The sequence below is a fragment of the Meriones unguiculatus genome, chromosome 2 (assembly GCF_030254825.1).
Source record: "Meriones unguiculatus strain TT.TT164.6M chromosome 2, Bangor_MerUng_6.1, whole genome shotgun sequence".
In the NCBI taxonomy this organism is placed as follows: Eukaryota; Metazoa; Chordata; class Mammalia; order Rodentia; family Muridae; genus Meriones; species Meriones unguiculatus.
Window position 1 is genome coordinate 49,463,090 of NC_083350.1, and position 144,179 is coordinate 49,607,268.

Consider the following 144,179-nt stretch of genomic DNA (forward strand, 5'->3'; position numbering starts at 1 on the left):
GAGGATGAGAGCACTGGCTGCTCTTCTACACACAGGCCATGAGTTCAATTTCCAGCACCCACATAGAGGCACACAACCATCTAGAGTGAGATCTGGTGCCCTCTTCTGGTGGGCAGGTGTACGTGCAGGCGGAAACCCTGAATACACAATAAATAATTATATCTTTTTTAAAAAAAAAAGAAAGGGACAAGACTCAGAAAAGGCAGAAAAAACTCAAACAGTAAACAAACGCTTCTTGATAATCAACAATCCATCTATGAAGCCCTGTCAGGGACATACTCCACCTGTTCACAAGCAGAGAGCAAGACACAGCCCAGATACCACCCTGCACTGACAAGGCCTTGGTCTCCTGATGGTATAGTCCTTCCGACAGCAACTCAGCAACACATGTCACGCACCACAGAACGTTCAGCTTTGCTAGGTTGGCGCACGCCTTTCATCCCAGCACTCGGGATGCAGAGGCAGGCGGATCTCTGAGTTTAAGGCCAGCCTGGTGTACAAAACAAGTCCAGGACAGTCAGGGCTACACAGAGAAAGCCTACCTTGAAAAACAAACAAACAAAGAATGTTCAGCCTTCGAGGCAGGTAGCCAATTCCTAGGAGTTTTCCTTAAGAATTCAGAAGAGAATCAAAAGAAAAATCTACAGAGAATCTCACAAAAATGCAAACTGTCCGGATGAAACCTACAAGAGTTAGGGCCGGCTAAGGAAATAATGCTTTATCCGCTCAGCATAGTAGTATTCAGTCTGTAACACTGAAAATATAAGGGCTTCATAAAAATATTTATAACGCATATAAAGTCAAACAAGAAAGCCTGAAATACCATCTGTGCTGATCCGTGCTATGAAGGAATACAAACGCCTAGGGGCAAAGATCTGAGGGAGATATTTAAAAATAAAAGCGCTTATTAAATTAAGGTGGTGTGGCTATAAGGCATATTTTTTCCTACGAAGATTTTCTTTACTATGCAATATATTTAATACATAGTTAACACAATATTGTTTCAATGGTTACATGCAAAGTGGGGGAAACAGTCCCAAAGTAACAAATGCCGAGTGCTTAGTAACCACGACAGCCTCATTTTTCTACATTCCTGTTTCACAGAACACGTGGTAAGAGAGCAGTATGGTGTGCTAGATGGAACGCAGGCGTGACTGGGACAGGATGTCAGAGCTGTGTGGCTCTGGGTAAGCTACGTGGTTTCTTCGTCTGAAATATAGAAGCATATCCATTTCCCAGAGGCCTTTGGAGTAACACAAAATGATGGACGGCAGGAGACCAACAAGTGATCAGGCTGGGGATTTAGGGTTTGCTTGCACACATCTATCTGGGCTGTCCTATCCCACTCCACTTTCTACGTGCACAGATCATCCATCCAAAGGAAACAGTGTGCTCCTCAAGGCTGCCTCCTCTGGGGTCAGCGGGGTAACAAACTGAACGTCCGGTGACGTGGACCATCAGGTGAATGTTGGATAGATAACCCTTTGGCTTGTTGTTAGGGCAAAGGAAGTAAAGATTGAAAAACGAGTGGCTGTTTGGAAAAAAGACTGAAGAGAGTGTGTCCCTTCATAGGCAGGGCTGAGGTGGAGAACCCCGGCATGAGAGTCCTGCCCCAAAGATTCTCCCCACCCATTCCGAAAGAACGAAGACCCCAAGTACCCGAGAAGGAAGGGAACCGTGTCTCACACCCCTCCTCTTCCTTTCTGTTTGGGTAGAACGCTCCAGGGGCCCTGCTGTTGCCTGACTCACAGATGCATGCACTCGGTGAACTTGCAAGAACGCACATGAAAGAACACACGTGTGGCCCTCTGGCTGGTTTCCAAAAAAGTTGGGTGATCTCAGGGGAAAGTGGAGGAAATGAAGTTTCCTTCAGAGAACCTCGACCCTTCAGTCAGACTCACTCTTCAGCCTCCTAAAGACAGGAGGCTCCCTGGCTCCGTCCTCGGAAAATTGGGAGTTTAGCTTGCCAGGAGGAACTGAATTTCAGGGCAGTAAGAGAGGGCCAGTCTTCTCTACAGATTCACGATTACAGCATAGAAGGCCCAATAATTAGGAGGTCACCTTTGCGATCCGGCAGGGGATAATAAAGACTCAAATGTTCTGCTATTGGTTAAATCTCATCTTTGGTGAAATGGAGTTTCACGTGGTGCCCAAGCATCTGCCCCTACGCTTGGGTTGATTGCAAGTAGGACAAACGACAAAAGGAATTTGACACTGGCTGCCTCTTCTTACTCTAGACATAGTCTGAACCGAAGGGACAAACAAGATATTCCTCCATGATGGGAGACTCCAGGAAGCGTGGGGTGTGACGATGCCAGAATGTAATTAAGCTGGCAACTCTCAACACCTGAAAGCAGGTGATGGCTAGGGAGGAGTCAAACATCGCTACCGGGAGAGACAGCCTGACCCATCCCGCAGGAGCAGGCAACCTGCCCGGTTTCCTTACAAGGCGGTGAGCAACTGATATCATAGGAGGGAAGGGGGCCAGGAGTGTTCTAGAATAAAAGTATCTCAGAAAACATAACCACCAGGCTCACTATCTGGGCCTGATTTGAACAAGCCAGCTGTATGCAGTATTTGGGGGACCCCTGAAGAAACGCAGATGTGGATTTGGTATCTAATGGCATCAAAGGCATTTCTACGTTGTGCTACAGCGCTGATGTACTGAGCACACCTTGCTTCAGGGAAATTGTACATTGCTTGTAACATACTTTAAGAGTTTGGCTTAAAAAAAAAAAAAGAGGTGTAGCTAACATGACCAAATAATGTTACCAATTCCAGTGGTATTTGTACAAATAAAATGTACAAAATGTACAAATGTGGCGCCTAAGGTACCCTGCAAAATAAGAGAAAATAAAAGAGAAGAGTGGCTCGCTATGCTGGCCCTGGACAGTCATCCTAACAGGAGCTGTCGTGGGGAGAGTCAGGATTCCCAGAACGCACATAAAGATGGCAGAAGAGAACTGGCTTCCAAAATCATCTGTCTTCTGTATTCCACACTCATGTCTGCATGCACACATTCACATAATATTTAATAAATTCATTAAGAGAGAGAAAGAAAGGAGACACTTTAAATTTTTTTCTTTTGGAGAGATGACTGAGTGGTTGAGAGCATTTTTCTGCACAACCTTGAGGACCCGAGTTCAGATCTTAGCACTGATGTGACTCGATGGAAGTGGTCCAGAGCGGGCCTGCACCCCCGGGTCTGTGGGGTGTGGAGATAGCAGAACTATCAATAGCAGGACAATCAATAGCAGGACTATCAATAGCAGGATAGCAGGACTATAGCTGTCAAGTGCTAGCTGTCACCTCACTGGGATAAAAAAAAAATCAAGCTTCAGGTTCGGGGGAGACTTTGTTTCAAGAAATAATGCAGAGTGACAGTGACACCTAATGCTCTCCTCTGGCCTGTGTCCTGGGTCTGTCTACACACACGTGTGCAAACACCAGATAAACACCAAAAATTAAAATCAAACAGAGGGGAGAGCAATTAGGGGAAGATAACCAACATTTATTTCTGTCTTACACACACGTGCAGGTGCACACACATGCCTTTGAGTGTTAAATCTCAAGGACTGGTTGAAATGTTATTAAAAAAGCACCAGTCAACCGATATTCTCTGCGTGAGATTTATCAGGAGGGTATGGAGGGAGGGGGGAGCAGGACATGGAGAGAGAGAGAGAGAGAGAGAGAGAGAGAGAGAGAGAGAGAGAGAGAGAGAGAAAAGGGAAGGGGTGCTGAGAAAGAGAGAGAGAGAGAAAGAGAGAGTGTAAGAGAGACCATGTGTCGGGGTTGGCCCTTTAAGGGGCAAGGTAACCACGCCTTCCAGGTGTGGCCACCTGGCTGACGACACATGATGACATCATAAGTTGCTAGGTAACCCAGGAGCGGGTTGTGTTCCAAAATACTAACACTGATCCCTTTGCTGGATTTCATTTTATTTTATTTTACTTATGTGTTCATATGTGCATCTGTGAGAGTGTATGTCACACTGTGTGGGTGTCCGTGAAGGCCAGAAGAGGGCAGTGGATCTTGGCCTGGAGCTGGAGGTACGGGCAGCTGTGAACCATGAAGAGAGTCCTGGAACTCAGGACCTCTGGAAGAGCAGCCAGTGCTCTCCAGCCCCAGTAAACGCTTTTAACCCCGAGCCATCTCTCTAGCCGCCCTTTCCTAGATTTCTATAGCATCTCGCAGAATGGAGATGGCGGGTTCTAGGAAGAGCCAGAATGGATATAAGACTGACTACTCTCGTCCTAAATAGGCAGGCATTCCATATTCTGAACACTTCCAAAAGCTAAGCCCTTCAGATCAGCAGAAACCAGATTTCTCTGTCTCTCTTTCAAGACAGGGTGTTTTTGTGTAACCTTGGCTGTCCTGGAGCTCACTGTGTAGACCAGGCTGGCCTCGAACTCAGAGATCCACCTGCCTCTGCCTCCCGAGTGGTGGGATTACAGGCGGGCGCCACCGTGACTGGCACTTGTTACCCACGTTTAAGATTAGAGGACTAGCCTCAGAGAGGGTAAATTACGGTCCAAAGGTGGCTCCGCTGATGGGTGACAGCTGTTGGACAAGTCCCCGTGAAGACAGAACTTCAGTCATTGAAAATGAAGTTTTCATCGCTGTGAGTTCGAGGCCAGCCTGGTCTACACAGTGAGTTCTAGTAACAGCCGAGGCTGCACAGAAAAACCCTGTAGAAAGAAAGAGAGAGAGAAAGAAAATGAAGTTTTTCTGCTTCTTGACTTGTCTTTGGGACTATAATCTTCAAAGCAGCTGTCACCCCCAACCTGGCCACGGGATTCAAGGCGAGCTGCTGGTCAGTTTCAAAGCACCGGTTACCACTGACCATAAACTCTGAATCCCGTAAGGCTTGTTGGGAGCCAGAGACCAAAACCACATTTCTGGCTTAAAAAATGCCCACCGCCCCCTTGTGAAAACACGAAGACAGAGGCCCTCACTCGAGGTGACATTCAAGCTGCAGACTGCAGTTTACCCGGCCTCTCCTAGGCTGCTGCAACAGCAGGCTCCTCCCCAACCCCTGACCACGACAGGCCGCAGCTCGGCTTAGGAGTTCCTGGACTGTGTCGGGAGATTCCGAGGGTGCGGTACGCAGAGACAGGCCCGTCCTGCGGTGGCCCGGTTTCTCGGCTGTCCGTCGCCCACCCAGATCACAGCTGAGTGGTGTGCGCTGGATTGCGCTCTCCAGGAATTGGCTGGGCCCCCCTGGTGTGACAGCCTTTGGAGATGGCGCCTGTGAGCAGGCGACACCTTCGTACATGAAAAAGAGGGAGCTCGGTCTTTCCCGGGGCGGGTACTCTCCGTTCCCGAGCAGGAAGGGGAGTCCTCGGCAAGGAAGCCAGCTGAACACCTTGACCTTCCCGGCCTCCGGAGCCGTGAGAAAATGACTTGTGTTGCCTAAGCCGCGCTGGCGAGGTGTGTGGCAACCGCCCGAGCGGGTAATAAAGCAGCGCAGGGCAGAGACGCTTTCCCACGCGAGCGAGCATCTGCGGATGCAGGCGCGGAGGAGACTGGGGGCAGCCCGTGGGCTCCCCGCCGCCGAGCGAGGGCTGGGCCGCTCCTCCCAGGCCTCCGTTTTCCCCCCAGCCTTCGACGGTCTCACCCTTGTCTCCCCTTCCCCTCCCCCCTCCCCCCAGTGCCCAAGCCTAGTCCAGGAGGGGAAGAAAAGGAAAGCGCTGGCGGGGGAGGCGGAGGCAGGGGCGGCGACGCCCGCTCCCCTCGCTCCCCTCGTCACTGTCCCAGGGCGAGCGAGGGCCTGGCGGGAGTCGCTCTCCAACGCGTCCCAACATGTGTTTCCAGTAACGCGGTTTGTGGCCGCTTTCTTGTTCTTATCGCTCCTGCCGTGACCTTTGCTGGTTACAGACTTACTGACTGGAGCCAGGTGGATTTGTTTGATTTCTGTTGATGTCATTAGGAAGAGGAAGTGCCAGAAGGGATTACCTCAAGTTTAAACCTATTTCCAGCAGAGTCCCCGGGCCTTTAATTACACATCTTGGGTCTGTTTGGTAAAGAAGTGGTCAAAGATGTGCTTTTTATCTCCCTCGGGATCTCCCGCGACTGGCAGCATTCCACGTGCGCCCGGCGAGCCTGGGGACTCCAGCCGGGCGGGCTGGGAGGAGGGGAGGCCCGTGGTGCTCAGAGCCGGGGAGCAGCCCTTTGAGAAAGCAGGGCTGGCCAGACCAGGACGTTTTGAGGCGGAGACAGTGGACACCTAAAGAGAACCCAGAACTTGGTTGGGGGTGTGGATGGAGGATGGGGTGGATTGGGGTTTAGGGGAAGGATATTGGTCAGCTACTGCCGAACCACAGGGATAAGTACAGTCAGAAAGCTAAATGTCAGCCAGGTCCCACAGCAAACGTCCCTCCCTCCTGACCCGTCTCCCTTCTTAATCATTTCTTCTTTCCTTGTACATTCATTTCCTGCCTTAGTACTAAAAAAGCAACCCAAGACTCATGGGTGGGCAATGGCCGGCCTTGGGATGGACCAAGAGATCCGAGCGGTGGAGCAGACGAATGCCATCTTCCGCTATCCAGGCGCCTGGCCAGAGAGATCTGACTACCAGCTGGTCCTCAAAACACCCTTCCCACTCTGATTTCTCCCAGTGCAAAGGGCCCATTCCCCATACTACATGTATCTTGTTGTTCTTTATTAAACTTGCCACGGAAGGCTAATATGTAAAGTGCGCATACAAACTGTTGTCATTTTGATGAGGAATGTGGCCCACAGACTCACATGCTTAACCTCTGACCCCGGGCTGGTGGTCTCTTCAGGAGGTTGCACGACTGCCAGGACTGTAGCCTAACTTGCTGAAAGAGATGCCGAGAGTGAGTCCTGGAGGTGACATCAGCTTCAGGTTCTGGCCTGGGGTCTATGCTTCCTGACCCTCCTATGAAGACGCCCTCCCCAGGATCCAGCAATTTCCCTAGGCTAGTCGCACAGCTAACGCACAAAGAGTCTTGTCTATTTTGGAACATTAATAGTAATAATAATAATAATTTTATCCTGTAGCCTCATTAGAGTACCTTAGGCAGGTCCTGAGAGACACAGGCACAGTCTCTCTCAGAAGAGGTGCCTCTGTGGGTTAACCCAGTCACTGGGGAGGGCTCTGGTATTGCCCCCCCCCACCTACTTCTGAGGCAGAGGGGTGCTGCCTGGGGTAGGTGGCCCCCATCGGTGCCGTAATATAGACACATAGCCTCGTGGTCTTGCACAGTTTCTCCAAGGCTAGTGCTAACACAGCACTGTCATGCTAGAGGCTGTTCTCACAGGGTAATGCCAACATTACCTGGGCGTAATACCCAACACAATGACGGCACACTACAGGATGTTCTCATGGTATTACAGTAACACACTGTTGGTGTGCTAAGAGATGTTCTCATCTCAGTTTTAGCACATCAGGAGCTACTTCGTGGGTACTATTTAGGATGAGGCTGAGTAAACGACCAATCTAATTGGGTAACTGAAATAGTAAGCTAATGGTATAACGACACACAAGCAGCACAGAACGCAGGAGACAGAGGCCTTTCCCCACTGTGTGCCAGCTAGGTAACTTAACCAGCACGCATGAAAACCCGAGAGTCTAGAGACGGCCTCACTTCAAGAGCTGTGAGTTTAGAACACGCAGGTTCAGAGATGGATATCGGAGCATATGCCTGCAATCTCAGCCCCAAGGAAGCTTCGGCAAAAAAGATCAAGAATTTGAGGCTGGACTCAGGCAAGACCCTGTCTCAAACCAAACCAAACCAAATGTACCAAAAAAGGTTCACATCCTATGCATATTCTTTCTCTTGTTCTGTGAACCAGAGAAGATCATCTCTGTCCCTCCGTGCAAGGTCTCGGGTACCCCGGGCTGGCTTCAAGCCATCTATACAGCTAAAGCTGACCTTCAACTCTGATCCTCCTGTCTCTGTCTTCCAAGTGCTGGGATTTCAGCTAACTTACAACTCTTTAGGCTTCAGCTTCTTCATCTGTACGATAAAACTTAAAATTTCTACCCCAGAGACTGTTGTGATAATTAGATGAGATCACGCTTAGGAGGTGATTGGCTGCCACTGACATATAGGAACCGCTCGGAAAGTAGGGGGCTCGAAGTGTAAAAACACTAATACTAAGAGCACTTGCTGCTCCTGCAGGGGACAGGGGTTCAGTTCCCATCATCCACACAGTAGTTCACAACCATCTGGAACTCCAGTTCTCTGGGATCCAATGCTCTGGTCTGATCTCTGCAAACTCCCGGCCTGTCTCAAGTGCACTTATGAGCAGGCAGGCAAACATCTACACACATAAAAATAAGGAAATATTAAAAAAATCTTTAAAAATAAATGCGAAGAACTCTTTTCTGTTTTAGGAAGTGTTTATTTTAAGAAATTAGTTTTGAGGACAGGTTTGGTGGCACACGTCTTTAATCCAAGTTCGAGGCCGGTCTGGTCCACAAAGCAAGTCCAGGACAGCCAAGGCTACACAGAGAAACCCTGTCTTGAAAAATAAAATGAAACAAAACAAAACAAAAGGTCACATAGTAAAGTGCTTGCAGGCATGAGGTCTGAGTTTGAGCCCCAAGGCCCAAGTGAACGGTGGCGCATACCTGTGACCGCCACTCTGGGGAGGGTGAGACAGGATTCCTCAGGCTTCCGCAGGCTTGTTGGCTGCCCAGTCTAGCCTGCTTGGTAGGCTCCAGGTTAGTGAGGAACACTGTCTCAAAACAAACACCTGGTGGGATTCAGGGCACTTCCAACCTGAGGATGCGCGCCTTTCAATACCTGCTTCCAGGTCAATACCTGGAACCCACAAAGGCGGAAGGAAAGAACCAGCTCTATAAACCTGTCCTGTGACCTCCATACATGGGCTGTAGCATCCAGTCCCCCTACACACATATATCATATACACCCATCATACACACACACATATACATACCTCACACACACATACACACACAATAATAAAAAATTAAAACTAAACAAAAAAACAGAACAAAATGGACGGCACTTAACGAATGGCTGGGAGTATAGAACACTTGCCTATCATGCTCAAGGGCCTGGGTTCGAGCACTGAGGTCACTGAAAGAAATAAGGCCCATGAAGAATGACATAGTGCCAAGAACATGCTGTTACCACGACAAGCTTTTGTGACCGCTGTTACATATTTACTAAAGGTTTAATGCTTTGCATGAAGCCATTCGACGCAACTTCCCAATCAACAGAGAAACTGCATCTCTCGGACACGAGAACTGCGCCCAACGAGGATCATCTGCGACCAATCCCGTCATACGATACAAGTGGCCTAGGAGGGACGACGCAGTTTCTGCCTCTACCACTCAACAAATGAGTACCTATCAAATTTATACTGTTTTGATGGGATTAAGTGTTGAAAAGTATTTGCTGCGGGGAGCTAGGCTTTGCTCGATTGGTGGTAGAGAATGCAAAATAATCCCTTTTCTACTAATCTTCGAGGATCAAATGAATATGCACATGAGTTTCTACACAAATACTCGATGGCATTACTGGAGGAGCAGTGCCTCACAGATTCTCATCCGGGCTGTAGGAATTTGGGAGAAAAAGAATGGCTTGATTAATCAGGACTAGCCTAATGACCACCTTCAGGACTGCAGGAATGAGGAAAGGGTGTGGGGTGTGAAACTGCACAGCCCTGAGAAGAAAATGAACGCCCTAGGTTTGAATAACAGGCTAAGGCTTTCACTGTCCTGTCTGTCCCTGGATTTGATGTTGGAGCTGGCTGGAGGGCTGCAAGGAGTGGTACTCTCTGCAGGGCACTGTAACCCACTTTACCTTCTTTTGATTTTTTTTTTAATATATGTCTTTGTGTGGATGTATGCATGTCTGTGCAGATGCCCACAGAGGCCAGAGACGCACCGGATCCCCCAAAACTGGAGTTACAGGCTGTGGGCCACAGGACATGGCTGCTGGGGATGGAAGAGCAGGTGCTCTCCTCAACTGCTCCATCTCTGCAGCCTCTGCCTGCATTATATTTCTCTAGAACTCCAGACAGCCCTGGAGCTGAGGGGCTGAGGATGCAGCTCAGCGGCCTCGGCACACAAAGTCCCGGGTTCGGTCCCCAGCATCTCACAAACCCCATGTGGTGCCACGTGCCTGTGCTCTGAGAACGCAGAAGGCAGAAGCAGGAGAATGGGAAGCTTGCCGTCATCCGAATGGTGAGCTGGAGGCCAGAGTCAGCTGCATGGGTCCCTGTCTCAGAAGAAAAATAAGTAAAGCCCAGAGAAAATATGTTAGCTCATGATAGGAACACAAAAGCGCAGGCAGGGCAAGCAAATGAACTGGGCTAAGAAAGGGGTGGCCAAAAATAAATAAATAAAATGGAATTTAAAAAAAGGAAGGGGTAGCCCTAGGCTAACTGACAGGCCCCTCCTGCCCCACCCAGCCTTTCCAGTGGGCAGTCACCTTCCTCTCTTTTGAAGCATTTGGCTTGATGAAGAACCTTGGCAGACTTCTAAACAGAGAAGCAAATTAGCGGATGATCATTATAGCCTGAAAAGGTGGAAAAGCTTCCAGCACCACCCAGTCCTAGTTACCTGTCTGCTACTGTCATAAAGTACCCCAGCAAAGCAGCAAGGGGCTTGTTTGGAGCTAGAGAGATGGCTCAGGGGTTAAGAGCACTTATTACTCTTGTACAGAACCTAGGTTCAGTTCCTAGCACCCACATAGTGGCTTACAACTTGAAACTCAGGTTCCAGGGGGTGTCTGATGCCCTCTTCTGGCTTGAGCAGGCACTGCAGGAACATGGTACATTTACATATATGCAGGCAAAACACTCATACACATAAAATAAAAATAAGTTGTTTTTTTTTTTTTCTTGGTTTTTCAAGACAGGGTTTCTTTGTGTAACAGAGCCTGGACTATCCTGGACTCATTTTTGTGGATCAGGTTGGCCTCGGACTCACAGAGATGCCCCTGCCTCTGTCCCCAAGTCCTGAGATTAAAAGTGTGTGCCACCACGCCCAGTGAGTAAGACCTTAAAAAAGCTCTCTCCTGCAAGAGCTGGTTGGCTCCCAGCAGCAACCAGCCCCCTGTAACTCTAGCTCCAGAGAATCTTCTGGCCCCATCACCTTTACTCACACGCATACACACACACAGACACACACATACAAAATCTTTTTTTTTTTTAATGTAGACTTTGGTCACTGCTAAAAGGGGATTATTCAATCTCATTTGTATCGTCTGTTTCTGAGGGGGATAAAAGCCCATACATGGAGAGGATGCCTCAGAGACTTGGAATTTGAAAATGGAGGCCATGTTTCTTGGCTTCTTTTCAGCTGTCTGATGTCACCCAAGAAGTGCTCCACAGAGCAGACGTGGATAAACTTTTGACCTCTGTCTGGCCCTGGTTCCTAAAACTTTTATGGGAAGGTCACTAATAAACTAAGTGTGTAAATGCTCCTCCATCCAGTTAAAAAAATAATGGCTACCGGTGCTTATACTACATGTATTCTGCAAAACATTTATTTACCTTTCCTTCTAATAAAATACACTCACTGATACATAAAAGACAGTAAAAGTATCCACAGCCTGCTATTAAACTTGATATGTTTTTACCGACAAGTTTTAATATACTGTTTTTGGATGGATTGGGCATTACTTGAAAACAAGCAGCCAATGAGGACGTGACTGAGATTAGTACCAAGGCACAAACTCAGTCATTTGTCCAAGTGTGATGTCTGTCCTGAGAGCTTCAGTGTCTCCATCTAAAGATCAGATTGCCTGTTAAAATGGCCAATATACTTCTAGCAATGAGTCACTTGTGTAAAAATGCCACCATAAAACACATTAGACTTTTGGGGGTTTTGTTTTGTTTTGTTTATTTAACTTTAAACTGCAGTCTGGTGAATTTAATTCGTCACGTTCTCACTAAAGTACTACCGGGGCAGCAAAGGAGAACCTCTAGTTAGGTATTCAACCTCCTTTTGGAGACAAAAGCATATGTAAAGAAAAGTCCTGAGTATATGAAGGACTTTTCAAAATCCCCACTCACGCCAGCTCTCTTTTACGGGGTCAGGGGGTCCTGCAATCAACTGGCAGTGCACGCTGATGGTCTGGATGACCACAGCAGGACAAAGAACATTAAGGTGTCGATCTCCCCCGCCCCATCCTTTTCTCGCTGCACCAGCCTTCATTGCCTAGGCTGCCGTCCTTGCCAGCAGCTCTATCTTGACCCATAGGGTAAGTATTCTAAAGGTAACATTAAGGAATGGCACACCAAGATAATTCCTTCAGGACCCACAAATGTTTGTCAAGAGCCTAAGATCTAGACAGTGATTTTCTTATGTAGGAGTTCGGGATAAAGGGCTGGTGAGAGGTGAGGTGGCTCAGTGCTTGTCCTGGAAACCTAATGGCTTGAGTTTCCCTGGATCCCAAGAAAGAAAGATAGAACCAAGTCCCTCAAGTTGTCCTCTGACTTCCATGTGTACCCATAATCACACATATACACTTCCTCCACAAAATGAATAAAGTCCTGGGCAGACTTAACCTTTCTGCATCACTGTTATTTTAAAAAAATTCTAATTTTTCAAAAAATTTCTAGGAAGTGATTTATTTACTTTTATGTAAAAAAGTTGCTATCAGATCCCCTGGAACTGGAATTACAGACAGCTTTGAGCTGCCACATGGGTGCTAGGAACTGAACTCTGGTCCTTTGGAAGAGCAGCTGGTGTTCTTAACCACTGAGCCATCTCTCCAGCTCCAAGTCACTGGACCTTTAAGGATGAAGCAGCCATAATAATAAGCTGACCCAGGGCAGTTTACCAGAAGCTTGATTCATTCGCTCCTCTCCCCCTTGAGAGATGACAGAGGATAGTACTCCCAGATGGGAGCACAGGCTGAGGGCAGCAGGCAGCACATCTGCCGGACTGGCTGTCCCATCTGTCACCGACAAGGGCGTACAAACCTCTAGGACGCTGAGGTCTTGCACGTGCTTCTGTCCCCTTATTCTTGAACCGTTCCGAACAGAGAAGTGTCTACCATGTTTCTGTTTTTATTTATTTCGTGTGAGCCCTCTGTATATGTGCAAATGAAGTGGGATGCTTCCTCCAGGGTGACTGGTGTAGCAATCAACAAGAGTGGGATGCATTGCCAAGGGTGATGGACCGGCTGTGGTCATCGGGCTCCTCCTCTTGGCTCTGGGAGACTGTCACACATAGAATTGGTTCTTAGTAGGGCCACAAACGCAAACCCAACTGCAAGCTGCATTCAGGCCAGGCTGCACTTATTTTTTCTCTTCTTTTTGAGACAGGGTCTCAGCTCTGGCTGTTCTTGAACTCGGAGATCAAGGTAGCACTTTTTTTTTTTTTTAAAGTAGAATTATTTATTATATATACAGTGTTCTCTCTGCACCACCAGATCTCATTATAAATGGTTATGAGCTACCATGTGGTTGCTGGGAATTGAACTCTGGACCTCTGGAAGAGCAACCAGTGCTTTTAACCTCTGAGCCATCTCTCCAGCCCAAGGTAGCACTTCTTAACACAAGGTAACATCTGGATTCTGCTTTTTCTAATGATGCTATGTCAGGAATCTTTCTATTCTCTCTCTCTCTCCAGCCAGCCACCCATCATCCATCCAACCATCCATCCTTCCATTAGGTTTTGTTCCATTTCTACCCACTGGGCTATATATCACTCTTCAGATGTGACATTTAATCTTCATTGTCACTTTGGCTGGATTTAGAATCACCTAGCAGACACTCTTTTGGCTATGCCTATGAGGCTGTTTCCAGAACAGATTTGTTCTGAATGAGGGTGGCAGGTACCCTGACAAGGGCTGGGTACTGGACTTGATACTAAAGGAAAAGGCAGACACTGATTCCCTTTTCCCGGCTTTCTGGCAGTGCCATAGACCAAGCTGCCACCACACCGTCCCTCCCTCCACGCTGCTGCCTCCTTTCTAAGCCCTGGGCCAAAGGAAATCCTCCTTTCTTCTGGTCTCAGCAATGATAAAGTTAACGAATACATCAGACAACTAAAGAAAGAAAATGAACTTTTTAGACCTCCAGGACACATCTCCTAAGATTTCAAGGAAAGCACTTTCTGTTTGGGTATCTATCAACACATGATCACTAACAGATGGGAAATATCTTTTTCATTTCCCACATAAAGGACGGGGCTTCTGCTTGTGTTCCCGAGTCATGGTCACCAGGCTTTCCAAATACTAAGTGCATCTCTACCACAATGCGGTCTCCCACCCATAAGTGATCTTAATCAGCTGCTTTTGGAGAAGGATGAACTGCATGCAAAGCAAGCTGGGTGGTGCAGATTTCCCAACTCCCACCCAGCTTCCAACCTGAGAGGTTGTCTGCCCCCGAGTGGACAGCCCACCTCCTTCACCACACGCTGCACTTAGGTTTAAGAGACTTACACTGACCTCGCAGAAGCCCGCGTTTGGTTCTTAGCACCGCCAGACAGCTCACAATTGCCTGTGACGGCAGCTCCAAGAGGGTCTCCACTCACCTACACATACCCACACAGAACAACACACACCATGCACACAGTTAAAAATAATAAAAAGTAGCTGCAATAGTGGCACACACCTTTAATCCCAGCACTCAGGAGGCAGAGGCAGGTGGACCTCTGAGTTCAAGGCCACTTTCAGGCCAGTAAATGGTGAGGCCATCTCAAAATCCAATAAATAAGAACAAATCTTAGAAGATTTACATTGTAGGTTTACTAGTGTCTTGTGTGTGTGTGTGTGTATGTGTGTGTGTACAAATGTGGATGCCAGAAGACGTTGTCAGGTGTCCTCTTCTGGGGCTCATTTTTTTTTTTTCCTTACCTAGTCTGAAAGCCAGGAAGCCCAACAATATATCCTTCAAGCTAGGGTTACAGGTATGTGCTAGACTCTAGACTCATTTTGTAGAGGCTGAACTCCAGAACTCATAGTTGTACAAACAAGTGGTCTTAACCTCTGAGCTATCTCTCCAGCCCTTGTTTTATACTTTAAGTAAAAATATGCATGTATGTATACATGTATGTATTTAGTATGTATGCATGTGTGCCTGCAGTTTACACACGTGTGTTCAGAACTCCATGGAGGTTAGAAGAGGACATCAGATGCCCTGGAATTAGAGTTACAATCAGTTGTGAGTTGCCATGTGGTTCCCGGTAATCAAACCCAGGTCCTCTGAAAGAACAACAGACTCATTTTGTTTTTCAAGACAGGGTTTCTCTGTGTAGTCTTGACTGTCCTGGAACTCACTCCGTAGACCAGGCTGGCCTCAAACTCGAGATCCACCTGCCTCTGCCTCCAGAGTGCTGGATAAAGGCTGGACCATCACCTCCAAGTTATAACATGTACTCTTGACAACTGAGCCATCTTTCCATTTCCCTTACTTTGTTTTTAAATAGTTTATTCCTACTTTTTCCCCCTTTGTGTATGTGTGCAGTGTGTGAGTGCTGGTATATGTATGCTATAGAATCCATGATATATGAAGGTCAGAGGACCCCCTCAGGTATTGGTTTTTGCCTTCTTTGAGTCAGGGTCTCTTGCTTTCCCACTGGCATGACAGGCTAACTGGACCTGGAGCGTGGAGGGAAGCTCCTGTGTTCACCCATCTCCCTATAGAAGCACTGGGGCTACAGATATTCACTATTGCATCTGACTTCATGAATCCCAAGGATCTGAACTCAGACCCTCAAGCTTGCACTCGCACAGTGAGTGCTAAACCCACTGAGCCACCTCTTTAGCCTAATGTCTTTTTTGCTGCTGGTGGGGAAGGTTAGTGGAGGTTAGTGGGTATGTACTGGATATAAGCCCAGGTCCCTGTGATTGCTAGGCTGACACTCTACACTCCCATTTTCACTACTCTGCCAACTGATAAATTAAGTCAGAAGACAATGCCTTTTCAAAAAAGATGAAAGCAAAACAGCCTTTTAAGTAAGATTCAAGATCAAATTAAACTGGAACCTCTGTGTAATACCCTTACCCTTCAAGTGGCAAATTGCGACAAGGAATACATAGGGGATTAAAATACTTTGTAGCAGAGCTGAGTGTGGTGGTACATGGTTTTACTCAGAGATAGGCCAATCTATGAGTTCAAGGCCAGGCTGGACTAAAAGGTGAGACTCTGCTTTAAAATATGAAACCAAACTGCTTCAAAATATGAAACTAAGCAAAAATAAAAAAATAAAAAAAAAACAAACAAACAAAAAAAAAAAAAACTAAACAAAAACAAAGACAGTGCTTAAAATCTTCTCAACAGGGAAAGCAGCCTGGAAAAGCAGCGCTTTCATAGCCATGAAGTCACTGGTGATACAAAGAGTGTGCTGTTTATAAAACAGCCTCCTGCTGGACTGGAGGTGAGGTTGGGTGTGATGGCAAATGCCTGTAATCTAAGTAAGGCAAAAGATTGCTGTTGAGTTTGAGGCTACATAGTAAACTCTAGCCAAGCAGGGGAAGAAGCAACCAAACAAGTATTGGCTGAAGAGGTAGCTCAGCAGTTAAAAGTACTTGCTGCTCAATCAAGAGGACCTGAGTTCAAATCCCAGCACCCACAATGAGCAGCTCACAATTGCTGGTACCTCCAGCTCCAAGGGATCCAATGCTTTCTTTTGATCCCCATGGGTACCCGCCCTTCCTAGCACACACATTTATAGGGACACACAGATGCACACATATATAAATTAATAATCAATCTTCCACAAAGAAAGAGGGTGATAAAATAGGCTCATGCAGGCATGGCGACACATGCCTTTAATCCCAGCACTTGGGAGGCAGAGACAGGCAGATCTCTGAGTCTGAGACTAGCCTGGTTAACAGAGTGAGCCCCAGGACAGCTAGGGAGGGCTACACAGAGAAACCCCGTCTCAAAAAACCAAAACATACACACACATACACACAGAGAGACCAGGTTCATAACCATCTTTTCTTCTTTTCCTCTCAACTTAAAAGTTCCTTTTCCCTCCAGGAATTCCTGGTGTTCTTCTCCCCTGGGCTTACAAACATTCAGGGCCTGCCTGCTGCAGAGTACTTGTTGGTGTTAAGGGAGAACTACTGTGCAACAGCACACAGGGGTACACTAAAACTGATTTAGTGGTTTCCTAAATGATCCTGTCAGCCCACCTTACTAACTGCAGTGGATGCACAGACTATCTAGGCTTCAAAATCAGGCAAAACAAAACTAAAAACATACTAAACATCTATGTAAATTTGCTTTACATTTTGCATCTTCTTACACCTTCATTATTTCCCAAATCATCTGTACCGAAAGGTAAACATCTTCCAACTAGCTAAAAATGGATCAGACACCAACAGAGGGAACAAATGATTAAGCTTCATCTTGCCAGCCCTATGTTTACTATTTTGGTTTTTTTGTTTTTGTTTCTTCCCTCAAGACAAGGTCTCACTATGTAGCTCTGGAGTTTACTACTTAATAATAAGTTTTATCAACGTCTTTTATTGCCACACTAAATAATCTAGAGCTCCCTAGAAAAATAAAATGATAATACAGAATTCTTTAAACACAAGCATGCCTACTTCAAATGGCAATGAGCCCTGTGGTCCCAAATAAAGCCCTGGCATCGATCCAAGCCAGTTTATTTCCAAACCTTCAGTAAGCAGTATTTCTTTTCCATCTTATTCCAAAATTACTTATCCCAAATCTCTACCCTTAATCCTATCTCACTCTATTCTGCAAGATGATTTAAATGATCTCTACTAAACTTTCTATATTTATTTGATTGTTTTCATTCAGAAATTTAGAACATAAAAGGTCACAAAAATTTCTCAAGTCTATTGCTGGTATAATCTAGTGGAGGGGGACTTCAGAAATTATAACCTTTAATTAAGAATACACAGCTGGGGCCTGAAGAGATGGCTCAGAGGTTAAGAGCACTGGCTGTTCTTCCAGAGATCCTGAGTTCAGTTCCCAACAAACACAAAGTGCTTTACAACCATCTATAATGAGATCTGGTGCCCTCTTCTGGTGTGCAGGTGTACATGCAGATAGAACATTGTATACATAATAGATAAATCTTAAAAAAAAAATACACAGCTAGGCATGGTGGTGAACATTTCTATGAGGATAGGGCAGGAGGACTGTGACTTCAAAGGCAGCCTGGGTTCTAGAAAAAAAGCCCCCACCCACCAAACAAAACAAGAATACACCATACTATAATAATCAATAACCCAGTTGCAATTACTGTCAATCTAGGCAGGGTGCAGTGATACTCACCTGTCATCCCAGCACTCAGGAGGCAGAGGCTTGAGGACTGATACAAGTTCAAGGTTTGTTTGGTTTACACAGTAAGTTTCAGGCCAGCCGAAGCTATATAGTAAAACTGAAATGGTCTCAAAAAACAAAACAAAGTAACTAAGTAAAATAACACAACGTATACACATACAAAACAAACAACTTATGTTTCTGTGTGTTGTATACTGACACCTTGAAAGACTTCCTGTGTTGTTCACAGACAGTAGACAAATGGGCACTTGTAAATTTGTTAACTATCACATGCTGGTGCTGTTTTAAAAGATAGTTTGACAACCTTGTGGCTTTTTTTCTTTATATTTTGTCTAAGTAGAATATGGGGAAAAAAATCAAATGGCTGATATAACCACCACTGGTCTAAATTTAACACAAGCAAACAGGAATAAAGACCTAAACAGAAATAAGGACCCTTTTGTCTCAAGTAGGACTTAAATCTTGGGCTGTGTTGAATGGAAGGAAGAGGCCAATGGTCCAAACAGGCTTTCTATTGTTGTGGTTACTGGATGTTTCATGGCAGCTTATAAAGGATCTCCATGCTCATCCTATTCTGGTCCATTGTCATTTGCAGAGGCAATTGATACTGAGTGGGATACGAAAGGGGAAACTTCTGCTCCTATTTGTAAATGTACAAAATAAATTGCAACCATAGTGTGTTGGCTAGTTTGACATTAATTTGACACAGGCTAGAGCTGGGAAGAAGAAACCTCAACTGAGAAGACGGCCCCTGGAGACTGTCTGGTGAGCAAGCCTGTAGTGCATTTTCCTGACTGATTAGAGATGAAGGAGGGCCTAGCTCACTGTAGGTGGTACCATACCTGGGGAGGTGGTCCTGGCAGCTGTAAGATAGCAAGTCACAGTGAGAAGCACTCCTCTGAGGCCTCTGCTCCAGTTCCTGCCAGCAGGTTCCTCCCTTGAGTTCCTGCCCTGACTTCTGCCTGCAGTGGATTGTGTTGTGGAACTCTAAACCGAAATAAGGTGATTTGTTTTTGTTTTGTTTATTTAAGACAGGGTTTCTCTGTGTAGGCCTGGATGTCCTGGAACTAGCTCTGACCAAGCTGGCCTTGAACTTAAAAGATTCACCTGCCTCTGCCTCCCGAGTGCTAGGATTAAAGGCATAACCACCACCACACCTGGCTTGGTTACAGTATTTTATTGCAGCAATAGACATAAGGTTTTAATTTTTAGAATATATTCTGGATTATTGTGTAAGATTAGAAAATGTTTTCACAACAAATGTAAAGTCCAAAATTAAACACTGATCTACAGTAAAAGGTGCTACACAGAGACATTTATTAATGTTCTATTGTATTTACAGTTTAATATAGCAACCAAAGTGAGCTAGCACTTGGGCAGCAAGCACATCATTCTACAGTTATAACAGTTGTAAAAGCAAGGAGTACAGAATGTTAGGGATCTTCTCAAAAGTTCCAAATTAATTCTTTGCTCCTGACCCTCTGTGATTCTAGCCACTCAGTTTACAGAATAACATTTAGTATTTAATCTGAATCTGTCTTTGCCTTTTCCATTTTATATGATGACAAACACCTTAAGAATTCCTTTGTACACAGAACTACAGAATGAAAAGGTAATTTCTGAATATAGACTATGTAAAATTAATACTTATTTACCAATTGAGAACATTGTTAACACTACGATGAGCTTTGCACTATGGTTTTGTTTCCTGGTGTTCACACAGTACAATTAAACGTATTTCTAGATTAATCTGAACAGGAAATATGGATTATGTGCAGAAATATAGTCATAACCAAAGTTTTGACTTTTGAGAAAACCCCTTTTCAAACAGCCAGCCTTAAACATAGCTTACACTAATCTGTAATTTCAAATCTGCTTTGAGATGGAGGATGAATAAAGCAAGATTGCCCCCTACTGACTACAGGGACATGGCTCATGCTATTTAAAATGACTACAAACAATATATAAGGCATTATTAATAATACATCACAGACTTGATTGCAAGAGCTTTTTCAAACGTTAACCACTAATGATTCGATGATTACAGAATTCTGCATTAACTATTAACATTTTACAGCTAGGAACAAATAGAGAGAAGTGATCTTTTTCAACAGTACTTTATTTTTAAAGCAGGTGACTGTGCTCCATTCTGGCGCTGATTCACTTCCTGCAGGTGCTCTCGCTTCTCGAGGGACTTCATCAGTGCAGGAAGGCCTCTGCCAGAAAACATCTGCCAAAGAAGGACACTGAACAGTCAAACTCTAGTTAGCCTGTTATTTTGGCTAAGAGCAGGGTGTAGTCAGTCACAGAAGATGTTTAGAGACATCTGTGGTGCATTTCAACATAGTATGACGATTACTATACACGGACAACATAGTAGCCAATAAACAGTCAATTTCTAGTTCTTAAACCAACCCCCCCCACACACACACACTATACATAATTGTGCTCTCTTTAAAGACTTCTTTTATTTGTATGGGTGTTCTGTCTGTGTGTATGTCTGTGCAGTACCCTCAAAAACTGTAAGAGAGCACTGGATCTTCTTCAACTAGAATTAAAGATGGTTGTGACCACCATGTGGGTGCTGGGAATTGAACCCAGGTCCTCTGAACCCAGCAAGTGCTCTTAACTACTAACCCAACTTTACAGTCCCCTAGTCCCAGTATGCTCCCTCTTGAAAAAATCAGATCAGGAGTTCCTCACTCTTCTCTCTTCTGTTCTAACAAAAGAACAAAATGGAAGTGGTGATTCTTCATTTTATACTTACTCTCATGAGGACAGCTTAAATAGGTCCATTTTCTAATATACCTACTGTTACCATTCACTTGACAATTCTGTCAGATCTCACCCAGGAAAAAAAATCTGATACCAATGATGTCACCCTCTATGTGAATTGTGGCAAAGTTAGAAAGTGAATGTAAACTCACCTGTCCTATCTCACAGATATGCTTTTGAAATCTTAAAAGAACCAAAGCATTTGGGAAGTATGTTTTTCAGAATATATGCAATTCCTAACCAACTTTTAAGAAGTAATATGACAGAATTGTAGAATTCTAAAATGGTGTCTGGCTGGACATGGCAGTACATGCCTTTAATCCCAGCACTCAGGAGGCAGAGGCAGGCAGATCTCTATGAGTTTGAGGACATCCTGGTCTACAAAGCAAGCCCAGGATAGCCAGGGCTATTACACAGAGAAACCCTGCCTTCAAAACCAACAACAAATAAAATAAAATAATGATCTCTGTGTTTATGTGTTTCCCTGTCTTCTTCTGCTTTAGGACTTGAACTCAGGTCATTGAATGCTTAAGCAGATGTGTGTGTGTGTCACTAAGCCACACTCCTGGGCCTGTACGGACATTACTGGTTTAGTTCTCATGGAAATAAAGTGGGGGGAAAACTTCAAGTAACTCTTTACTGTAATGTCAAAAGAAGAAGCGCTAAAGACACACACCACTTTAATAAATATAAGAAACTACTTGGAACCAAATATTAGGTTGACCACCAGATAGGCTCATATGTAAGCCTATATGTGTCCTTTTTTCCATCTCTCTAGATTCTGATAAAACCATATAAAACCTTGTTGTTTTCCCCTTAGGCTGTAAACATTTCAAAAGGCTGCTAACATGTAAAGAAGATTCAACAGTGGGGGAAATGAACTTACTCTTTTACAACTGTCAACATTTCCCACAACTCCAAATTCAGTTGTGTCTGGTAGACCAATGATATGATTGATACACCTGTCCTTTACACCAAGACAAAGTGACAGACAGGCTATGGCTCCCCATCAACACCACAGGGGACTGTCAGAACCGGAAAAGTGAGCAGAAGCAGAAGGGAAACGGAAGAACTGCTGCCACCTGGAGGCTGTTCTAAAGAGGCCTAACAAACCCAAGTCACTTCACCTTTATCAGTTTTGACTACAGATAAAAGCCAAAGTGTCAGTGACTGCTGAGTCAAATGCTGGTCTGCAGGACACAGCGGAGTACAAGTGTGTTGCCTGGCCATTTAGTTCACGCTGCTTTATAAACAGTTTTGTCAGGGTTCTCAAAGTCAAAACCTGACACTCAACAGTCATTTAAAAATCCTGCTGGATGAGCCAGACCAAAGAGGAAAGAGCAGAGCACCAGCATTCATGCTTGCTCCTCAAAGAGAAGTTGAGTGGCTGCCTCCTGTTGCGCTGTCTTCCCCAGCACTTTCCTCACACTGCTAACCACAGTAAGCCCTTTCCTCTGTAAGCTGCCTGTCAGGTGTTGTGACCCAGCTAAAGTAACCACTGCAGTGGTTTGGTAGCATGCCTGTGATCACAGTGGATTTCAGGCTTTGCAAGGAGTTCAAGGCCAGTCCAAGCTATCTATGTAGACAATGTCTTAAAAAGAACAAAGTTGCTGGATGGTGGTAGTACACAGCTTTATTCCAGAATTCAGGAGGCAGAGGGAGGCAGATCTCTGAGCTTGAGGCCAGCCTGGTCTGCAGAGTAAGTTTCAGGAAAGCCAAGGTTACATAGGAAAACCATGTCTTGAAAAAAACAGAACAAAACAAAAAAACAAAAAGAAAAGACAATGACTTTCCTTTACAATAAATAAACTGGAGCAACAGTAAATATACTGAGCATGTTGTGTGTGTATCTAATATATATGTGCAACAATAATAACAATTAGAAATAAGGTTATGAACTTGACAGAGTTGGAGATGCAGTAGCTGGAGGAGAAGGGGCATACAGTGCTCATGCATGAAATTCTCATTAAAAAAATAAATCAGCAAGCAATAAACCTTTCTCCTCCTAGTTGACAAGGAAGAGGGGTTAACATGGCTTTAAAAAAGGCTGTCAAATCCATCGTGCTTCACTGTGCAAGTGCCTTTGGAGTCTTCTAGCTACAGTAGAATCCTCACCTTCAGCAGCAGCAGCCCGCTCTTGCTTCCCTGCCAGCCCCAGGGTGTTGTATAAAAGCGCACTTTTCAGTGAAGGGAGGACATTATCCCTTTTGAGCAATAGAAAAAGCACATTTTCTTTCTTCTGCTTCCAGAGTCATACAATTAACACCACTGTACCCCTTCTGACTTTTTGTTATCAAGACAGAAAAAAGTTAATTAGGCTATTTAGTTAACTATGCACTTTTTCATTTGTTTTTGAGACATAGTCCAAGCTAGCCCTTAACTCACTAGCATATCTAACTTGGGCCTCAAACTCATCATCATGTCTCAGCCTTCCTGGTACAAAACTGTGGGCCACACCCTATCGGTGCACTGTTTTCTCCTCTAGAGTCTGAGCTGTAAAAGGGCATTTGTATACCTACAGAATATTACCATTTCCCTCTAAAAGATTCTCAGGAGTTAACTGGTAAAGGAAACAAAATTGTAAACACTGCTTTCAAATCCCAGTCCCTTCACCTTGTGGTCTAGGCTCCCTGGTCATATTCTGCATGACTTCATACCAACCAGCACACTGAGGCTCGGCAGAAAGCAAATAAATTTACTTATGTGCAGGTTCCTGAGGACCTCTGAAGCACACCACAGAAACCCCTCTCAAACCATCTCTGACCAGTTCCCACAGCACTGTCCTAAAAACTGGTGCTGCTATCATGGCCTGGAAGATTCATGACTTTCAATGTAGATCACTCAAAAATTTACCAAAATCTTTAGAAAAATAAAAGGTGTATAATGACATAATTCCTATCAAAATCCCTAACATAGCAGAATGGAGAGTTAGGCAGTCCCTGTCCTGGCTACTACTCGCTGTATGTCAGAAGATGAAGAAAGTGTGCAATGCCCTCACCTACCCAAATCTTCCCTGCTTCTCCCCTTTCCTCCCTTCCCTTTCCAATGGGGGATCAAATTTTGTGCACTGAACTATACCCCAAAGCCTGTCAAATATCCTTCTATATGAAAAATGAAGACAACAGACAGAGGGGTGATTTCCCTGGGAAATTCACAGCTACCCTCACATTCCTACAGGACAGTTTGTCTGCAAGGAGGACCCACAGCCACCCTGAAGTCGGAGCTGAGCTGCAGTCGGTCTCCGTTCTCCATTGCATCTCAGGAGACTGCAGTTCTCCCCCACACAGCTAACTTTCACAAGCTCAATTCTACCATCATTTAAGGTTTGTGGCAACTGCTGCACACAGCTACCACAAGGCCTTTTCTGGGCCTTCACCTGGACTGGCTGTTAAGTGGTGCTCAAGGTTATATTCTATCACACACAGCCCCAAAGCCAGAAGGGCAAAGAATTGAGTCCACAAAAGCATAGCCTGCCTTGTCAGGGCTCTCTGCTGTATTTAAGGTAGCTCACTCTTCAGGTAGCCATTGGTAAAAGATGGGAGTCAGCTACTGGGGAAAACTGTACGAATCAAATAGTTCAGGGCTTAGTTCTGTTCCAAGGAAAGGAAAGGTCCCTCTCCTCCCCTTGGATCTGAGCTTCTGCTCCACCAGAGTGGTAAAATCTTGGTAGAAAGCTGAAACAGGCAAAGGCAAGGTGGCAAAGGCCCAAGAATTAATTTTAAGAAATGGATGTCTTAGTGGGCTTGTCAGTAGCACAGCAAGAGGACCTGTTTCTAATGTAGCTGCTGATTCCCCTCAGGGCATTCTGTGGCTCTGTGAGAGTAGGGAAGAGAGAGAAGGCCTGATGAGCTCAACCTGGTCATCAATACCCTAACTGCCCCTCCCCCCATTATTACTGATACACTTGCCTGTATATTGCCAAAACAACTTTTTTCTTCCCCTTTGCCCTCAACAACTTTTGTAAACACCACTCCTCCAATAAAAATAGGGAAAAGACAAGAATTTTTTTATGCCCTCCTACAATGTATGTATCCCTATCCCAGCCTCACTCCAAACTGATTGGAACTCTGCAATGCTATCACATGATTACAACAGGAACACACACCACCCCCATACCTTTAATAAATAAAGAGAACTCTGGTCCTGGGGAGATTTGAGAAAGTTTCTGGCATCTTCCGAACTTTTGCATAATTGATAAATCCTCTGAGAAACAGGAGAAAGCCTAATTAAGAAAAGAAAAGTCAAGAATGAACTTGTAATTTATGCATTAAACCCCTTCCCCAGAACTTCTCCTTGTAACAGGAACATGTCATTTTCCTGCTGAAGCCTATTAACACAGGCAGTTTCCCCCAATATCTTCAAAGGACTTTTCTATTCAATTATCCACATCTCAACAGGAAGGCATAATCTCAAGTGTAAGTGCCTCTCTGAAGGAGCTAACTGGTCTCAAAAGGAAATGGAATGTAAAATGGGACCACACATTTACATCTGGAGGCCTCACTGGGAAGTCTATAGACTCTTCCTGCTGAGTTCCCAAATAACATCCACACAATTAACTCCAAAAGGAGAGATTACAAATGGTTTTGTTTTCTGAAATATGGTCTCAGTATACAGGCTGATCTCCAATCTTCTATGTGAGCAAGGTGTTCTGAACTCCTACTTTTTTTTTTTGCCTCCTCCTCCGGAGTTTTCTTCGATTACAGGCACACACCACCAAAATTTTGCTGTTGTCAAGCTTAATTCTGATCTTTTGTTATTTAATTTTCTGCCACCAGTACATAACGTTGTCCACTAGATGTCAGCACCCACTTGTGTAGAACTCCAGTTTTGTACTTTTGTTTTTTCCCAGAGACGGTTTCTCTTCCTAGTCCTTAGCTGTCCAGGAATTTGCTCGATAGAACAGCTGGCCTTGAACTCAGAGATCCACCTGTCTCTGCCTCCCAAGTGCCGGGATTAAAGGTGTTCAGCAATGCCCCGCCCAGTTTTCTACTCTTAAAGATGGTCTGACAGCAGCAAACTCACACATTCAGCCCTCAATGTGCCCCTCCAATGAAAACCCTCCTTCAGAGATGCTCTTCAATGCCATTACTGACACAAAGTAGCAATGCAATGCATAGAGTTCACTGCATCCAAGGCGGTGAGTTTTAACGGATTTACTGACTTGTACAACAATCACAATCTAATTTAGGCCTATCTGTCATCCCTCTCCTAACCGGTGGACCTTAGTAGTGGTTACTCATTCACCTGAGCCCTCCTCTTCTGTCCCAGCTCCAAGTAATCATTAACCTAGTTTGCTTTAAGGAGTTTTTAAATAAACTCAGTGGTAAAAAGTTCTTTTTTTAGTAAAAACCAAGAGTTATCAATGTTGAGACTAATGAGTATCATTCAGTTTGACACCAAAAGCACAGAAATATAGTATAGGCTAACCTTCACAAGCTGGTTCTCCTGAAATGGCAGCGCCATCATTGGAAAGGAGGGACTAGCAGCGCCATATGGGACTGTATTTGCTAGCTATTCCAAGTGCTGAGAAAAGCTTAAAATTTTAAGGTGTTTGTGTAAAGTATCTTGATTTTTAAATGCTGCCAACTAATTTAAAGCAACTTTAAGAATAACTAGGGTAAACTAGGCAGTGGTGGCATACACCCTTAATCCCAGCATTCAGGAGACACAGGCAGCCAGGTATCTCAGCTTCAGGACAGCCTGGTCTACAAAGTGAATTCCAGGACAGACAGGACTACTCAGAGAAACTCTGTTTCAAAAAACCGAAGTAACAACTGGGGTAAACAAACTGCTGGAGTTCACTAGCTGCAGGTCCGGAGCCACCAGCTTGGGTATGCTCTGCACAGATCCCTACAGACGTTCCCGAGACAGGAGGACAGGCTGCAAACACACATGAAATACAACACAGCAAAAAAGGCTCAACAATAAAATATCAATCCTTCTTCCAGGAAACACTGATACAGAAATCAGTCCATTAACTGTATTTAATTTATATTACAAACAAGCCAACTGAAAAAATGCCTACTATTTCTTTTTAAAAAAATTTAATTTTTATTTTGTGTGCATTAGTGTGAAGGTGTCAGATCCCTTGGAACTGGCATTACAGACAGTTGTGAATTGCTATGTGGGTGCTGGAAAATGCCTGGGTCCTTTCAAAGAGTACACGGTACCCTTAACCACTGAGCCATCTCTCCAGCCCCCGTTTCTCCTTTGATCCATCTGGACTTTGGTCTATCTTTCAGCCAGTGAGTGATCAGCTTTATTCTTCATCATCTTTCAAATGGTGCTAGGGATTAAGGCCAAGGACTGAGCATGCTAGGCAAGTGTCCTAGGCCACTGGGCTCAATACTCAACCCAGCTTTTCTCTCAGAGTCCATCTGAGAGAATAAACAAGGCGAACATTATTCCTCCTGAGCCATTCTCCTGCTACTCAGTTTTATTAAACTTGTGGAAATCAAGGGAGGGGGAAATTCACCCTTTCTCTTTCTGGAAACATTAGATTCCAGTAATCCAGAATAGATAATGCCCCAGTGCAGGAGGGAATGATGGCATGGATGACTTGCATTTTCTAAGATGCAGGGTCAGTAGTGCTTGGATCTATTGACTAAGAAAGGCAGGTCTCAACTCTCAAGCTCCTGCTGAGCTTAGGTGTTAGGCTGAGCTAGCCAGATTCAGGAAGAACAGTCCCACCAACAGCTTGGACAGAGGATACACGAAGGTGTGTAAAGCAGGAACTAAACATGGTGGTGCACACTAGGGAGGCAGAGGCAGGAGGATCAAGCAAGCTCAAGGACTTCCTGATCTACAGAGTGAGTTCTAGGCCAGCGACAGAGTACACAGCAAGACCCTGTCTCAAAAGGAAACAGAAAAGGAGACGGTCAAATTAGGGATCAGGCATGGTGGTGCACCTCTAGGATCCACTACTTGAAAGGAACAGGAAAGAAGATCAGTTCTAGGTCATCCTCAGCTACGTATCCGTGTAGGCCAGCCTGTAGACCAGCCTGGCCTACACTGGGACTTTGCTTTAAAAATAAAAATAAAAAATAAAGAGAGAGGAAAACAAACAAAACCAAAAAGAAAGAAGGCCAGGTGTAGCTGCACAAGCCTTTAATCCCAGCATTTGGGAGGCAAAGAGCCAGGGCCATACAGAGAAACCTCATCTCAAAACAAAAACAAAAACAAAACAACAACAACAAAAGCAAACAAATGAAAACAAAAAAAGAAAGGTCTAAACTAGGAAAAAAAAGTTTTTGGTGATAACCAAGAGTCACATCATGAGTGCTGACCTTTGCAGGCCAGAGTGATAATGTCACAGATGTCTAATGCCAATTATATTATCTTTCTTTTTAAAACTTTACTTTTAATTGTATGTTTTCTGTGTTGGGGTATGTGCAGGTGAGTACAGGCACTCTCATGGTTAGATATGGGTACTGGGAATCAAACTTGGGTCCCTTGCAAAAACACTCTGAACTTTTAACCACCGAACCATCCCTCAAACCTCATCTTCTTTGAAAGCTACTGGATAGCTCTGTCATTGCTTTGTAGACATGACAGCAATGATGAGGATAGCCTGTTATTATATCACACATATTTCCTTATAAATAACAAAGCCACCTTAAAATAATTCACCAATACTAATTTCCTTATTTTAATGATTAGAAAGAAAATAATGAAAATTATAATCTGAAGATTAATAGCCAGACTACCTTCATGTGTGCAAGCACGCACATGTGTGTATGTGTGTGTGTGTGTGTGTGTGTATATAGGGTGTGTTTTTTTTTTTTCTTTGTTTTTTCAAGACAGGGTTTCTTTGTGTAGTCTTGGCTGTCTGGAACTAGTTCTGTAGACCAGGCTGGCCTAGAACTCAGTGATGTGCCTCCCAACTGCTGGGATTAAAGAGGTGGGGGGTAGCTTCCACCACCAGGCCTAGCCATATAGTTTTAATCTGTCCTTTTACTACAAAGTTATGTGCATTGAGCTACATATAAATTTTCTGTGGTCTACTGACAGATCTAGCCAAAGATGGCTTACATACGTAATTAATTCAGCTGGTTAGAGTACATTTATAATCAACTTGGAGTTGAGTTTGCAAGCCCTCTGTGGCAGTAACTAGAAGTAGAAAAAAAAAATTCCACACTATAGTGTCACCAGTATGCCCAATGATCAGAATTAAATGGAGCAGGAAAAGCACTTCACAAACTGTTATATTAACATGCATGCTACTCTACTCTACTGCTGGAACTACCTGACCTTTAAGGAAGAAACACTTGAAAATGAGATTTTAAATTGTTGGTGAATACTATACAGTGAAATGAGGCTTTGCTAAAGTAATTTTAGCTGTCTAATTTACATTTGTTGGAGGTTGCTCTGATTCGTGTATATTGTTGCCTGGATACACCTATCCTTGTTATGTAAACCTACCTGACTGGTTGATTAAAAGGCCTATACCTTAGGCAGGGCAGATATGGGTAGGTATGGCTAAGGTTCCTAGGCTTTTGAGGACAGGAGAATCAAAAGAAAGAGACGGATAGAAAGAGAGGAGGAAGGAGGACACCATGATGGTTACATGGAGAAGGAACCATGTGGGCGAGGAGGAAGGACTCCAAGGATGACATGGATGGAGAAAACACCAAGATGAAAAATATAAGCAAGTATCTTGAGATTATGCTAGACCAGATGAGGATGGTAAGGGAGGATGGCACTGGATGGGGGCTGGGAGATGGATGGTGAGGGTACTGAGGTAGCAATATCTGCCGGGCTCAAGGTAAATAAGGCAATTATAAAATCTAACAGATGTCTTGTGTCATTATTTGTGATAGTGGGTTAGATAATAGCGCTGTGATATTCTTAGGGCTAATAATTAACACTATATAGCCCAATACTCTTTTTTATTTACAACAGACATTTTTTTAAAAATTTAAGGAAAAAAAATTTTAATTTCATTTTCTTATGTTAAAAGCACTTACCTAAAACCAAGAACACCCACCAGAGCCAGTACTGGCCATCAAAGTATCCAGGGAAATAGGTAGAAAACTGAAAGAAAGAAAGAAAAAAAGGCAAAGACTTTATTTCAGGCTAACAGAACAATTTCATATACTAATTTAGAGGCACACAAAACACAACTGTCACTTAGACCATTTATAGTATTTTTTAATCATTTATTTAATGAGCACGTTTTGCCTTATTATTGTATGTGCACCACATGAATGCTTGGTGCGTGAATGCTTCCAGTTAGGAAAAGAGTATCAGCTTCCCTTGGAATTAGCATTATAAATGGTTGTGAGCCACTGAATGGGTGCTGGGAATCAAACCCAGGTCCCCTGCAAAAGCAAATAGTAACCACTGAACCATCTCTAGCACCACAAAAAAAAAAATTGTAAAAATAAGATATATTCACTTTTAATTTGAAATTGTTTCAATAAATGCAAACCAGCTTCTTCAAATGGGGGGAAAAACCTTAACATTTTCTACTCTATTATGGACTCCTCATTTTGCAAATATACAAAAGAATGGGCTCTGCATGTATTCAGACACGGGTAGAGGGAGGGCAAAGGGGTGGAGTGGCTGGTATATAGCTCAGGATGGATTTAATTTTGCTCTTTCTGTTTCAGTCTCCCAAGTGCTGGAATAACACACTTGTGCCACCATACTCAGCTCTTGGTTTTGTTAGAAAACTTTAAAAAATCCCTAGCATGATAGTACATGACTCTAATCTGGCAATCCTCCACAATGTATTTCCCATCTCAATATGTTTCTAATTCTATTGTTTGCATTCAGTACTAGAGGCAATTGTTTGGCTGACATCACTGTCTCCATGCCAGCCAGGGCCCATTTGTTACTAACCTTGACTTCAGAACTTTGTATCATGTACTTCACAATAGGCCTGTACCTTTGCCAGGAATTGGCACAGCACACTGTTTTAGTAAGAACTGAAGGCCTCTTGAAAGAGAAAAAGAATACAGATGGCCCCCCCAAAAAAATGATTAACTGAGCTGAATGTGGTGGCACATGCCTTTAATCCCAGCACTCAAGAGTCAGAGGAAGGTGGATCTCTCCAGGCCAGCCTGGTCTACAAAGTGAGTTCCAGAAAAGCCAAGGCTATTACACAAAGTAACCCTGTCTCAAAAAACCAAATGAAAAGAAAAAGCCATTAACTTTATGATAGAACACAAGCAATATGCCTTCAGTAAAAATCATCTTTTGCATTTGAGTCTTTCCCCAGCCTTGCGCTAGGTAGGATGAAAAGAGTCTCTCAGGATGCTGGGTGGTGGTAGCCAGTCACAGCTCTCAGGCAGCCTCAAGATCACAGGGCAAAACAGCCGAGATTCTAGCATATTCTGACACTACACTATGCCATTCTGCAGGGTGAGTACTTTAAATCACGTGTAGTTCACAGTCGTCTGCGAAGTACTGTTGTGTTTCAGTATAATATCTAAACCACCAGCTTTTAAACCGGATGAGAGCGAGAACTATGGCAACAAGCTGAAGTTTCAGCTCTCCCTGTTGATGCTGAAGTGCTGATCTATGAACCTCTCTGGCAGGACTTATTTTGGTGGGGAATTAAAAACTTCATTTTTTTTCTGACTTGCTAAGCCATCCTGAGCTTGTTTTTTGTTAGATTCCAAGGATACTTAATAATGTAAGTTCAGTCTTTCTAATAGCTTATATTTTTGACCATTTAGTTAAAGATTTAGTGTTTAATAGATCTGTAACCAATTTTCCTGCGTAAAAGGTCTGAGAATTAAAATGCAGTATTTTCTCTTTGTCCATGGAAGACAGCTTTCAAGACCATCATGAATGCTTAAAATGACAACAGTTTCAAATCCTATACATATGTATATACAATTTTTCTGTACATATGAACCTTTAATAAAATTTGATTTATGAATTGCATACAATAAGTGTCACCTGAAATAACTAAAAATACAGTGAAAATTTATACAAACATGGTTCTTAAAAAAAAAAATCTTGATGCCATAAAGATCTGAGACACCTCAGGATGGGATTTTTTTCCCTCTTTCATTATTCTGTGAAAATTTTCACTGGAAAGAAGTGTGTAGCTTCTCTTTGCAAATGCAAACTGCCAGCATCACTCCTTTCACAATTTGGGACCGTGACCATTTAAAAAGGATTACAACCATAAGCACTGTGGTACCAAGATGATCTGAGAAGCAGAGGGCTCCTGAGCAAGGCAAGTTTTGAACAGGATGGCCTGAGAAATTTTACCGCTCTATATGGCAAGCCATTTAAAATGTATCAACTGGGGCCAAGAACGAGTGCATGCCTTTGATTCTAGCACTAGGGAGGTAGAGGAAGGTGAATCTCTGCGAGTTCAAAGCCAGCCTGGTCTAGACAGAAAGTTCTAGTCCAGCCAGGGCTAAATAGTGAGACACTGTCTCAAGTCAAAACAATGAAACAAACAAACAAATAACAACAAAAAACTTATCACCCATTTCTTTGTGAAAACTTCAGACTTTAACCAGAGGTAACAGACTGAGAAGCAGAGATGCTGGAGGCTCCAGTGCATACTTTTCTCTCCTTTCTTTCTATTCTGTGTGTGCGCGCAAGTGCACATCTTGACATGCATGTGGAAGTTGAGAAGCTCAGGTGTTGGTCCTAGCCTTCCACCCTGTTAAAAACAGGGTCTCTGCATGCCGCAGACAGACGCTAGTCGGCCTGTTTCCCTTCCAGATTCTTCTCTTTGCCTCTTTTCTCCCCACAGGAGCACTGGCAGCACAAAGCATGTACTACTTCGTCTGGCTTTTACATAGGTTTTTAGGAATCCAAAATCATGCTTTTGTGGCAAGGACTTTCCCACCAACCCATTTCCCCGGTTCCTAATATTTTATTTCTTAATAAAGTGACAATTAAAAATTTAAAAAGAAATGACAACTTCTCTTGGACTTGGGTCTTCAAGTCCATGGGTTCTGACTGTTTTTTCCGAAGTCAATGTTTTTAAATGAATATAAATGAGCTATCCAGGAAGAAACCACAATTATCTAATTTTCAAAGGATTTTGGGTTCCTAAAATAGTCAATGAATGCTTTAGAATTGCCTTGAAAAGCTACAATGGCCAAGTAACATCCATTAATTAATAATGGGTGTGCTGTTCATGTGTGAGGTGCATACATGATGCTCAGACACACACAGAAACCAGAGCAAGACATCAGGTGTCTTCCTCTATCACGCTTCACCTCACTAAAGCAGGTGCTTGCCTTTTTGACTAGACTGGCTGCTCAGCGATCTCTGGGATCTGCCATCTCTACTCTTCAATGCTGTGGTGATTCTAGACATGTGCAGTTACACCCACCTTTTTATGTGGGTACAGACTCAAACTGGGGTTCTCATGCTTGCCAGCAAGTGCTCCTATCCACTGAACCATCTCCCCAGGCACAGTATGCCAATTTATAACAATCTGGTTTTGTCTGCCAGGCTGACAATAGCAACAAACTCATCTGTTTGTACACAGGCTTTTCCTGTGTAACTCACTATGTAATTAGGCTGGCCTTGAACTCATAGAGAACCACCCATCTCTGCTGGGATTAGAAGTGTGGGACCGTACAGGTGGCAGCAAAGTACACTTTAAAAAAGTACTGAACCCAGTGGTAGGTAAGTCTGGTTCAAGGTCTAGGCCTTTTTGTTTTTTTGTGTTTTTTTTTTTTTTTTTGGACACGGTTTCTCTTGCCCCGGCTATCTTGAAACTAGTTATATAGACCAGGGTGTCTTCGAACTCAGAGATCTACCTGCATCCCTAGTACTGGGATTAAAGGCCTGTGCCACCACCTCAAGGCAACATTTAGGCTTTTAAAGTATACTTTGCATCATACCCTGAACATTCGGCAGCTCCATTAAGATCATCACTAAGACCTTGGCTCCCTCTTTGAAAGCATTTTTAAACAGTTGTGTGGCTTTGAACAAATTAAAGATAGCTGTTTTTGCTGTTGTTGTTGATTTTTTTAAGAACCTAGATGTTTTAGAATTACAATTATTTTATGCAGCTTCACCTGGGTAATCCCGTATCACTGAAGACATACAGTACTATAATTTTATCAAAGGAAATTCTCTAATGGAGCACTAGACATATTTCTGCATAAGCAGTCCTAGAAGTAAAATCTAGGGAAGGATACACAAAGTAATGAGGTTAAAATTACAAGAGAATTGACATGAATGCCTGCCTTTTCTGAGACAGCAAAGAGATACCCTTTGTATCAAAGAAACTCCAGGCTGTATACATCCATTAGCATATCGTAAACATCAAAACAACCTGTAAGATAGATCATCACCTTACAGATCTATACATGAAACATGAAGATAGGAACTGTGTGCAATAGATTTTAACTTGCTTTATCTTTGAACCAGAACAAAGACAAACCAAATTATTACTTTAAATATTAAAATATCAAAAAAATGAAAATATTCAAATATTTTCAAATACTGCTTCTCTTCACAATCTATGTTCTCTGCTATGCAACTTACCCTGACAATAAGAATCCACTTAATTAGAGAAAGACCAAATCCTGAGATGGCCCCATACCTTCCCGCAGCGGAGGTGGTCAGGCAAAAAGACAAGAAAAACCCAATCCAGTTGAAGAGGAATGCCACTGTAAGAGTGGAGGAAAAAGATAGGTTAGCCAAGGACAGAGTTCTTTGCAGCAGCCTCTGCTTACATGGCTTTCCCAAGGACACCAAGGGGCCTCCTCTTACCTATCTCTGCCTCCCCACAAGCATTTTTCAATCTCGTAAGAGAGAGACTTTGAGTCTGTTTTATCCTCTATATGTGCTGCTGTCTGTGCCAAACACCCTGTTCCTATCTTTGCTGCCATACAGACTAGTATTTAGTAAACTAAATGCTGTGGATATTACACTGGAGGCCCCAGGTTAATGTGATTTAAGTTATCATTCTGCTCTATGTCTTCTGACAGCTCATAGCATCACTTCTTTTGCACTGAGTTTTCTGTGTTTTTAATAGAGTAAATAAAATAGGTGCTCACTGGTAAGTGAGGTGCATAAAAACATAAATTAAGACAACACAAAGAAGAAAATCAGATTGACCTTGATCTATCAGAAAAATAGAAGTTTATAGAACAAAACCCATCAGATAAAGTTGCTACATTCCTACTGTGCTATCTGGGTATGAGCAGGCTTGATAGCAATGGGCCCTGGGGGCCTGGAAGGAAAGAATTGGTGTGTGTAAAAATGCAGCGCCCATAATCATACTTCCCATTGATGAATTCAGAGCATTTGGGTTTGTAGGAAGTGATTGCTGCGTATACACTTACTGAAAAAAGTTAACATAAAAATCCCATCATTTCCTATCCTCAGCTGGTCAGTATCATCAAAGTCATCTCGACTCACAAAATCTTCATCCTAAACAAAGGAAAAAGAATAAGGCACGGTCATAATGAATTATTTCTGGACAAAGGAATGACATCAGAAAAAACAAAACAAAACAAAACAAAAACACTAATAAATGGGGCTGGAGAGATGGCTCAGTGGTTAAGAGCACCGTCCGTACTTCTAAAGGACTGGGGTTCAATTCCCAGCACCCACATGGCAGCTCACAACTGCCTGCTCCAAAGAATCTGACTCCTTCACACTAATGCACATAAAATAAAGTTAAATAAATTAAAGAAAAAAAAGCACAATACAAGTGAATACAAGTATCTAGGAGTACATTTATTACTGGTTTAATCCAGAACTAAGCATTAAAGGCTCAGCAACTTGGAGCAAAAATGAATCATTTTAATATCCTAAGAGCTTTCAAAACTATTTATTTATAGAGTTATTATTCTTATTCTTAGTTATTATTTGTACTGTGGTTATTATTTGAACCTAGGTTCTCACCTCACAAATGTCAAGCAGGAACTACCATTAAGCTACATTTCTAGACCCATAGCAAATTATTTTAAGAAGATTCCTCAGCTGGGCATGGTGGCACATCTTTAACCCTAGCACTCACGAGGCAGAGGCAGGTAGAGTTCTGTGACTTTCAAGCCAGCATGGTCTACAGAGCAAGTTCTAGCTCCCCAAGGGATGTGTGGGACCCTACCTCAAACAAACAAAAAAAAATTAACTACACATATGATTTGAACTCTGAAGTACCAGCAACCCAGGGTCTGTTGGAGACCTGTAATATCAGGAGCTAGAACCCACTGAAGAGGCAACAGTGGCATCTCAAATGCTTCCAAGGGGCAAGGACAGAATGTTCATCCATGAAGAGCACATGGCTGTCCACTGCTCAGCAACATAAGCACTTGTTTGCACTGGAACACAGATCTGACAACTCCTTCCTTACTGACAGACAGGATCTGTCCATCCTAATCTGAAAAGACAATTATTATTACTATAGCCTAGAAGGAACATGATCCTGGCCAACACGAAGGTATGTGGCCAACCTTTTCAAATCATGTAGACGATGTACTGAGTGATATAAAAGTAACTTGGATACAACCTCAAAGTAAAACTGACCACACTTCTCCATAGTTCAATGAGCGCTCCTCAAATGAAAGGTCTTCAGGACAAATAAAACTTATTTTATAGCAGAAAGGTATGGGAAGATCCCTGTGGAGACTGGGACCTAGATGGGCATTGGCAGTGGTCACTTTCTTTTGTGATTTAACAAACTTCCTCTACTGTTGGAAATTTTTATGACATATCATTTGTTTTACACTTAAAAAAATTAGCAAATATCTAATATCCTGACTTAATATTAATAATGTGATGATTAATAACATGATGCAAATTTAAATTAGTCCTGTTTTAGTATTCATTTTGAATAACTACTCAAAGATAGACTCCAAAGATAACTTAAAGTGACTTCTGAGAGTACTGTCTGTATCTTTCATATTTCTTCATATCCTCTCCATGTCCTGGGACTCCTTCTATACACTGTTTCTAGGTTCTTGCTTTTTAAAATACCACTAGTCCTTTCACACTCTTGTTCAAAAATCTGAAGAATCTCCCTAAGCTATACACCAGCTGCAAATGTCTCAAGCTTACTGTTCCAAGGATGCGACAAATTACAGTTCTGGTCACATCTCCAAACTCCCTTTGCAAACTCCTTGCTCACACAAAACTAATCATTATATCCACAGAACTGCTCTGTCCCTGGTTGAACATATGTGTGTTCTGGGCTTTTCCCTCTATCAAAACCCTAGGTCATCTACAAACCCGGTATTCTACCTATGATCATCTAGTAAAAAGACAAAGTTCTTGATGTTCTTGCACAGCTCTTGTGCTGTATAGACTTAAGATAGAGTTTCTCTGGGTAGCCTTAGCTGTCCTAAGTTGTTTTGCAGACCATGCTGACCTCAAACTCACAGAGATGCAGCTGCTTCTGCCTCCCTGAGTGCTGGGATTACAGGTGTGTGCCAATGCCACCAGTTCTACTTGTCTACTTTTAAGTAGAGCTAGGGGTCCAAGGCTGCACAAGAGCAGGCATACTATAGAAGGTGTGCTGCCTGCTGCTGCCACTTGCTGAGTGTCTACTTACTCTTGATTCCTTCCTTCCAGCATCCCATGAATCCCAGGCTGGTTATGAACTCAGTATGCAGCTGAGGATGACCTTGAACTTCTAATCTTCCTGCTTCCACCTCCTGAGTGGTGGGATTACAGGCATGTGCCACCATATTTAGTGTATGCTGTGCTGGGGATCAAGCCCAGGGCTCTGTACATGCTAGGCAAGCACCCTACCAACTGAGCTATATACTCCTACTCCTATCTGCATCAATCTTAAATCTCTCTCCCATCTTCAGCAGGCTAGAAGGGATCTGAACCTACAGATGGCACACAAATGGTATAACCTGGAATGCTGGAGACACAAAGTTTACATGGATGGCGCTAGGTCTCATGAATTCAATGATGTCATTTGTATTTCCTCTCTCCATAGGCATCCCTAACAGTTATGAGCTAATACCAAAATATTAAGTGTGTGTGCAAATCAAAGCAAAGCCCGTGTATTACCTAAGTCCTCTCCTCCCATCCCAGGAGGCTTGAAGGGGAGGTGGCAGTGGTAGTGTCCTTAGAAGTACAGCAAAATGAACAGGTCAGTGGTTTTCTGCTCAGTGCATCATTTTCAGGAAAGGATACTTATTATTCCAAATGAAAATATATATGCTTAAAATTAGCTGTAACCAAGGCTATTCCAGTAACTCAATATTGGATAAGAAAATAACTTTATTCCAACTAAGTAGCCCAAAAGCAACATAAAGAAACTGCTTACTCTTCCAGGAACCAAAGGGATCGTGGCTTCAGCCTTGGTTCTCTCAGCCTCGTCATAACTGGGCAGTGTTGTAGCCACGTTATAAGAAGGGGGCTTTGGAAACCCAGATTCATCTTTGTAGTCAAAATATGCTGCAGGGAAAAAAAAGTAACAAAATCTAAATGAAGCAAAAGACATTTATAAACACTCAGGATGATTTTTAAGTTTATATTTAAAAAATAGACTCACCACACCTTTAATCCTAGCACTCAGGAGGTAAAGGCAGGTGGCTCTCTGTGAATTCTAGGGCAGCCTGTGCTATATATAGCAAGTTCCAATCCAGCCAAGGCCACATAGTGAGACTCTTGCCAATCAACCAGCCAACCAATCAATCAAAACGAATAAATTTAAAAACTCACTTTATATCCTTACTTCCAATTGTTTTGGACCACTATGAATTTAAGAAGTGTTTATTTCTGTGGTACTGCGGAATCAAACCCAGAGCCTTGTGCATGCAGACAAGATATGCACTGAGCCACATCTCCAGCCCTCTTTTAATTTTGCCCAGGCTGTCCTTGAACTTACAATCTTCCTGTCCCAGACTTGTAAGTAACCACTAGACCTAGTAATTTAAATAGTTATGGAAAATACTTAGGCTAACTAGCATGGTGGCACATGCCTGTGATCTCAGATAATTGGGAGATGAATGTTATAGGGTCACAAGCTCCAGCCCAGCCTAGGCAACACAGTAAGATCTCCTATTAAAGGATTTAAAAAGCCTTCACATGTGCACTAAGATCTATATTATATTTCCTCTTAATAACAAATGTGTCATCAACAAATGTATTCAAATCAACTTAAGAAAAAGGAAAAAACTTGATGTTCATGTGCTCCTGTACTTGGACTCATGGTTTACTTCATACTCGGATGTGTTGAGGTAACTAATTTGATTAAAAAATAATTCTATGAAATCTTTCATTTCCTCTTCTGAACACTATTTCTTGCTCACTGACTTCTATTACAAAGATTCAGCATAACAGAAAAGATGTATTTATAAGGTTAAACTTCTAAACATTTTTAAGCTTTGGAAAAATTTTCTATAGTTCATGTAACAGTTTTCTTTCTTTTATTCTCCAGTTATAGATGAACTTCTCCGTAAATCTTTTTTTCTCTGAACAAGGTCTTGCTGTGTAGCCCAGGCTGGAACTACCTACCACTACTATGTCTTGACCTCCAGTGTGCTGATATCAGAGGGATGAGCTCCTACACCAGCTAACATAACATTTTACTGCAATACATTATTGAAATTGTAGATCATCAATGCCTGTTATTAACAGAAAACAAACAGGGAATAATATTCTCCCTCTTCCTTCTCCTTGTCGTCGTCGTCTTCTTCTTCTTCTTCTTCTTCTTCTTCTTCTTCTTCTTCTTCTTCTTCTTCAGTAACAGGATCTAGCCATATACAGAACTCAGTCTGTACTCAAATTGTCTCCAGTCTCAGCCTTCCAAGGGCTATTACAGGCATGAGCCAGCATGCCCAGTATTCAGGTGCTGGGTGTGGGGGCAAAAGCCTGTAATCCTAACACTTTCCATCCAGGGAAAGGCAGGAAAACCAGGAGTTCAAGATCAGTCTCTCTATACACAGTATTTGTGGACAACCTGATCTATGAGAGACCCTTTCTCAAAACAAAGAAACAAAAATTCAATATCCATTAAAAAATAATAAAATAAGAAAACTTCCTTAATTTGATCACAGATATTTAGAAAATACCCAGCAGTATGAGCTGGGCTACAAGACCTCAGAGGCAGAACATTTGCTTCGTGTATGTAAGGCCCTAATTTCAGTCTCCAGTACTGCAAACCAACACCCAAAGGGAACATTACAGTCTCTGGTAATTTACTAAAGCTTTCTCCCTTAATGATTAGAGAACACAGGGCTGAGACAGCTCAGCAGTTGCAAGTGCTTGCTGCCATTCCAGAGGTCCCCAGTTTAGTTCCCAGCAGTGGCACTGTGAAGCTCACAACCTCTTTTAACTCTAGCCCATGTCCTTTTCTGGCCTCTGCTGGCACCCATACAAAAATGTTGTACAGACACAAACACATGTGTGTATACATTTGAAAAAAAAAGTTCAGGATATATGGTTAATATAAGCCATTAGCTGCACCTGAATATACCAACAACAACAAAAAAAGCTCAATAAAATTGAGGCAGGGGTTGTGTGTGTGACCATAACTTCAAAGGCATTACACAGATGCCAACTTTTGTGTGTCTGTGGTATATGCATGTATGTTTGTGGTGAACACTTATGTAAGTATACACACATATGTGTATATGGGGAGGCCAGAGTCAACACTGCCTATCTTTCTCTATCACTTTCCCTTTTTCCCCTCCCCTACTTTGTCTGTGGACTTATGTGGGAGACGGTGTTTGGGTGTGTGGTGTATGCCTGTGCACAGGATCACATGTGTGCACGTGTATGGAGGCCTGAGGCTGACAATGGATACCTTCCTCTACAACTCTTCTTTAAACAAGATCTCTCACTGAATTTGCAGTTCACCAACTGGTTTGACTAGCTGGCCAGAGAGCTCCAAAAGCCTACTTTTCTCTGCCCACTAGCACTGCAGTTACAGACATACGTGAGATCTTGTCTCAAACCCACTGTCTCTGTCCATCCATTTGTCTGTCTCTCTCCCCTCCCCGTTACCCTATTATCTAATTGAATTTATCTACCAGAGATTGTTTTGGGTTATAATCCCTATGTCAAAAGAAGAATTTTTAGAAAGAATATAGAAAGCAGATTGGTAGAAGTGTTTGAGAAAAAAAAATCTCAACTGGTTAAAAGTTGGAGGCAGGAGGGTCAGGAATTAAGGCAAGCCCCAGCTACGCAGAGTTGCTTGAATAGGCTAACCCTGCCTAAATAAACAAAACAAAACCAACCCCCAAAACTCAACAAAATTTACAACTACAGAAGACAGATATTCAAATACTAGTCAGGAAGGAATGATTCTGGGTAGCAAAGCATTAAGGACTTTTGATCATGAATGAAACAATGAATCTAAACTCTTTTTAATGAGATGGATACATTTAAGGGAAAACCAATATTTATGATCAAGGTTGAGTATGGAAGCTCACACCTGAAATCCCAGCAAGAGGACTGTACACAGTATGCAAGACATGAATATGATTTCTTTTCCAAGTTTTGATGTTTTATTCTTTAGAAAACTGTCTGCCTCCAGGGTTGAGGAACAAAGCCAGGACCTCACACATGGCAGGCAAACATTCTACCTACCACTGAGCTCTATCCCAATCTCCTGGTGTCCTAGTTATAGGCTGAATCCATGAGAAAATCTACAGTTCTTCCAAAATCTGAATTTTAGCAAGGTAAGTTCAGGAGCTCACAAATAAAAGAACCATAACTACTATAAGGGAATAGAAATGCAAAGAGACCAAAATTAGAGCTTAGAGACTAAAGCCAAACTAGAGGTAAAATGATGACCAATGTTCCATACCATTAAAACGATGCCTTCAGAACACCAGCCTACCAATGGAATCAATCTCATATGAATTGTCCCCAGCTTCCCAGTGTCATAATAAAAGGATGCTAAGGCTGTCATGGCTTTACAAGAATGAATGTCTTCAATTTTCCTACGATGAAGTAGAAGATGGGTTTCAGTAGTGGCACATGGCTCTACTTGCCACTCTGCCACAATCCTATTTTATAGGATATGGAAATGGCTCTACCAAAACTGGCGAGCTGGAGCTACTGACACTTTTTCTTCCCTCACAAGAGAATCTTCGCTAATGAAGAAATTATGAAAAACAGGTGATCACTCAGTTCAACTCTTCCTTCCATTCTTCCCTATATTTTTATTTTGTTTTTGTTTTTTAAACTAGGTCTCGTGTAGTTCAGGTTGACTTCCAACATGCTAAACACCTCTCCAGTGCGGAGGCTATAGGCATTTGACACCAAATCCAGCCTGTGCCTGTTTCCCTTCCTTTAAAGTCAGCTAGAATGAACTTGAGTTCTCTAAAAAGGCAGCTGGTAAATGGGGTTTTGGGACTTGGGCGTCCAGGGTCTTCCTTTTGCTTTGCAGAGGATCATCTTCTCTGAGTACCTTACAGTGTGTATCTATTTCCTCACCACTAATGAAAGCCCTTCTTTAACAGCTGGGAAAAAAAAAAAAAAAGGCAGGGGTGTTAATCTGGTTTTTAGAGGCAGTTTTAGTTTTCAGTTTGGGCTACAAATTAAAACTTAGGTCAATTTCTGAGAAGACAAAGAGCAGCCAACATCTACTGGACGAGTCTGTGCCAGTCAGCCCTGACCTCAGTCCCCACCTGCACTCTCTGCAGAGATGCTGCTGTAAGGTGGAGGAGCGTCACCCGCAGTCTGCTCAGGTTCCCCAGGCTCCTCTTCATTCTGCAACTGAATAAAAACATCAGATATTAACACACATAAAACAAATTGGAAAGATGCAAACCTAAAAACTAGAACAGCCTATTTGTAAGGCTATCTGGCACTGTGTTTTGTTTCCTAGAACTTAACATGAGAAACAATCCCCTCCCCCTCTTTTTTACAGTATCTTATTCCCAGGAAGAAATATTTTATGGAAATAATCAGACAAAAAGAAAAGGTTACGTAAGAACAATACTCCAAGTAGGCATGGTATATTCATGTAGTCCCAGCACTTGAGAAGTCAAGGCAGGAGCATAAAGAGTTGCAGACAAGCCTAAACTACATAAAATAAAGTTTATTTAAAAAAAATAAAATAAAAAGGCCAAATGTAGTCCAAGCTTGCCTCAAATTTGTCAGATAGCTGATGAAGGCCTTGAACTCCTGATCTTGCTATCTCTACTTCTCAAGTATTGAGATTATAGTTATGTGCTACCATGCCCAGCTATCAAAAAATTAGATTATGGAAAAAAATATATAAAGAAAACTTGACAACTTTGATACTTAACTATTACATGAAAAAGGCTGATCTTTATCAAACAATACAAATTGTATAATTTTTGTTTCTAAAAAGATAATTATATAATGGAAAGATCTAGAATGACAGATATCTACAATTCAGTACTATCTCTAGGTAATGGAAGTATATTTAGGCTTTAATTTTCAGTACTGAACATTCATCACTTGTATAATTTATTTAATGTTAGAAAAGCAATCCAGTAGGACAAAGACCAAAAATAGGCAAACCAAGCCTTACCATTTTATTCAGTTTGTGTGTAAATTTAACATTAAGTAACTGAGACAGTTTTGAAAACATAAACTTCTAATCTGTCAGCACACTGTCTTTTCCCAATCTCCACCTTGTTCTGGCTGGCCTAGGTTTTCAATTATCTAATTTGGTTTTGTAGAGCTGGGATTCAAACTCTGGGTTTTAAGAATCCCAGGCAAGTGGTCCACAGCAGAGCTGGCTCTCCAGCTCCTCAGTTATTTTAAACAGCTCACACTGACTGTGTGTGTGTTTGACTATTGCTGCTGCTATGGGTGGCCCACCCAAGTCACCGTCATAAAACAGAAATGTCTCAATAGATTCTATTTTTTAAAACAAGTTGGCTTAGACTGGAGTTAAACTCTAAAGGGAATTTACTGATGTAAGCAATAGTCTTATCCAGTTTTCATTATTACCACACAGGAAGTCAACTGAGGGGCTTGTGAAACATACCAGCTCCTGAGTACACTTTTTGAAGAAAGCCATGGTGAACTGAGACAGAACAGAGCCTGGGTTCTGACATGAAGCATAGCCTGCATCAGTCTCCAATGCTGTGCTATCCAGAACTGATTACTACAGAAATTTACCTTGACATGGGTCCTTTGGCCATACTCTTAGCAGCATCTACCATCTGGACACTTTCTGCCCCCTTCCTCCCACTCAGTGCTGATTATAAAACCTAGTACAAACATTTTACCACTGATTTTCATCTCCAGACCTTGTTTCTTTTTGAGACAGGGCTTTCCTGTGTACCTCAGGCTGTCCTGAAACTCTTCATCCCCTTGTCTCAAATACTGGGATTATAGGCATGTGTTACAATTTCTGGCTTGAGCACTTTTTTTTTTTTAAAGCTCTAACAATCTATTCTTAAACTTAAGGCACACCCAAAATAACTACATTGTAACCTAAGGTAATTTTCCCCTTGGAAATGAAAGCAGACAGGTAAAATAGTTATAATAAAGCATATGTCCAGGGACACCAAATAACAAATTTTTCAAAGAGCTCAGGGGAGCAGGGGTCTCCTCAACCAGTGGTCTTAACATTATCTGAAGCCCTAGAAAGATAATCTCAGCCTCCTCACAACTACCACTGTATGAGAGAAGACAGTACCAAGCAAGAGACACTGGAAGAATGAGCAAGATGATTATTTGAGAATACAGACTTAACTGTAGCAGTTGGTACCCTTTTTCATTTCAACTTAGCTTGACATTTCTAACCCACTTCAAAATTCTGGAGTCTGGTCAAAGCAAGCATGTTTCCTCTACACAACTTGGTTTCAGAAAAGGAAGCCTGGCAATTCTAAGAAACAGACATTCAAAAACTCAGGTGGTAAAGAGGTCTGGCATGCCAGTAGCTGTAGATAGGTTGTCTGTCTCCTAGCAACCTGGAGATGTGAAATGTGATCACCCCCCAGCACAGTAACAGATAAGAGATCAGAGAAATTCCAGCCTTCTCAGAAACACCATTTCTTTGGTGAGGAAGAGAAACATTACCAGGTCAAGATTTTTTCCCTCTTAAAATTCAGTATTTTAGAATCATACAATTCCACCTGAAAGGGAAAACAAAAGCACCCCCTCCCCCAAAAAAGAAAACATTACCACTATGGAGGATCCACATGTTGGGCTGACCCCAACTCACTGTTCTCACAGCCTCCCCCTCAGGCAGAAATCTAATTACTTCTACACTGCTAGCGATAAGATTAGGCTCCAGAAAGCTGCTCTAGAACAAAACACTAGGCAGGAGAGGGAGAAAAGGTAGTAACCATGTTCCAAAGGCCACACATGCTGATCTATGCTTAGTGTTGACTTGCTGAACAACAGAACCTTAAGATCTATATTCTTACACTTTGCAGCCTCAAGTCCACTCACCAATGAAGAAGTGAAATAAATGCACAACTAAAGTGCAGAGTGTGCTAGAGAACAGGTTGCTTGGTTCCACAATGGATTTTGCCCACATTCCTGTTCTGTCCCTGAGAACCTTTCAGGTACAGCCTACCCAGTCAATCAACTTGGAGATCCTCCCTCTGGATTCCCACCCACGGAGAATGAGCATGCTTCTTCTGGGTCAAGGCTGGAAAGACTCCCACTCTTCCCATCAACTGGGTCAAGTGAGCCCAGGTCCAGCCTAACTGTCACAGAATAGGCCTGGCTGTAGTGGGCCCCTGAGGCAGGGTTAAAAGGGGGAACTTAACTCAAAGTACACACAGTGCCACTAAGGACGGAGCAGTCTGATGGTGACTGGAGACTAACAAAACCACTGGAGCTACATCCCTCCCCATTACATGACTTTTTACATTTTGGACCAATTTTATCTTTATTGTGATATACAATAATGGCATTTTTAAACAAACAAATCAAAACAAAATTACTTACAAAGGACATAGAAAAAGCCAGACTACATCTCAGTACTTAGGAGGTTGAAGCTGAAACATCAAGGGCAAGTTCCAGGCCAGCCCTGGCTGCTACACAGTGAGACTCTGTCTACCCAACAAAGGAGCCACACAAACCATTTGGTTCAAAACAGAACTACCTATCTTTCTAGCAAGATGAAAATAAGCTAATAATCCAACAATCTGAAATCTCAAGTGGGTTTTTGCTTTGTCATACTCTTATAGTGTGTCTTGACCTTCTTTCCCATATTCCCACTTGGTGCTAATCTGCCATGATACCTCTTGGTCTTGATAACCTTTAATACACACACACACACTGTGTATGTATGTATGTATCTTGGAGGCTTGGCAGTTAAGAGCACTGACTGTTCTTCAAAAGGACCCACGTGGCGGCTTACAACCATCTGTTAACTATGCATGTGGTATACCAATATATATGACAGCTAAACACACATACATATAAATTTTTTAAATGTATAAAAATGTATCTTAGGACCAGAGAGACAGCTCAGCAGTTAAGCATGTTTGTTCTTCCGAGGACCTGAATTTGGTTTCCAGTACCCATGCTCACATGGCTCACAAGCACCTGTAAGTCCCAGGAGCTCCAATCCCCTCTTCTGGCCTCCTCAGGTACCTGCACAAACCTGACATATCTACACAAAAACATACACATAGACACATAAATAAAAATGATCAAAAGCTTATAAAAATAAATCTTTAAAAAATCTACAAAGATGTGCTTTTAAGATTAAGCCTATAAAATAAGTACATATAAAATAAAGGGATCATCCTCCTTTGAATCTAAATACTGTGCCTATCAGAAATAAATACAGCATTTTAAATTAAAATCTGCAAGAGCCAGGTACAATGACACCTGCTGGTAGTCACAACTTTCAGGGAATCTGAGGCAAAAGAATCATTTAAGCCTAGTAGACCAAGCTGGGGAGCCTGGTTACTGAGTATATTCCTATCTCAAAAACAAAACTGCTAGGTATGGGTGGCAGTCCAGCCTATAAATTCCAAAAAGGTAAGAAATGGGAAACAAGAGAATCAACAGCCACAGCTACATGAAAGCCAGAAGTCCCCACCACAAAAACCACATACAGTTCTAACAGAAGCAACTTTGCTTTTAATTAGTTCGAAGACACTTATACGGGGTGGAGAGACAGCATGGTAGATAAAGAAAGCTGCCAGATTCAGTGATGTTCAGCAATCCTACAGTGATATGAGAGGCAAACAGGAAAATTTCCCAGAAACTCTGAGGCCACACATCCTGGAGTTTGCCCAGCAGCAGTCGAGAGAGCCTGACTCAAAAATAAGGTATAAAGAGGGAACCTCCACAGGCATTTCACAGCAATATTCACATACCCCACACATCACACCTCTCTCTATCTGTATGCCTGCCTGCCTGCCTGTCTGTCCCTCTCTCTCTCTCTCACACACACACACCTTCCGTTTTAAAATGACTGGCTCTCACTAAGAGGCAACATCTACTCTTACAATGAGTGATACTAGCCAAAGGCATTTTTACATTATCTAAAGACTGGGAAAACAATGAAAAAATCCTACTCCATACAACAAGTATGGTGGTGCACACCTACCATCCCAGCCCTTGGGAGGCAAAGACAGGATCTTCACAATCTCAGCACCCTGGTCTACACCTGAGTTCTGGGCTCGTCTCAAAAAAAAAAAAAAAAAAAAAAAAAAAAAAAAATCAAAACAAACTTCACAATCTTTACACTAAGGAGATGTCAACATACACTCCACACAAACAAAAGACACATGACAAATAATGCTAACCTAGCTAACAAATCCATAATGTTACAAATATCTGCACTATTTAGTTTTGCCTTTTTAAAAAACTTTATTCATTTATATAAAGCAGTCCTGGCTAATTTTAGTTTTTTAAAGGACTTAGTAATTTTACGTGTAAGAATGTTTTGCCTGCGTGTATAGATTTGTAACACATGTGTGCCTGGTGTATGACGATGTCAAGAGCCTCTGGGGCTGGAGTTATGGATGGTTATGAACTTTATATGGGGGCTCGTAACCAAATCCAGGTCTTCTACAAGAATAGTAAGTGTTCTGAACCACTGAGCTATCTCTCCAGCCCCTGTTGGGTCTTATTTCATTTTTTGTTTGTTTCACAAGACACTGCCTGCATAGGCAGGTGTACTTGCATACACACTCAAACACCTTTAGAAAACACACACACACATATACACACTCACGCATGCACGCACCAACTGACATATTCACTAAATGCAATTTCCTCCATTGGCAAGTTAGCAAAATTAGATATACAGGCTGAAAGGCAACAGCCATGCTATGATGTGCATTACATTGCTAAATTGTGTGCTGTTTGAGATTACTGTAGAGCTGGTCCTGGAAATGGAGTTACTCCCCTCCCCTTCAGAATCACTTTATCTCAAAGTGTCCTTCAAGGGATAGACTGACCCTCCTCCCTGCTACCTATAACAGGGAGGAAAGAGAACAAACCAGCCCAAGAGTAGAGACACTATGTCCTTGACAATTAGAAAGTGAACCATTTTCAACAGAGGTTACTATTGTTTATCCCAAAATAAAAATAAAAAAAAAAAGCCAGGAGAACTCATCCATAAAGAGAAAGCTCAATAAGGAACTCCAGCTGAATGCCTCAACTTCCACAGTCTGCTGGGTGTTATAAGCACCAGATCTGATGGTCTTAACTATCTGCTCCTATTTGTTCTTTTACTCAGGAGCCTATTGGAGGTGACATTCTGCTCTGCCTAAGTGTCTCTCTCAATCTGGCTCCAGCTACTTGCCTAAACTGGTTTTCCCAATTGATTTCTGGTCATTGTTTGTTTATAAGCCCTCAATTTGATGGTGTTTTGCTATATGTTTACTGGCTGTCTGTCTCATTTGCTATTTATTCTTTTACTTTGCTTGATGTATACTTAATAAACATTTAAAACAAAAAGTCAGGCATGGTGTGTACACTCTTGATCTCAGCACTCAGGAGACAGAGGCAGGTGGATTTCTGTAAATTCGATGATGGCCTGGCCTACAAAGTGAATTCTAGGTCATCCAGGGCTACAAAGTGAGATTCTGAGAGAGAGACAGAGACAGTCAGAGAACTATAAAAGCTAAGCAATAAAAGAAGTATAGTGAGAATTTTGGAATTTTGGTTTCTTTAAAAGCACAGAAATATTATAGTATGTTTTTATTTCTATCCCAGATGTGGGGCTATGAGGCTGCCTCACAGCAGCTGACTATGATTTGCCTTGTGCTCTGGAGGGGCAGACAGCTGCAGATAGTTTCTGTGACATTTGGAATTCTGGGGACTTTTCAGAGACAGTATATATAAATGCTAGGGCCCCGATAGGCAACGTGGATTGTTGGTTGGTTGTTGGTTGCAGTTTAAGTAGTGATGTGCAAAGAAGAAAGGAAAGGAAGAATAAATTAGATATCCTGATGTCAAAGATCAAACTTGCCCCAAGGAGCTCGACGCCCTCTAACGATAATGTTGCCCTAGTCAAGAATCTCTTTCCTTTCCTCTCCATCCTTTTTTCTCTCATATCTAGTGTTAGGGGGTTGAAAGAGTAGAAAAGGGGAGAAGAAAAAGGAATCCACAAAGTAGCAAAGGCCAGTTACGAAGAAGAAACAATAAAACCCCGAAAGCTACAAGTGAGATCAACGAGGGAACTGGTTCAGCAGACAGGGGAAGCTGACTCCTTAACCAGAACACAAACCAAGCAATCTGTTTCACATGCCCCAAAAGCTCAGAAATTGGTGAGACCAGGTACTGATATATTGAGTTGAAAAAGATTTAAAAACAAAAAGGAAAGCTGCGGGAACACTTAAACACTGTACCACCCAAGTCTCCTTTAGAAGGCATAAACCTCCTCTAGCATGTATAAGCCACAGGTTTTACCCCATAGGAAAAAAAGAAAAAGAAAAAAAAAAAAAACTATTCTTGGGAGAGAATAAGATGACAGGGATCTTTCAGGAGACATTAGAGGTTTTGTTGTTTCTGTTTGTTTGTTTTTGGAGAGAGTGTTTCTCTACTTAGCCCTTGCTGTCCTAGAACTCCTTATGTAAACCCAGGCTGGACCTTAACTCACTAGATCTGCCTGCCTGTGCCTCCTGAGTAGAGGGCTAGAATTGAAGGCATGTGCAGTCACTGCCCAGCTAAAACATTGGAGTTTAAGGAAATGGGTGACACCTAGAAAAAAATGATTCAAAGATTTGTATACTAAATGTTGAGATTTCCCAATCTTTTCCCCTAACCATCTCCGAGGATACTAGCAGACAGGCTTATTCTGGGAAAATTGGCCAGCCCAAAAGAAAAGACTCAAAGATAATGACACTCAAAACAAGCAAAACTACTACTAAACCAGCCATCAATTATGGCAAGTTGGCTCAGCAAGTGGCAGCATTTTCTGCTACGTCTGATGACCTGCTTTGGAGTCCCCGGAACCCATAAACTGTCCTCTGACTTCAACATGCACATATGCACAAACACAATAAAGATACTATCTGGTGCAGAACTGAATTCATTACACATTTCTAAATTTCACATTAACGAACACTGAACGAGGGCTACCTGTCGTGTAACAGAACACAAGGCCCCGGATCCCCAATACAACAAAAACAAAACACTAAATAAAAAGTAAAGTGGGTGTGATGGCACAAGCTCATAAGCTTAGCACTTGGGAGGCTAGATAAAAGGATTGAGAATTCGAGGCCAGCCGGGAGACTCTCCTCTCAAAAGAAAAAAACATTGTTATTTACATATTCTAAGACAAGTCATAACACTTTGATAAAACCAGCACAGAAATTTTTTAGAAATATCTTTCCTACATTATAAAATGTATGCTGAGAAGAAATTTTATAAAATAAAGAAAAACACATAGGAAGTATCAAAACTCCCAGACTTCTTTCGGGTACTCTTTGACTGTTTTGTTGATGTACAAGCTCTAATGTTCTCCGCTTAGTGTACAGGCTACTTTTCTTTGCCGTTAAATTACTGCTTTATGATGTCACTGTAGTGTCTAAAAGTTAAAATGCTTCGAGAGGAAAAAGTTCATTTCTCAGAAATAAATTTTTAAAAAGATTTTATTTACTTTTTATACAATATTCTGCCTGCATGTGTGCCTGGATGCCAGAAGAGGGCACAAGATCTCATTATAGATGGTTATCAGCCACCATGTGGTTGCTGGAAATTGAACTTAAGACTTTTGGAGTACAGCCAGTGCTCTGAACCTCTGAGCCATCTCTCCAGCCCTCAGAAATAGGTTTTTAAAGCTCTAAAATGTAGCCTTAATTAGGGAAAGCTAGATACAACAAAAATACCAGCTCAGTAATAAATAAATAAGTAAACTCATCAGCATCAGCATCAGCAGTGAAGGTATACCAGCCCAATGCTGAGGTCCTTTCCAACATAATCAGAGATTCTCATTTCAACACTGTTACTAAATGTAAAGTCTTGGACCTAAAATCATTTAGATTAAGTCTACTTGAAAAACTGTGAGCTCAAAGACAGAGTAGGCCACAAGAAAGACAGAAGAAGAAAACCAATTCCATAAAGTTTTCCTCTAGTTTCCACACATGCATTGTGGATGGCTATGTGTGAATTCCCAGTCCCCCACTCCCCAGACACATACACCAGTAACGATTGAAAACAAAACAAAACAAAACAAAACAAAACAAAACAAAAACCATAAAAAAGCAGCAAGATGCTTTAAGGGAGGTAGAGAGATGGTTCTGTGGTTTAAGCACATTTCCTGTTCAGTTTCCAGCACCTATATCTGGTGGGTCACAACTGCCTCTAACTCCAGCACCAAGGCATCCAAATGCTCCTCTGGTCTCTGTGGGTAATGCCCCTCCCCCCAATTCAGATAGCATACACATAGATTTTTTTTTTTTTTAATTCATAAACTGACAGACTAAACAACCAAGGGGAACATACATTTTTCTAAAGGCTGTTTTTTTAAAAAAGAAGGTATTTTCTATGTCTGACACTATGCACTAATTTATACTGTTTCACCACAAACTTACCTATAACTTTATTTAGTGGCATTTATCAGGGCTGGGGACGTAATTCAGTGGTAGAGCATTTACCTTGCATGCACATACAAGGCCCAGGGTTTGATCTCCTGGCAGAGGGAGGGAAAGTGTGTGTGTTTATGTAAAGAAATTTACTAAAACAGCCAGGCTCAGTGACACACACCTGTAACCCTCAGGGAGGCAGAGGCAGACGGATTTCTGAGTTTAAGAACAGCCTGGTCTACAAAAATGAGTCCAGGACAGCCAAGGCTAAAAAAAAACAAAAAACAAAAAACACCTTGTCTCTTCCTACACACAAACACACACACACACACACACACACGCACATACAAATAAACTATAAAGCTAGAATTCCCAAAATGAAATGGATGTAGCTCAGTGACAGAACACTTGCCTAGCATGAGCAGGCCCTGGCTTTGTTTGTTTGTTTGTTTGTTTGTTTTTGAGACAAGGTTTCTCTATGTAACAGAGTCCTGGCTGTCCTGGACTAGCTTTGTAGACCAGGCTAGCCTCAAAGTCATAGAAATTTGCCTGCCTCTGCCTCCCAAGTGCTGGGACTACAGGTGTGCATTACCATGCCTGGCAATGAAAAGTTTTAAATCATGTTTGAAAGATGTAACACAAAGCTCCCACAAAGGAAACTTCAAAAATCTAAGAGCACTACTATTGGTTTCCCTATTTTACAAAATTTTTCCAGAAATTTACAAAGGCAACATAGGTAAATTCCTTCAAAGTATGTAACTTTTAAAAACAGAAGGAAAAGACAAATGTGATAATTAACAGAAACATAAGAAAACTATTTTTCCTTAAAATATTTAAAAAGACACCACAGCCGTAAAACCTATAGAATGTTATAGTACAGAATGCATCTTTCTTGTTGTTTTATTTATTTTTATTATGTATACATTGTTCTGCCTGCATGTACACCTGAATGCCAGAAGGGGGCACCAGATTTCATTCTAGATGGTTGTAAGCCACCATGTGGTTGCTAGGAATTGAACTCAGGACCTCTGAAAGAACAAGCAGTGCTCTTAACCACTGAGCCATTTCTCCAGGCCCAGAATGTATATTAATATATATAATATTAAAAGTCTACTTAGGTGAAGCCAGGCATATTGGTGTGTGCCTTTAATCGCAAGCAAAAGGCAAATCTCTAGTTCAAGAACAGCCTATTCTATACAGAGAGTAGGACATCAGGGCTACATAATGAGACTATCTCAAAAAAAAAAAAAAAGATAAAACAAAAACAAATAGAAAAAGTTTCATTTCAGAATGCTGAGCAAAACATGACAAAACTTTGTCTCATACATGAAGAAAGCACCTCTCTCAAGAGGGTGGGGCAAAGGTAGCTGGAACCCAGTAGTGGACAACTGTGTATGTGCCCTGTCTTCTGGAGAAAAAGAGTTTCCCACATGCATATGAGCTAATAATTCTGCTACTACTATATATATGCATACTGAAACTAGAGAATTATGGAAACAGATGCTAAATGGTGGGAGCCAATTTTCCTACTGTTGAAGGGGGAATTTACAGATTAGGTGAATGAGCCAGTATGAGCCACATGTTCAATTAGAGTTGGAGACATAGCATGAACTTGGATTTGGATAATTTATTTATGCGAATATTGCTTAAAGGGCTGAGGGTATAACTGAGTAATAAGCACACATGAAGCTCATGGAAGACCCAGGCAATACACCTAGCACTTAAAAAAAAAAAGGATGTGCACAGGCCCTTTCTGGCTTAGCCACTTTAGAAGGCCTAGTACTAACAACATCCAGGACAGATCTGGTTTCTGGTATCATTCTGTAAAAAGGAAGCAGCGTTTCTTGGAGGACGTGAATTGTTCTAAGATAGCATAAGAAATATTCTAGATGAGACTAGGCCAAAAAGAAAGTGCTCTAAAACAAAACAAAGATGTAGATATGTCAAAAGAAACCAGGTATAGAACATAGAACTGACTAAGAGTTCCCAACAGTCAAAGCCAGCAGTACTGGAATTATGTTCTCAAATAATTATAAGTATATATGAGTATAGACAGATATAATGACTAAATAAGCTAATAGAGAAGAAATAAATGTCCCACTTGTAAAAGTGGGAAATAATGTGTGTCAATACTCTGCCTGAAGTGTTAGCCCCACCCCTTCTCCATGAGCTATGTCACTGTTCTCACTCACTACATACAGCATGGGAGAGGAGAAGAGGACCTTTACAAAAGAGAACCTGGTAAACACTATGTCAGCTATAAGCAATAGTCAAGTGGACAATCTGTTGTTTGTATACATGTCTATGAGCAGGTGTGCACAGCCATGTGTGAAGGACAAAAGAACAGAGGATGTCTTCCTCAATCATTTTACATTGGAGATGGCATCTCTCACTGAACCTGCAGCTCATGGACTCAGCAAGGCTAACTGGTAGGCAAGCCCCAGGGATCCTCCTGTGTCCCAAACTGGAGTTAAAGCTAGATACCACCCACTTGCATTTTCTGGGTGCCAGCAATTAGAACTCAGTTCTCATGACTGCAGGCACTTTTACTGAGCCATCTCTCCAAATTCTTGGCAGAGTAAGAAATCAGCACATAGCCTGTTGTGGTGGTGTACTCCTTTAATCCCAGCACTCCAGAGGCAGGTGGATCTGTGAGTTAAAAGCCAGTCTGGTCTACCATACTAAGTTCCAGAGCAGCCAGGACTACAGAGAGGAGACCCTGCCTTCAAAACAGAAACAAAAACAAAACAAAAAAGAAATTACGTATTCAGAAAACTGAGTGAGAGGCTAATTTACAGAAAGGGTGTACTAGGTGATACCTCTCACACTTTCACACTTGTTTTGACACTACATGTGAATTAACACAAGCACCTGTCAATAAAAGGTTTGCAAAGCACAATACATCTGATTCATGTTTACCAGCTGCCTAGTTTATTGGCAACAATGACTTGTTGGGGGGTATATCTTCAACCTTAATTACAGCATTAATCTGCAACTAAAGTAAATTTCTTTACCTAAATAGGTTTCGGTCCTCTACAAGAATATGGTTCTCACTAAGCAGTTGTACTTTTCCAAAAATAACATCAAAATAAAGAAATGTAAGGATTCATTTTAAAGCCTTTGTAATCCTAGCATTATGAAAGCTGAGCACAAGGGTCCCAAGCTCAAGGACAGTCTGTGGTATACAGTGAAACCCAGTCCAAAGCAAAATATCAAAGTCATTTCATGCTAAGATATACCTTTATATTAATATACTATAGCATATTGTAACTGATATTTGGAATAAACACACATGTCCAGGACCAGCAGTGTCAAGTCCTTAGAATAGTATTCCCTAGGGCAGCTCAACTGAGTCTTGGTTTCTGTCCAAGCCAGGAAGTTCTCTTCTGTTTACAGAGCACAGAATAGTGATAAGCCAATAAATCTCCCTTAACAAGTGATAGCCAGTGGACCCAGCCAGAAAGCAAGGATGGATCAAGAATCTACCAGTGCCACAAAAAAACGACACAGAGAACAAGGCTTGCCAAGAATGAGCCAATTCAAACACACAGGATGGGCACAGTTCTGTGGTTCCTGACATTTACAAATCCTATTTCCATATTTCTAACAGATTAAAAAGAGCTCTCAGAGCTGGCAAGATGGCTCAGCATGTAAAAGGCATTCCGGATAACCCGAATTCCATCTCCAGGACCTGCACAGTAGGAGAAAATGAGATCCTGAAGGTTGTCTTCTGACCTTCACCCACATCCACAAATAAAAAAATAAAAGCTTTTTTTAAGATCTCATGATACTAACCGCATGTGACAATACCCACTTAAAATGTTCTTTTCTGTATTTCACATAAAACTATTTGTAAGTGAGATGATAGGAATAGTGGTGTATGACAGTAACCCCAGCACTTGGGAGAATGAGGCAAAAGTTCCAAGTTCAAGGATAACCTGAGTTACATGGAGAGTTTCAGGCAGTGTAAGAGCCTGTTGTCTCCAAAATGAAAACTAAAAATAGTAACAAAAAGAAATTATATAGTTAATCCAAAATATAATAGGAATATCAATAAAATAATATTGGCTATTGATTAGTATTTGCTGAGGACATGTGATAGATTCCATAAGGTTTATCTCAATACTCTATTTTTTATGTATTTGAAATACTAGTAATAATCACAAAACTTGGGAAGCAGAGGCAGGTAGTCTGTCTCTATGAGTTCAAGTCCAACCTGATCTACATAGCAAGTTCCAGAACACCCAGGTCTAGTAAGAAAAAAAAAAAAAGGGTTGAAAATACAATACCATTACAAAATAACTTCAGGCCAGATATGGCAGTGCACGTCTTTAAATCTTTAATCCCAATTTGTAAGTGACCGAGGCAGTCAGCACTTTGAAAACTCAAAGCAAACCTGCTCTACATAGAGTTCCAAGGCAGCCTGTCTGAAATAACAATTATAATAGCCATTTCTACATAGATAATATATAAACAGCCAACGCAATGAAAAAAAATACTGTACACAACTAATCATGTAGGAAACAGAAATCAATATTGCAAGGAGATGCCTTTACAACCAACAAACAGACCGCTGCTTTCAAGAACCCAGAAGAGGGCTGGTGTAGAACTCAGTGGTTCTGAGCTTGCCAGGCACACACAAGGCCTGGCTCCCATCCCTAGCACAGCCATAACTAACTAACTAACTAAATATTAAAAATAATCAAACTGCTGTTGAGAATATGGAGAAACTGGAATCTTTGTACAATGTTGGCAACAATGCAAGACAGTGTGGCTGCCATGGGTAACAGAACAGTAATTCTAAGAAAACTTAAAAATAGAATTAGCAAACCTCCAGGAATTCCACTTGTGGGCAAATTCTCATAAACCTCAAAAGGGGACCAAGACATATGTGTGCACCCATGTTCCCAGTGCATTATGCTCAAAGACAAAATGTCCATTAGCAAACAAATTTAGTTCCAAAAATGAAGCACAGGCAGGCCTATCGGCAGTAGCCTGTAATCCTAGAACTTGAGAGGTAGAGGCAGGAGGATCAGGAGTTCAAGGTCAGCTTCAGTGTGTGTGCATGGACATATGTGTATGTGGTGTATACATATACACATACATACATACATACATACATACATACATACGGTGAGGTCAGGCCATGATACAAGAGACTCCATCTCAAAACAAACATACAACAAAATATTGTTCAGCCTTAAGAAATTCTGACACCTACTATATAAATGAACCTTGATGACATGCCACATGAAACAAGACAGTTACAAAAGGATAAACAGCTGATTGCATGTACACTGGCATCTAACTGACACAGGCTGAAACAAGCAAGGTGGAGTACAGGTTAATGGGTACTGGACACATATGGGAATGCATTTAATGCTGGCAGACTTTGCACTTAAAATGCTTAGGGTGGGAGGGGTTCAGTGGCAGAGAACTTTGTTACCCTGTATAAAACTCTTGGGTTCAATCCTTAACACCAGAAGAGGCAAGAGCATAAAAAGTTAATATGGTATATTTTATGTTTATTTTACATAATTCTAAAAATTTTTCAAAGAAACAATTTATCTATCTTCCATAAACAATCTACCCACGTTCGTTTAAGTCAGGCTCTCACTATGTAACCCAGACAGGCCTGGAGGCCACAATCCTACTGCTCAGCCTCCAGAGCACTAAAATCCCATGAGTGTACCAACCACTATGTCCTGCTTCAGAATCTTTTATAAATCTTCGTTGATAATTAACAGTTTGGCTACAAATTAAGCAAATAATCTGACAAGACAGGAAGAGATAACCAACGATATAACTTCTGAAACTTTATAACATGCAGAACAATCACACAGGCACTACCTAAGCCCTCTTCCAAGATCATGCCTGCGTCTCCTGTTAAAGAGGTGACATTCCTTCCCTAATCTATCAAAATGCTCTTCCAGAATACTCAAGAGAACTTTACCCAAAAAGCTATAACCCGTGCCTGGCTTATGATGTCATTGAATGATTTACAAGATTACTGGTGATGACTGCAAGTAAGCAACTTCTTCTGCAGGCAAGGAGTTATGACTAAAACAGCACATTCTGTGGTTCGTTTTTAATGTATATTGAAGCACCATCCATCCAAATATCTCAAAACATTTGGCATGAGGTAACAAAATTCATGATAAAAAGGCGAAGATCTATAACAATAAGGAAAATGAGGACCAGCAATTAATGTCCTCTTTGAGCTAGCCACAACTGGGCATGAACCTACCTAAACCTTTCTGAAACACTGTTCCACATATTTGGATATAGTCTCAGTTTTTAATCTGCAAGAAGAAAAAATAAATAAATAAAATAAAGGCGGGGGGGGGAGATCGTGCTCAGGAAACTAAGCCCAGCCTGTCTATAAACTCTGTCACTGTACTAAATTATAAACCCATAAATGCAAAGGAAGTCAGCAGTGTTAGCATCTCTGAATGAATCATAAAGCTTTCCATTACAGTCAGTTGGCTGGAGGACTACCTCAATCAGATTAACCAGATCAAAAGAAGTCAGAACAGCCTTTTGTGACAGCCTTGTGTAGCGCGTTGCTATCAAGTGGCCTGGACAATTCACCAGCATTCTATAATTCAAAAGCCTTTTAAATATGTATAGTCTCTGATCACACACTACAAAGGAACAGTTACAGGTGTATGGACCAAGTTAATATGGTATATTTTATGTATATTTTACACAAAACCTTAAATAAATGAAAAAAATTATAAATATTCTTAGGAACCACCAATAGGTAAGTAAGTTATGGCTCAGCCATACAATTACAGGCCACACAGGCATAAAAACAGCTGACGGGGGAAGAGATATAGTTAGTGGTCCAGGGCTTGCCTAGAAAGTATAAGGCAGTAGGTTGTAGGCCCTTCCCTCAGCACTGAAAAAAAGAAAATGAAATTTGAAAATCCAATTAACGATTGTGTGCCACTGTACATACATATGTGTAGGAACATATGTATGTTAACGACAGTGAATGCACATGCCTGCGACTATGGACACATCCACCATGTGTGAGTATAAAGACAGACATGCATGTATAGATAGACACACATGAGTACATAATACACATGTACATATACATGTCTGCTAATGGACACTGCCAGTCTTCAGGCATGATCCTTTTATGAAGGTCAGTAAATGATTATTCCTATAACTACAATTTAGCAGCTTTGTAAATTTGAGAAAGTCACTGAGACCCTTAGAGAGTTGACTTTGTCATCTACAAAATGGGAACAACCCTTGACTCATAAAAGTTAGACAGATGTAAACCGAGTCTGCTGTGACTAAGTACATAGTAAATGAACAACAGTACCCCTCATCTGTACATGCACACTGACCACATTTTTGTAATTTTCATGGCTCTAATCCACAACAATAAGTGCCCATGAATTAACTTTGCTTATCTATGGGAACAGACTTGTGTTTGGCTAGACTTTTTTGGCTTTCATAGTTTATAATTTCTTCTAGGAAGATTTTTTTAATGTTTTATTGAAGATCATTTCTTCACATTTATTTTGTTGCTGTTGAGGCAGGGTCTCCCTATACCTCTGGCTGCCTTTCAACTAATTCGGCAATCTACGCTGGCCTTAAACTTCCCATTTTTCTGCCTCAGTTTCCCAACTGCTAGAATTGTAGACATGAGCCACCACGCCCAGCAAAATAATGACTTCGAGACTAACAATAAAAAGATGGACCATCTCTAACATACCTAAATTCTGCATAATTAAAATGCTGCTAAACACTAAACCAGCAAAAGCATAATTTTAATGCTCTTAACAAATTTTCTGTATTCTAGCAGTCAACCAGCATTACCCCATAGCTCTATGAGATGGTAGTACAAAGAAAATCCATAGCCCTTCTACTTCTTTGCCCATCCAAATCGGATGAAAATATTGACACTATCAGGTGGGGGGGGGGGATTTGTAAACAGGTTAATGAGAATCTAGTGACATCTGTGACTCGAATTTATTAAAGCAGGGAAGCACCCAGAGTCTCATCCAAGGTCACAGAATATAAAGGCTGTGAAGACATAAAGATCAGACTGCACGGCCACAATTTGGGGTGTTTGTGTGAAACCACGAGGCTAAATCCTTCACTAGTCATTTCAGGAGTCCGGGCGGAGGCGGAGGCGGAGGCGGGGGCGGAAAGAAGGGAGGATTACAACACATCGCTGAAGACAGCAAAACAAACCAGCAACTGACCGCGCCAGGGTTAATCTGCAACACGCTTTAATCGTACCGGTTTTATTTCTACAACGCAGTAAATCACGCCATTTTAAGTCGAAAAAGCAGGACTGACATTTCTGTACACAAGTCATGGTGAAAACATTTGAAATTGACGAAAATAAAAGCAGTTAACCCGCGGTTCGATTAACTCTCTGGCTCAACGCGCACAATTACGAGATGTTTTCCATTAATACCGCTAATTCTCCCCTTCCCCCCAAAGTCTTTAACTCCCCAGAAAATCCAGCCACGGACAGGGAAGGGGAAAAAAAAATCTCTTTTCCCCAGGGCCTCAATTTACAGAATCACACAGCAGATAATAACCCGATCATCTGGATATATTTCCTCCCTAGATAGGCTATTAAGTGTCTTGAAACGTCATTTCTAAGCGTGCAAAATACAGCTGGGCACACGCCCTGCAGCCGCACCATAGCCCTACATTTTGGGGCCTCTCTCCAGCAAAACATCGCCTCTTCCGAATCTATTGAAAGCTGCGGGCTCCTCCCTCGCTTTTTTTATTTTTATTTTTATTTTATTTCTTGACTCGAGCCTTTAAAGAGAGAGAGGGGGATGGGCTTGCACGGAAACCAGGCTCTGAAACCCTGAGTAATCGCACCTCGCCGAGGGCAGCGGCCCGGCGGAGGTACGTACGGGTGATTATCATCTCTTCCTCGGAACCCATTTCCTGTACCTTTCTGGCTTAATCTCCTTTTCCTCTCCCCCTGACTTTCCAATGACATCAAACCAAAGCCGAGGAGAGGCAAAACGGATGCCTCCAGGTCGGAGACCTCAGAGTGCCACGAGTTCGGCCTCCGGGCCCCGCCCGACCTGGCAACCGGGTTAACGAGGTCCCGCCCGGCTGGCCCGAGCCCTGACAGGCCCAGGCTCCGGGGTCCGGCCCAGGCCCGGCGCGGCCTGTAAAGCCCCGGCGTCGAGTGGCCGGCGGAGGGCGGGGCGGGCCCGGGGCCGCTCACCTGCTGGTACCCGCTGCCGCAGGCCGGCTCCACGGCCGCCAGCGCCGCCAACGCCAAGGCCATGGCGCCGCGGGCCTCAGGGACGGAGGGCGAGCGAGAGAGCTGAACGGGCGCGGGAGCCGCGAACGGGGGTCGCCGGGAAGCCGAGAGAGGGAGGCGCCGCGGCGTGTGGATGGCCGCTGCCGACGCCGACACGCTCCGCTCAGGCAGTGAGCGCCGCCGCCGAGGCTCCGCCGCGGCCCCTGGGGAGGAGGCGGGGGACGACGACGACGACGGCGCTGCGCCGCCGCCCCGCCCCTTCGCGCGCCGCCCCGCCTCCTCCGCGCGCCGCGGCCCCGCCCCTCCGGGCTCCACCGCCCCCCGCGCCCCCCGTGCGGCTTCCCCACCGAGCCACTCAAGTCGCCTGCACGCAGGGCTGAGGTTCCTGTCCCAGCTGCTATCCTCAGGCCCCCGGGGTCAGCCAGCCACAGGGTGGGGCCTCGTCCCGCCGGTCGAGACCCGGAGGATGTGTGTAAATTCACATTTAAATATCCTCAAATAAAGTTTTATTGTAGCACCGCCTCTCCTTCCAAGCGTGGCCATCTGACGCTTTATAGAAAATAATTGTCGACCCTAATTTTGTGGGGGATTGGTGGGGTTTTTTTTTTTTTTTTTTGGTTTGTTTGGTTTTGTCTGTTTGATTTGGTTTGTTTTTGTCTGTTTGGTTTGGTTTGGTTTTTGGTTTTTCTAGGCAGGGTTTCTCTGTGTAGCTCTGACTGTCCTGGAACTCACGCTGTAGAGCAGGCTGGCCTTGAACTCACAGACATCGGCCTGCCACTGCAGCGATTTAAGGCCTGCGCCAAAACCGCTCAGACTGAATTATTTTTCATAGAGCCTAATGTACACGGCTGAGTAGTCGCTCTTCTGTTGATACAAAAATCATATTATCTGAAATAAAACTCTTTGAAGAAGTGGTATAAAAGTCAAAACTTGATGTATTTATCCAGATAGTAGGAACATGTGTTGAGGCAATGACAAAAGAGCTAGCCCCACCAAACTGAGAGGCTCTTGTCACTTGAGTATAGGAGTTGCTATGAACAGTGGTTCACAGATGAGGAAATTGGGCATGCGGATTCTTTTCCCCACTGACTCTGAGCTGATGGTGAGAGGAAAAGCTGGAATGTAAGCATATCAAGACAATTTTCTTTCTTTCTTTTTTTCTTTCTTTTTTTCTTCCTTCCTTCCTTCCTTCCTTCCTTCCTTCCTTCCTTCCTTCCTTTCTTTCTTTCTTCCTTCCTTCCTTCCTTCTTTCCTTTCCTTTCATCCTTCCTTCCTTCCTTCCTTCCTTTCTTTTTGTTATTATATGAAAGAGGTTTATTGGATGGAGGTGGAGAGATAGAGAGGAAAAAGAAAGAAGGAGACGTCGTGGGGGGCCCCAGGAAAGAAAGTGAGGCAGAAAGGACAAGAGAGGAGAGTAAGAGAGCTAAGCCAGCTTTCTTAACCATTATCCACAGTTTAAATTATAAGCTTTGTAGAGGCAACAGTGTTTGTCTCTTAGGGTTTCCGTTCATACAGTGTATGAACTGTATGGCTATACAGCAGACAAATCAGGGGCTGTTTCTTTTTATCATGTCCAGCTGTCTAGAATTGCTTCTATGCAGAGGTCCAGCACAGACGGGGGATAGCAGATGGGGGATAGGAGGGAATCCTTCACTCCTTAAAGCATGTTACAATTCCTGTTTCTTTTTCATAGTCTTTCCAAGTCAGTTCTCTGCAGTTGGTTAAATTAATAGGGCTATCTCAGCCTCTAACCTTAGATATATCTTTATGTATTCGTTATATTTTTAAAACATGGCTGTTTTGAACCACCCTAAGATTTTCATATATAGGAACACATTATAATCAATAAAAAATTCATCAGGCCGTGGTGACACACGCCTTTAATCCCAGCACCCAGAAGGCAGAGACAGATCTTTGGAAGTGGGGAGAAGGATGACACCCAGGGCCACAGAGAGGGGGAAATTCTGTAGAGCTGGAGAGACAGCTCACCATTAAAGAGCACTAGCCAGGGCTACACAGAGCGGGGGAAATTCTATAGAGCTGGAGAGACGGCTCAACCATTAAAGAGCACTAGCCAGCTGCAGTTCTAGGGGATCCAGGATCAGTCCCTAGCACCCACGTGGTGGCTCAAACCACCTGCAAATCCAGTCCCAGGAAATCTGACTCCTCATTTAGAATCTAAACACTGCGGGCACCAGGTATGCAGACATACATGCAGAGAAACACCCATACACACAAAATAGACATTTTAATTAAATTTGAATAACATCTAGATATGTATACTTTTCAGTCTGTGTCTTTCCAGATCTGAGCCCCTATATAGTTCCCTATGTGTAAGTATTAGCATTGAATATTTATTTACATGCTGAGAGAAGAGATAAACTTAGCCATATGCTAAGCTGGGATGTATGCTGATCTGCTTGCTTCCTTTTTATTTAATTTATTTATTTTTATTTCATGTGTATCGGTGTTTTGTCTGCATGTATATCTGTGTGAGGGTGTTGGGTCCTCTGGAACTGGAGTTACAGACTGGTGTGAACTGCCATGTGGATGTTGGGAATTGAACCTGAGTTCTCTGGAAAAGCAGTCAGTCTCTCCAGCCCACTCTCTTTCATTTTTTTATTTGTCCTTATCTTCTGTGCTGGGAACAGAAGCCCGTGCCTTGTGCATGCAAGGCAGGCACCCTACCTCTGAGCAACATGTCAAAGCCAGAAAGACAAAGCTTAAATGTTATTTGCTACAGTGAACCAGACAAACAATGTCCTTCCATGTGGCCTTATATAAGGAAGGGGAGGGTGGAAAGTCTGATTTGAAATGTAAAAGCATATATCATCAGTGGAAAATAGAAATCAGGCTACTTTGTCTAAATTTGTAAGTAAGAAGGAATAAAAAAGCATATGTCTGTCCTGTCACATATGGCTGTTGCAGCAGCTGCCGTCACTGTGCAAGCTTTTTCTGAAGGAGGAGTTGCTGTTTTTCCATCTCTTATTTCTCCCTTAATATCTATAGATGGCTTGCACTTGAACCCAAATATATAGCCTAATATAAACAATAGCCTTTCTCCCAGGAATTGCTCTTGAGAAAATCGAGCTCTCACTTCTAATCTCCCTTCCCAACTCTTTTTTTTTTTTTTTTTTTGATACCCTCAGTTGTGGTGTTTTGAGTAACAATATTTTGGTCTCTCTTAGTTTTTTTCCTCTGAGTTCCTTAAGCTTTTAATAAACAAATCAAGATTTTTTTGTCTTCATTCAATGAGTGTCTACACTGAAAATTGAAAAACTTTTTCTTTCTCTTCCTGACTTTCTAATGACATCAAACCAACACTGAGAGAGAGAAAAAACAAACAAACAAAGAAACAAAAACGTAGCCTCCAGGTCGGAGCCCCCAGAGCACAGGGGGCTGTGCTGCAGAGGGCTCCAGTTGACAAGCAGGCTGCACAAGGATGCATTGTTTGTCCCATGGACCTGTGCCTGATACACAGCCAAGCAAACAAGGAGGGTAATCTGAGATGGTAAAAAATTGCGCCCAGATTCACCTCCAGATGCTGTCAAAAGAACTTCCAATATGAAAGTTATTAATTTCAGATTGTTGCACTTAGAAACTTATTTCCCCTGAGAACCACAGCAATACTTTCCATGCGCAATACTCTGTATGTGACTTGCTGGCGCAGAATCATCTATCCTAGGAGAGAAAGGAAACATTATGGAGAAGCAGAACATAGCCCATGTCTGCATCATTTTCCTCCTTGAACTGAGATAAAATCTCTGGGATAGATGTGGTCTTCTGTCTGCCATATGCACAGAGGCCTGACCTAGGCAGCGCTCGGCTCAGCTGTGCCCTCAAATGTCTGTTCGATTTGTCCAAAGCCTCAGTAGTCAAGCATCTTGCCTGAGGCCCTGAGCTGTTGCAGCAGTCTGACTGGGCTCCAGCTGAACCATGCCGTTTCACTTCTCCTGGCTGGGTGTTTTCTTTTAGTCACCCTGCCTCACCATGAGCTTTGTTAAGAGCAAAGGTCATTTCTTCATATTTCAAATAAATAAAGGGGTTAGCCGCTGGTGAGTGCTACTGCTGTGGAGCACTTCCTGCATCTTAGACATGACCACACACTATCTCTCTTATCCTTATAATACATGCACTCCGCAGATGACCAGATTCAAGAAATCCATAGATAGCACTGGTTCAGCTAAGGAGGGATGGGGCCAACGTGAAGATTCAGGTCGGCCTGACTTAAAAGCGTGAGCACCACTCAGTGCATGCAAAGAAACGCAGGACATTGGAGGGCCAAGCTTTGGGTCTTCACAGTGAAACAGAGTAGGTAGTAAGCACCCACCTAAGAGCTAAGGCTACAGCTCAGTAATAGAGCGCTTTTATAGCATGAGCAAGGGTTTATTCCCCAGCAACACACAGATACACAAGCACACACACACACTAACACAGTATACTACTTAATTGCAGCCCTGTTGAGCTGAGAAATAGTGAAGAGAGTTATGTGGGCAGGTGGGATAATTAGGTAAGGATTAGAAAGAAAGATTTTTAAATGAGAAGCAGGCTTTGCTGCTATGGGAAAGGGGGGAGCACATCAAGTCGTGAGTGTGCCTGCACACATGCTTAGCTCATCACAGAGCTTGCAGCCCTTTATGGAAAGAGACAGGTAGTAACTATGTCAGGCTCTGTGGACCATAAGTTGGCATCACAGATACTCTGTGTATCCTCTGTGTTATCACTGGATCACAAACACAGCCACGGATGCCACCAAACGAAGTGGCATGGCTGTTTGCTATGGTTTGAATGTTGCCCAAATGTCATTCCCAATGCAGCTGTGCTGAGCGGGGCATGACGGCACATGCCGGTAACCCCGGGACTTGAAAGGCTGAAATGAAGCAAAGGATCACCACTCCAAAGCCAGGGCACTGCATAGCCAGAGCCTGTCTCAAAAACCACACAAAAGGTTATAAATGTTACAATTACACCATAGGTTTGGCATCTCATTAGAGACCTGGCTGATGACATAGTTGACAGTGACCCTGAGATGAATGAAACAAGTTATAACACCAAGACCAATGGAAAAATGTCTGCCTCAGATGATCACTAGTATTCAATTACAAATACAAAAAGAGAGAACTATTATAAATGTGATAGAACTAACTCCTTTATCTCAAATAAAGTATATTTATCTATTTTATGTTCATGAGTGTTTTGCTCACGTGCATGTCTGTGCACTATGTGTGTGCCTGGTTTCCAGGTAGGGACATCAAATCCCCTGGTGATGGAGATGGAGATGGTGGCTGTGAGCCAACTTGGGGGTTCTAGAAACCAAATGCAGGTCCTTTGCAAGAGCAAGTGCCCTTAACCACTGAACCATCTCTGTACCTTACCAAGTATATAATTTAAGTTTGGATGTTCCTGCATCCGAGGAATGATGCTATAATTGGACCATATGAATTGCCACATTTGATTATGAAAATGTGCACTGTCCAGTTCCAGTGAGCCTTCTCTTTAACCTCCAATTTTTATTGTTGTTGTGTTTTTTGTTTTTTGTTTGTTTGTTTGTTTGTTTTTTTGAGACAGTATTCTGATGTGTCAGTTTGGCTGACCTGGAACTCACTGTGGAACCCAGGTTGGTTTTGAACTCACATAAATCCTCCTGCCTCCACCCCTGGGTGCTGAGATTACAGATATGTACCACCTGGCTCTGAGAGATCACTCTCCTAAGCTATGTCACTCCAAAATATGCTTCTTTATATTTTTATTTTTTATTTGCTCTCTGTCTTTCTATCCCTCCCTCCTCTCTCTTCTTCTCCCCCCTTTCTTTCTCTCTCTCTCTTTCCTTCCCTCTTCCCCCTTCCCTTCCTCTGTGTGCGTGCGTGTGTGCTCCCAGGTGCACATGTGGAGGCCAGAGTTTGCCTTCAAGTATCTTCTCCCACTCACTGCTCACTGCTCACCATGTTTTTTGAGACAGAATCTTTCACTGAACCAAAAGCTTGCCATTTGGGCTAGATTGACTAGCCAGCAAGCCACAGGATCCACCTGCCTCTACCTACCCCCTTTGCCAGAAATGCACTCCCATACCCAGCTTTTACATAGGTCCTGGGGATCCGATGTACTGCAAGCATCTTACCAACTGAACCATGTCCCCAGCCCAAAATATGAGTCTTTAAATGAGGATTGCGTGGGTATCAGGTTATGCCATGCTGAAAGATATTCTATATTGTATAAAACAGTGATTTTTCTTTCCCAGACTGTGCCTTGCCCCGAGAGATCCCATTTTACAAGCAGCAGTTGCCTCTATTTTGAAGATGTGGGATGACCGCACCTGAGTGGACATGTGAACAGTACCATCTGTCTGGCACCACCCACGTGGCACAGACCGACAAATGACTTATTCCTGGGAGTAGAATGTTCCCTATAAACTTATCTGTGTGAGATGAGATTTTAGGGACAAATGTGTGTATTAAAAGCCCAAGAACTTATTGAACACCCCAGACCAATGGAAGTGTGTGACTCTCTCATCTGGAGCCAATAAAAGGGTGAAAAACTAGCTCTGTGGTGGCAATGGCACCCAGCTGCCATCAGACAGGCACAGACCTCTCAACTATCTCCGGAGCTTCAACTTGACTTGGCCCCAGCATTGATGTGGCCTACTCAAATTGCTGTCTACCCATCTGGATCTTCATCTGTCTGCAAATTTTTTCACCCAAACCTGGTTCTTCTTTCTGCTTCACTTTGTTCCTGTGGCTCAACTCCTCACTAACACCTAACCTTATGGCCAGCAGTTAGCAGCTTCTCGAGCTGCTTCTGACACCCAGCTGGCTCCATCATCTTATCAAGACTCTGGCATCCCTATCAACTTCCAACCTTTGGCCTCTTATGCCTTTTTGAAACTCCTTGCCTCCTTAACCCTTTGCGACCTTTCTGTAACATACAGCTAGGTAGGTAGGTAGGTCGGTTGGTAGATAGATAGATAGATAGATAGATAGATGACAGACTGACAGACATTTACTGCGTGATATGACTTGCCATCTGAGAGTTATCATTAGTAATTAAGATTGGAATAAAAGGGTCATTGAGATGATGGATCAGCACTTGTTGCCAAGCCTAATGACTTGAGTTCAGTCTCTGGGACCCACAGAGTGGAAGGAGTGAACCAGCTCCTGCAAGTTTCCTGTAGACCTTTAGTACACACAGAGAGAGAGACAGACAGACAGACACGTACATAGACAATAAATAAGATGTAACGAGAATTCTTAAAAAACGTATCGGAATAAGAGAATCTATATTCATGTTATTTACGGCTACTGAAAAAAAAAATGAGACAAATTACTGCCATTAAAGTCACCATACCTTGTTAATCAATAAATTCTAATATTGTATTAAGACCCAAATCTTTCCTGTGCTTCTGACATACAGTGCTCCCTGCTATTTTGAACTGATTGTTTCATGAGTCGGCAGGCACTGTGAACGTGGTAGAAGTGCCTCTATTGTAAGGAGACATCACATCTGTAGGTGTGGTGCTTTGCTCTAAGTTACTTCTCATTGTAGAAGTCAGAAGCTCCCCGGCTGTGCCTCATCCTAAGTGACTCCATTTTAAAAGGCAGTGCAAGTAGGGAAGCCAAGTGACTCTGCACCTAGTTTGTGCCTGTCAACAATCACTATCTGCCCGCACAAAACACAAGACAATGGACTGACAATTCATTGTTGCCAATAAAACAGCAACACCTGTGACCTCACCCATCTAAACTAGGCACATATGGGCACAGCAGACACCATGCCAGGAGAACCAGGCCTGTGAGCTCATCACCGGTAATGCCCTCATGTGGGTCACATAAAAGGAAAAGCGCATTGCCTCCCCACACAACAGGTGTGTCATTTGGTGCACGTGTTGTGGGAGTCACAGATTACAGACTCCCAACTTAGTCTCTGAGGCTTCAGCTGAGCCTATCATGGCCCACTGGCATGGATGGTCATCGTGCAGACCCACTGTGCTTTGACAGTCTTTCCCCTGAAGAATATGTGGCTAGGTTTGCTATGTTCCCCTGCAGTGACTCTCCCTCTACCTTCCATGATGCTTCTTTGGACTCCGCAGCCACTTTAACCCCTTCTCAACCATTACGTAATCTATATATCATGGTGTGACCTGGAAACTGGTGTGCCTGGGAAGTTAGAGCTAACAATCAAGACAGGAACAGAATAAGAGAATCCATGTTTGCCAGCGGTCACAGGTGTCAGGTGGAATTTTAAATAATGACTTTAAAGATAATGAAATTGGTTTGTGAATGTATTGTTTTCAATAAACCCTGACACTGTGGAAATACACAATCTTGTTCTCTACATGATTGCCACAGCACCCTTGAAACAAAAAGACATCTCTGTTTGTACATGTTTCTTCATGCCCTTGCCAGGAAAAGGAGTTCTAAATCTCAAGAGACTCTTCATCAAGAATCTCCAATTATATCTGTAAAAATCCTGTGTTTACTTTTCCTGGTTGCGCTCCCAATTTACCTACTGTTTTTAGGTTCTGTTCTATTGCTATGAAGAGACACCACGACCAAAGCAACTTTTAGAAGAAAGTGTTTATTTGAGGGCTTGCTTACAATTTCAGAGCTTTAGCCCATTATCATTATGGTGGGGAGCATGCAGCATGCAGGCAGACATGATGCTAGAGAGGTATTTGAGAGCTTACATCCGGACCCACAAGTCAGAGACAGCAGACACTGGGCCAGGCATGTACTTTTGAAATGTCAAAGCCCACCTCCAGTGACACCCCTCCTCCAAGAAGGCCACGCCTCCTAACCCTTTCCAAACAGTGCTACTAGCTGGAAACCAGACATTCAAATACGTGAGACTATGGGGGGGGAGGGAACATTCTCATTCAAATGACCACACCTACCTAATCTACTTTTTAAACTCTGATTTAGCTGAGAACGTTATTTCAAACTGAACTCTCAGCCGCCTCTATGACAATTTCTCATTCCCTGGGGATCTCCCACGCACACATGACAGCCACGTGTTAGTCACCTTTCATTGGTTCCTCTGCCCTTTGCTCTGTCTCTTGTTAGAGGAGTTTCAGCCATGAGCTTGGAAGACTGTAGGGGAAATCATTTCCCATTCCCTACAAGTGGCCGTGAGTGACCTAGAAGCAAGGGAGAACACGATGTCCAGGTAGGACGAAGGCGAATCTGGTCCCCATCGTTGGATACAATGTTCCCGGAAGCTGAATTTCTAGCGCCTTGAAAAGGGAACAAGATCAGGGAAGATGCCTGACTCCTCCAAGCCTCCCAGGCTGATCAGGGGAAATAAAGCAATGGTCTCCCACATTTCCCAGGGTGGTTGTTTGCTTGCCGTGTTTAGAAAGTTATCATAGGAAACACAGTTACTCCAGGGAAATTGCTAAAGCCTGGAGCTCCTGAGTTTTCTGAGATGTGTCAGGAGAAAAGTGCTATGTTCTCACTATGACACAGAAGAGGAGCCGCCCACCTGGCTCCCACTGGAGAAGCCCATGTTGAAGACAGTTGGGCTGCAGCTTGGGGTTATGCAAGCTGGTTGCTACCGGCTTCCTTGAGATGACTCATGGGCCACAAAGGATGCCTGTGTTCTGACCAAATAACTCAGGACTTCCTCTTTAACACTATTCCTGGGAAGGCAACATCTTCAATAGCCAAAGCCCAGGGACAGGAACAAAAATAGGCCCCTTCCATTTCTCCTTTGGCGTGAGCAGTGAATAATGGACAAGGCTATGCTATTAGTTGGACCTTAAATGGCCTCCAGTCACCCATGTGGTATAGGTTTGTCATTGAATGCATAACAAAGTAATGGAACCTTTCAAGGTAGATAAAAATAAATTAATTAAATTAAAATCAAAAGAACCCAGTCACCACAGGCTTATCAGGAAGATTCTTTAAGTTTAGGAGTTCAAAGCCAGCATGGTCAACATAGAGTCTTCCTTAAAACAAAATGAAACAACACACACACACAAATAAGTGGGGCCTAATGGAAGGTATTAGGTGAGAGCCATTACCCGCGCCCACCACTGTGGGCTGCCTGCCACACGCTCGGATGCAATGGAGCTAAGCATCCACAGGCTAAGTCTGCTAACATCGTAAGCCGAAATCAACACTTTCTTGCCCTAAGTGAATGATGTCAGGTATGTGTTGTAGGAGGGAAAGCCAGCTAACACGAGCAGGAGCAGAGCGGCTCAGCCTCCTGGAAGTGAGGCATTTCTAGAGTCGATGATACCGGAATAGGTCATAAACTCATAGGAGTTCATGTCCACATGGTATGATGGACATGCTAAGGCTGAGTTGAGGCTATGTCGCTGGATTTTCAAATGCTGCGGACCCATCTCTAGCGCTGGCTGTCCTTTACCTAGTGAGCCAGTGTGTTCACACAGAAGCAGCAAGATCGGAAGAAGCCTCACAGCTCCCTCAGAGCACCCGATTCCCCCGCCGAACAGCCCACCACACAGAGCTTTCAGACTGTTTTCACATCTTTCAATGCTTTAACAGAGGTGTCGAGAGCACTGCTTTAGTAACGCCTGAACAGAACACTTACCCTGTGTCAGGGACTGCTAGACAAGGTGCATTTATCTTTTCTACCCTTCACAGTAAACCCTTAAAACACGATCCATTTCTATCTCGTTCTGTGAATGAGGAAAGAGGGGGTATCGAAGTTAATTATCACGTGGTGTGGAGTGTATGTGTGTGTGTGTGTGTGTGTGTGTGTGTGTGTGTAGAACCATTTCCTACAGATGATAGTACAGACCTACAATCCTATAACTTAGGAGGCAGAGGAGGAGGACGAGGCCCAAAAAGGACTTTAGAAATGATTTAATTATTTAGTTTGAGCTTCTGTTTCTGAGAGGCTAGGCCGCATGCTCCACAAGGTCATGATCGTACAGCCCAGAAGTGGCTCTGAGTTCATGTACATCCCAGAAGCCTCCTGTGTTCTGCAGGTCTGAGTCTTTCATGGTCTGAAGCTATGTGCCATTCTCCAGTATCCTGGTACAATCAAGTACAATTTTATTTATTTATTTATTTATTTATTTATTTATTTATTTTTTGTTAAAGGTGTGTTCTGCCTGCATTAGACTGGTGAGGTCAGGCACTAGCTCTGGAACGGCAGAAGCCTTAACCTTCAGGCTCCAGAGCTTAGATACCTTTGCAGTTCTCTGTGGGTTTCAGAAAAACACATCTAAATACAGATTTGTCAACAGCTTTCCTTGTAACCCCAAAACGTTACTCCCTTCTCTTTTCAGAAACACAGCTCTGCCTTCCCACCTGGGGAGTATGTATGGCCCTCCCTTTGTTGCCCTCAGGAGAGGACTTCTTTCTCCGGTAGGGAAGAAGAGTGTCTTTCGCCAGAAAGGAAAGCCCTTTCCTGGGAACTTGGACAAAAACTGCTTTTTCTAAAGCAAGGTGGCATCAAGGAGGAGGGAGTGGGTCTCTGCTGCTTTTACAGCCTGAACACCAACTAAACGGAACAATGCATAAAATCCCCAGAATCGCATGCTTCTCTGTGCCATTTCCTGCCTCTTCAAAATGATATCAAGTGGGCTGGGGATGTGGTTCAGCAGTAGGGTGCTTGTCTGTTATGTGCAAGGTTCAATCCTCAGCGTGCACACACACACACACACATACACACACTCCTGGTGAGTGGGAGATGGTACTAATAATACCACTAGTGACATAGATATTTCCAGACACAAAACCCACAGAGTTTCCCTGGCCTAGCCCTCCTGTGAGTAACTCTGGGCTTAGAGCAGCTGCCAGCTAAGCTGGACTTCGAAGCAAGCCACAGTACTTCCAAGAAGTGGGGAGACAGGGAAAGAGCTTGGTTTACCGTAGGAGGATTCTGTATTCTGCAAGCCAGGTCTTGCCATAAACACTTGCCTGTTGGCTTCTTGCCAAAGCCCTGAAGTACTTATGCTCCAGAGACACTTGTTATCTTAAAGGTGTTTTCAGTCTCTTTTTATATTATTCATGCGTTCGGTAATAGAATTTTTAAAAGGTGTGTTCCCTGTTTAAAAACTCCATTTTAAGGATGAGACATATAAGTCAGTGGTGGAATACATGTTTAGCCAGCACAGGGCCTGGGATCATTTTCCAGGATCACTCCAGCATGACACTATTAAAAAAAAAAAAAAAAAGATTACAGTAGTCTTTGAAAATAGTGCTTTTCAAAGGCACACAGGCTCCTAGGAACAGAAAATATCTTCACAGAGACCTGTGATTTTGATCGGGAGCAGAGAGGGTGTCAGGGCATGCTTGATAGAATAGGCATGAGTGTGCATTGTATACAAATTTGCCCTCAGCCTTTACACATGATGTGATGGCATGGGCAGTACTCACTGAGTGCCCTTCTGCCTAGCTGCACCCTACATTCCTGGGAAACATAAAAGCCATCACAGCATAAGTACAAACCTGTGAACAGAACAAGATCTGCGCTACTTGCTTCCCAGGCAAAAACAAGCAAATAATCAGTACACGGCATACAAGAGACTCCGCCTAAGCTCTCAAGGTGTGTGCCGTACCGGCAGACACAGGAAATGCTGCTCTCTAAACCGCAGAGAGTGTGCAAGTCTCCTTTTCAACCTGAAGAGATAACAGTAATCTATCAGACCACTCCCAGCAAGGCCAGAGGCAGCCGGAGGCCTCCCCAACGCTGTGGAAGTTCCGTTCCATTCTGTGAGCAGGCACTACCAGAGGTGGTGGATAAAATGTAACAACTGAGAAACAACCCTCTTCCCATCTATGGGGTTTTGATAGAGTTCTACAGAACTTCAAGGGAGGATGGAATGGGCCATACCTGCTGAAGTGACTGTAAAAGAAGACACAGAGGAGGGCAGTTTTATCTGGCTCCTGATGGGCTGATCACACTTGGGTGGAATGGATAAACTGAGGTCAGAGGCTTGCTGTGGAAAAAGCAACCCTCTCACTGAGAGGAGATGCTTTCCAAAAGCTTTGCTGCTTTTTCTCTTCCATTAAAAAATTGTTTCTCTCTCTTCCACTCCCATCTAATATACTTATTATGCAGATTTTAAAGCCATTATAGACAGCTGTGCATAATGTTCAGGTAAAAAGTATCCAACTAAAGAGTAAGCACATTCCAGCTTGGATCTCAGCCCAAACCTTGGGCTGGGGTGCTGTCCCAGTAGCACTGAAGGCCCATTAAGGGAAAGCTGTTACCTCCTAACTGAAGCAAGGTGCTCTACATCTCAGGGATGACCTGTCCTTAGCTCCTCCCTTCACAGTTAAATCCAGCTGGATGCATTCATGGCCCATCCCAGGGAACCAGCCATCAGGAGCATAGATTCACCTAACACTACGTTAAATGAATGGGAGGAATAATTATGCTTTTTAAAAATCTTTTATTTTTTGAGATTACTATAATCATTTCCTCTTTCCCTTTCTTCCCCCCAACCCCTCTCACATGTCCCTCTTTTCTCTCTTTCAAATCCCCACAGTTTAAGAAAGCATCCCCTCTTCTGCCTCTCTCTCTCTTCTAAAAGACAATCTTGTGTGGTTCAGGCTGGCCTCAAACTCATCATGTGGCCAAGGATGACCTTGAATCTCTGATCCTTCTTGCCTTCACGTCTCAGTTCAAGAATTACTGGTTTTGCCACCATACCCAGTTTGTGTGATGCTGGATATTAGGCTTTCTGTATAGACATTGGCCCTGATTTCCTTGAGTGATTGGTTTTCACATGGAAACGTGATTTCACATCAGACAAAGGAATGGGAGAGAAAATCTGCTTGCTGGGAAAATATCTTAATACCTCGTTGTTGTGCTCCCCCAAACGGAATCTCAGTCTAAATTGTCCTCCAACTCACTGGTCAGCAGCCAGTGGTGGCCTTGAACTGCTGATTCTCCTGGCTCTGCTTTCCAAGTGCTGTGACTACAAGTGTGGGTAGCCATGACCAGGACCTTGTACACGCTAGGCAAGTGCTCTATAGCCCCTCCTTACTGGATTCTCTGGCTGCACTACAAACCAAACAAACATGAGGCATGTTAACAGAGACTTTAAAACCTCTCAATGACTTGCATACACATAAAAGTTCCCATAAACGTGGGACTCCAGGAAGGTCAGAAGACTGAAGCTTACACAGCTTTGTCAGCTACAGAGAGGATGGGGGCAGCTGGCTGATCTGTAATCCCAGGTCGTGAGAGGGAGGGGCAGAAGAATTACAGATTCATTGCCTACCTAAGCCTGAGGCTTCTATAGAGAGGTAGTGGCACAAGTTATGGGAGAGTGAGGAGAAGAAACGTGTGATGGGTGAAGACGGCTTTGTGTAGATAGCACCTCTGGGGCAATAGTGATCTGAGGGCAGAATTCAGGACTGACTGGTGACTAACATGAAGTCAACTTCTTGTCTCCTCCCTCGTGACCCAGTTCATCTTTTGTGGTTTATGACATTCCTGGGCAGGGGACTCATGGCAATTGAATGCCAGGCCCCTCTTTAGATACATAAAGAGCTCTCGGAGAGAGCCTGGAAGCAGCTCCTCGAGTGTCTGGCCTTTACAGCAGTAAGCTTTAAAAGGGTCATACTTTGGGTAACAGTTTCTGAAGTCTTTCACCAGTCTCTGCCCCCCCCGTGTGTGTGTGTGTGTGTGTGTGTGTGTGTGTGTGTGTTGGAAGGGCATGTTGGGCAAGGGCTGTACCACTGAGCCACATTCCCAGCCTGAACTTAACCATTTTAAAACATACAATCAGTGTCACTTTTTTTTTAAAATTTTAAAACAAGGACTTATTTATTTTTATTTTATGTGCGTTGGTGTTTTGCCTGCGTGGATGGTTATGCACCCAAGCCCTCTGGAGCAGGTCTTAAACACTGAGCCATCACTCGAACTCCTGGCAGTATTTTCTATCTTCCTAATGTTGCAAAACCATTACCTCTATCTAGCTCCAAAATCTTTTCATGACCCCAAAAGGTAATGGTACACTAATTAGACAGTCTTTCTCCGAACCACTCCTCCACCCCTGCTACACAAATCGATTCCCTGTCTCCATGTGACTTTGCAGCCGGCATCTTTTTATCAGCATACTGTTTTTAAAGTTCACCCATGGTACAGCTCGCATCTACCCTACATTGTCCTTTGTTGTCAAACATCCCAATAGTGCAGCTGCTGAAGTTGGTGTATCAACTCGTCAGCTTTGGCCATCTCCACTTCCTGCTCAGGAACAATACTGCTATGAATACTCATGAGCACATTTCTGTGTGAGCTGTACATTCCTTTTCAAAGAAGCATTAGCTTTTATCTGAATCCATATACTTTATGCAACTACCAGCCCTATGAGCCATCTTTTCTGCATAATTAGAAAGTCTATTTGCTCACAGCCTCCTTTCATGAAAGCCCAAAACAATTTTGTTGTGAAGTTCTAAAATCATATCAGTCTATTCTGTTTAGGTTGCCAATAGGAACATTAAATTAAGAAATTACTTAAGGTGAGCATATAGAGGCAGGTGGCTCTCTGTGAGTTCTGGGTCAGCCTGGTGTACATACCAAATTCTGAGCTAGCCAGTGTTACACAGTGAGAATCTAAAGAAAGGAAGAAAGAAAGAAAGAAAGAAAGAAAGAAAGAAAGAAAGAAAGAGGAAGAAAGAAAAAGAGGAAGGAAGGAAGGAAGAAAGGAAGGAAGGAAGGAAGGAAGGAAGGAAGGAAGGAAGGAAGGAAGGAAGAGTTAAATTATGGGGTTAAATTGATGGCACAGTCATTCCAAAAGACCCAGAGTCAATCCCAAGTACCCACTTGGCAGCTCATAACTGCAGGTTGTAGCTCCTATCCCAGGAGACCCAACTGCCAGCACATGGTATACTCCTGCTAGCAAAACACCCCCCCCACAGACACACACACAAAATGATAAATGTTTTTAAAACTTGCTTAAGGGGTTGGGGATGTGGCTCAGTCAATAGAATGCTTGCCTAGGATGCACAGAGTCCAGAACCTCATAAACTAGACGTGGGTGGTGGTGCTCACCTATAATCCCAACATTTGGGAGATGGAGGCAGGAGGATCAGAAGTTTAGACTTTAGGGTCATCCTTGGCTACAGAGCCAGTCTGAGGACAGCTTGGGATACCTGAGAGTCTCTTTTCAAAATCACTTAAGAAAACTGCAGTCTGATGAGGCCACAGTGAGGTGCTCTAAGGAATCCAGTGTTGATGCTTGTGACGGTCCGAGTTAACTGTCAACGTACAGAATCTAGTTTCTCCTAGGAGACAAGCCTCTTGGTACATCTATAAAGGGGTTGTCTAAACTGAGGCTAGAATGTATGTGAGAATGTATATGAGGGATTATCTTGATCAGGGTAATTGGTGTCAAAGACCTGTTATCCCTGGATGGGATTCTGAACCACAAAAGACGAAGAAATTAAGCCGAGCACCGGCAGCCATTGCTCTCTGCTTCCTGTTTGCTGAGATGTGCTGTGACCAGCTGCTTCAAGTTCCGGTCACCTCGATTTCCCACCATGATGGACCTGAAACGGTGAGACAGACTAAGTCCTTTCTTTTCCTTCTTCTCTTTTATTTTTTATGAAACAGGGTCTCTCTACATAGCTGGCTGTCCAGGAACTTACTCTATAGACAAGGCTGGCTTCAAACTCCCAGAGCTCCACCTGCCTCTGCCTCTGCCTTCTGAGTGCTAGACCTAAAGCTGTGCCCCACCACTGCCTGGTCTGTAAATCCTTTCATATGCTGCTGTGGTGAGTGTATTTTACCATAGTACAGGAAAGAAATACATAGTACAGGAAAGAAAACCTATGATAAATGATGATATAGAGAAATTTAAACCTTAGTTCTGAAGCTGAGCATAGTAGACCAATCCTGTAACCCCAGGACAAGAAGCTGAAGAAAGAGGATCAAGAGTTCAAGGTCACCCTGGGTTACACAGTGAGAACTTACTCCAAAAAACAACAAAGAAACACCCAAAGTTCCCTCTGCAAATTTGGCAATTAATCTTGTTGAACTATTCTGACAAAATGTAAATTAAAAAAAAAGCTTTACAAACTTATTAACATACAAATATGGATGGGAGCTGACTTGGTTGCTTTGTGTCGCTGTGATAAAACTCCATGACCAAAATAAACTTGGGAAGAAAAGGGTTTATTTTCACGTTACAGCTCACTATGAAGAGAAGTCGGCGCAGGAACTCAAGGCAGCAACCTGGAGACAGGACCTGAAGGACAGGTCATGGAGGAGTGCTCTAACTGGCCTGTTCTTCACGTGTATATTCAGCTACCTCCCAGGACCATCGGCTCAGGAGAGCCACTGTCCCCAGTGGGCTGCGCCCTCTCACTTCAATCTTTAACATGCCACAGAGAGTATCTACAAGTCAATCTGATGGAGGCATTTTCTCAACTGAAGTCCTAGCTTTCCAGATGACTCCAGCTTGTGTCAGATTAACCAAAAAACAAACAAACAAACAAAACAAAGCAAAAACAAAAACTGATTAGTGCAGGAGGTCTAGAAAACAGAAAACTCAGAGCAAGAGATAGGGATCGGTGGTAGACTGTATGCCTGTATGTGGTCCTGGGTTTGATCCCCAGCACCACAAAAACTGAAAAGGTCACATGGTTGAATCTCAGGTGGCCTGCCATACTGCGAAAGGGAGGAGCCAATGGGTAAGTTCTAGATGGTTGTATCAGATGTTATTGTTTAGATACTCAGTACCTGCCTAAGCTCGTGTTCTGAGGTTGGCCTTAAGGAGGTAATTGACTGATGAGGGCTCTGACCTCATGAATGATTTAATCTGTGTATGGATTAATCACTTAGTAGGTCTCCTGTGAAGGGCTTTGATGTTAAAACAAGCTCTCTCTCTGCTCCCTGACTTCCATGAAGCGAACAGCTTCCCTCTGCCACTTTACCACGGGCCTGAAAGTAACCAGGCGAGTGACCAAGAACTAAAACCATAAGCCAAATACACTTTGGTTCCTTCTCATTGGCGTCTCCCAGGTCGTTTCATCACAGTGACCAAAGAAAGCTGACTAACACGGAGAGGCAGCACATAATCTTTGTAGAAACGGTTGAGCCTGGAGAACAGACGACGCCTGAGAGGTTGTTCCTATGGGCTTTTGGTGAGGTGCTTGGTTTGCTTTCTCTGTAACATGAGTCCAGTCTTCTGTGCCTAACAACGTCTTAGGATAGAGACTGTCTCTCCTGCTCAGCACATTTTGATACCATTTTGGTACCACATTTTGGGATGTCATATGCCGAGCCCCAACAATGAAAGTGGTGTGGAAATAATTCCATTCATTTATTTATGTACTCAAGACTCGATTTTTTCTTTTTAACATAATCTTATTTTATTTTTGAGGTAATTTAATTGGAACATTTCCCCCTTCCCCTTTCTCCCTCCAGGCCCTCCTCCCCACTCTCCTTCAAATTCGTGACCTCTTTTTTTTTTTTTACAAATTATTATTTGCATGCATTTATCTATGCATATGTGTTCCTAAATATAACCTGTTTAGTCTGTATAATATTACCTGTACGCATGTTTTCAGGTATGTATGCACGTTTGACTGTTTGGCACTGGAAAATCAATCGGTATACTCTTCTTGTTAGTTTTTAATTTTATTTATTGTTGGGAGCACAGCATGAGGCCCTTGTGCCCAGAGCTCTCCAGGGAGACCAGGAATGTTAAACACACAGAATTGTCTTTCCACTGGGAAAGATGTAAAACCTGTTCTTCCATCCAGAAAGCTCAAAATTGGAGGTAACTCTTTGAGGTTCGGTCCCCTGCCTGCTGTGACACCTGCAGGGCCCCCCTCAATTTGCTTGTTTGGTTAGTTATTTCTTTCTTGTTTTTTCAAGGCAGGATTTCTCTGTGTATCTCTGGCTGTCCTGGAGCTGACACTGACTGGCCTTAAACTCAGAGATCGACCTGCCTCTGCCTCCTGAGTGCTGGGATTAAGGCATCAGCACGCGGGGATTTTATTTTTAATTAAAATTGTATTTCTTTATTGTGTGTGTATGTATAGTAGACCGTTCACCATGATGCTCAGGTGAAGGTCAGAGGACAGCTTGAGGGAACCAGTTCTTTACTTCCACCGTATGGATCCCAGGGACTGAACTCGGGTTGTCAGGGTTGGTAGCTGGTTCCTTTCCTTGCCCCCGAGCCATCTTCCCACTGGAGGTTCAATTTTCGAATTATCATAACATTTACTGTGTTTGAGGATGAATCTTCTTGTTAGCTGGATCACCAGAGATAAGATTTGTTAAAGCCAAGGAATCGGAACACAGGGCATGCAGGTTTTTAACGGACCTGATTTCCCTCTGACATTGCAAGTTCTTGAGAACAAGGTGGTGCCCTGTTCGTAGTTGGGAGGTAGGTGCATCCTAAATGTACTGTGTTTTTTAAATAAAAGACTGAGCGAAGATACATGTCGCATGAGATTTTTTTTCTAGCTTTTGCCTGCCCCCAGGCTCCAGATCCACTCACTTCTGAGGTACACAACAGGCAACGTGTTGTAGTGGTTTAGCCACTACCTGAATGGGTAGTGGCAGTCCTTTTGATCCATTGACACTCAGGCTTTCTCTGCTTTGAGCGTCTATTCTGATGAAACAATAGTGATTACCACCTTGTCCCACAACAGACAGGACTGGATGGCATTTCCCAGAACTAATTTCATGCACTGTTAGGTTTCCTGTTTTCTCCCAGATCCATTAGGCTCTGCTTCCCTCCACCCCCACCCCCGATGGCCACCGGGGAACAGTGTGATCTGATGGCATGCTTGGGTGGATGAGGCCATAACTGACTCCAGAGAGAATGGGTCCCTCAGCAACTGCCATCCTCACTGAGACTGCTCTCCAGGTGAGGGAAAACCACTCATTTCCAGTCCCCACAGTCACCCATGGCATGATGGGTGCATTTGCCAGCCACTACCAACATAAGATGGCTACTGTGCTCTTGATGCAGCGCTCCAGGCAGCAGCATGTTGGATTTTCAAGTCAGCGCCTGGCACTCTTACATGACTTATCACAAACATTATTAGAGGAAAGATGTCTTCCCCCATACTGGATTCAGTTACACTGTGCTTCAGATCCTTTCTGTCACATGGAACCTCATAAAATGTATAGAGTGCTCTTTTCTCCTAATATCAAAAGTCTGCAAGGTGAGAGGGCCCTTTGTTTGCCCAAAGAGATAGAAAAAACTCTACAAAGCTGGGCAGTGGTAGTGCACGCCTCTGATCCCAGCACTTGAGAGGTAGAGGCTGGTGTATCGCAGTGAGTTTGAGGCCAGCCTGGTCTACAAAGCAAGTCTAGGACAGCCAAGGCTGCACAGAGAAATCTCAAAACAAAACAAAAACAAAAATCTCTACAAAGCTACCTTTTAAACACAAAATTTCGGTTGAGGAGGTGGCTCAGTGGGAAGCAGTACTTTCTGAGTAAGCACAAGGATCTCCAGCACCCACACACTTGTTACAGAACCTACAGGGTAGCCTGCCTGCAATCCCAGCATGCGGGAGGAGGAGACAGGTACCCCAGGATCAAGCTGGATGGCTGGATTAGCTGAATGGCAAGCTCTGGATTCAAGTGAGGGACCCAGCCTCAGTATGTAAGTCAGACAGTGATCTAGAAAGACACCCAGTGTCAACCTTGGGTTTATACATGCTCACAAAAGTACATGTACATGTGCCCACGTATAGGTGTGCACATACAGTAAACATGCACACACACACACACACACACACACACACACACAAATCAAATCTGGTAGCAATAGTGGCCCATGCTTATCCTTCCAGCCTTCAGGAAACTCAAGACTGCCTTACCCTGGGCTGGGACAACCTGGGCTACATAGTGATACAGTCTTAAAACATGACCTAACTAAATAAATGAGAAAGGAAAAATTAAGCCCAGGAGTTTATCTCTGTGGTAGAAAGTGTACTTAGTCCCCACTAGGGCTTGCATTCAATGCCCAACTCCAAAATGTTAAACTAAAAAATAATATTTAATGCTTTTGAGCTATAAAGAGGTGAAGAGGACAAAATATTTAATGGTGTACATTCTCACCGCTCAGGTCGTTCTTGTCATAGCAATTATATTCTTCTTGTAACAATTATGATATTACATTAGTGATAATGAGCAATTAGAAAGGCAAGCTTGCCAGGGATGGTGGCACACAAGTTTAGTCTCAGCACTCATGAGTTCGAGGTCAGCCTGGTCTACAGAGCAAGTTCTGGGAGAGCTAGGGCTACACAGAGAAACCCTATCTTAAAAGATACAAACAAACAAGCAAGAACAAAAAAGAAACAAAAGGAGGAACATCAAGTTTGAGAGCATAAGGAGAACTGGCAGCTTCAGTTTTCGCACTTCCTAATCATTACACTTAGTAATTATTCACAGTTTTTACGTGAATAAAATTTTCTTCTAGAAAATGCATGCTGACTGTTAAGAGAAAACTGTAGGAGGTCAATGTTTCAGATGGGCTTCTGTGCTAAATCACAACAGATTTGTAGAAAATCAAGATGGAGTGGGCTACCTTGATCTTCCACACGATGCAGTCAAAACTGAGCTATTTAGCCTTTTAGGAAACAGGAGGAAATGAGAGGTAATAGTGAAACTGCCAAAACAGGCCACTTTCAAATGGGGAGAAGTTCATGTTCCTTAATCCTCACATGCCAAAAGATTACCCCAAGTAACCTGAGGTTAGCTAATGGGTCATTTCTCCAGTGTTCTGTCAGTCACTGGTTCCTTCAGTAACTGTCCAGGCATTCTGTAGCTTCTCTCTCTGTCTCTGAATCAGACCTCAGCAAGCTGGCTCACTGGAATGCTTGTTTTATTGTTTGCAATGAAGTACTTGCCCACTGAATTAAAAAAAAGAAGAAGAAAGACAACTGAGATTAAAGTAAATTGTTTTAATTCTGTCCTTTAACAGATCATATATTCTTTTTAAATTTTTACCAAAAAGATGGAGATAGAGAGCTGGGCTTGATGGAAAAAGTTTAAAAACAAACAAAAACTGAGACAGTAGGTCAGTGGTATAGCACATGGCTCAAGACTGAAGGAAAGAACAGGCCAAACAGATGCTGTCAGAGACAGTCCTTGTCCCCATTACTATGGAACCCACTTGGATACTGAACTGCCATGGGCTACCTCTGTGCAGGGGTTCCAGGCCATCTCCATGAGTTGTCCTTGGATGGAGTATCAGTCTCAGAAAAGACCCCTATGCCCAGAATTTTTGGTTCTGTTGCTCTCCTTGTGGAGCTCCTGTCCTCTCCAGGTCTTACTATCTCCCACTTCTTTCAAAAAATTCCCTGCACTCTGCCCAAAGTTTGGCTATAAGTCTCAGCATCTGCCTTGATACCCTGCAGGGTAGAGACTTTCAGAGGCCCTCTGTGGTAGGCTCCTGTCTGTCCTGTTCCCTGTCTGTTTTCTCCCTCTTCTGATGTCCATCTTCTTTGCCTTTCTGAAAGGGGATATGATCACCTCCCCCTGAACGGGGAGCAGCCTTACCAGGCCACAGAAGTAGACAATGCAGCCACTCCTGATAAGATAGACTAGGATCAGAGGGAGAGGAGGAGGACCTCCTTTATCAGTGGACTGGGAGAGGGACAAGGGTGGGAAAGAGGGGGGATGGGATTGGGAGGGGAGGAGAGAGGAAGGTACAGGGGGGATACAAAGTAAATAAACTGTAATTAATAAAAATAAAAATAATTTTAAAAAGAAAGAAAAAAAAATAAAGTTGTTAAAAAAAAGACTGAAGGAAAAATGAAGAAAAAGGGGGAAGTGAAGAAAGAAGAGGGAGAGGAAGGAAAGCAGGGAGAAGAGGAAGGGATACTCTACAATCCACTCTGTTTTTTTGGTTGTTTGAGACAGGGTCTCCCTATGTGACGCTGGCTGGCCTGGTCCTGTGTAGCCCAGGCGTGGCTCCAGTTTGCAGCAATCCTCCTACCTTAGCCTCCCAAGTGCTGGCATGAGCCACCACACCCACCCATGATTTATTTTCTTACAGCTGAATGACACACTTTGGCGTTCTTTTCAGCTGTCCCCCACTCACTCATTCACATGGTTTGCTAATACGTGGATGTGTCTTTATCGGTGGCAACATGTCTTTTAAGGAATGCAGTGGGTCCCTTGAAATACTACTTATCAGTGAGGAGTCTAATGGCCACACCTGAAAGCGCCTGATACTTCTGATGGGTGTTTCACCAACTCACTCAAAATCCAGCAGCTTCACATGGTCTGGGAAATGCTACTCCAAAACAGGACATCTGCAGAGCTGAGGTGGGGAGGGGGGAAGGAGAGGAGACTAGAATGAGAGATAAAAGTTTCAATGCACGAGAGGGAAGATCATTTGCAGTGAGTCCTAGCTGGCTCTGTCACAGGATGAGGCTAAGGGTGTTGCTTCACACAGAGGCTTCAGATTAATGGTGTTGTCCAAAACTATCTTTTGTTATATTCGTGGTGGACATAGTCATACACCTGCTGAGTCCACTGGGCCAGTGTGTCTTCCTGTCTCCAAGAGGCCTGGATAGTAAGACAGCAGTGGCACCTTAATAAAAAAGTGTGTGTGTGTGTGTGTGTGTGTGTGTGTGTGTGTGTGTGTGTGTGCAGATTGGTGTGTGTGCCTGTGCTGTGCCTGTGTCTGTGGAAGCCAGAGGCCAATTTCAACTATTATTCTTCATTGTCACATAGTTATTTATTGTTGTTGCTGTTTGGAGATAGACCTGGAATCACCCAGCAGGCTGTCCTGGCTGGCCAGCAAGCCCCAGGGTTCCCCCTATCTCTACTCCCCAGTGCTCAGCTTATAAGCAAGAGCCACCATGCTCAGCATTTTTAGGTGGATTCTTGGGAAACTGAACTCAGGTCCTCAGGCTTGTAAGGCAAGTGTTTCCCAGCTGAGCTACCGCCCCAGCTGAGCAAGTGTATTTTTAAAGTTATCCAAGGAAAAGGACACAGACTTTGTGAGATTTTATTTTGCCAGAAAATTGAGGTGATATTTTGAAATAAAATTGAAAGGTGCCTCATTTGGCTCCTTGATGAAAGCAAATCCCGGAGCATAGACTCTAATCATCCTAAGCTTAGCCAAAGGAGATAATGATGTCCACTGCATTGGGCTGTTGGGATGATGTCATTACAAAAAAAAAAAAAAAAAAACAAACAACAACCATAAATGGTATGCTCACACTTATATACATATACTTATAAGTATGTATTTCTTAGTTAAAATTCTATTGCTGTGAAGAGACACCATGGTCCCTGGCAACTCTTATAAAGAAAAACATTTTATTGAGGCTGGCTTGTAGTTCAGAGGTTTAGTCCATTATCATATGAAGCATGTAGGCAGACACGGTGCTGAAGAGGTAGCTGAGAGTTCTGTCTCCAGAATAGCAGGCAACAGGCAGAGAGTAGTACTAAGTCTGGCTTGAGCTTCTGATACCTCAAAGCCCAGCCCAGTGACACGCTTTTTCCAACAAGGCCACACCTCCTAATAGCGCCACTCCCTATGGGCCAAGCATTCAAACACACGGGTCTACAAGGGCTATTTTCATTTTAAACACAACTCATTTGTATACAAAGAGATGTTGGAAAATATCTTCACTGAAATGGTAACCTTGGCTTTCTCTGGCAGTGAGAATTCTTTTCTTGTAATTGTTGTTTTGTATTTTGAGACAAACTGTGGCACTATTTAACCCTGGCTAGCTTGGAACTCACAGAGATCCCCCTGCCTCAAAGGTGTGCAGCACTTCTTCTGGCTCTGAGACTTCTTATGACACGATGAAACCAAATCTTATGTAGAGTAAACCACGGTCAACATGATTTGGTTGCAGACAGCCCTGAGCGAATGCACAACCTTGAAAACTTCCTTTGAGGATTTACCTGTGGTGAAGGCCATTCTTTGTTCAGTTTTGTTTGGGTTTGGGTGCTTGGTGTTGAACCCGGAGTCTCTCAAAAGCTAAGCATGTACTTTATCATTGTGCTACCCCACCTGCCAGTGTTGACATTTGTCAAGACCTTACTCCAGAGCCTGGAACATGGAGATAGAGTAATTGTTTATCAATGAGTTTTCAGGTTTCCTTTTCAGAAAAGGGGATAAAGAAATGGCAATGTATCACAAAGCATTAGTTAAGGCAAAAACTGGGGCAATTTAATCTGACCCACCACCACAGAGAGTGCCGGGAGCTGTGACAGACGGTATTCCCTGAGTCGTGAGCCAAAATAAATCCTCCTCCCTTAAGCTGCTTGTTGATCACATCAAGAGCAAAAGTCGTGAGTAGACTTGGGCTCTTTGAGTAACCAGCATCCTTTTGAATAGGACAGCATGGAGGGACAAAGTTGACATTTATGATAAGGATCAGGGCAATCTCACAAGATCTAGGGATGAAAATTTAGCCGGGCCGACTATATATTGCAAGCGGAGACTGAAACATCCGCAGGACCCTCCACCCTTTCCTCTGCCTCCCAGCTGCTGCCGCCTTCCTGTCTTTCCCTTCACAGATCCACTTTCTCAGCTGCCCAGAGCTCCAGTCATCACTTCATAATGACTCTTCCCAGAGCAGCACGCCCATTGACAGGCTTCAGTCACCTGCCCATCATGCAGCAACTCTGAGACCAGCCTACCTGAGAGCAGGAAAAAGTCAGCCACCTATAAAAGAGTACAAACCCATTAGATTATACTAAAGATATCTGTCTCCTCTCAGCTTCTGGCCACAAATGAGTCAACCCTAAAAGAAATACAACACTAGCCACATGCATTACTTTAAAATGTTTAGGAGCTGGAGAGATGGCTCAGTGGACTTCCAGAGGACTGGAGTTTGGGTCATAATACCTATGTGAGGTCACTCACAAGTGGAGTTATATATGCCACTCCATGCTCACACCTACACACTGAAAACAAACAAACTAACTTTAAAATTTTTAGCAAAGAAGTTCAAAGAAAACAGGTAAGGTTACTTTTAACAATTTATTGTATTAAGCCTCGCACATCTAAAGTATTGATGATTTAAAGTGCACTCAATTAAAAAGGAGCTATTTTATGTTTGGGGGAGTGAGAGGGACAGGGTCTTTTTACAGGCCTCAGGCTCACAATCCTCCTGCCTCAGCCCCCCCTAGAAACTAGGATTGCAGGCACACATCACCCTGGATATAAAATGATATTTTACATCTTTACTCCACACTTTGTTTCATTTCTGCACTATGTCTCAGTTTGAACTAGTCACATTTCAAGTGCTCAGCTGCCACACGTGACAGAGGACTACCACAGTGAACCAAAAGATCCAAATTTCTTGTCTGAGATCAGCTTGCTGCTGCTCCTAGCCTGCATCTAGGCAGTCCGGGTCTGCAGGGATCCAACACAGCAATTCTCTTGCCTGATTCAGTTGTCATTATTGCATGTCTGCTCTTGGGCTTGGATAATTGTGCAGGATTAATCATCATTGGCTTTCACAGTGCACATAGCAGAAGCACATTGGTTGCCAAATTGCAATTACAGCATTCTTTCTTTGATGGAGTCAGAGTTAATGTCTTTGTGTTTCCTTTATTGCAGAAATGAAACTAAAGCCACACACACACACACACACACACACACACACACACACACACACGGCTCACAGAAACCCAGAGCTCCATCAGCATATTGTTCAGGCTTGGAGGGAAGGTCATTAGATTGGTTTTATATGAAGCCCAGAAAGCATTAGGAAAACAGATAAATGTCAGAGTGCTGGTTACTCAGGCGCACTTCAGTTCTGCTTCCCAAAGGTAATGAATACATTTCTCTAAAGTGTGAAACATTTTCTTCATTTGCTGTATCCAGGTAAGTGGCTCCATGAGACATATTCCTTTATTGCATAAAAAGAGTGAGAAAATACATATACATACATGGATGTGTATGGATCAAACATTGGGCTTTACCCAAGAATGTGCACACACACACACACACACACTCACACATATCCAGTATGGTGACACATGCCTTTAATCTTAGCACTTCTGAGGCAGAAGAAGAAAGGTCATGGGTTCAAGGTCATCCTCAGCAACATAGTTTCAGCTGTGAAACCAAAACCGGAGCCACAGTGTTATTAAGGAACCACATTGTTATACATAGTTATTAAGTCTCCATACTTCCACACTATGCTTCTGTTCCCTAAGCCTAATGTATCCTGCAAACCATCATTTTCAACCTACCTTGAACTTGTAACCCCATAATGTATGCCCACCCCTTTACCTTGCTAAACTGAACTTGTGATGACCTTCCACATGATGCATTTATGTGCTTATCTTCCCTGCAGGCAGCCTTGAGCTTAGTCCCCTACTCTTCTGGCCAGGCGCTAACAGCCAATTATCTCCACAGCTGTTTTCTAGCAACCCGAACCCCTCCCTATAAAAAGGACCTCAAAAACCGGTGAAGGGCTGCTCTCTGAAATCCCAAAATTGGAAGAGGCAGCTGGCTGGCTGGTTCCAGATACAGCTTGCTTTAATCAGAGAGTTGGGAATTGGTTTTGTCTCGGGTGTAACACTGCATGAAGACCTGTCTAAAATACACAAAGCTAGGGGTTGGTGTCATGGCTCAGAAGATACCCCAGAACCTACACTGTGGAAGGTGAGAACTGACTCCCACAAGCTGTCTTCTGATCTCCACACGTGCACACACAAATTAAATAACTAAAATGTAAAAAATAAGAAATGAAATCCCACACCAGTGTATACATACCTATGTACCTTCTCCAATGTCACAAGTTAGATTTACACGTAGCATTTTAGGAACCTATATTTTGTCTATAGTTTTGTTTGTTTGTTTTTTGTTTTTTTGTTTTTTTCAGGTGAAGACCAGTAACTGCTTTAGAAGGCTCTTATGTTTCCTTCTGAAGGTAACTTGTAACAGTTGCCTAGTAATTTTTTGTTTTCTTGACAGAGCAATACTGGGGACTGGACCCAAGGCAGTTGCTTACTTAATTTGAGCTATTATGCAGTGAGGACAATTTATTTTATAAAGTGCTGGAGGTCAAACACTGAGCTTTGTACATGCTAGGCAAAAACTTTACCAGTTGAGCTATATCCCTAGCATGGATTGGGCACATACTGTATGCCAGTTCAGTGCCAACTGCTAACAAAAACAATGTCATTAACTCTTACAACAGTGTCATATTAACATGCACATTTCACAAAGGTAAAAACTAGGGTATGAGAGAGATTAGCCTTAGAGTCATATGACCGCTAAACAATGAAACCAAGACTTGAAACCAAGGCTTGCCTGACCCCAAAGCCTTACGGGCTGAAGTTTGCATGCAGTGTGGAGTACCACCTGAAACAGAAGGGCATCAAACCTTGCCAACGCTTCCTTTAGTGGGCTTCGGGGGAGGGAAGGGGGAGTAGGGAGGGTATTTGAGAAGAGAAGAGAGGAGGATAAGCAGGGCTGGAAAGTTGCAAAGTGGGATCCTCTTATGTGGGAAAATAAAGACCTATGTGTAGGTGCCTGAGGGGGAGGGAGCAGCGAAGCAGTTATCAGCCCTGACACGGAAGGGCTGAACTCCAGTTCACTGTAAGCTCTGACCTCCCTACTCGGCCTTGAACAAGCCACTTGGCTTTCAGCACTGCAGAGGTAATGGCTCTCCCCAGCCTCCCTGAAAGCCTGTTTGGATTAGCTAGTTAATGGTTGTATACTAGTTTGAATAAGCAAAGAGTCCAATAAAATCTTTGCATAGATCTTGTTAGCACAGAACTAAGATCTTGCTGATTTTACATGATAAAGGAAGAGCAAGCCCTCTTCTGTTTTATTGTTTTAATCAAGTCATTTGATAGTGCGTGGCCAGACGAGAAAATCATAGCATGCCACATTCATTAGCCAACCTGACTCTGAGAGACAAAGCCAGTGATATTTTTAGAACTTGAATATAATCTCGATAACCTCAGATAGAGAGGGTAGGCATTAAGTAAACATTTGTTGAATGATTAAGTACCAAAGAATGTGATGCTTGCTCACAAATCTGCTATTAGACAGCAAATTACAAATTTCAGGCTTTTCAAGGAAAAAAAACCCAAAAACTATTTTATTTTATTTGTACAGGTAGTTTGCCTACATGTATGTCTGTGTAGCATTTGCAGGTCTTGCACTCACGGAGGCCAAAAGGGGAGTTACAGAAAGTTGTGAGCTGCTATGTGGGCACTGGGAACCGAACCCGGGTCCTCTGGAAGGATAGCTCTTAACTGCTGAACCATCTCCAGCCCCAGTTTCAGGCTTTCAAAGCCTCCTGTATGGTGTCAATGGTTGGCCTAAGGACTGGGAATGTTCTCCCACAGTGTGAACTGTGGGTTTTTTCATCATCCAGTACACAGGGAGTAGGAAAGACAACTCCCAAGTTACTGATCATTCTATAGCAACCATCAAGCTATTCCTCACAGCAAAGAGGGATGAAAGAGGCCACAATTGCTCTTGTAACGGGAAGATCCTTGAAGAAAGAGATCTTCATTTGTCAAATATGGAGAAAAGCACAAATAGCAGAATCCAGGAGTTATCTTAGTAATGAATACAAACAGAAAAAGTATGAAAAGTCATCTCTAGAGGACCTCATCTACTAAAATAAAGCTGCAGTTAGAGATAAAAGCCATAATCTAGTCACAGTCCCCACAAGCCTTCATTATTCGAGAAAGTGTAAAGAGTTAGGCTGGGAAGATGGCTCAGAGGGTAACAGGGACCTGGGTTCAAATTCCTAGAAAGCCTGTAGAAAGCTGGAGGTAAAGTGGAAACAAAAGGGTCAGGGGGGTGGTAGTTACCAGCCCATCTCCAGATTTAGTGAAAGACCTTGTCTCAAAGGTGTAAGGTAGAAAGTGACACACACCTAACGTTCTTCTCTGGTCTCTGAGCATCTGCACACACAGGGTACCCCAAAGTCCTGTCGTAGACAATCTCCTCTACCCCAGCTAGCTCCCAAATAACCAACACAGGGACCATTGAAAATTATAAAGGCGTCGAGGCCCAGTAACTGGACAGGTACCAACCCTGGAAGCTGTTTTGCTGTTTCCCAGCTGCATAGCCCATGTTACTTGCCTTAACCGTTCCTGTCTAGGCTGCTTCTGCTCTATCAGGTCAGCCCTCATGGCCACCTGCTCATGGTCCATACTGCCCCGTGATGACTTCCTGTCTTCAGCTTCCTCCCCTCCTGCTACACCCTTCTGCTTCTTCTCCTTCTTTCTCTCAGCCTTCTGTTCTCTCCGAGACCCCAGGCCTCTCAGGCTGCTTGAACAGCCAGGCAGACATAGCACAGAGACAGGAGGACTTGGGGTGGGCAAAACACGGTGCACAATGGCTGTCTGTTTCCCTGCAGACCCAAGGAGGCTGCCGTGGAAGAGCCTTTGGGCAAACAGCTGATGGTTAATTGCATGACTCAGACATGCTCATCACACTGAGCCTCTATCTGAGGGCTCTGTTCTTCAGTTTGTGACCTATTTTTTTTTTTGTACATTCTCCAGCATGCCAGCAGTACCCTTTCTTTCTCCAAACAAAAGGTTAAGACGGATCCACTTTCTAGAATTGCTGGGAATGCTGGGGGTTGCTGATGAACCCTGGGGGCTGCTGATGAATCCTGGTCACCTCAGGCCACTACTCCCTGAGCCTGAATCCATTTTCAGTGTCTTTGTTCTCTCTCTGTCATCTCTTCATTATTGTCTGAGCCTAAAGTGGTTTTACAGACTGGGAGTTGTGGTAAGGAATGAGGTTATAACACCACCCAGTCAGGTAGCATTACAAGGACAGCAAAGCACCTCCCCCCCCCCTTCTGGAAAACCTCTTCACCTCTAAACCATGGAGGATCTGCTGGCTTAACTTCTCAAAGCCTAGCCTTTGGGCAGCTTAATGGCCTTGGCTCTGTCCCAAAAGTCCTCTGCCATCTTCCCAAATCTCTCCCCATTCAGATCTCCAGCATGCAGCTTCTAAATTCCGGTTGCTTTAGTTGGTGTGGTCTTTTAACTGTCTTAGAATTACAGAGCATTTAACAAAACTGGTGTTTAGATCTTGGCTCTTCTGCTTACCGCCTATATAACTAACCTTTGAGAGTTACTTAACCTCTCTGGGATTCTGGTTTCTTATCAAACAACGGTAGTTGGACTCAAATGTATTTAAAACAGTGGCCTGGTATCTGGCAGGCAGAACTTTATAAGTGTCCTATACTCATAGGCTTTTTCCTTTCAACCTGAGAAATCATCCATCAGGGTGTCTTCCTTAGCTGTGTATAGTGGCTCATCACGCATGTCACCCCAGCACTCCTGAGACTGAGGCAGAAGGATAGCCTTGAGTTAAAGGCCAGCCAGAGCTACTCACGGAATGACAATACCCTACCACCCACTACCTTGGGACAGCCAGCAGCAGTCCACTTCAAAAATAATTTTCTGTTCACGTGCTGTTAAGGAGCCTATGAATTATTTCAGCTTGCCAAGGTTTCCTGGCAAGCGTGAGGAGGCTCTTGAACAACTTGAACTTGGAAGTGATTCTTGCAAGTCAAAGCCAAGACGTGGTGTAACTGCTCCAGGCGCACTTTGCACACATACAGATGGCTCTCTTACTTTGGACACCGGTGGGTCATCCTTTTTCTTACTCTCCGCCCTCTGAGCTCAGCGCCCATGCTGGCGGTCCCTGCAAATTCCCCATCTCTACTTTGATTGTCCAGCCCTGGCCGTCAGCCTTCCAAGTGGACCATTGTAGCAGTCACCTGATGGGCTCTCTGCTTCAACTCTTGCCTTTTTCTATGTGTGTCCGAGTGTACGCATGCCATAGCATGTACGTGGAGGTCAAAGGACAACCCTGGGTGTTGGCCTTTGCCTTCCATTTTGTTTAAAATAGGGTCTTTTGTTTTCCCACTGTATACCAGGCCCATGAGCTTCTGCGAGTCTCCTGTCTTCACCTCTGGCTTGTGCATGGGTTCTGGGGACTTGAACTCAGGTTGTCAGGCTTATGTGCTCACTTTTTTACTCACTAAGCCATTTTCCCCAGTCCAAACTCTTGCCTTCCTGCAGACCACTGTCCGCTAGGCTAGTAGAATAAGCATTTAAATAAAAGAAAAAAGTTGGGTATGTTATGTGGCAGTGTGGATCAGAATGGTCCCCATAGGCTCATATGTTTGAAGACTTGGTCCCCAGTTGGTAGAACTGTCTGGGAAGGATTAGGAGATAGAGCCTTGTTGGAAAAAGTCTGTCACTGGGGGTGGGCTGGAGGTTTTGAAAGACTTGCACCATGACCAGCATGCTCTTTCCCTGCTTCCCGCTTGTAGATCAAGATATGAACTCTCAGCTGTTCCTGCCACCATAACTTTGCTCTGCCATCATGGACTCTAGGCATATGAAACTGGAAGCCCAACTAAACATTTTCCTTTATAAGTTACATAGGTCATAATGTTTTGTAACAGCAATAGAAAGCTAACTATTATGACAAGTTATGAATGAGACTATAAAGCTAACTGTCTTTGTAGCTCTATTATACCCTGTCATGGATTTTTTTTTGGCGGGGGCGGGGTTGGTAGTAGATAAGTACATAAAAATGATTGATAGTAAAACTATAAATCCAACGTGAGGTACCACAGCTTCCATTCAGAATGGCTATTTTAACTACGTAGAAGTCATTGACATGTATAGTCTTTGGGACTGGTTCACCTCAATGTACAATTTTTTGCAAGTCCTTTAAAATTAAAATAATAAATATATTTTGGAAATCTGAGGTTAGAGTATTACACAGTGGACAAGCATTTTGCCTTGTGAGACTATAGGTTTAATCCCCAGAACACATGCATGTACACAGACAGACAGACAGACAGACTCTCTCTGTGTCTCTCTTTCTACCTCTGTGTGTGTGCCTCTCTGTCTCTCTGTCTCTGTCTCTCTCTCCTGCTTAAAAATACCCACTGCTGTTCTGCCAGGCATGGTGGTGTATACCTGTAATTTTAGCACTCTGGGAGGCAGAGGCTGGTGGATCGGCCTTGTTGAGTTTGAGCCAGCCTTGTCTACAAATTGAGTCCAGGACATCCAAGGATATGCAGAGAAACACTGTCTTGAAACAAACAAACCAACCAACAAACACCCATTGTTTCTATCACCTTCAGAAGTTAACTCACGGCAATGTTGTTTAGGTTTTTTCCATCCCACCCTCGTGTCCAGGCTCCAACAGTGTGCCTGCCTTCACTGAACACACTATGAAGGAGTTCTGGCCTCTCCCACACCTGTAGCTCTTTCTATCCTCAGAAGGTACCTTTCCTGGCCACCATTTCTAAATTAGCCCGCCTTTCAACTTTTCTGGATCCTAACATTGAGTATGTTTACTTTAGTCTTCTCTTCTCTTCTCTTCTCTTCTCTTCTCTTCTCTTCTCTTCTCTTCTCTTCTCCACGAACCATAACCTCCATGAAGGCAGTAGCCTCATCTGTCTTGTCACTGCTCTGGAACAGCCTTTTGCACCTCATATGCCTTGAACAAGTGAACAAACAAATGAATGATTGATTCTATAAGGAAAATAAAATTGAGTCCCTTAAGTGAACATGAGGTCTGAGAAAATATACCCAAGGTAGGTGTCCCCAGGGACCTACCCCTCTGCAGAGGTACTTGGCTCCTTCGTCTAACCCAGGTTAGATCTGAGACAGGAGTGAAGGTCTTATGATGGCAAAGGAAGACGCCCTTTGCTCCCACCCTGTCATAAATGTCATAAATCCGTACTAGTGAGAGGGCTGAGCTATAGCCCCAGTGCTGATCTTTCTCAGCTGTTGCCTTCTTCTACCCACCAGAGAGCCCACCAAGTTGCCATAGCAACAGACGACTGCTCCAGAGTCCAAATAAGGATGTTTGTATCTCTTGATACTTTTGGCTGGGGAGGAAGGACATGGGCAGCCCGGGCTATGTCCTTGTTCAACCTGCTTCTGGCCTGTCCTAGTCACTAAGCAAAGTGCTCTCTCCTAGCCCTCAACCTTCATCTCACATCCCCCTGCGAAACGCCCTGGAAGCATCTGCTTCGGATTCTTTACCTGTTTCCCTTCTCCTGCTGTGGCAGGAGAGAAGATGAACTCACAGGTATCCTGTCTAGGACCATGACTTGGGCAGAAGAACAAAGGCTTTGGAGTCTCTTGTGGCTCACAGCTCTCTAGACTCCCTTGAGAATATTTTCTTTCTAAATACCACTTTGTTACTCTAACTACTCTGGCTTGTACTTTTAAGTCTCCTGGACAGCCTTTCTTCGTACGCCTCTCAAGGATCAAAACCTGGCTTTTACTTACCCAAGGCCCTTTGGTGAAACTGCTGTTCTTTGTCAAAATCCTGACAATAGCATCTGCACTCCCTAGGCTAATGGGAGACAGGGCTCTCTCAGTTCTTACAACCTCCCTGCGAAACCAGCATTAGAAATGCATTCTTGGTGATGCTTGCTTTCAATTTTAGCACTCGGGAAGCAGAGGCAGGAGGATCTTTGTGAGTTGGAGGCCAGCATGAGCTACATAACAAGCTCTAGGATAACCTGGGCTACCCAGAGAAATCCTGTCTTAAAAACAAACAAAGAATACATTATTCTACAAAAGAAAACTGAAATAATGATCATCCCAGGCCATCCAGCCTGCTAAGGGGCCCAGCTGTGATAGGAGCCCTGCATGCTCATACTCTTAAACCCACACATTGGCCACCACCCTACAGGGAGGCACAAATAGTTCCGTAAAACATATTTAACTTCTTCATCTCCAGCTGTCTTCCTGGGCCTTCAAGTGGCTCCCTCCCAGGCACAGTGGCCAGCAGTTGTTGGCTGTGTCCGGGAGACATCACATCACCCTTGCAGGGATTTGATAGCATCTCATTCAAAATGAGAACAAAGGAAGCATTTTCAGTCCCCTCTTTAGAAACCTTGACTCCTTGCTGTAGGCACAGCACCTCAGATTGGCTGTTACTATGGTGACTGGCTGCTGATCTCTGTCCAATTATGTCAGCCCTGAACTGTGGGACCTCTGTGCCCATTTCCTGCTCCCCTGCCACAGCCCACTAGCCAAGCCCCTTTGACCCGCAGGCAGTACTGAATGCCCGTGCTTTCTAACCACAGCCTCCCCTGTTCCTTTCTGAAACCCCTGTGATCTGCATTGAATTTTTTCTCCTAACAATCCATTTATCATGCCTGGGCCCCTGGCTTTTTATCTGTGTCCTAAGAAGCATTTATTATGCACCCATCCTTGCATTCAGTACATCCACATGCCCCACTGAACAGACAGCTTGGACATACAAACTACACACAGCTCACACGCAGTGTCTGGTGTTGAGATGATTCTGAGGCAATCACAAGCCAGAATGAACCTTGATCTTTCCCTGGCAGTGAATGTAAACAAGCATACAACCAAACAAATGAACAAATATGGACTGCAATAAATATGGTGTGTATATAAAGTGGGGGTTTGGGCTGCAGATGTATAAAGAGAGGACACGACTGCTCCAAGGTATAGTTGAGGCTGAGGTTTTTATTGTAGATATGAGAGGGCAGCCAGAGGCATCTGGAAGAGTTCAGAGCAGAAAGAGAAAGTAAAGTAAACGTGACCAGCAGAATGGACTGGGCCCTGAGAGAGAGAGAGAGAGGCAAAGTGTGAGAGAGGAACAGAAGTGAATGAACATGAGGACATGACCAATTCTAGGTGTGCTTGAGGAGAAGGGTTTTATTGTAGGTATGAGGTGGAGTACAGCCAGAGACATCTGGAAGGGGCTAGACTGAACAGGGCCATTGGGGTCAAGGGGATGGGGAGAGAAGACTGAGCAAGAGAGAAGACATTGAGCCAAGAGTGAAGGACCAAGAAGGGAGTCCCAAACTAAGAGAATGCAGGAACAAAATGACAGGTTTACACAGGAAAGTGAAGCTGTGGGAAGCGAAATCCAGCCTCTGGGCTAGAGGGGTTTAGGGCAGAGTGAAAAGTGCTGAGAGGAGGTACTGAGTGAGGCTTGTCTGAGGTTTCCTTGGGACCTGACAGAAAGAGGAGCAAGGCAGGGCCAACCAAGAGAGAGCCAAGACCCAAGAGAGCACTTGGCAGAAGGACAAGGGCATATAGGAATGAGAAGCTGAGGGGAGCGAAGCCCATGAGCGGGAGAAATTCAGGGTAGAAGGCCGAATGAGAAGAGCTAGACCACCAGCAAGATCTCAGCATGCACTTTGGTATGCTGATAGACACCACAGTTAGCCATTTGTCCCTGGTTGATTTTGGACCTGACAGTGAGTGGTTAGAAGCTGGGGAATTTGAACCTTTAACTCTATCGTCTATCTCTTAGGCATGGCTTAAGGTGGGCCTGCCTTCCTAGGGTGGCCCCTTGGCCACCTTTCTAGCCAGCAGGTGTTTTGCCTTTAACTTTATCTAATTGCCTGATTGCAGTCTTTTCTCATTTTCATGGTCTCACTTCTGTTCTTGAGAGACTGCCTTGCAGCCTGTGTCCCAGCTCAGCCCAGCTCTGAAGCTCACCCTCTCTGGAGACCCCTGGCTTGCTTCACCTGTGTTGCTCTCCTAGGGAGCCCCACACAAAAGCCCAAGTCACCACCAACACTAGGCTGTTGTGTACAACAGATTTCCCTGAAGGTCCTGTTACACAGTAGCAACAAAAGCCCACCAATAGAGAACCCCTGGTGAAACAAATAAAATCTCTCCTTGGGAAGGAATGAAGACCTGACATTCCAGTTGGAATGGTTCAATCACTTGGCTAAGGGGCCAGCCACGTCTAGGAAGGCAGGCTCACCTTAAGCCATGCCAAAGAGATGGGTGGAATAATTAGTCCTTTAATGAGATGCTGTCATTTCCCTCCCTGAATCCCCATCCCTAGCTCAGTAGCTTACTGGACCACAGCCTTAGAACCTTGCAAGTATTGCTTCTCCTCTCACTATTTCTATCTCATTTCTAAGCCTGCTTTTTCCTTAACACCTTGGGTTTCTCTGACACATAGGACATCTTTACTCTTTCTCTAAGCTTTCCCACCCCACCATGTGCCTGCCTGTCCCCCGTGTCTGACCTCCATGCTGGCTTATTAAATGGCACAGCTTTTTCTGTCTCTCTTTTTTCCTCCTCTGAGCCACTGCTGGGGGTTTATGGCTTGCCTGTCCCAGGGGGATTTCCTTTTAAATAAACTGTAGTAAAACTGTTCTTGGGCTTCCATTTGAGTCCACTCAAAAGCTCTTTATTAATGAGACTAAAAACTCCAAGAGGGGACCCAGATTGCCCCTTCATCAATCTGGGGGTGACAGATGGAGAGAATACTCCACAACTCACTGGAGCAATTTTGGCTCCTCCCAGAGTTCTCCCTGGCTTCTACTCCTAGTGCTCAGAAGTGGTGTTGCAGCTCTTCCTTAGCCGGTCGAATTCCCTGCAGATACTCCCCCAATGGTTTCTATCGCAGAAGAATTCAGCTGTCAGCCTTCCACCCAAGTCAAGTTCCGGGGGTGATGTTTGCATACCCTCAAAACACAGTGGGGCGCTTTGCTAGACCAAACACTCCTCATTTTTAGCATCTAGAGAATGCTAGGAGCTTTGGGAAGGCGTTTGTTTAACTTATCTCCTCTCAGATTCCTAATGGCCTCATTTCCAATGACCAGGGCCAGGCCTGGGGTGGGTGGGTGTGGGTCAGGGGTGAGTTAGGGTGTGGGGAGGGTCAACCACAGACTCTGATTTGGGCCCAGGATGAGGCACAGTCTCCCTCTGTGCTGAGTGAGCTCTTACAGGTTGTTTAGGAAAACTGGTATGCTATTCCCCGCTGCGTGTCCTCTGAGGTCAGAATGGGGTCACATTCAGATCCCTCGCATGCCCTTCAAATGTCCAATAAGCACATGCTAACCTAAGGCTGGACTAGTCTCAGTGGTAGGGTGTGTGCATAGTATGTATGATGCTCTGTGTGCAATTCAATACAGGAGAAACAAAACAACAGAAAATTAGCCCAACAGCCTGACAGCAACAACAGAGGAAGAATTAATGGCCTCCAAACTACGGATGTTGGAGACACCTCAGCAAGAGAGGCAAGACTCCCAGAAGAGGAATAGACCGGCTCTCTTGTCATTCTTTGTCTTTGCTTGCATTTCTAATGCCTGCCCTTTTCACTCTGGTTACTGTGGAGATCAGTGAAGGCTAAAATTCAAAATCTCTGTGCTGGAATTTTCAGTATTCAGAGGTGTCAGCCACCTGAGAAGCTGTGGCCTTATAAGCAGGGTTCCAGCAGGGTTCCCTGAAGCAACTTCTAGTGAAGAACATTCATGGCCCTCTTGGTGGCCCCAGAAGACCTGTGCAGGGTTGGACAGCTCAGGTGGACACTCACCCACAGCCCTTGAGAGTTATCTGTTTCCTGGGGGCGAGGGGGGGGTTGCACACTGCCACTCTGCTTCTCTTCTCCTTCTAGAATGTTACATGAAGAGATTACCCAAGATATTGGTGTCGTTCATTCCCTGAAAAATTTCAGTTCCTTTCTTCATCCACTTTATTATTGTTGCTGGGGATTGCACAGGGTCTCAGGTTAGACAAGCACCCCACCACTGAACCCACCTGCCCTGCCTTCCTCCAGATGTCAGATTTCTGATGGATGACCTTGCCTCCACCTCCCAAGTGCAGGCAGTTATAGGCCAGCTGATTCACCACACCTGGCTTATGCCTTCATAACCTTTCAGTGCTGGGATTGAATCCAGGGCCTCATGCATGGGAGGCAAGCTTCCTATCACTGAGGGGCATTTCTTTACATCACCTACACTGTTACATACACATTACTTTCTGGAAGTAGAATTCTCTTTGTGTCTCAGTTTCTTGCTAAACACCGTATCTAGGAAATCACATATTTAAAGTGTAACTTTATTTTATTTTCACTAACCACTAAACGACACACACATGTGTTTTTAATCCTGTTAATCCTCATGGCCCTTGAAACTGAGCTGAGTGCCACGTACGTACCAGGGTTGTTCTTTGGGAAACTCTGAATTAGAGGATTACTTCACCCCTTCTGTGAATTCTATTACTGTCAACAAGGAAAGGCAATGACTTCAGAAACATATACACAAATAGTTTCCTGAACCAATAGCTAAAATGACCCTTGGAACAAAATGGCTGTGGTCTGACAGCTTTTCTCTTCCTTCTTCCATCACAGTTATAGAACCCTATCTCAACTCCCATGTCCTGAGCCTAAAGAGGCCCCTGTGCTCTGACTGAGCATCCTGGGAAGAACGACTTGGCGCTTACAATTAGCATGCTCCAGGCCTCAGCCGCAAACTCACCAAGGCCTAAACACAGCAGTAACGGGATTGCTACTGTGCTGTGAGAACTGCCTTTCCCCAAATTCACCCCAGGAACTGGAGGGATGGTCTCTTGCATCCTACCCAGAACTACAGTAGTGTGTCTAAGGTGAGCTGCCTCTACAGTTCCCTCCACCATCACTAATTCTAAACCTATCTGGATGACGCAACCCAACACGCTCATGAGATCCTTGACCAAATTTCTCCGGTAAGAAAAATTGGCAAGCAAGAGGGGAGAGGTGGACTCCCCTGCTGGAGACAAAGAGAGCAGAAGGAATTTCCCTAGTGAAGCTGAGATACTTCATCTCAACCACACACAAGGAGCAGAGAAGGCAAGAAGGAAGTGGGGTGAGGCTATAACCCTCTGAAGCCTGTAGGACTGGAACCTTCCTCCCACAAGGCTACAAGGCTCTACAGGTGCAGAACCTCTCCAAACAGTGCCACCAAGTGTTCACACAGGTGAGCCTGCAATGCTCTAAGTAGACCAGGCTGACCTTGAACTGACATCGCTCCACCTGCCTCTGCCTCTGGAGTACTGGATGCCCCCACCGCACTCAGAAAATTCACATTTCAAGATCATTCCAAGAGATTCATCCATATGGCCCTCTTTGGGGACTTTGGCTCCCAAACAAGCTTCGGCTGGACCCCTCGGCTAACAAGCCTGAACAAGTTTTATAGCTGCTACTAGAAGGGACAATCTTGGAGCAGCTATTGCTTCTGAGCCCTTATCATGTCCTCAGATTCTCCCAACCATCCAGCAACTTGATGAAACAATCTTTGCTTCATAAGAAACTCAGACTGTGACATTTGGAATCAGTCACATGGCAAAGCCGGTTGGTCCAGCCCTCCCCACCACAGATAGCTCATTCCCCCCACTATTCATGTGTCCATCCATTAACAATTAAAACAAGTAGTACTGTGTGGGATGTGTCCGCTTTCATCCCCCCGAGCCAGTAGGCTGTGGTGAGAAGAAATAGATGAGTTAGCTTCTACCTTGGCCTGGCCTTGGGGAAGAATGCAGATCCAGGGCTCTTTAGATTTTAATTATCCAAGTGGTTAGGAGGACAGACAGGAGGGTTATGGTTATGTAAGCACAAATAAAGGAAACCTCTGTGTTGTTTACTTTGGGAACTTTCCAGAAGCTAACATCAATAGCATGCCATGTTAAAAATGGGTTAAAATCATTATCAGATTATGAATAATTCACCAGGCACCCCTGCTACCCATTACATTTTGTTCTACATAATTGCTTCCTGGAAGTCTATTCCCAGAGCAGGGAATTGGGAGTATCCATGAAATTGAATATTTCTGCCTTTGACAAGTAAATTTAAACAAAATTGTGAATTAGTTTCAGTCCACTGCTGCCTGTCCTATTTGAGTTGATAAGACTAGTTTTTTAGTAAAATAACTTTGCATATATAGATATATCCTTCGAAAGGAAAATTAGTCTTCTATGTTCCCAAGGCTTCCAAGTAGTATGGAAGGCTCAGGAAGTGGTGGGGCAAAGATGGAGATAGATATATATATGTGTGTGTGTGTGTGTGTGTGTGTGTGTGTGTGTGCCTAAGGGATTCAGAATCAAATCACAAATATTCTTTTTATGATGTGAAAATGGAACTTCCAGGATAAGACAATCATTTCTTTTGATGTGTAGTTCACACTCTAGAAATTCACCCTTACAAGTGTTAAAACCAGTGGTTTTTAAAAACGCGTTCACAAGATTGGGTGTAGAAGCATGTGGTTGCAGTTCTAGCTGCTCAGGAGGTTGGTCAAGACAATCCCTTGGGCCTAGGAGTTCAACACCAGCCTGGGCAACATTGTAAAAAACATCATTTCTTAAAAATAAATAAAGTATGACATGGTGTGGTGGTACATTCCTGAAGGCAACATTCCTTTTGTTTTAAAAAACAAATTATTATTATTAATATTTGTATAAGTGTTTTGCCTGCTTGTGTGCATGTATACCAGGTATGTGCCCAGTAGCTGAGGAGGTCAGACATGGGCGCTGGGTTCCCTGGAACTAGAATTACAAATGGTTGTGAGTGACCATGTAGGTCTGAGAATGGAAGCCTAGTCCTCTTCAAGAACAACAAGTGCTCTTAGCCACTGAACCATCTCCCCATTCCCAAGGCACCATTTCTCACAAATAAATGACAAGTGGACATGTTGATTCACACCCTCCGTTCGAGCACTCAGGATCTCTAGAGGTTTGAAACTTTCTGATCTACTTAGCCAGTCCTAGGCCAGCCAGGGATACATAGTGACATCCTGTCTCCCAAAAATTAATTAACTGAAATTAAATAAAGCATTGTCTGGGACACGTGCACCCCCATTTCCTCTTTCTTCTAGCTCCTGGCAACCAGTAATCTTTCTGCTCATAAATTTTGGACAGTTCATACAAATGGAATCATTCAGTGTATTCTCTTTTCTGTCTCCTTTTGTTTAGATAACATTGATGTGGAGAGATGGCTCAGTGGTTAAGACCACAGGCTGCTCTTCCAGAAGATCCAGGTTTGATTCCCAGCATCCACATGGTAGCTCACAACTGTCTCTAACTCCAGTTCCAGGGGATCCAATGCCTTCTTCTGACCTTAGTGGGCATTGCAGTCATGTGCTACATAGATACACATGCAGTCAAAACATACATAAACATAAAATAAAGTTTTAAAAAAAGATAACATTGGCAAAGCTCATCCATGTTGTAGCATGAATCAGTGGAACATTCCTTCTTATTGCTGATTAATTTTCCATTACATGAATATATTGTATATTGTTTATTCATTCATCAGTTGTTGGACAGTTGGGCTAGTCCAACTGTTGGCTGTTATGAATCATATTGCCATAAACATTGATGCTTGGATTTTTATGTGAATATATGTTTTAAATCTTCTTGGGTCTGTTTCTAAGATGTGAAAGTGTCAGGTGAGACAGTAACATCTGTACCATTTTTGAGGTGGATATTTTCCACAGTGTTTGCACCATTTTACATTCTCAGCAGCAATGTACAAAGACCTTGAGTGCCCTTTTCTAGCAATTTCTTCTTTCTCAGAATGCCCTTCCGTTATCATCTTTATCAGAGCCTGTCTAGGTGCCCACCACAGCTCGTGTAGAAAATCTAGTCAATGTTATTGGCTCGCTGAATCATGTCTTCTGGGTAACATATTGAAGTTTAAGAGCTATAATAATACAATCAATATGTTCCCAGATCAAAATGAATCCCTTGCCCCTGTCTGGCCTCATTCCACGGTGCCTTAGTTACTTTATTATTGCTATAAACTGGAGAGACGGCTCAGAGGTTAAGAGCACTGGCTGTTCTTCCAAAGGTCCTGAGTTCAATTCCCTATCAACCATATGGTGGCTCATAACCATCTATAATGAGATCTGATGCCCTCTTCTGGCCTGCAGGCACACATGCAGGCAGAAGGCTGTATAAATAATAAGTAAATAAATCTTTTTTTTTTTAATGACCAAGGCAACTTATAGAAGAAAGAGTTTATTATGGACTTACAGTTCCAGCTGCTGTGAAGAGACATTATGCCCACGGAAAAACTCTTATAAAGAAAAATATTTAATTAGGGCTTGCTTACAGTTTAGAGGTTTTAGTCCATTGTCATCATGGCAGGAAGCATGGTGGCATGCAAACAGACATGGTGCTGGAGAGGTAACTGAGAGTCTTACATCTGGATCGGCAGGCAGTAGGAAGAAAGAATGACACTGGGCCTGGCTTGAGCTTCTGAAACCTCAAACTGCCCCCCACCTCTCCATCCCCAACTTTCTCCAACAAGGCCTTGCCTCCAATAATGCCATTCCCTATGAGTCTATGGGGACCATTTGCATTCAAAGCAGAGCCCATGACCGTCATGACAGGGAGCATGGCATCAGGCAGGCAGGCAGGCAGGCATGGTACTAGAGTAATAGCTAAGAACTTACATCTTGATCTACATGCATGTAGCAGAAAGAATCACCACCTCTTCCAACAAGTCCACACCTCCTAATCCTTCCTAAACAGTTCCACTCACTGGGGTCCAAGTAGTGGGCCTCACCTCCATAAAAGGCCCCACCTCCAATAATGCCACTCTCTATAAGTCTATGCCAGCCATTTTCATTCAGACCATGGCACATGGTCAGTTTCTTCCATGCACAGAATGAGGCCCAGCAGAAACTTGCTACCCAATTTAGCAAACTCAGGGACAGACTCTTTATCTCCCAGCATTGCATATGCCATATCTACACTTGGACCAAGCAGATGTCCAAGAAAATGTATCTGGTGCTTAGCCCTTACTGACTCCAATGCCAATATGTGCAGTCCATGGAGAAATGGATGTGCCAGACTGTGTGGTGGGGGACATATGCTGAGCATATGTTGCCAAGGCCTTGATTCAGAGGAGAGACACGATATTAGGAATTTTATAATCCATGGCAGGCAGATAGGCCATTTCAGGCCCAGAGAGAGCTGAAAGCAACCCCTCAGCTTCCTGGGTTGTGGGGCTTGGCCTGCCCTGAGAGCCTCATGGAGGAAAAGAGGAGACAACGTTCTCAAAAAGCTGAAAAATTGCAGGGCCGTAGCCCAGCGCAGACCCATCGCTTGACCTGATTACGGACTCAGCGTGGTTTCTCTGTGTTCTTTTGTACCTTTCCCAAAAGAGCGGAGCAGAAGCTGCTTTAGAAGACAGAGGAATGCCTGGAGCACTTTCTTAACTCTTTGTGGGTTTCAAAGTCTGAGAAGAGTTCTCATGGGGCTTGAAAACACCTCAAATAAGGTTACACAAGCCCGTGCATTCAAAAGAAGAAGCGAGTCCTGGGATGCGTGCACTGGCGGGTCTTTGGGAGCATCTAGTGCTCCCCATCTTGTTTTGCAGGCGAAACTGAGGCTGAGTGAGCAAGGGGCCAATGTGCATGAAGGTACAAGGTGTGCTAGCTCTCATTCAGTTCTCCAAGCCTGCCAGGTCCTCCTGAGTACAGGCCGGAAGGGGAAAATACAACCCAGGTAGGTGGTAAAGGCCCAAGGATGCCCGGAGTCATGGAGTCATGCCGACTTTGCGGTTTGAATTTTCTGTTTCTCCCTCGCAGGGAAGGACTCCAGGTTGAGCCCGGCACCACGCTGAGCTTGAGCCGCCACAGCTCAGCGAGTCACCGCAGCACAGGAAGTGTCTTAATGAGAGACGAGAGTGCGGGGGGGGGGGGGGGGGGAGGGGAGAGGAGGGGTGTGTGAGCCCAGCGAGAGAGATGTGCGTGTTTCAGTGGGGTCGAGAGCTAAAATCCACAGTCTCAGTCTGAGCACCGACGGCAGGATGTTCTGTGGTCGGTATAGGCGCGGTGGATGAATCCTGACTGCACTTTTACAACCCCGGAAGAGGTACGCAGCTGGGGCATGTTGGGAACTACCCTTCCTCCCCCGTGAAACTGTTGTATCTCTTTCAGGGTTTAGGATTTAGTTTTCCTTCCTTCCTTTTTTTTCAGACTGGCCGTGATCTGATCTTAAGGCAGAAGATGACCTTGAACTCCTGTACAGCGCCACACCCTCTCTATACTGAGAGGATCCTAGGCTTCCTGAACGCCGGACAAGCCCTCTACCAACTGCCTATCTTATCTAGCTTTCCTATCTCTTATCTATCTTTACAGGTCGCAAACATTTCTCTCCGGCTTTCATTTGTCGTTTTTTGTTTATTTTTGTTTTTTGTTTTTTTTCTTTTCCAGAGATTCCTTCATTGCAGTGCTGCAGACTGAATTTGGGGTCCTGGACACCCTAGGAAGGCAAACACTAGAAACTTCCTTCAAACTTGATTCTGCTCAGTCTCCTGAGCAGCTGAAATTGCTGGTGCAGAATTTAAGTTTCATATATCTGTCAATCTTCGGTGTTGCTTAAGCTTTTGTGTCATAATTACACCTGCTAGCACATTCTATTTAAAATACAATGCCCTTTTCTACTTCAAAAGTACTTTCCTTTGTTTCCTGAGACAAGATCTTACTGTGCAAGCAGGTCCTAAACTCTAGCTCTTCCTACTTCACATTTTTTTTCTCCATGGGCCAATGTGTCCTCTCAAATAGCTCCCCTCCACCCAGTTTCTTCCTGTGAGCCACTTGACTGTGGACTCCACAGCTCACTCTGTGCCCTAGCAGAAACTCTGCCCTCCTCACAGTGCCCCCTTTGTATCTGTGAGAGTAGTGGAGAGGGTCTGTCCCTGTGGTCACCAGGCAGTCCCCCTGATCTCCAGCCCACATCTTCTTGTAAGTACTGCTAAGTCTCTTCGAAAGAGGCTGCCTCTGACTCAGCCTTCACAAGAGGCCTGTGTCTTCTCAGCCTTATGGAGAGACTGGATTGCCTCCTTTTGAGCTATACTGAATCACCTGGGCCTTTTAGCGTCTCTATTTTTGTCCTGAACCTTGCCAAATCCATCTTGAATTATCCCATCACTGTCTTGCGTCTGACCCTCTCCATACAGAGAGTTCTTAATTAAGCTCAGTACAGAGGAGTGGATGGGGGGCTGTAATAGTTACATATCACTGTGACCACATTTGACAAACAGCAACTTGAAGGAGAAAGAATTATTTGTGCGCATGGCAGTGGGAGGGGCTTGGAGCAGCAGGAAAAGGTTGCTTGCTCACATCCCCTGGGCACCAGGAATCAGAGAGAGGAGATGAAGCAAGGCCAGGCTGAGAACATCAAGGGCCCACCTCCAGTGATCGCTTACCCCAGCCAGGCTCCATCGTGTAAAGGTTCTACAAAGTCCCCAAACAATATCAGCATAGGGGGTAGGGGAGGGGATGGACCAAATGTTCAAGCACAGGAGCCCATGGGAGATATTCAAACCACACCAGGTTCTTTCCTTCTCCTTTCCAGCACTTCTCTTTCCTTCCACAGATGAAAATTTCTCACAAAAATGGGTGAGGACTGATGGGAACTGTTGGAGATGTGGATGGTCTGAACTAACAGCAGCCAAGGTTCAATACTGTTGTTATCTCCCTATCCTTTTTTTAATAGACCTGAACCAAGAGATTTTGCTACTCTTTCTGACTCGCTGGGGTAGAATTTGCCTGCACACAGACCCTCATTTCTTTTCCCCTTGGGAAGCCCAACAGCTCCACCTCTGCCCTGGAGAAAACTGCAAACTTTTGCAATGTGACTGGCTTAAGCAGCTCTGGGGAACCAGTGCTTCCTGCCCTTCAGAGCTCAGGCTCTAGGGGAGTCTCTTGCTCATCCTCTCTGTGGATCAGATGGTGGGGTCTGCCTGGGCAAAAGAGTGTGGCTTGGTAGCTTTTAAGTCATACAAATGAGCTTTCGAAAGAATGATATAGGCCTGTCATGGCGATTCATGCCTTTAAATCCAGTGCTCGGGAGGCAGAGGCAAATGTTGCTCTGTGACTTCAAGGCTAGCCTGGCCTATATAGAGATTTCCAGAATAACCAGAGCTACCTTGTCCCATAATAGTAGCAGTAGTAGTCATTGTAAGAAAAAGAAAAAAAAAATAGGATATAGACAGGCCTCACTTTGTAGCTCTGGTCAGCCTTGAACTCACTATGGAGACTGGGCTGTTCTCAAACTCAGAGATCTGTCTGCTTCTACCTCCTGAGTATTGGAATCAAAGATGTGCCCCATTGCTCTCAGCTTTAAATATATTTTAATTATTAATAAATATATTGTTATATTTCACACATATATATAATAATTTCATACATATATATTTTTTTCATACAATGTGTTTTGATCATACTCATCTGTGCTGGATAGGTTTTTTGTTTGTCTGTTTGTTTTTATTTGAGATGGGGTTTCTCTGTATAGGCCTAGCTGTCCTGGAACTCCCTCTGTAGACCAGGCTGGCCTTGAACTCACAGAGATCCACCTGCGTCTGCCTCCCAAGCGCTGGGATTAAAGGTGTGTATCACCACCACCTGGCTGTGTTGGCTAATTTTATATCAACTTCACACACGCTAGAGCTACCTAAAAGGAAGAAACCTCAATTGAAAAAATGCCTCGGTAAGATGCTGTTGTAGGGCATTTTCCTGATCAGTGATTGAAGAGGGAGGAGCCAGTCTAAGCGAGTGGGGCCACATCTGGGCTAGTGGTTCTGGGTTGTATAAGAAAGCAGGTTGACTCGAGAGATGTGCCTAGTCCTGTTGTGACTTGATGTACCAGGGTGGGTTGGTACCTACGGAGACCTCCCATTCTCTGAGGATGAGGAGAGGAGGGAATGGGGAGGTGTGTGGGTGGAAGTGGAAGGAGAGGGAGTGGAGCTGCAATCAGGCTGTAAAGTGGAAAACAAAAGGCTGAGCAAGCCATAGGGTGTAAGCCAGCAAGCAGCACTCCTTTGTGGCCTCTGCATCAGCTCCAGCCTCCAGGTTCCTGTCCTGTTTGAGTTCCTGCCCTGACTTCTTTTGATGGTGAACTGTGATGTGGAGGTGTAATCTAAATAAACCTTTTCTTCCCTAAAATGCTTTCCCAGCAGGAGTAACCCTAAGCCATCATCCCTTTCAACTCTTCCCCTTATTACTCTCTTAACCCTCCCATCCGTTTTCACCCAACCTTGGCATTTCTCCTTCATTCTCATTCGTCTCCTTTCCCCGTCAAGTCTACTTTGTATTGTCCAGCTAGTCTTGGGATTGGGGTCTTCTCTCGTGGGTACTCAGCTTACCAGGGGCCACACCATTCAAGGTAAGCAACTCTTCCTCTCCCAGCCACTATTATACGGCAACAGATCTTCAGCAAGTGGTGGGATCATCGCATGTTCCCTTTCCCCTGCTACATACTGGGATTTTGTCTGACTGGAGTTTGAAAAGGCCTTGTGTATGCTGTTACAATCACTGTGAGTTCATGTGTGTGTTTGACCTGTTTGTGTCCGAAAAACAGTTTCCTTGATGTTATCCATCAGCTCAGGCTCTTACAGACTTTCCATTTCCTCTTTCACAAAGATCCCTGAGCCTTGGGAGAAGGGTGTGATTTGAATGCCCAGTGTAAGGTAGGGGGTCTCATCTCTTGGAGCAGGCCTTTAATCCAAGCAGAAAGTGGTTGGGTACTCCCATAAATTTCATGCCACTACTGCATGGGCAGGTCTGTCTTGTCAGACCAATGATTGTCATACCTTGCAAGGTTCACAGCTGGATGAAATTGAGACCTACACTTCCTGGCAGCATGAGTAGCACCTTCTAGCACCGTACATGCTAGCCTGTAGTGATGGGGTCTTGCAGGAGAGTACCAGCTTGAGGTCTCCGTGTTCTGAGATTCAGATATGCCTTGTCTTCAGCAAAAGGGTCTCATCGCCAAGCTCTGGAAGGTAGCCAGGAGAATTGACAATAACCTGTAATGCTTAAGGCTCTGTGTGTCCCCATTGGCCAACAACTCAAAAGGAAGTAACCCATTCCTGACAAACGAGCTTTGAACATGCAACTCCACTCTCAGAATTTTTTATTTATTTATGTTTTGAGTCAGGGTCTCATTATGTAGCCTGAGATGGCCTGAAACTCACAGAGATCTGCTTTCCTCTGTCTCCCAAGTGATGGAATTAAAGGTATGCTCCAGCACACCCAGCCCTTTTAAGGACGTGATTAAAGATTCATTTTGTTTATTGTAACATTATAATAGGAAAAAATTGGCTGTTGCTCCACAGCAAGGGGATTGATTCAGCTATGACACATCCATCTAATGGAACATTATTCAGCTTTTAAAACTATGCTGTAGTGAATATTCATAGACATGGAAAGATACTTACAGTAAATTGTTGAAAAAAATAATTGTACTATAATGCCCTTTCTGTCAATATAGACACAGAGAGATGTAGGGTGCATGTGTACATGTATGTGTGTGCGTATGTGTTACTAGTTCCTGACTTAACCTGAAATGACTGGAATTTGCTTATATTTCTCTTCTAGTTTTCTTTCTGTTGCTGTGATAAAACACTCTGACCAAAAGCAATTTAGGGAAGGGTTTATTTCAGCTTCTAGGTTATAGTTGTAACTGAGGAAAGAGGATGGAAACTCACATGGGAACTTGAAGCAGGGATCAAGCCTGGCTCACTCCCAGGCTTAGGCTTACATACCTTCCATATACACACATGAAATGGTGCCGACCAGCATGGAACACATCAATTAATATCAAGACAACTCCCTGTAAAACGCAAGGTTTTTTCCATGCCTGCCTTTGCTCTGGATAATGACACAGAGACCTATTCCATTTATTAAAAGCTTCAGGCACTGTAGCTGGACAGATACTCAGCTATTCCAACCTAATAATACCGGCTTGGTCTACTTAGAGCCACGTGGTCCATTACCTCCCATCTTAGTCTCCCCCTGGTGCCTCCCTCTTCAACCATGTTGCAGTGGCAGCTCTCTCTCTGGTCCCTCTCTCTGGGCTTGAAAGTCCCTTATCATCTCCTGCCCAGCCATTGGCTGTTGAGCTTTTTATTTAACCAATCAAGAGGTGATGGAGTATGGACTTTGCTGTTAAAAGGTCAAAGCCTGGTATTTCTGGATAGCCTCTGAGCTTGATCTAATATGATGGACTCCCTTTCTCAGTGGGGTTGCCTCTCTGAATCCCAGAAACTCTAAGGAGCTTCACATAGCCTACAGGGAGATCACAAACCTGACCCCTTCCTGGTTTAAAAAAAAAAAAATTGTTCAGCAAGCACCTGGGGATTCCTGAAGTTACCCACCCTATGCTAATAAGATGTCTTGGTGTTTTGGCTTTTAACCAATGACCTTTAACTGTACCTGGATATTTTCCCTCACCCATATGATAATTAAGTACTGTGTTCTCTTTCTTGTGATAGGACCATGTTACTGCATGTGAATGAGGTACTGTGCCACTACATGTAAATCAAGTGTCCCCAGCACCCCTAGCCCCAGCAAATGATACACATTCACCCTCAAAACCCCTCCCACTTCCCAAGGTTTATAAATCCCACGAATGCCAGAAGAGGGCATCAGATCCCTATATAGATGGTTGTGAGCCACCATGTGGTTACTGGGAATTGAATCTAGGACCTCTGGAAGAACAGACAGTGTTCTTAACTGCTGTTCTCTCCAGATGGCCTCTCTGGACTTTTGTCTCACTCTACCTGCCTCCTTCTCATCCCCTCCATACCCTGCCTCCACACTGGGTCTTATCAGGGATGTATTTCAACTGCAAGCTGACCAGGCCCGGGCTTTCACCCATACCCTTGATCACACTCATTTCTCCAGTCCTCCCCAGTTCATGGTTCATCTTCCCACCCTTGTGAAAGTCCACCAAGTCCAATTTGTGTTGACCATATACTCACTCCCTGGGGCATGATCAAAGTCCTGGTGAGCAGCCCCTTAACGAAAACTGAGTCCTTCCCCAGAAGAAGCCACCGATTGTGAAAAGTTACACTTCAGCATCTTATCACAAAATTTAAGGACTCTCTTCAATAGCTTCCTTCTGAACTGTTTCTTTTCCTTTTGGGGGGGGGGAGTGGGATTGGGCGAGAGGCTGTCTCTCATTCTCAGTCATGAGGCTGCAGTCCTTGATACCACTGCAGAAGAAGCCTCCTTGCCCATAGCAGCCAAGGAAAAAGATCAAAGTTCAAAGTACTGGATGTATTTGTTTTTGAGCCATCATCATGTGGTGCCGTCTGAACACCAAAATACAAACATGTTGATCATAGGTTCATTAATAGTAACCCCAAACTGGAGACAACACCAACATTAATCAATAACAGGACAATAAAAATTGGAAAAAAAAAAAGCACTCGGAGAGGCAGAGGCAGGCAGATCTCTGTGAGTTTGGGTTCGAGGCCACCCTGGTCTACAAAGTAAGTCCAGGGCAGCCAATAGAATACTGCAAAACAAGATGGATGGATTTCACAGATTAAATGTTGCAGTGGAGGGGCTCGTATGAAAGAGTACCTACAGTAGGTTTTCAATTTTATGAAGGTCACGTAGAGGCTGACTGGATGGAGGGTGACACTGATTAAGGTTTATCTTAAGCCGTAGACCAGGAAGGAACGTCAGTGCAAGGGCACCAGCTAGCACTGTGTTTCGTCAGTCTGTCTCGGAGCAAGGCAAGCAGCATGTCCTAAAACATCCACTCGCCATGTTCAAAGAGATTAAAAAAAAAAAATCAGGAGACAGTCGAGGCTTTATTTAGTAGAATATGTACGCAGCTCCTGTTTGAATATGGATTAGTAACGAAAGTATCAGTGATCTATGCTGCTCTCCTGGTACTGAGTTGCCAGTGGTGCATCTCAGCTGCAGCATTGCCCTCAGTAGCTACCCGCAGCTGGTGGCTGCTGTGATGAGCAGTGTGAGACTTTATTTTGAGCTAGTTGTGGCTTCGTTGGGTGCACTTAAATTAAAAAAAAAAAACAAAACATAGGGCTGAGAATTTAATCCAGTTGGTAGAATGCTTGCCCTGGGATCAATTCCCAATACCATATAAAACTGGGCAACTGGGCCTTGGGACATGGACCTGTAATCCTACCACTCAGGAAGTAGAGGCAGAGGAGTCGAAGATTCAAGGTCATCCTAAGTTGTAAAGCAAGTTAGGAGGCCAGCCTAGCCTACACTCAAAAAAAAAAAAAAGCTAATAAACAAAAAACTCAAACCAAAAAAACTACTAAATGAAAATTGAGTTGTACATCTATAATACATAAAAGTTACGCTTCCAAAAATGTTAATATATATTGCTTTTTAAAAAAGAATTGATTTGGGCTGGAGAGATGGCTCAGAGGTTAGGAGCACTGACTGCTTCTCCAGAAGTCCTGAGTTCAATTCCCAGCAACCACATGGTGGCTCACAACCATCTATGAGATCTGGTGCCCTCTTCTGGCATGCAGGTGTACATGCAGGCAGAACATTGTATACATAATAAATATATAAAATAATAAAAAAAAGAATTGCATTATATTAAGCATTAAATTTGCCTGTCTGCTCAGATCACCTTCCTACTCTAGGACCCAGGACACAGTTCAGGGGTTTAAAGGCAATCTCTCCTGTTGGCTTATTTTCCTGGAGGCTAGACATGTGACCCAGAGTGTGGCAGAACAGGTTGAAACCAGTTTCACTAAAAGTTGCTTGATCAGACACTCAGGGGCTCAGTACAGTACTTGCCTGGCATGCATGAGGCCCTGGGTTCAGTCCTCTGTGCTTTATAACTGTGCTGGGGTTCAAGAGAACATTCTAGAAGTCATCCAAGGCCCCCATTCACTCGCTAAGAAGGGTAAAATACAGTTGGTCCTTGCACTATATAAGCCTGAGGGGAGCCCACCTACATCAGTGCAGCCAAAACATTCCTCCCATCCTAGGACTAACCAGGCCTGACCCTGCTGAACTTCCAAGATCAAGGGCTGTCAGGATGGTCCAGCCACAGACTACTCTAAGCATTCCTGGGGTAGAGTATACATATCAAAGGACTTCAGTGGCACACTAGCAAAATGTTAATTAAAAATTTAAACTGTATGTATTAAGCTGAGCATGGTAGAGTCCTTAATACTTACTTGGAAGGTAGAGGCAGGGAGGTCTGTCTAAAGCTAAGGCCAGTCTAGTGAGTTCCAGGATAGCCAGAGAGATGTAGTGAGATCCTGTTTCAAATAGCAACAACAAGAAAGAAAGAAAGAAAGAAAGAAAGAAAGAAAGAAAGAAAGAAAGAAAGAAAGAAAGAATTTACTATAAATTTTTATGCATTTATTTTAAATAGGGCATAGGGTTCAAATTATAGCTTAGTGACAGCACTTTCCTGGCTAGTGTGAGGCCCTGGATTTGATCTCCAACACTGAAAACAAATGTGTAATTGCATGTATTCAAGTGTGATATGTGTCAAAATGTCAACATAAAAACAGCCTGTGAAACCAAAACAGGAGCCATGTTGGCATACACTGTTATGAAGTCTCCATACCTGGACTTTGCCAGCATCCCAATTTTCACAGGGCTTGCAAGATGTCTTCATTCCCATCAGCATGAAGCAGTCTAAAGTACACAACAACACCCTCATTACTGCCTCATTTTTGGTTTTGTATTTTTTGTTGTTGGTGGTGGTGGTGGTAGTGATGGTAATGATTGTTGTTGTTGTTTGTTTGTTTGTTTGTTTGTTTGTTTTCCTCTGGGTAGCCTTGGCTGTCCTAGACTCACTCTGTAGATCAGGCTGGCCTGGAACTCATAGAGATCTGCCTGCCTCTGCCTCCCCAGTGCTGGGATTACAGGCGTGTACCACCCCACCCCACCCCCACCCTCATTTTAATTAAACAAAAAGGGAGAAATGTTATCGCCCAGGCAATTTACCTGGACTGCCTTTGGGGTCCTAGCAATTGCTTATGTCATCACCTGTCAGGTATGTGTGAAGACATAAGAACCCCTGACACCCCCACCTCTCTCTGTTTTCCAGCTTCCCTCTGTTCCTCCTGTTCCAGCTCTCTCCCTCTTTCTGTCCTTCTCTGTGCCCCTCTCCTTCTTTTCTCTGCCCTCATGGCTCTATTCCCATTGGCCTACCTCCATGGCTCACTCACTGCCTCTACCCCTTCTCTGGGTCCTCCTTTCTCTTCCCCCAATAAACTTCCTTATACCAGACCTGTGGCAAGGCATAATTCCTCAGGGGCATGCCTTGGCATAGCTGCCGCGGTACCCCTTTGCTGCATCATTATATATCATAACAGCCATGCCTAAAGTTGTTCAAAGTCAAAAGGCAATGTGTGCAAAGTACCTGGAATTACCCAGGACACAGCGAGTGTTGTGTAAGAAGAAAAAAAAAATAGTAAGTTATAAAAAATAAGCATAATGTTTCATGACTTTACTTGGGAAGTAGGGGCAGGTGGCAGATAGATCTCTGTGGCAGATCTGTGAATTCCAGGCCAGCTTGGTCTACAGAGTGAGTTCCAGGACACCAAGAGCCAAAAGAAGAGAGACTAGAGAGAGAAAGGAAAAAGAAAGTTGTATGTCAAGACACTTTTCAAACATATTGGTGGAAACACCAGGTAGATGGATTACAGCAAAGCTGGGAAATCTTTGATCTAGGATGCCCCAGATGATGTCTGATGACACTAAAGCCTTTCGGTTGGTGGAGGCTGGGGGTCTATTTGCACATTCTAAAAAGATTTACCCAGTAGTCACAGGATGTTAGGTCACACACGGAGGCTGGCAATAAATGTCTGATACAGGGACCGAAGACAGCCAAAGGCAAATTGGCTCCTAGCCTCTACTATCCCAGCAGTTTGAGTCGATCAATCAGCCTACAGAATGAGTGTGGATTCTGTCTGGGAACTTCAGCTCACAATGTCAGCGTGACAAACTTAAGACTTAATCTTAAAAGAACATGTCACAAAGCATGGAGAGATCAAACTGCCTCAGAAGGATGAGGCCTGTGCTTACGGCTATCAGTCCTCTTCTCCACGGTTCCAGGGGCTTTCCACAGACAGTCTGTGTGTCCAGGAGCGTCGGGGTCCTCTTACTTCTGACGCTTGTGCTTATCTTAGCATTCCTGTGCTGAGCACCCATCCTCACGGAGGTTTATGGAACTGGGCCCTATGAGTTTATTTATTAATTTATTTATTTTGCAGCACTGAGGATTGAACCCAGGGCCTCACGCGTGTTAGGGAAATGCTCTTCCATGGAATTATATCCCCAGCCCATTTTGCATGCCTGTTTTTAATTTAATTTTATGTGTACAAATGTTTTGCTTGTATGTATATATGTATGTCACATGTGTGTCTGGTGCCTGTGGTGGTCAGAAGAGGGTAATGGACTTCCTGGAACTGGAGTTACCAATGGTTATAAGCCACCATGTGGATGCTGGAATCGAATCCAGGTCCTCTCAAGAGCAACAGTACTCTAAACCTCTGAACCATGCTCCAACCCCAGCTTTGTTTGTTTATCTTGAGACAGGGTTACTCTGTTGCTCAAGCTGGCCTTGAACATACTCTGGAGCTCAGACAAGCCTTGCATTTACAATTTTCCTGCTTCAGACTCCAAGTAGCTGGGATTATAGGCCTGTGCCTCCACACCTGCATGGCCCACTGTGTTTTCACATACGTGCATACGCAAGTGTGCATGTGTGTATGTGCACATCAAGGCCAGAGGAACACGTCAGCTGTACTGCTTATATGCTATTCGTTTTTGTTTCCAGGACAAGGTCTCTCTTTGGCTTGGAGCTTGCCAAATAGGCTAGTCTAAATCTGCCAGGAAGCCACAGGTAGTAGCCCATCTTTGCCTCCCTAGCACTGGGATCACAAGCAAGAGCCATCACACCAGATATTTTTTTTTTTTTAATTTTGGGGTCTTGCACTAGGTGTTCATGCTTACGAGGTAACCACTACTCCATCTGAGCTATCACACCAGCCCTAACTGTAACCTTCCAAAGGCTGCATTTTATATTAGAGCTGCGACAAACCGTTCAGCTTTCGGTGGACATTTTAGGCTTTCCAATGTGTTCCTTGAACAAGCTTGGTCCGTTGAGAGGACGTAAGAATCCTACTTCCTTCTCTTGGGGTGGGCGTCCTCTACCTTCTTTGGCTCTTCCTCACACAGTTGCTTGCATATAAGACTATTTTGTTCTATGACTTATGCTGACTTTGTGGAGACAGCCCTTCCCCCCACCCCGCCCCACACACCCCTTTCGAAAGCCTTGTGTTTTTCCTTCTTCCAATGCATCCGAAATTCTGTCTGTGCTATTTTTCTTCCACAGCAACGGGCACTAAAATTACTTTAGTGGCTGCGCTCGGCTGAAAAGCTTATTATGTCCACAAATAAAGAGCTGAAAAGTTCCTTCAGCTCTGAAGCAGATTGGGCCAGGGAAGAACAGACGGGAGGACCTAGAATTAAATCCATATTCAGGAAGGAAAGCGCTGTTCTCAGCAGAAATCCCAACAGTAGCCACGGTTAATTAAAGAAGATAACAGCACAGGCGAACTCAGCCTCAGCCAGTCAGAGACAGCCTCACTCCAGTAACTACGCTCCAGAGCCAGAGTCAAAAAAGACAGCCAATCACGGGAGCCCCTCTAGGGCTTCCAATAAGCGATGGCCTCTGGTGACGTTAAAGGCAGCCTTGAGCTGCCAGCTAGCACAGCTGAAAGCCCAGACCCGCCTCGGCGCTTCCTCTTTTGAAAGCCTGCCTGGCACTGACCGCCAAGTTCCCAAAAGCATCCCAAAACCAATTCTAGGCTGGTGAGGAGACTTTGTGAACATGCGCAGATGACTCTTTCTGGCAAACAGGAAGTTCTTTTTTTTTTTTTTTCCCATTAGATGCCAAGTTCAAGTTAAAAAAGCAGCTGGAAACTCCACCCTTCTGCCATCCCTGTTTATGGTTTACTGTGAGTTCAGACTTTTGAGCAGCTGATAAAAGAAAGCTGTCGGCTTAGCAAATTCAGTAGCTGTCTTTTTTTTTTTTTTTTTTTGCAGCGGCTTCTATTATCCTTTTATTTTGTTCATATAAGGAACCCATAAAGGCCGGGGGGGGGCATATTTTTTTTTTAGTTATGGCTATTTATGAAGTGCAGAAAGAGTGCTATTACGGTCCTTGTGCATCACGCAATTGATCATTTTATATAAAAACAGTGGAAAGACTAAAATTAACTAGAATATGTCAACAGGTGTAAAGAAAATGCAGGAGTCAGTGGGGGTGCAAGCCTTTATTCTCAGGACTTGCGAGGCAGAGGCAGGCAAATCAATATGATTTCGCGGCCAGCCTGGTCTACAGAGAAGTTCCAGAACAGCCAAGGCTACACAGTCTACAACGATAACAAACCAAGAAAACGATAACAAGCCAAGAAAAAGAAATGATGCTTTTCTCACTTGTACTAAGGGAACTGCAACACAGATAAAGGTTTGAGTAAGACAAATCCAGGAGTTGCAGTGGCACGTGCCTGTAATCCAGTACAGGGCAGAGGCAGGGGGATCTCTGTGAGTTCGAGGCCAGCCTGGTCTACAAAGCCAGTCCAAGACAGCCAAGGCTACACAGAGAAGCCCTGTCTCAAAACACTAGAGAGAGAGGTCCAGATTAAGACAACAGTGGAAGTAAGGTATGACTTTAATTAAAGGCACAAGCCTTTAATGGCAGTTTTCAGAACTCCGGAGCAAGAAGATTGTAAGTTTGAAGGCTCCCTGGGCTATGTTAAGACAATCTTAAAAGGAGGAGAGGAAGAGGTGGGAAGAGGGGCGGGTGTTCGAGGAGAAAGGAACGTGGAAGCAAAGGCTGGAGGGCCTCCCACCTGAAACCTAGCATTTTCTGGGTTTTTGGAGGGCAGGGGCTGCCTTTGTTTTATGTGTATGTGTGTTTGTCTGCACGTTGTGTCGGATGACCTGGCTCTGGAGTTCAGAGGGTTACAAAATGACATGTAGATGGTGCTAGGAATCAAACGTGGGTCCTCAGCCGTTTCGCCAGTCCTGCGTTTTCTAGTCCTCAACTTGGAAGCACGTTTCAAATGCTGAAATAAGATCTGTTGTCAAAATAAAAGCAGCAGTGGCCCCATTTCTTATCATGATATCATAAAATGCTCACTTGACGTGCTGTAGCCACACCACCAGTGGCTAGCACACAGAGACAAGCTGTCTCCTGTTTTTTTGTGCTGTTTTTCTCATAGAGAAGGATTGCTTATAAGACTATACTATAAGTAGAACCCTTTCCAGATGAGACTTGAGAAACTAACAAATTTCGCAGTCTTTTATTGAGTTAGCAGTTAATTGTAAAACTTTCACTGCTTTTGTGAGCGATAAGACAAAATGTTTGGTGAATATGTGCACAAAAGTGCAAATAGTGTTCGTTCCCAGTTGAGGCAAAGCATGACTGGTTTTATAGGTGTCGACTGTCTCTCTCCGTTCTGTGTGACGCAGCACAAACAGCACCTGGTGTCCTCCATCAAGACTATGGTAATTGTCCTGAAACTGCCTGCCTCAGCATTCCTGGCTTCTAACTGAGCAATTCTGGGATTTTAATGATGTCGTTGGCGTTCAGAATTTCTCATTTCCCTCAAAGATCCAGGACAATCTGTAACAAATGCCATTTAGAGAATCCTTCACTTATTTGAAATGTTGTTAATTCCAAATAAAAGAACTCCCAAATTCTTGACCCTTTAAATAATCCGTTGAATGAGGCCTACTTCTAGTTCTGAGTTTTCGTTGTCAATTTAGCAACAGGATTATGCAAATTGAAAAGCAGAGAGTGTCAGTGGAGCACTCCACTGCTGAAAGAATGAATGGTAACAAAGATGCTTTTTGTCAGGGGACAGCATTTTAAAAAGTCATTGTCAGATCCCCCACAGCCTTGGAACATGGAAAAGAGAGTTGTACTCCACAAAATGTGTGGTGGCTTCAGCCAGTCAAACCTGGACCACATTTCTCAGCACTGTTAAATCTAAGCCAATACATGTACAGTGTTCTGGTACATGTGCCGGTCTTGAGCATGGCTTCTCATTGATGGAACCAAGCCGGGGCTGGGAACGGGGCTTTGTGGATTAGATAGATAGATAGATAGATAGATAGATAGATAGATAGATAGATAGATAGATAGATGCTTGCTGTGGAAATACAAGGACCTGAGTTGCAATCCCCCAAAGCTGCAAACAAACAAATAAACCACATTCATCTGCAATCCCACTGCTGTTGTGGGGAGAAGCTTGTGAGCCAGCCAGCCTGGCCTATTCAGACCAACAGACAGACCCCGAACCTACAGAAAGGAAGCTAGAACAGAAAGGCAAGGGGAGAGATGAAAATCCAGTCGTTTCAGGTTAAGTTGGGAATGGGTAACACACACACACACACACACACACACACACACACATACAGAGTAAATCTAATATGACAGTGGGAAGCCATGGTAAAGCATTAGTGGAACACAGACATGCCTGCAAGAAGATTTCAAGAAAATTCTAGAATTAAGGTAAACCAAATCATCAAAGAACTAGAGGTGCATGACTAAGACATTTATAATTTATTTCAGATAGTCAACACAACTGTATGGATATACAGCAATACTTTGCCTTTAACTTAATGCACATATGCATGAAAGTCACAAATAACTCAAAGATGTTACTGTATTGTGTGGCTTTGTTAACTCTAGAACCTGCACATATGCCTCTGTACCTCTGTTTATGTCTGGCTGTGTGCCACCCTCCTCCTCTACAAAATCAAATCCTATTTCTTTCTCAGACCAAGTCAAAAATCTTAATAATGATAATGACAATTTTTTTTTTTTTTTAGTGTTTCAGGTACACTAAAGCATTCACTTCTCTGGATAATAGTTCATATGGTACAGTAAAAAAAATTTTTTTTGTAGACAAAGCAATGAGGGCACAAAGAAATTAAGTAGCTTATCAGAAGTTAGCCAAACCCCAGTGGTAACTCTGGGACTCAGAACCAGACTGGGTGTTGCCAGAGCTGGTGGCACATACTGTAATCCCAGCACTAGGCAGGCAGAGATGGGAGGCTCCCTACTTCCTCACCCACCTGAGCTACGTAAGACCCTTCTAGAAACAACAGCCACCTATGTAGTGTAGCTCTGGTGTTCTTTCCCAAAGGCAGCACTCCCACTGGCCCCCATGGCATATGCTGGCCTTTGACCTGCCTTCCCATGTCATATTGGAGCCATATCATCAGCAATTTATTTGTCATCCCTTTGTGATGGAGCCTACAAAACCAAAAACAAATGTTTGTCATTTTTCCCCCTTTTAAAAGGAATTCTGCAAATTCCAAGTAGTGGAACCAGCCAAGTATTCATCTTCAGATGAAAGGCTATATAGAGCTGGGCGGGGAAAGGCAAAAACTCTTCTGACAGTAGAAAACTGAGTAGCTTCAGTTGGAGCACTGAATGGGTGAGGCAGAGGTTTTCTGTGCTGTCATTTGGTTTTGTGCAGTGGTGCTATGCCGAATCATGACACTATAATTGTAGAGGTGTGGGTGTATTTGCTAAACGCTGTAGAGTTTTAGCACAAGGAGTGGATCTTGCTGTACACAGAGTTTTAAAAATCATTCAGGAGGGGCCAGGGAGGTGGCTGAGCAGTTGACAGCCCCTGATGCTCCTGCAGAGGACCCGGGTTCAGTTCCTAACACCCACATGGTGGCTCACAACCGTCTGGAACTCCAGTTCCGGAGACTCTGACATGCTCTTCCGGCCTGCTTGGACACCGGGCACACATATAGGATACACACATATGTGCAGGCAAACAACTGTACACACAAAATAAAAATAAATCTTTAAAAAGTCCTTTAGAAGCCTGAGAGGTGCTCGCATGGCTCTACAGTTTAAATTCTGGTGCTAGAGATGGAACCCAGGGTCATGTGCCTTCCAGCCAAGTGACCTACCACTGAGCTATAATTACCTCAATTTAGATATGTGTTGTCTAGCCTTGAACCCACGTGCCTGTAATCCTAGCACTTGGGAAGCAGTGTCACTGTGAGTTCATGGCTGTTAAGACTTTGTGCTGCTTCAGCAGAGGACCCAAGTTCAGCTCCTGGCACCTAAGTCAGGTGACTTTCAACTGCATGTAAGAGGGACATTTGTTATGGTGGCACAAAGCTGAGGCTTACAGCTAGCATACACATGAACAACATAACATCATATTACCATAGTAAAACGTATTAAGCAGCCAGACTGAAGGGAGTGTGGAGAAAGCACTAACTTGCATATCTTTGGAAATGAGTGGAGTTTATAAAAGTCTTAAAGCCTATCTAGCCCTGTACTCTCTGATGAAGCTGTTTCCAGAGGCTGTATGGGTCAGCAATCCTACTGTTATCCATACATACTAGAATTGAGCAGTTAAATTGATGGATGGCAGATGGCAGCTAAAAGTATGTTATATAAAACAAAATTTATTGTCTTAGGAATTCTGACCCACACTCCAACATGAGCGAACCGTGCAGACACTGTTATGTGAAACAAGCCAATGTAATGGTCTTGTCTTCTGACTCCCAGCCTGGGTAATTCCATTTTGTTGCAAGCTGCAGTGTATCTGATCTTCTTGCCAGAGCGCAGTGAAACAAGACATCCTCCCCACAGTCAGATAGTGTTTGCGGAGACCAACAGAATCCCCAGTGAGAGAAAGGGTATGTGAACAGATAACTTTGCCAGAGTCTGGCTCTGTCTGTGTTGCTCTAGAGCTGGGCTCTAAGCGAGGATTGCTCTTGAGAAAACAGCAGCCCAGTAGGTCGGGGCGAGGGAAATGTGTAATCAGCTCACCATTCTGTAAGTAACCCCAATAAACTCAATTTGCTCATCAGGTAAGCTTGTATGAGTCATTCTTTGGGCTCTTGGTGCCATCGCAGTTTGGCAGTAGATATTAATTTTACATTTTCCCCTGCAGAGTCACCCAACAGCCCAGAAACAACCAAAGAACACATTGTGTGCTGCTTACTTATGAGAGCAGTCTAGAATAGCTGAAGACAAAAGGCAGAGCAGAGAAAGGTAGCTGTCAGGGACTGCGGGTGGGAGGGGGGGCTGGGCAACGAGGAAATGGGAAATTGGTGATAGTGGGTGTAACACTTCCATTTTGGCCAGATGAAAAAGTGTACAGTGTGCAGCATGGGACTACAGGCCTGTAATCCCAGCCCTTGGGGAGCTGAGGGGAGGATCAAGAGTGCAAGACCTTGAGCTGGTAGTGTAGCTCAGAGGGAGAGCACTTGCCAAGCAAGCAAGAAGTCCTGGGTTCAATCTCCAGGACCTTAAAAAAAAGGCTCTGTGTGTGTGTGTGTGTGTGCGTGTGTGTGTGTGTGTGTGTGTGTGTGCGCGCGCGTATCAAGTGTTCACTCAAGGCCAACCTGGGCTATACAGTAAGAGCTGGTCTCTCAAAAAAAAGAAAAGAAGTACTAGAGATTGGCTGCACAATATTGTAAATATACTTTCCACTATTGTAGATGATAAATGGTCATTTGTTTTGAGTTATTGCCTCAAGAGCACCAGACCAGCCAGATGAGTCACAAACCCAGACCATTCTGATTAGTTCCCAGGCTGCCTGGCTCCAGGCTTCCAGGCTGAACAAAGGCCAGAAGGGATAACTCAAGGGAGATGGGGTCAGCTGTACAGAGCCACCCTCTCCTCTTGGGAAAGATCTGGATGTAGATGCTGGCGTCCAGGCCTGCGCTACCTGATGCCGCTGGGGAATGAGGCTGGAACTTCACCTGGGCATCTTCAGTCCTCATGCTGGGATGTGATTCCAAGTTTAAGGGCAGATTTAAAAGACAACCATGCCTTTAGGCCAAAGGATAAGTCCCTCAGATTGTAAAGGTCTACTCCATGGACTCTGGTCTCAACCAGACAAAGTCCCCCCTGACCAAGATGGTCATGAGTACAGCCAGTGGAAGAGGCAGATGAGACCCTAGGTCTGTCCACAGTAAAACTAGTCAAGAGAACTAAATATGGCCACTGTATAAACTGACCACATGAGCACTCTGTGAAATGATTAAGGGGAAGTTTGTTTGGGTTTTTTTGTTTTTGTTTTTGTTTTTGTTTTTTTAATCGCAGATATGATAGAACAGCCAAAGGCATCTGGACAATTCCAGAGCAGAGAGAGAAGGAAATAAACTGACCATGGCCAGCAGACTGAACATAGTCAGGGCTATCTGTGCGAGAAGGGAAGACAGCAGGGGAGAGAAAATAGAAGAAATAGTGAGAATAGCAGGGTTATAAGGAGAACGAGTAACTAGGGTGTGTCGGGGGGGACGGACCGTGAGCTCAAGGCTGTTTAGGGTAGGGGAGGAGGTAGATGAGCTAGGATGCTTCGTACGGTCTTTGATATGTGTCGACAGGTACCTGGATGCCAGCATGAGGTTTGATGTGCTGAAAGGCAGACCTTACAGACAGCCATATCTCCCTTCTACCACAGGTAAGAGGAAATGGCAGATGGGAAGCAGTTTTCCAATTTCCTGAGGAATGCTGGCTTTTATCTAACCATGGGAAGTCCTCCTGTGGTCCAGATTGAGTTCCTTTCTGGATATTTGGACTGCCTTTTGGAGTTTGGTGAACTGGAGTTTCCTTTGGACCCAACAGCTACCTTATGGCTTATGAAAGGCCATGCCACCAGAAGACAGGATAAATCTCCTTCAGACTGCTGTTGCTCACATCTATAAAATGCTAAGAGTCAAACCCGACTCTTGGAAGGGATCAGCTGAAACCATAGTTTTTAAGTTTGAAAAATATCTTATAGTGTTGTTTTTATTAATGTGTGATCTTGGGAATGAACAAAAAAAAAGTTGTATCTTAACAGTGATGTGTTTGTATGTCAAGCAGACAAGAGGTCAGTTGTGCTGGCTAATTTTATGTCAACTTGGCATAAGCTACATTCATCTGAGAAGAGGGAACCCCAGCTAAGCCAATTCCTTCATACTATCAGGCCACAGGCAGGCCTACATCGAAGTTTCTTAGTGATTGGTATGGGAGGGCCCAGCCCATTGTGAACAGAGCCACACCTGGGCTAGTGGCCCTGAGTTCTCTAAGAAATCAGGCTGAGCAAACAGAGAGCAAGCCAGTAAGGAGCACTCCTCCATGGCCTCTGCAGCAGCTCCTCCAAGTTTGAGTTCCTGTCCTGACTTCCTCCAATGAAGAACAGTGATGCAGAAGCCTAAAAAAACCTTTTCCTACCCAAGTTGCTTTTGGTCATGGTGTTTCATGACCCTAAGTAAGACACGTGGATACTAAAGCTCTTGGCAAAGCCCTATATAATAGAAGGAGTTTCTGCTGACCATGAAAGTCCTTCCTCCTAGCCTAAGCATGGGCATTTCCCGAATACCCTCAGGAGTTTGATATTCTCCAGTGTTGACCTGAAAGAGTAAGATAGGCTGGGGAAGTGGCTTAGTCAGCAGACAGTTTGCGGAGTAGGAGGAGCAGAGTTTATCCCCAGCAGCTTTGTAAAAAGCTGGGCAAGGTTTGTTTTCCCAGTAGGGAGGTCGAGACATAAGGATTCCCGAGGCTTGCTGACCAGCCAGCCTAGCTGAATCCATAAACCCCCAAGTCCCAGTGATAGACCCTGTCTCAAAACTAAGGTGGACAGGGGCTGGAGAGATGGCTCAGCAGTCAAGAGTGCTTGACCCAAGTTCAGTTCCCAGCACCTACACCAGGCAACTCACAATGGCCTGAGACTGTTACCCCAGGGATCTGTTGTCTATGACCTCTGCAGGCACCTGTGTGCACATGCCCACACAAACACATAATTAAAAATAAAATAAATCTTTAAAAAGTAAAACAAAGTAGACAACTAGAGAGATGGCTTAGCAGTTAAGCAGAATGCTCGCTGCCTTTGTGGAGGATCTGAGTTCAGGTCGCCGCCCCTGGGGATTCAGTGCCCTCTTCTGGCCTCCTTGGGCACCTATAAACATCTGACTCACACACAGAGAAACATACGTATACATAGCTAAATCTTTTTTTAAAAGACCATATCTTGTTTGGATGCTACAAAGTTTAAACACACACAGCCAGACAGGAAGTAGGGTGGGCAAGGGCCCTCCTTTACTCTCCTTGTTCTGACTTCCGTCTCTGGCTGGCTGACACCCAGGAATTTCGACAGAAGTTACCAACCCGACGGCCTGCAAGAGAACAGTAGATCCCTCCGAGAGGCATCACAAATGAGGTTATTAAAGCAGCAGTGAGCTGTGCCTTCGCCCAGCGTCCTTGTGACTCGGGCCCATGGAGCCCTTTGACTGTTGTCGTATCTGTTCTGCTGTGCAATCACGGAGTCAGTACAACCATACCTTTAAAAAGTCTCCTTTTCAAGGTCAGAATTCAGTGGCTAAGAAAAAAAACAAAACAAAACACATACTTTCTCTAATAGCCAGATTTAGCTGCAGATTAAGCTGTGTCAAAGGCCTCAAAGCACACAGCCGTATTCAGTTAGAACGCGCCTCTCCCAAGGCCTGCACGCGGGCACCTTGTCCAGGACTTAGCGGACAACCGTCCTAACTGCTCTGTGTCTGTGTGCACCCCACCCCGGGCTGAGGGGGAGGCCGCGACTGCACAGTCAGCAGCCAGAGTCACTTAACATCGGAGGGACACGCAGAACCCCAGGTCAGGAGGCCGCACCTTGCTGGCCCAGGGGGAGGGCCGGGCCGGGCAGGGCAGGGCAGAGCCGCCCTGAGTCAGCTGGCGGCGCGCGCAACGCGTGACCCGCGGCCACGTGACGCGCGCGGGCCGGGCCACCAGTGTTGTAGCCGCTGTAGCCGCTGCAGCCGCGGGAAGCTTGCACGTAAGTGGGAGCGACCCGGCGGGACCCCCAACCCCTGACCCGGAGGGGCGACGCGGGCGCACTCTGGGTGAGGGACGCTGGGCCGCGCGGACGGACGGCGAGCCGCTAGCTCTCCTGGGTTACCTGTAACCCTTGGTGCTTTGGGGGAAACTAAGGACCCTGGAACCTCTGGCAAGCTTGGAAGGGGGAAGCACCCCATCCCTCCTCGTGCCTCGCCTCCTCCTCTTCTAGTGCCCAGGGTGACCCCGCTCTGGTAGCGAAGGCAGACCCAGGCAGAGGACTTGTCCTGGGTGAGGATGGGAAGTGGGCAGGAACAGGCCCGGCGGGTAGGTGACAGTGGTCCACCAGCTTTCTGCTGTGTGGTTCACATGCGGCCTCTCATTTGCCCTGTAGTGCCGACCCCAATTTTATGCAGGAAGGAACGAACGGGCCCGGAAAATTCTGGTGCTTTGTGAGGTCCTCCCCAGCCAAGGACGGACCGCACAGTACCGCCTCCTGGTGGTTGGCGGAGGCACCGGGCCCGGCCTGTTCACCTGTGAGCTAGGAGAAGGCCGTTGCCTGGCTGAAGGGACACCACCTCCCTCCCCTGCCTTCTCTGCCCCTTCCCTTCCCTTAATGTCACTTTGCTATCTCCACGCTGCAGGACAAGATGAAGCTCATTATCCTGGAACACTATTCGCAGGCCAGTGAGTGGGCAGCCAAGTACATTAGGAACCGCATCATCCAGTTTAACCCAGGGCCTGACAAGTACTTCACCCTGGGGCTCCCCACCGGTAAACTGTGGGAAAGAGGGGGTGGTGGTAGGGGGTTTCCAAATGGAGGGAGATAGGTGGGGTTACAGGACAGAGCATAACAGGTGGTCAGAACAACAGGTAGTCATAACAAGGTCGTGGGGGCTTCATATAACCTTTTGAAGCAAAGATAGGGTTTCAAGATGGTTACGGATAACTTTTTGAAACAAAGACATGACTGCCATTCCTGAAACAGGCGGTAAAGAACCATTTGTAGTTAAAGTAACAGGTTGGGCATAGCCCAGTCCTTGAAAAACAGAGGTTTAATCATCAACAGGAATGAACCTAGTTTGTTTTTAGTATAAGATGGCTTTTAAGCCTAAGTAAGATGGAGGTAGGAGTTACAATTAACTCAGCCCGAATACTCTAAGGCATTCTGTTTATGACATGACTGTTCTCTGCATGTAGGGGTACTAGCTGAGTACTGGTCATGGGAGAACTGAGAAGACAGTCATTCAAATAATTTTTATAAAGCTTAATTGATTATAAAACCTAATGTCTTCTGAAAAAAAAAAGTCAGAATGTTACTTTTACAGGAAAGATGTTTTTGGCCCAATGCCTTAAAAATATCCTAACTATCTTTCATGAGTGGGGAGATTGGCCGTAGTGGTTCTGTCTGACTCATTGGCCTTCAAATTTTTGCAGTAAATAGCCTAGCAGTAGTTGGGCCCAGTGGCACATGCCTGTAACCCCAGCACATGGGAGCAGCAGGCGGATCTCTGTGAGTTTGTGGCCAGCCTGGTCTGCAAAGTGAGTCCAGGAAAGCCAAGGCTACACAGAGAAACCCCTGTCTCAAAAAAACAAAAACAACAACAAAACCTAGCAGTAAATATTTCAGGCTTCACTATGGTGGCTCCTCCTTCTGCCACTGTAGATAGGAAAACAGTCATAATTTGAATGTGTGTGGCCATCTGTTAATAAAACTATAGACACTGAAGTTTGAACTTACATAATTTTCATATGTCATGAAATATTCTTTTGATTTTTAGAAACATACTTTAAAATTTTAGAACCATTCCTTGGGCTGGAGAGATGGCTCAGCAGTTAGGAGCACTGCTGTTCTTGCAGAGGACCTGAGTTCAGTTCCCAGCACCCGTGTCCGTATGCTCACAGCCATCTGTAACTCCAGCTCCAGATTCAAAGCCGCCTGAAGCTTGCAGGACCTGCATTCACATGCAGTCTCACACACACAGATATCCACATGGTTAAAAGGAAATCTTTTTTATTATTTTTTTTGAGACAGGGTCTCACTAGGTAGCCTTGGCTGGCTTGGAGCTGACTCTGTAGACCAGATTGGGCTCAAACTCAAGAGATCCACCTAACTCTCTCCCTGGTGCTGGGATTAAAGATGTGTGCTATCATGCCTGGCCAGGAAATCTTTTTAGCTGCTGAGCCACCTCTCCAGCCCCACTCAATACATAAGTTTTTGAGGGCCTGCTGTAAGCCAAGCAGTTAAGGTGCTGGGAGATACAGCAGCAGCATTTAAAAAAGAGTGTGTGCGTAAATGCGTACTTCTTACAGCTTAAATTACAGTGGGAAAGACAGAGGAAACAAGTTAATTAGCAAAATGTAGAGTATTTTAGAAGGCAACAGGAGAAGAGAAAAGCGACCCAGGAGAAAGGCTGGGGGAGTGTGCTTAGTGGGAGCTGTGTCAGATGTGGCGGAAAAGATCTGTGAGAAAGCGGCATTGAGGGAAAACCTGAAGAAGTGAGTTAGTCCTGAAGTTACTAGAAGGAAGAACAAGGCCTTTAGAGAAGACAGTACGTGCAGAGGCCTTGAGGTGAAGTCCAGGGCAGGCTTGAGTATCCTTTGTGAGATTGTTTATTATAAGGCAGAAGGAGGACACTAATGGGTTTTGGAAAGGAGAATGACTATCTTGGCTTGGCTGGATGAGGTTGAGGTTCTTTTGTTTTGTTTTGTTTCTGTTGTTTTATTTTTTATTTATGTTTTGATTTTTTGCCTTGACTGTCCTGAACTCACTTTGTAGACCAGGCTGGCCCTGAACTCACAAAGATCTGCCTGCCTTAGGAATGTGCCACCATCCCCAGCTCCATTGTTTTATTTTGAAAATTTTCAAATATTCAAAAGAACTAAAATCAACAGTACAGAACCATTTATCTAGATTCACAAGGTAATATCTTGGCACATTTGCTTTTTTTCTCTGGGTTTTGTTTTCTGTCTGTCCTTGTAGTTTGTTGTTAAAACCACATGAAAGTAAGTTCCAGACATCCTGACACTTTATATCTTGCAGCCCTTATCTCCCAAGAATGAGGACATTGGTTCATAACCCCCATAACCACTATAGACCCAAGGACAGGTCTGACTCAGCATTCTGCAACGTCGCCTAATACACAACCTGTATTTAGAACATTTCCCTAATAGCCTACATTAATTGTGTTTGCATTCCCTTCTCCTTGTCTGTAGACCTGACTAGGGACTACTCTTGCATCTTTAAACCTCCCCCTTGACCACACCCATCTTGGAAGGTTTGTTTTAAATTAACCCAATATCCAATCAAGGGTCCTTGCCTATTTTGTTCTTTTTTTCTGCAGTGGTGCTGGAGATAGGTCCACCCCTGAGCCATACCCATGGCTTCCCTCTTCAGCCTTTTACTCTCTTGTGTTCTTGCCTTTTGTAGGCTTACTTGCTCATGAGACTCAGTTCAGGACTTTGCTATTGTTCTGATAAGTCTTCCCTGAGCCCTGAAGCTCAGGGTGGCCCTGTCACAGCCGACAGCTCGGTGGTGTCCTCTTCTAGGGCAGTCATCGCTGTCTTCCCATGTACAATACAGTTGATGCTCCTAGAACGTGACATCAGTAATAAAGTCTGGCACTTACTAATCGGTGACTTTTGTCTGTTAGTGGCAATAGGTTTTAATGATTTTTTTAAATTTATTTTATGTAGATGAGTGCTCTAGCTGCATGTACACCTGCATGCCAGAAGAGGGCATCAGATCTCATTATAGATGGTTATGCGCCACCATGTGGCTGCTGGGAATTGAACTCAGGACCTCTGGAAGAGCAGACAGTGCTCCTAACCACTGAGCCATCTCTCCAGCCCCATTAGTGGCAATTTTAAAAATTGTGTATATGCAGTTTCTCTCTTATCCCAGCTAACTCCCAAATAATTGAGACTGGACTATTATATTTGTTTAATAAGCCTTACAGCAAAATACTGAGCAGTTATCATTCTATTCTTAACCCTCTAAGCTAATCTTTCTTCCTCCCATCGAAAATTACTGAGATATTTGCACTTTATGGCTTTCTTTGCTCCAGCTGCTCTCTCATGTGTCCACAGGCAGAGTCTATTTTCTGCCCTGCTCAGCAATTGGCTGTAAGCTGCTTTATTGGCATATCAGGGGACAACTGGGGATCAGTGTTTACACAACATTGAGACAGGAGATTCTCAGAACAAGGATTGTACCCAGATATTGGGGGAGGGGAGGTCACAGAAATCAACATTTGAATCTTGGCACAGTACACAGCAACCTTATGTGTACATCTGTCAGCTGTGGTACAGGCCTCAGGAAGACCCTCGTAGCCCTGCTCCCTGGAACATAACCGTCTAATGGGCATTAGACACGGAGCATGGAGTATATGGGGACAGAGCATGGGAGGACAGATCCTTGATCCTCCCGGAAGCTAAAAGATGCTTGTGGTTGTGCTGACATTCCTGATTGTTTTTTACAGGGAGCACCCCTCTTGGCTGCTACCAGAAGCTGATTGAATACTATAAGAATGGGGACCTGTCCTTTAAATACGTGAAAACCTTCAACATGGACGAGTATGTGGGTGAGCGTCTTTCAGGGACTCGTACCTCTTCTCTCATGGGCTCAGCCTTGGAGAGGAATGGCTGGGTTGTTGCTGTTTGTCTCATCCAGCCTTGCCTGCCCAGCTGTAAAATGGCACCTTAGTAGTTGTGTTAAAGGAAGCCATGATCGATACAGACGCTTCTTGTGCACAGCAGACATTTTAGCAAATACTTGTTATTTTTCCTCCTCTGCTCAGTCCTCAACTCCATGCCATTTCTCTCTAGAACACTTGCCAGTAAGATCCAGGTTCCATGTCTGGACTGTTTTCCATGTGTGTCCTTTGACTCATCTTTCTGCCAGGTACTCCTGGTGGAGGCTGACACTTGTGCCCTTAGTCTTCTGTCATCTCCTTTGTCACCCAGTCATTTTGTGATGGTTTCATTTTAAACATTAAAAAATAAACAAACAGAAACTTGGTAAGAGACATGAACAATTACCATCAAAGCTGGCTGTTTGGAAATAGCCCAACTGCTGGGGGCTAGGGAGAGAGTAAAGCAGGAGGCTGCTTGAGCCCAGGGCACTGAGGGCAACCTGCGACATTTCTGTCTAAAAAGCATGAACTCAAGGCTGGAGAGACAGCTCAGTGGATAGGAACACACCCTGCCTTTAATTTCAGCACTAGGAAGGTGGAAGTAGCAGGATCTCAATGAGTTCAAGGCCAGCCTGGTCTACATAGCAAGTTCCAGGACAGCCAGGACATAGAGAGACCCTGGCTCACCGCCCCACCCCCCTTCCAGGAAAACAAAACACTGCTCTTGCAGAGAACCCAGTTCAGTTCCTAGCACCCACCTCAGGTGGCCTACCTGTAACTCCAGCTCCAGGGGTTCAGCATCTTCTTCTTCTTCTGGCCTCCAACGGTACTAGACTCCCACCCCAACCACCACACGGGCATCTTTTTAATGCACGGTTCAGAAGTCTTGAATGCCTTCACACCACTGTGAGGCTCCTTCCAGAACTCAGCAGAGGGGAGACATCATGTCAAATAGCTCCCCAGTTCCCCCTCCTTCAACCTGCTGTAAGACCTGGGGTCTCACAGCTCAGGAGTTCAAGATTGCACCCTTCCCAGAAACTCCCCCAGACCACAGACTCATTGCAAAAGCAAGAGGTTTATTAACCATTGCACAATGGGGTCACCCCTGCCAGTCAGCAAAGAGTGGCCCCCGGGAGACAAAGGCCTTTAGGTTTTTAAAAGAAAAATCGCGGGAAATTTGAAGTTGCAGTTTTGGCAATTTAGGATTGGATGAGGAAGCTATAAAGTAAGATAATTGGTTAGTCTTAGGTGCTCAAGCTTGGCCAGTCCTGCCAAGTGTGGATGCAGCTGCAATTGAAGGTGGGGGTGGTTAGCTCATCCTTGAAGATTAGGGCTGAGGGCTCTTGGCTGGAGGTCAAAAGCTACTCAGAAGAAGTCTGGGTTTGTTGCTAAGAAACGCTATCTCAAAGACAAGGGTCTGGTCCTTCTTTTTGCTGAGTGAAGGTCATTGCTTGCTTGCCTTTTTTTTTTATATATATATATCTGTCCTCACAGATAGGGTCACATTCCTCCATTCTCTGGAAAGGTACTAAGAGGCTTTAGCTTAACCTGAACCTAAAACTCAAACTATAGGCTTTAGAAGACATATAGGTTACAAAGTTAGTCTAACCCTTTCACTGCCACTATTTCAGCCTCTTCCCCAGAACCTGACTTTTCCAGGAAGCCCACATTAGTCAGGTCATTTGGCTCTTTTCTTTTTTTTTTTTTTTTTTTTTTGACGTAGGCTCTTGTTGTGTAGCCCACACTGGCCTGGAACTTGTGGTCCTCCGAGTTCACCTCTCGAATGCCGGGGTTACAAGCGTGTATTACCATGCATAGCAGTTTCTTTCATTTTAAAGACTAAATGCACTTTGAAAATGACACCTGTGTTGTGTGTGCGTGTGGGTGGGTGTAGGTCGGAGGATTGCTCGCTGGAGTCTGTCCTGTCCTTCCATCATGTAGGCCCAGGAGATCAGGCCATCAGGCTTGGTGGCAAGTCCGTAATTTTACCCACTGAGCCATCTTGCCATCCCTGCTTTTAAACATGTTTTGAGAGAAATTTTGCTTTATTTTTGGCATAGCTAACGATTGACCCCCTAAGGCCTAGGTTATGCTTGGCAAGTACTCTACCACTGATGAACATTCTCAGTCTCTGATTTAAAAAAAAAATTTTATAAGTGTTTTGAGACAGGGTCTCCCAATTGTAGCCTTAGCTGGCCTGGAATTTACTGTGTAGATCAAGCTGGCTTTGAACTCCTAGAGATCCTGGGTCTGCCTTTGTCTCTTGGGTGCTGGGATTAAAGGCATGACTTTATTTTTTTTTTAAGTATTTTTTTTACATATATGAATGCTCTATTTGTAGGCTACTTGAATGCCAGAAGAGGCATAGATCCCAGTATAGATGGTTGTGAGCCACCATGTAGTTGCTGGGAATTAAACTCAGCACCTCTGGAAGAACAGACAGTGCTCTTAACCACTGAGCCATCTCTCTAGCCCTAAAGGCTAGACTTTTTTTTTTTTTTTTTTTTTTTTTGAGGTGGGGAGTGGGTTGAGACAGTGGTTCTGTGTGTAGTCCCGGCTGTTCTGAAATTCACTCTGTAGACCTCAAAAGTCAGAGCTCCACCTGCCTCTGCCTCCTGAGTGCTGGGATGAAAGGCACGCGCCACCACAGCCAGATGACTTTAAATATTCTTAACACTGAAATTCTCTTTAAACAGCCTTCTGGCTAAAAAAAAATAACAATTTTGAAAAGCTCTGATATTGGGCTGGAGGGCTGGAGAGATGGCTCGGAGGTTGGTAGCACTGGCTGCTCTCCCAGAGGTTCTGAGTTCGGTTCCCAGCAATCACATGGTGGCTCATGGCCATCTGTGATGAGATCTGGCGCCCTCTTCTGGGGTGTGGGTGTACGTGCAGGGAGAACATTATATACATAATAAAAAAATAAAATCTTTTAAAAAAGAAAAGCTCTGATATTCTCTCCAACCAGTTAACACTAAGTGGGGTTCAGGTTTGTGGAAATAGTGGAGTGAGGGGTGGGGTAGAAGGCACTGGGTGAGGGATGTGCTTCCTTCCCTTCTTCATGGACTCAGTCCTGCCACCCAGTGGGTGTACAGGACACTTCAGCTGTAGCGTCCCTAACGGCAGCTGTGATCATTCCCTTAGGCAAAGGTGAGGAGGGTATGCTGCCCCCGAAGCTGGTGCTAGACATAAACTGTGGGTCTCACCACCAAGCTACAGCGGGGTCAGAACCAGCTTTCCTGGTTCCCAGCACCTTCCCCCATGTGTAACTACCGTCCAGCCCCGCAGCCACAGAGAGTAGCCATGGCTGATTGCACACCAGCTCAGACTGTCTTAGCTGTAGGTCGGGGGTCCGATGGGCAGTCTCCCGAGTGACCCTGAAGCCTGTGTGATCTCTTGGCGTTGTCTTTGAGGGAGGGCTCTAGCTCAGTCTTAGCTGAGTGAGTGTCCCCTGCCCCCACAGGTCTCCCTCGAGAGCACCCGGAGAGCTACCACTCCTTCATGTGGAATAACTTCTTTAAGCACATTGACATCCACCCTGAAAACACCCACATTCTGGATGGGAATGCACCTGACCTGCAGGCCGAGTGCGACGCCTTCGAGGACAAGATCCAGGCTGCAGGCGGGATTGAACTCTTTGTTGGAGGTGAGCATCAGGCCCAGAGCCGCTGTAGTACAGGACACCCTGTGCTAGGCATAGCTTCATGTGGCCCCTCAGTGCTGAGACACCGGCATCATCTATCGCCATGCGGGACAGGGAAGGCCCAGGCCCCGCCTCAGCCCTGCTGCTAGGGCACTGTGTGATCTGAGGGGTCCTCTTCCCACACTCAGTGCCCCCTTGAGAGGTTTGGATTTGGACCCTGATGGCCTCAAGATTTCCTTAGCAGACAGTCATGGAACTTAGTCATAGACTCTGTAGGTCCAGAAGACGATGCTCAGTCCTCACAAGTGCTGTTGATGGGTTGAACCCCAGGGAAGCCAGGAGCACGGGGAGAAGGCGGGACCTGAGTGTATCTCTTGGGTGTACTGAGTATCTCTCTTGGGTGTGCGCTGTTATTTATCTCCTGTGCTGCCTACGGTGTCCAAACCTTGTCATGTAGGGAGTCACCTTGGGTTTAAAGTCGGATGGTATTTTACTCCTTAATCTTCTATAAGAGAAGGTTAAACTTCTAGAAGAGAAGGGGGAAGGCTGGACATGGTGGCAACATTTTAATCCTAGCACGCAGAAGGTGAGGCAGGTGGATCTCTATGAGTTCAAGGCCAGGCTGATTTCCATATCGATTTCCAGCACTGCCAGGGCTACATGATTCTGCCTTCATTTTTAAAAAAGAAAAGAAATGGTAGGGAGGAGGGCAGGAGTCTCAAGTCCCGAGCACTTAGAGCTCTGGGCAGGAGGGAGGGGGAAGTTGCACTTCCCCCCAGCCTGGGGTGGGAGAGAAGGTACTTTACACAGTTCTGAGCTTTCTGAGGGTAGGTGGGGAGGGAGGCCGAATGCTTGAGGTAGACCCGACTTAGGGTACCAGTGAGAAGAAATGCAATTTCCAAAGCTTTTTTTCCCAGCAGAGGAGACTACTCGAGGTTTTTGGTCCCTGGGCCTCAGAGTTGCTCTGCCCTCTCCGCAGGCATCGGCCCCGATGGGCACATCGCGTTCAATGAGCCAGGCTCCAGTCTGGTGTCCCGGACCCGTGTGAAGACTCTGGCCATGGACACCATCCTAGCCAACGCTAGATTCTTTGAGGGCGATCTCACCAAGGTGCCCACCATGGCCCTGACGGTGGGTGTGGGCACTGTCATGGATGCTAAAGAGGTAAGCACTCAAGGGCTCAGTCTGCCAGCCTCCGCTGAGGTCGGGCAGAGGGTTATTTTATTGTAACTTTTAAGCTATACAGGCACCGACTATACATTCTTATTAAAGCTGAACTCTTCATAAATAAAGCTAAACTGCCAGCTGGTCTTAACACTGTTTCTCCTCCGGCTTTGGAGGTGAGGTCATTCCCGGGATGAGGGCAGCCTCTGAGGATCTTGTTTATGCCTTAGGGGCCAAGGCCTGGCGTCTCTTTGCTCATGTACACCCTTCATACAGCTTGTGGGCTGAGGTTCCCGCACCACTAATGGAGGAATAAGAATTTGTACCTGCCCGGGTACTGAGCAGATGCTTTTGGTACCTGTAGTTAGTCTCTGAAAGGACTCATCTCCTGCAGCCCAAGTTTTCTGCGTCACTAGTCGTGCAGTAAAATGTGTTTAGAACATCTGGGGCTGAATTTAGTGAGGTTTTTCTCCTAGAAAATCAGATATTTTAATTTTATCTTTGTGGTTTCAGTTTTCTTACTGTGTCTAAGTTTTATTCTATCTTATTTTTCAAAATCATATTTCTCACGGGTGTCTGTATGCGTGTGTATGCAAATACAGGTCACAGCATTCTCGTGGAGCTCACCACTCCTTTCTTCCCTCTTTCCACCGTGTGGGACCCAGGGATGATGTCAGATTGTCAGGCTTGGCTGCAAGCGCCTCTGCTTGCTGAGCCATTCCTTGGTCCATGTGTTTAAACTTTGAAGCTCTTCTTTCTTTCTGGGGTATTATACCCGGGGGGGTGGGGGTGGAATGGCCGTCGATGTTTACTTTCCAAGCATCTCCGCTCAAGTCTACAAGTAAGCGCCTAAATCCGTGGAAAGGTGAACGTTAGTGAATTATGGCATCTGGATTTCCCCTGGGTGGCCCGAATTGGTCCCCCAGTGTCTGCCTTGCCCCGGCAGGGAGGGCATCTGATCTGGGAAAGGGCAGGAAGGGAGTCAGTGCTTTAGTCTCCTCCCTGCGCCTCCGTGTTGAGTCCTTTAAGAGGTGAGCAGTAGTGCACGCCTTTAATCCCAGCACTTGGGAGGCAGAGCCAATTGATCTCTTGAGTTCAAGGCCAGCCTGGACTACAGAGTGAGTTCTAGGCCAGCCAGAACTACACACAGTGAGACCCTGTCTCAAGTTGGCCACCCCATGGGGGGAGTGGAGGGCTTCAGATGAAAGGGGAGTGGAGGGCTTCAGATGAAAGGGGAGTCTGTAGAGCTGAGTTCTTTAAGGTCACCTCTCAACATCTGTGTTCTTGGTGTCTTAGCTCTGGAGTAGAGCCCTGCCTTTGCTTTCTACAACAGAAAACACCACACTGAGACGCACTGGCATTGTCAATGCTCTGAACTTGAGAGAGAGCAGACAAGAGGACCCAGCCCTGAGAGTCAGCCTCGGGGCCTGCAGATGACCCCCCCACAGCCTCCCAGGCTGCCATGTCTCCATCACTGGCCTGTCTTCCCCAGGTGATGATCCTCATCACGGGTGCTCACAAGGCTTTCGCTCTGTACAAAGCCATCGAGGAGGGTGTGAACCATATGTGGACCGTGTCGGCCTTCCAGCAGCACCCCCGCTCGGTGTTCGTGTGTGATGAGGATGCCACCTTGGAGCTGAAAGTGAAGACAGTCAAGTATTTCAAAGGTGAGGTTCAGGCAGTGGAGAAGCCCTGGGCAGGCTTGTTTGGGGGGATGGAGGGATGGAACTGGCTGTTGTTCTGGGTTTTATTTCATTTTTTCTTTGTTTATTTGAATCAGGGTCTCACTTGTGTAGCTCTGGCTGACCTGATACTAGCTTTGTAGACCAGACTGGCCTTGAACTCGCAGAAATTTGCCTGCCTCTGCCTCCTGGGTTGCTGGGAGTAAAGGTTTGCACATCACACCCTGCACCTGTTTTATTTTTTATTTTCTGACAGGGCCTCACTTTATAGCCTCCATATTGTGATCCTGTTTCAGCCTCTTGAGTGCTGGAATTAGAGGCATTACTACCACACCTGACTTATTCTGAACATTTTAATCTGCACCTGTAATCTTTTTAAAACTATTTTTGTTTTATATTGATCCGTGTGCATATGTAATGCATGTGTATACACATATATACATATATACACACATGTTCTATTTTTAAAGATTTATTTATTTTATGTATATGAACACCGTTTTCATGCACATCGGAAGAGGAAATCAAATTCTATTACAGATGGTTGCCGTTGCTGGGACTTGAACTCAGGACCTCTGGAAGAGCAGCCAGTGCTCTTAACTTACTGAGGCATCTCTCCAGCCCCCTTTTTATTTGTTTAATTTGTGTTTGTGTGCATGCATGTGTGTGCATGCATGTGAGTGTGAGTGATGTATGCATGTTTAAATGCCGTGGTATACAGTCAGAGGGCAAGTTTGGAGTTGGTTCTTTCCACCTAACTTTATGTGGGCTCTGGGGATGAAACTTAGGTGGCCAGGCTTATACAGCAAGCACTTTTACCCACCAAGCCATCTTGCTGGCCCACCATCTATGACCTCAGTAATAGGCAAACCCAACTGCTCCATGATATGGTCATCCATTTTTCTATCCCTAACTGGAAGGGTCTGTTTCTGGCGATCTGTTACTGACGAGTCAAGGAGATGCAGTCATAGACCATGTGCTGTGCTAACCGTGCAAGACATAGAGCCTTGAGTTTTCTCTGTCAGACCTCAGCCAGGGATTTCTCCTCTAGCTGGGGCACTAAGCCAGCTCTGTGGGAATCTTTGTTAACTTTAGAAGGATGCCTGCTAGCGCAGTTGAAAGGATAGCTTTTCTAGAGTGCCTGCCCAGGAATTGGAAAACCCTAGTTTTAAGCAAAATGACCATCCTCATTCGTTAAGCAGCTAAATCAGAATTTCCCCTTTGCTTAAAAGACTCATCTTTACACAGCCCACTCCCACAGCAGGGCTGAAGTTGTGAACTCTGTCACTGCTCCCCAGAAACAAACTCTCTTTAGCGTTTGGTGATCGCAGGATCAAAGTCCGCTCTGGGCCGTTTGGGGGCCTCACAGGGCTCCCCTGAGAGCTGCGGAACTTGCGCCTGGATTGACTCCTTTGCTTTAAACTTGTTACAGGCCTGATGCTTGTTCATAACAAGTTGGTGGACCCCCTGTACAGTATGAAAGAGAAGGAAACTCAGAAGAGCCAGTCTACTAAGAAGCCATACAGCGACTAGCCTGTGCCAGATATGGCACTGGGTACCTCAGAGGGGCAGACGGGTCTTTCTGGAAATTGTCTGTAGGAGAATAGAATTACTTTTCAGTTCACTGTGGTTGCTGCAGGTCCTGGGCTGGGCACATCTGTCCGGGGACTTTAGCTATGGGGAATATTGTTTATAAGTTTGCCCCTTCTTTTTTAGTCCCGGGTGTTGAACACAGGGCCTTGCACATGCCAGGCAAGTGCTCAACTATCTGAGATATGTCCCCAACCTTCTACCCCCTTTTCATGATTATTTGTAACAATCAGAGGTCATCTCCATGACTGACTGTCATTATACACAAGTGAGGACCCTCAGCTTTCCTTTCTGCCCTACATACGTGGCCAGCACACTCCGGCAAGAAATCCTATCTGTATGTGCTCTCTCTCTTGTGTGGACAGGGATTAGGGCTTGTGCACTTTGGACCATAACCTTTTTGGAGTCTTGGAAGCCCTCCTTCTGCATCCTTGCCCATTGAGAATCCGTTTTAAAGAATACTCTTCCAGAACCTGAATTAGGCACAAGGAAGCAGCCCTTCCTGCCGGAACCAAGCACCCTCAGAAGCCTTTTCCTTGTTGGCGTTGTGTGGATGTTCTTTTCCCTGTCGGGAGTCAGCCTTTCTGTAAATAGGCTTTCTGGGTAGGACTGGGCATGAAGGCTAAGGTGGCTTTCCCAGATAAACTCAAAGCTTCCAAAGGCCAACCATGTCTTGTTCTCTTCAAGATTCCCACAAGAGAAAGGTGGAAGCCCTTTTTCCTGTCAGAGCTGTTTTCTCAAAGGCTTCTTAGACACTCCCTCGGATAATAGACACAGTCATGGCTTCAGTGTTTTTCACCCAAGGTGGAGACCTGGCCTCTGCACACGCATGTGCTGAGCTCTCCTGCGTCCTCAGAGCTGAGTGCCAAGGTTACACACACGCTAGTACTGTCTCCTAGCTTAAACCACCCTGTCATTCCCACCTCTCAGGTTTTTAAGGCTTCCTCTAATGTTCTCAGAGTACCAGAAATGCAAACCTTCTACCCCCTTCCCAGGTTCCTCTGCTTGGCTTGTCTATATCTCCAGTCTTTGTGGTGTGGTCGGTGCCTCTTCTCTTTGTGCCTGTCTGAAGCTCCAGCTGCCTGTTTCCAGGAGAGGTTTTCAGATCCTGGCCCAAGCCCTCTAGAAGTACCGTGTTTGGTACCGGCATTTCGTTTGTAGTTTTTATATGTGATTGTGATGTCATTCTGTGTTAAGCTAAAGGATCAGTGGTCTTGTTTACAATGTGATATTTTCTATTAAATCTAATATTTTCAAATAAAATGTGTCATTTGTGGATTTTGACATTCTCCTGAGTTACTGCTCTGTTGCTGTGAAGACACCATGACCAAGGCAACTTATTTGGAAAGAGCATTTACTGGGGACAGTTTCAGAGCATCGTCGTCGTGATGGGGAGTGTGCAGCAGGCAGGCGTGATGCCAGTGCGGCAGCTGAGCTTACATCGTACCTGCAAGATGGAGGCAGAAAGGGAGAGAGACTGGACCTGGTGTGTCCCAAGTGACACACCTCCAACAAGACCACACCTCCCAATTCTTCCTAAACTGTCCACCAACTGGGAACCACAATGTTCAAATACATGAGCCTATGGGGGCCATTCTTATCAAAACCTCCCTAGAGTGCAGGCTTACCTATTTGGGGGACCCCTGGTAAACATGGTGTTGAAAGAGTAGATCGCAGCCTGTAGTCTGCAGCCTGTAGTCTGCAGCCTAGATCCTTTTTCTTTTCTTTTTTTTTTTTTTTTTCCTTCCCTTAGCTCTGGGGCCTGAGGCTGGGTACTACCTGGATCCTGCACACGGGACCCACTCTGCTCCCAGTCCTTACATTTGGAGAAACCTGAGTGAATTACAGAATGGTACTAGGACAGTGGGAAGCAGCAAGCTGTACAGGAAACTTTAGGGGTGTTTAATATAGTCTGAGGTTGGACAAAACGGAAAGAAAAATAAGTATAGTGCTTTGGGAAGTGTAAAAAAAGCTGCCACTGAACCCTAATCTCTACCAGCAGAGAATAATTGAAAATCAGGAGTGCTCAGTTAATCTAGTGAAGATGTTTGATCTGCTTGACACTGAGGTACCGTTCAGGACTGGTAAACTAATGAGCAGGAAAAGCATGTAATAAGGGGTGAACATGGCACCCTACGCCATATTTGAATAAGAATGGCCCCATAGGCTCATACATTGAATGCTTGCTTAGTCACCAAGGAGTAGCACTATATTTGAAAGGATTAGAAGGATTAGGAGGTGTGACCTTGTTGGAAGACCTACGTCACTGGAGGTGGGCTTTGAGGTTTCAAAAGCCTAGACCATGCCCAGAATCTCTCTCTCTCTCTCCAGATCAGGATGTGGCTCTCAGCTACTGCCCAGTGCCTGGCTGCATGACACCATGCTCCCTGCCGTGATGATGACAGACTAACCCTCTGAAAATAAGCAAACCCCCAATTAAATGCTTTCTTTTATAAGAGTTGCCTTGGTCATTGTGCCTCTTCACAGCAATAGAACAGTGACTAACACACACCCTAAATTAGTGAGGAATAAACATAGCATAGATTCATACTCTATTCTCACAAATGACAATTATCTCTTCCATCTTAAAGATGAAAAAAGACTAAAAATTAAGTGCATATGTGACAAACAGTTGGACTAAACAAATGGGCAATACATTGTAATGTTCTGACAGAATCTGAGATCTACCCTGGCAATCAGCTATTAAAAATATGGCAGGGGTCAGAGATGCTGCTCAGTGGATGTTTGCCTAGAACCAAGAAGCTCTGGAGTTAACACAGCACCACTGTAACATTAACAGATGCATGTATGGTTAAGTGATGTCATCGGCCAATGAAGTCAACATAACCAATTAAGGAGGTACAATATGAAAGTGGGGGCTGTCTGTAATCCCAGCACTCAGGAGACAGAGGCAGGTGGATCTCTGTGATCTCAAGACCAGCCTAGTCTACATAGTGAGTTCCAGGACAGCCAGAGCTACATAGTGAGACTCTGTCTCAAAAACAAAACAAAACAAAACCCAAACAAAAGAAAGTGGAGAATGTTGTAGGATATTTGATCCCATTGTGAACCCAGAGATTTTGAACTATAAAAACCAGTTTCTCTTTGTGGAATGGCTCAGCCCTGACATACACCTTTAACCCAAGCTTTCTGTTTACTGTAAACAGTACTTGTGGTTTGGGCTCAGCCCTAGCACACACCTTTAATCCAAGAGCTAAATAAAGTCAACCATAGGTCAAGAGGCAGGGCAAGAAACCAGCTGACAGGAAATAAACAGAAAGGAGGGACATTAAGAGAAGAGTATATAGGACAACATGAAGGAGGAGGAGCTTTGAGATTTTGGCTTTTTCTTTTTGGGATGTGAGCTAAGTAGAAAGGCTTTTTCCTTCAAGGATGTCAGCTAAGAAGGTAAGTCAGCTGGGTGCTTTCTCTGCCTCTCTGAACTATTAGGCTTTTACCCCTGCATCCGGCTCCTGAGTCTTTATTGGGAAAATGAAATGACTGGAACTTTTCTTTCATTAAAACAATAGGGGGGTGCCACACAATGGTAGCACATGTCTTTAATCCCAGCACTCCAAAGGCAGAGGCAGATGGTGGATCTCTGAGTTTGAGGACAGCCTGGTCTACAGAGTTAGTTCCAGTACAGCCAGGGCTGCACAGTAAACAAAACAAAACAAAAATCTGGGGGGCTGGAGAAATGGCTCAGAAGTTAAGAGTACTGACTGCTCTTCCAGAAGTCATGAGTTCAATTCTCAGCAATCACATGGTGGCTCACAACCATCTAAAATGAAATTTGGTGCGCTCTTCTGGCATGCAGGTATACATGTAAACACACACTGTATACATAATAAAAATAAATCTTTAAAAAAACTGTCTCTAAATAAACAAATAGTGGGGGAAGAAAGTTGCTTTTCAAAACTTGTATTGCTATCCTTTACATGCCAGCAAAATCCACTTTCAACGTAAATCAAGTGGTTTTAGTTTGGAATCACGTGACATTCTGAGCCACATTCCCCTCCCTGGTTCTTCCTTTAGCTCCAGATGACTATAGGTAGGAGTTGTATCTGTGTTGTGTGTTGAAAGTTGAACTAGGGCCTTGCATATGCTAAGTGTAGGCACCTTTCCCATCTCCTCCTAGAAATGTCACAGAGTGATACAACATGGGACCTGGAAAATATTTGGTTCTCCTGGTAGCCCCGCAGTGGCCATCCTGCACCAAGCCAGTGCCTGTGTAAGTCAAGTGGGACATGCACCCCTGTGCCAATTTGGGCTCCCTGGAGAAAAGCAAATCATACATTTGGGGCAGAGATCATGGTGGGCCTGAAATAACCTTAGAAAATAAAGATGCTTTCAAGATATGTGCAGTGACATTGGGAGGACAGCAGCCAGCTGAATGGGATTGTTTTTTTCACCTGCCAGACCAACAGTTTGACTGGAAAGGTTTAATGGCTGGGTGTATGGGGCAAGCCTTACTAGGTCAGGAGGATTGTGAATTTGAGGCTAGCCTGGGCCACACAGAAAAACCTTATCTCCATAACAGTTGATAGGGATAACCTGAATCTATACAACAGCAAGCCTAATATTCAAAGGTGAGGGGATACAGATATTTCAGCAGGAATGGATAGAATGTTTAAGTTTTACTTGTGTTAGGAAAAAAAAAAAAAAAGGCAGCTTGGACATAAATTTAAGTCATCATCTACCTCTGCTCAGTAGAGATGGACACAGGCTCAGCCCACTGGTCCCCTACTCAAATGTCATTTACCAGAGCCATCTTCACCACCTCTTGCATATAAAACTACAATCCCTAGTATCCTGTCGAGCAAGCTCTCCTCCCAGAATGGCTTACAGGCTGGCAGGTGTTTTATTTCCCACTAAATAGAAGCCTCCTTGAGGGCAGACTCACTCATTTCTTCCTGGCTGTGTCCAGTCTACTGATGAGCTTACTAAAGATTATTCGTGGCCATTACAATGTCTAATTTTTAACATTCTTTTTGATTCTAGTTTTGTAGTTGTTGTCGGCCTGCCTTGCTGGTACTTGGATGGAAGGGTGTCCAGGAAACTCGCAACTCAGAGGCCTCGGAAGGTATCCCAGCTCTGACGTGGGACAGTGTCCCA

The 144,179-nt window shown here is 44.2% G+C and overlaps 2 protein-coding genes across 7 annotated transcripts in view; one reads left to right on the forward strand and one right to left on the reverse strand.

Moving 5' to 3' along the window:
- Positions 1–19,504: 19,504 nt before the first annotated feature.
- On the reverse strand, positions 19,505–61,318 carry Ndfip1 (Nedd4 family interacting protein 1). Of its 2 annotated transcripts, none has more exons than XM_060377354.1 (8): positions 61,048–61,318; positions 42,528–42,615; positions 38,213–38,343; positions 35,271–35,358; positions 34,468–34,592; positions 29,958–30,024; positions 25,108–25,213; positions 19,505–20,462 (listed from the first exon to the last, which is right to left on the reverse strand). In XM_060377354.1, the coding sequence occupies exons 1-7, from the start codon at positions 61,108–61,110 to the stop codon at positions 25,110–25,112; spliced, it is 666 nt and encodes a 221-aa protein (XP_060233337.1). In that variant the 5' UTR covers positions 61,111–61,318; the 3' UTR covers positions 19,505–20,462; positions 25,108–25,109. The 2 variants fall into 2 exon arrangements, with proteins under 2 accessions (XP_060233337.1, XP_021510320.1); XM_021654645.2 differs by having other exon boundaries at positions 19,505–20,446; positions 61,048–61,283.
- Positions 61,319–126,063: 64,745 nt separating this feature from the next.
- Positions 126,064–144,179, forward strand: part of Gnpda1 (glucosamine-6-phosphate deaminase 1) — an 18,650-nt gene continuing 534 nt past the window's right edge. The window contains exons 1-8 of one of the 5 annotated variants that reach the window (XM_060377359.1): positions 126,211–126,355; positions 126,999–127,128; positions 130,836–130,937; positions 134,449–134,631; positions 135,608–135,792; positions 137,285–137,459; positions 143,203–143,295; positions 144,066–144,179. The exon at positions 144,066–144,179 is cut by the window's right edge and continues 534 nt beyond it. In XM_060377359.1, coding sequence (XP_060233342.1) covers positions 127,005–127,128; positions 130,836–130,937; positions 134,449–134,631; positions 135,608–135,792; positions 137,285–137,459; positions 143,203–143,258 — 825 coding nt within the window. In that variant the 5' untranslated portion in view covers positions 126,211–126,355; positions 126,999–127,004 and the 3' untranslated portion in view covers positions 143,259–143,295; positions 144,066–144,179. Of the gene's footprint in view, positions 126,178–126,210; positions 126,423–126,998; positions 127,129–130,835; positions 130,938–134,448; positions 134,632–135,607; positions 135,793–137,284; positions 137,460–138,906; positions 140,328–141,395; positions 142,034–143,202; positions 143,296–144,065 lie in introns of those variants that run through there. The other 4 variants (XM_060377357.1, XM_060377358.1, XM_060377355.1 and 1 more) reach the window with 4 other exon arrangements.

Coding starts and splice junctions, on each gene's coding strand:
- Ndfip1 (XM_060377354.1), bottom strand. CDS start 61,110: ATGGCCTTGGCGTTGGCGGCGCTGGCGGCCGTGGAGCCGGCCTGCGGC. Junction 38,344..42,527: donor CATCTCTGCAGAGAGTGCAG/GTGGGGACTGAG, acceptor TTTTCCCTGCAG/CATATTTTGACTACAAAGAT. Junction 34,593..35,270: donor TTTTATGTTAACTTTTTTCA/GTAAGTGTATAC, acceptor CCACTCTTACAG/TGGCATTCCTCTTCAACTGG.